Source organism: Chroicocephalus ridibundus, chromosome 4, assembly GCF_963924245.1.
Source record: "Chroicocephalus ridibundus chromosome 4, bChrRid1.1, whole genome shotgun sequence".
Classification (NCBI taxonomy): domain Eukaryota; kingdom Metazoa; phylum Chordata; class Aves; order Charadriiformes; family Laridae; genus Chroicocephalus; species Chroicocephalus ridibundus.
In genome coordinates this window covers 5,928,319-6,072,497 of record NC_086287.1, presented here as the reverse complement: position 1 = coordinate 6,072,497, position 144,179 = coordinate 5,928,319, and the positions used below count along the sequence as shown (strand labels likewise).

Below are 144,179 nucleotides of genomic sequence, written 5' to 3'. Positions count from 1 at the left end.
AGCTCTTAGTTTAATCATAACCTTAGTTTTTATTCGGGCAAATTGTGGTGCTCTATCTTTCCAAGCGCTAGAACAAAGTCCGCCATACTGATTATATCTAACTGACAAATCAGTGACATTTCTTCTTTCTTCAGTGTTCTCAGTATTGGAGTTCATATTAGAAGATGTCAAAACCTTCTTTTCTAGACTCTACTCAGGTTATGGATCCATCATATATTCTAATATTCTCAAAATCGTCCTTAAACATCACAGTGTGATAATGAATAGTTTATTCTTTCTTCATCGATGTCATTATACGCTATTTCTTTCACAATCTGCTTCATGGTAAAGAAGGAAAAAGGGTAAAATCCCAGTGGTTCATTTTTGGTGTTTTTCAAGAATAAAACTGTTTTTCCACCTTGTCAACCAGCAGTGACATTATGCAGTGCTTTAGGAGGTGTTCTTTTTATGGACAATACCCTGGTGACACAAACCAGAGCAGCAATGGCTGCAGCAGAAGCAGCTGAGGTGGTAGCGTATTTTTTAGTGGATGAAACAGAAGAACTTGCTGAACCTGTGAGAATGTGACCCATAGGGGAACTTGTTGCCAACTTTCTCTCTTTTATAACTTTTCAGCTTTCTTTTTCATTATATTTGACATTTTCCTTAGACTAAGTTTTGTTAACTGTAAGAAGCTTATGGCAATGAACAGGAGAAATAGGGTCTGCTCTGATACAGAAAGTAGACAAAGACAATATGCAAAAAGAGCCCCTTTCAAAAGTTGGAAAAGGCATTTGTGAAGTGCTTATTACCCCTCCCTCAGATGCTGGTAGAAGCTGAAGTTCTCCGTTCCTTGCACAATTGCTTATACACAGAATCAAATGTCATTAATTTCTATCCCTAATTAGAGCTGTTTTATTTTTCTGTCTCTACCTTCACTAGACAAATGGTACCAGTCTTGGCTTTCAAGTTAGAAATCACCCACACTCTCTCAGTTGGACTCAACCACTGTCTCTACAATCCAAATAAAAATTGAGGAAAAATGGAAAAATGAGTTACTCAGTAGTGCTTTCACACTAAACCCATTACAACTTTGTTCATCACACATGCTGTTTTAAAGCCAGATTACTCCAGATTAGTAATCTGGATTACTCATCTGAAATCCAGATGAGTATCTGGATCTCATCTGGATGAGACGGGATCTCATCACCCCTGTTCTTAACCAGGTGATGGTGGGGGTAAGTACTGACAGTAGCGGTAGATTCATGTGGAAGGCATAAATGCAGTGCATAGCATTGTGACTGTCTGTGTAAGATTTTAGTAGCTTTGAAATAATTTTAATAGTTTCCCTTTTTAAAATACATTTGGAATTGCTATAGAGATGCTACTAGACCTTGAGAAGTTTGGATGCAGATTTCAAGATGGATTTAAATATCATAGAATCATACAATGTGTTGGGTTGGAAGGGACCGCTAAAGGCCATCTAGTCCAACCCCCCTGCAGTGAGCAGGGACATCTTCAACTAGATCAGGTTGCTCAGAGCCTCATCCAGCCTGGCCTTGAATGTCTCCAGGGATGGGGCCTCCACCACCTCTCTGGGCAACCTGGGCCAGTGTCTCACCATCTTTGGGACTAGAAGGCAACCACTGGATCATTAGGAGAAATCCACCAGATGATTGCTTCCATTTTCAGTACTTTTACATTTGTGATAAATCCTGATGGTAGTGGTAATAGTAGGCAGTAGTGGTAATAACTGTAGCTTTTTGGTATTGAGTTGTTTCTGTGTGGCTGGTAAGGGAGAAGAGGCCAAGCTTTTGTACCAAGCCCAACTTCCTACCCTTTATTTTATGTCTTGCCCAATGTGCAGAAAGATTCTGTGAAAAATCACTGCCACAGGTTGTAATTGATGTGAAATAGAAAAAGAAGTAGCCCTGTTTGCCTCTATTGTGCAGAGAACAGCAACAAGGCTGCCTAATGGGCTTCGCTGCTCTACGTGTTGCGAGCCACACAAAAACTCAGTAGCTGCATTATCGAAACAGGAAAAGTGATGAGACAGACACGCTACCGCCTCCATCTCCTCTCCTTGCTCCCCCCACATATGTAAGCAAACATCTTTTAATGAAGCATTTTTAGATTTCTTCCATCCTTTCATGTCCTTCCTTAATCACACACCAGGCTTTGCTTTAGATCAACCTAAATGGGAACTTTAGAGAGAGAGTTTTCTGACTAGAGAAGAGATTGCTTTGCAGTTAAAGACAGGCTGCTTCAAAAGCAAAACGAGCTCTGTTCTCAGATGTAGAAGATAAGGCAAGAGCATACTCCTAAGCTTGAAATGCTTTTTTTTTCTGTGAATAACTGGAATATTTTCTTCAGCCACTGGTGTTTAGGTTGTGACCAAAGACTAAAACACGTACTTAATTAATGGAAGTTGTTACTTCCATATTTGAAGAAAACCCCAGAATTTCAAAATCAGGTTCATTCTGCAGTTTTTGTGTGATTGCATGAGTTTAATTTAATGCATACAGTTACCTTCTTAGTATATCTACCAAGTGCTTTCAGGACTATTTTACAAAGGAAATAATCAGTTATTTTTGTTATGATTATTTGCAAAGTATATGCAATACTGTTTGCACTGTACAAGTAATGCAACTTCTGTCCTAAGATTTTAAAATCTAATCAATCATTTGTGCCCATTGAACTAGTTACAAGCAAATGTGTTTTCAGTGTTACCGTTGTCTAGCTTGGGAAGTCTTGACGTGGTCTTTTCTGTCCTAACATTTTCACACCCGATCTAATTTAAGATGTACTGAACAAGGAAGTTTATCTAAAATATATTATCTGTTATCTATGTGCATCTATGCGCATCTATGCACGCTTCTTTAAGAAGATGCTCTATATCTCTGCAACAGCTTATGATTATCATGTGATGCAGGAATTACCATGGTAACTACCTGTATGCATTTTTTACTGAACAGCACAATGGGAAGGTAAGAAAACCCGCCTAAGTTGTTGGCAACACAAGTTACAGCTGCCCTTGGTTTGGGTAGCTCAGTCACTCACTGTGATAAAAACATTGTCGTTGTCTTAGGATAGAATGCTTATGTCTTATACATTAGATCCAAAGGAGGCATATTTTATTGGAAAATTGGTTGGACTTCTTGTATATTTGTGATTTATGGCACAGAGGAATATACTTGCTTACGCTTAGGAATGAGAAAGGAAAGAGCTCGTTTGCTCATTTATCTTAATGATAAACTATTAGGCATTTTGGATCCTTCCGTAACGTTCGTGCAGAAATGAACATATTTCTCAAGGAAAGGAATTCATGGATTGATATTCCTTGAGGAAAATATATAAGCAGTGTTAAATCTTTTTTCAGAAATATGAATGCAGAAAATTCAGTAAAATGTTAATTTCCTTATGTAGGATTACTGCGCTTGCTCATGCACTTCTCTTTGAAATGCTACATTTGGAGAGGTGTAGAACCTGAAATGCAGATGATGTTTTTTAGGAGATAATACTTGTAATTAGAAATGTATAGTTCCCTAATAATATAATTCTAATATCCTCATCTGGAGTTCCTGTGTGTGAGTGCTGCCAAGGCAGACAGCAGCAGGATGTGCCATGTAATCTCATTCACTGGCAATTGCTCTGATCCTTCAAGGAGCATTTATTACTCACTCATTGCATGTCTGCAAAGCCAAGAAGTTCAAAGTGGTTTATTGAAGTGCCCAGTAAAATTTTGTTTCTTGCAATTCACTGCTGAAAAGAGAACAATAGAATTTTTATAAGTGGAAAAACAAGTCTGTGCCCTTGAAGGGAGCCTCCGAAATGAGATAGAGAAATATTTTTTCCCATCAAATTATTTAGAGCTCAACATGATGGCTTAGTTTTGAGTCCTGTGAGTTGCTGAACGTCTTCAGTGCCCACAGCCTGGTGTTACAGAAGTCCTGTTTACGGAAATGAGAGTTGTGAAGTGTCACTCCCAGCAGTTCAGCCACAATTTCCAGACTCTGATGAGTCAGTGCTCTGTCGGAATCAAGAATAAAATGTGCTGAAATTAATCGAAGTCCAATCCAATTGGTCCAAGTATATCTGTGTCTATTTTTTTCTTCTTCACTGAAAAAGGTAGCTTAGTTCAACAGTACGTTGGAGCTGGAGACTGGGTTCTGTTGCTAGCTTTGCCAGTAGCCTACTGGGTAAACGTGTCCTGTCCTTCCAGTTTGCTGTGCTTGGATTTTCCCACCTCTAAGAGAGCCTAATGCTTTCCTTTCTCTGTGAAGATCTCTTTAAGAACACTCAGGTGACATATAAACAATGGGTAGCTTGGCTGTCATCATCAAGAAACAAAATATTAGATCAGTTGTATTGCAGCCACATCTTTCTTCTTTGTCATCAGCTCTTCTTCCCACCATCATGGACCCAGACAAGTGAATCAGCCACTCTGCGTGATCACAGAAGTGAGGTCGCTGGACCAGTACCTTTGCTGATCTCTCAGCCCATCACATTCCACATCCTGTCTCCAAAATGCCTGCCAAATGACCGGCCATTTCACATAACAGAGCAACTTGCGTAATGGAAAAGATCCCCAAGGAACATTTTCCAAAAGCAGTATAAAAAAATAAGGACTACTTAACATTTTTCTTGAATATTCCTTTGAGGAAAAACTTTACGATAAATGCTGCATTCACAGTGATTTGTGCTTGTATAAGTGTTTTGTATCAGGATTATCACAATTTCATATCTGCAACTTGAAAGAAATGATAATAATAAAATTTAAATTGCCCGGGTTCCGGAGTTGACACACCTGAACCTAGAACAATTGCCTCTGTGTAAATTCCAAACCTGCAGAGGGTAAAGAAAAGGACAAAGAAAAAATATTACATCTCTCCTGACTTTGAACAGAGATTTCTGACTTTAAAAATGCAATAGCTCTTGCTTCTAGTCTTTCTCCTTGTCAACATCACAGTCTGCCAGCTGCTAGATTTAAAAGCCCCACAAGGCTGCATTATTTTCCAGTACCGAGACATGGACTGACGTCACTCCTTATATAAGACCACAATTAACTGAGTTTTTTCTTGAGTTAGTTCCAGTGATTAAATTAGTTGCATTGACAGTGCCTGCTGCACGCAGTAACTGGCTCTACTCAAGTGTCCCTAGTACTTACCAACGTCTGTTTCTTTTTCCAAACTTGCATTGAATTCTATTTAAAGAAAAAGATATTACTATTAATCTACTAATATTTGTCATCATCTCCTCCCACTCAAGCAGCCTTTCATATAGCTTTTGAAAGTTGCCAGATACGACACTGACTTGTCAGGGGTCGTGACTTTATGCGAAGTTTCTGAGCATCGAGTTACATATGCTACGTGCTAATGCTTTAAGGAGAGAAAGGAAGTTGGATGTGTCTGATGTTTTCTACAGTATTGATCGTTCTCTGAGTGCTGCAGGGACCTCTTGGCAAGTTCAGAGTGATAAAAGAATGTTTCTCTGGATGTAAAAGCTTTTACTGAATATCGGTATAAAATACTGCAAAAACTCATGCAAAAAAGTATTAAAAAATTCCATTTAAGTAACAAATAAGTTAGGACTTCAAATATTTGAAAAAGGAAAATTTAAAACAGCTTTCGAACTCTTAGCGATATTGTCCTTGTGTACATAGTGTGTGAAAAATGAGTCCAAAATGTGTCAAAAGGTGCTCGAAAAATGTTATCGTATACGTACAGAAAGACACACAAATTGACATTTCAGAAGCATCTATAACTCAAGTATTTCCCAAATGTCACGTGCTTAATTAAAATGTTCTTTTAAGGATAAATTTGTGTATATTTCCTTGGTATCAGGTGCCTTTAAAAGGAAAAAGTAAAACTACATTATATTGTGTGAGATTTTAGCAGACCTGTCATGTACAGTGTCAAAGGTCTGTAAATCCTTAGGCAGTACAGAGCTGCCACTAAAAATTCTACGGTCGCATATACTATATGTTGGCATCCTGAAAGGGGCTCAGCCCAAACAAAGAGGTGCTCAGCTTGCTTTTTCTCTTAGTAACGGAACTGTGTTCTGCGAGGCTAGGTAAGAAACGGGCTGCTCTGCGTATGTGCTACATCAGCGATGAAACAATAGAAATGTTTCTGGATGATCTCATAGCATATCCTATTTCCCAGTCTTGAGAGCTACTCCCAGTAGTTTCCACAGGTTCTCTGTGCAATGTCTGATGCTGCTGGGGCGATAGTGCATATCTGTTCCCAGACTGTCCATGTTGGCTAATTATTACTGGTAGCTGTCAGTATTTGTTCCTCAATAGCAAACACTACAACAGAAAAACTAAGATTTGGTAACAATGCACGCTTTGGGGAAATGTGAAGATCATTTATAAACGCAAGAAAAAAAAAAAGGTCTAAAGATTTTCCTCTTCATGTAATTAATGCACTGCCTAATTATAATACATAATATTCATAAAGTTTTCTTTCTGATTATGATTCATAGTCTTTTCTAAAGATCGCTAAATGCTATTTGAGGTATATCATGTGTATAATGACTAAGTAATCTATATTTTTATATATACTCTTTTTTAAAGAGCACTCAACCAAAACTAAAGAAGTGCTGTAAATATCACAGCATTGCTATGTGGTGAAGATCTGTAAGATGCGTTCTGGAGACACAAGTCTGAAGCTAACAACCTTTCACCTCTCCCCATTTCATCTGCACTTTGGCCTCTAATCTGCCTCCACTGGGACTAGTATTCATATTCCAAACCACGGAGCAGCTGTCAGAGAGGTCCCATTATTATCATTTTAGTTTTAAAAAGGCAACTTGCCATAAAACATGCCAAGTATTTTTGAATTCTCACGTGAAAGGGAGTGATGAGTAGCAGACACCCGGTTTGAAGGCACTTCTTTTGTAAGGAATCCTTAGTCCTCTCTTCCTGCTCCAGTGACTAATCCCTCATCCCCCCAAGGCTGAATTTGTCATGGAGCATATGACCGGGGGGAGGGGGAGGAAGCCACGCGTGCGCACTTATTTTTGGTGGTGCAGATTAAAAATTAGGTTGCTATGGATTTGCAAGATCTTTTTATGCCAGAGTCCTGACAGTAAGATTTTGAAACAGGGAAAAGGGAGAAAGATTTGGTTTAAGCAGCTTTTACAGTATAGGGAAAACCTGTGCTTGTGAGAGAATACAAGCGAAACGCCACACATTTACCATATTTGATGTTGAATTGTGTTAAATCTTTAGATCAGGCGATTATTTCTCTTCATACCAATGTAGTCTATCTGAAAATCTTGAAAGGAATTCAGCTAGCCGAAAGCAAAATCATAATAGCTGTCACATCAAGCTCGTATATGATTCTATATCTAATCAACTTGACACAGAGTGGGCAGACTGGCAGCTTCCAGGCATCCCAAATGAAGGACGTGAGACACAAGTCACAGAACTATGCAAAAGTAGGAGTAGCTACAAGTATGCAACTACACTTTCAGAGTTTGACCCATGGCACGTCGTGTTGCCAGCTCTTTATTGCTGTTATCTAATACAGTAGCCACACTGCTGGGTTTTGTTTACTTACAAAAATGTAGCTAATGGCAAATTTTTCTCTTCAAAAATAGCTGTTTAGAGAAAGAGATATTACTATCTAAAAGATGGAGGGGCAACTCAGAAACACCAGAGACAAAGAGATGACATAATTCATGCCTCTAGCATTTCATTCTTTATGTAAATAAAGAACAACATCTTCAAACTATATTCTTCACCATTAGATTGGCAGCTTTGAGACAGAAAAATGTTTTCATATTGTCAGTTGGTATTTATTTTATATTCAGTATTTTCCTCAGTATTTGGATGCCAAACCGTTCTTTGTCAGTTGTACAGTATGTACAATTTTCCCCCTTTGCTCAGAACCATTCATAATTCAGTGTCTGGATTTGACTAACTATATTTCTCATGAATTTAGAAATAAGCGAAATTTCTTATACTCTAGTGGCTCCTTGTGGAGTTGCCTTTTTTAGACTGAACTCCTGCACATCATTCACTGTTTGTTGAAGGGCTTTTTCTACATTTGCTTTAATGCACGTACAGGTTTTGATTCTTAAGCAAATAGCTATGAAAGATAACACAGATATTTGAAGACAGAAGTCCTTTATAACGTAGTTCAGCAGTATCATTATTTTCACTTTCAAACTGATTTGTTTCTGGGAATTTTGCCTGACATTTTTTTTCAACATGTGTTAACTCATAAGAAATGCACATAAAGAAATCTTCCAAAATTTAAATGGCAGATGTATGGGGGGTGCTCTTACTCTTATTGAACTGGCCTGAATCGTCTGAAGACAGTAGGGCTACTCTACCAAAGTTGGCCAACTGTCTCTTTGCAACCCTGTTGCTTTGTTACTATCAACGTATCCCATCCACTTCTGTCCATTTCTGCAATATACACGACAAAATGAAAACATTCTTTCACACAGTAAGAAGCAAACCGTACAGAAATTGATAATTAGTTACTTAGACAATTAAATCAATATGCAATAATTTAAACTTTGAAATTTTTGAAAGCATGCTTTCAAAGATTTGGGCTCTAGAGTACCTTGGACAATCATTGTATTTGTCCACTGAAACTCATATGCACCACTTCATGGTACTCAAATGCACAAGTATGTAGCTGCATGCACTGAAATTGTGGCCAGCAGGAGCAGGGAAGTGATGGTGCCTCTGTACTCGGCACTGCACCTCGAGTGCTGTGTCCAGTTCTGGGCCCCTCTGTACAAGAGGGACATTGAGGTGCTGGAGCGTGGCCAGAGGAGAGCAACCAGGCTGGTGAGGGGTCTGGAGACCAGGTCATATGAGGAGAGGCTGAGGGAGCTGGGCATGTTTAGCTTGGAGAAGAGGAGGCTGAGGGGAGACCTCATTGACCTCTACAACTACCTGAAAGGAGGCTGGAGAGAGGTGGGTGTTGGCCTCTTCTCCCAGGTGAATAATGACAGGACCAGAGGAAATGGTCTGAAGTTGCGGCAGGGGAGGTTTAGGTTAGATATTAGGAAGAATTACTTTACTGAAAGAGTGGTCAGGCACTGGGACAGCCTGCCCAGGGAGGGGGTTGAGTCACCATCCCTAGAGGTGTTTAAGAAACGTCTAGATGTGGCACTGCAGGGCATGCTCTAGTGGCAGAGATTGTAGGTTGTTTGGTTGGACTCGATGATCTTAAGGGTCCTTTCCAACCATGAAGATTCTGTGATTCTGTAATTCCCTATGGGGTTCCAGCTCATGGAGAATCCCTGTGAAAAACATTCCATGGGTGGTGTGGCTGCTCTTATTGACCTCATAAAAGGGCTGGCATATGAGTAGATGAGGTACAAGAATTTTACTATCCAAATGGTCCTCTGGACTAAGGAATCAAATGAAATTGAGATTATAGGTCAGGACTAGTAATTGCAGGTTGCAGATTTGGGTTGATGGAGAGTGAGGCAAGGAACACGGGCTGGGGATGGGCCACTACAGTTCTCATGAGAAGTTGACTAACTCATTACACAGAAAACAGTTTCTACAGATGAATAAAAGTGACTTGTCACATTAGTTGAAAAATGTGCGATGACTGAGGCAGAAGACTGCTAGCAAATTACTTGCAAAAGGAGAAGACTTTTTATTTGAGGTTGTTGAATGCCAACCCAATCAACAGATTTTCTTTTTTCCTTATTTGGTGCCATTAGAGCATTTCTAACTGCAGCTGATATGGGAGGCTGTATTATAAACTTACGTAGGTTTTTTTATCACCAATTGTTCTGAAAAATCAGGATTAAAAACTCTCAAATTAGTGCCCTATAAATTAGTTATAATTTTCATTTTTTGATCTAGTTCTCTACCTAAGCATGCAGTCAAGACCCTCTTATATTACTTAGGGGCTGAGGAAATGTGGATCAATGTCAGAAGCACTAGGACACTGTAGTCATGAGTATTACCAAAGAATAAACAAGGAAATTAATCATTCTGTCTCCAAATCAGGATTTAAATGGGGTGATAACATTGAACAAGGAGGAGAAAACAACATATTCAATAGCTGCTCATTAGTTTATGTTATCCATTTGTGTACTGAGTGACACGGAGGTCTTGTAGAAAAATACATTAGTTCGTTGTACATTGCTTGAGAATGTACGTGGAAAAGGAGCTGATTAGGGTCGTAACTGCAGATTTTAATTCTGATGTCTCCTAACTGTTAATACTTGTCTTTGCAATCTTAAATCTTTATACACACATACATAGGTATATCCATATAAACTTAGAGTGCAGCAACCAGAATTTTTAGTGAGTGTATGTTGCACATGCTCAGTTTGGTGTCTGAGCATCGTCTGGCGGCGGTAGAAGGCAGGAGGAATGACAAGGAGGGTTTATTCTTCTGTCTGTGAACTTAAACCTGCTTAAGCCTCAAGAGAAAAAGGACAGAGGATTTTCTGATTTTCTGTTCTTTAAGGTATAATAAATCTAACAGTACTAAGTAGTGAGGTAATTGTCAATGTTAATGCAAAAATCATAACGAGAATTTAATTAGCATTAATACAGTTTTTTAAGTGGCAAAGATGAACAAATTAGAACTGTTATTTCATATAGACATCTTCATTTCTCCCGTTTAATATGCACATTATATCATGTTTTTTTGTGTCATATCAAAATGGAGGGTCATCTAAAACATGTTGCCTTTAAAAACAGTATAAAAATTAATTAGTAAGAGAGGATCCTGCGGAAAGATGATGCTTGGTAAAGTCTGGTTTTGCTTACCTGGAAGCGATACCTAATGATAAAGTGTGACATGAAATCTGTGCTGGCAGCAGAGACGATCAGGCTCCTTATTTTAAACAGTTTATGGCCAAAGCTGTTCTTTGGAAGTGTTATTTTCTCATGCCGAAGGGAAGAAAGGAGCAGGACTGCAGCAGCGCTGCCCACACAGCTGCAACGGCACCGTCTCGGAGGAAGCTTTCAACGGAGCTACAGTTCTGCTGCCATACGATAGGAAATGTCATATCACAGGCTCAGGGAGGTGAGGGAGGAGAAAGGAAAAGCAGAAAGGCATTGTCAGTATATAATCATATGCTAAATTACTATTTTACTACCATAAAATGTCAGGCTTTTTCATTTTTACTATACTTTCGTAGTAAAGCATTTTATCTGCTGTAAATCAAATATTAGCATATAGCTAAATTTACCCCAGGCCCTGCCTTCTGTCAGAGCTGTTACTGGCAATCTCAGTTCTTTCTACAGATACAGAATAATGAGAATGATTTCTGCAAACCGAAGTGTTCATTTGCAAATGCCTTATTAGGAATATAATGCCGATTTGTTTTCATACGTTCAATTAATCACAAGAACAACAGAGGACAAATTAAATTTGTTTTTCTTTTTATTGCATACAAGATAAAGAGTGCTTTAGAGATTAACTGCAAACCTGTTCTAATTAGTGCCCAAAAGCGGATCAATAATTCATCTGTATATATCTTCCTGTACTTTGCTAGTAATCACAAATTAAATTAGTGGCCACACACAACAAATGAAATGAGGGACTCCAGCATTTTTCCCTGGGAGATCCACACCGTTTCACTGCACAGGGTCTCAGCGGGTCCTAACACCGCTCATTCAGGCAACAGAAGCAAAGTCACACTTAACACCATGTCAGGCTTCAAGCTACTCTATAAATACTTTTTGTCCGTATAAACTCTAACATATGCACGTGAAAAGCATTTTTAAAAGAAACTTTAGCTCCTAATAAAAATTACATAGACCTTTTATTTTGGAAGGGATTGAGGTGTCCCAAAAGTGTTTGAATGCATAACGTGTCTATACTCTGTTATTAAGACAGTTAACTTGCAAACATCAACAATACGGTTTTGCTAATTGATTTTTTTGTCTTTTCTGATGTTTGGGTTTCCAGCCTGTTTTGATGGTGACCTTTAAATCTCTCCCCTTAGTCAGCTGGAGGATTCTTTTCTGACTCAATCTTTCTCACGCTTTCCTGTTTCTGTATGCCTTTTTGACTATTTTTATGAGATTATTCCAGGATGAATCATGTGATTTGTGATTTCACTGCAGAAAAAGAAGCCAAACTTGCTTGAAATGAAAGAAACAAGCAAGGAAATAGTAATCCCACAGGGACTGATTAAGTCATGCCACTAACATGTTGCTGTTAATCAATTTACATGTGAGCGACTATTTCATTTTTATAACATAATAGAAAGTGATAGATTCACAAGACAATATGAATCAATAACAAAAGAGAAAATAAGCATTTCCAAGCAATGCCTCCAGGTTCACTTATTAGTCAAAGAGGATATTTTTTCTGATGACATAATACCTCTAGGTTGTATCCTTTGTTATTTTATGGGGTTGTCTTTCTTGTGTGGCTTACCATTGTCACTACTGACAGAAACTTAGGTATGTGTTAAGGTGTATTACCTAACTGATGCTGGAATCAGAACATCTGGAACATCTGCCATTTGGGCGCCGTGGAAGGCGGACACGGATACATCACTCGGTGACCAGGAGCTATACCTTCCCCGGTTCTACTCTGTGTCAGAGACATCATTTCTCTTTGCTTCAAATGCTCTTACCAACTCATGCTAAGTAAACAGAAGAGATCAGGAGATTACGGAAGATCAATGCCCTGACGGAAGGATTTGAACATTTGCCCGGCATATGAGAGGCTTCCATTTGAGGCTCTGACTCTCTGCAGCAGCAGCAGCCATAGCCCAGGACTACTCTGGGCTTTTATTGCGAAGTCCTGTGAAGATAAACCTTTCATTCTGACAGAGAACCAACAGATGTCAAAAGTTTTGAATTTGAGGAAAATACAGCTAGGGCTTTCTCTCTGCTCCAGTTCTTCCATTCTGTTATGGAAGAATATGGGAAATATAGATTCTTCTATATATAAACCCCATAAATTTTCCCGTATAGAAAGAATATTTCTAGATAGAAAGAATATTTCTATTACGGAATAGAATTCTATTCTATTAAAGAATAGAAAGAACATTTCTATATGGGAAAATAGACTGAAATCTCGTGAGAAGCAGCACTGCAGATAATCTCCTGCCTGGCGGTGGCTGTTCCAGAACAAAACTTCAGCACGCGCAGTGTGGCTGTTACGTCGGCCTGACAATGGCAACTTTGAGAAACTTGGTTTATCCTCCTTGTATTGAAGTCAATGTCTTCAAATCACATTGCCTCCCTAGGGAGCAGAACTGGGTATTTTGCTAGAGGATAGGGCCCAGTTCTCCAAAGTTTCACAATCTGTGCATTAAAGTATCAGTTAGAGAATAGATCTTACATGAGTGCCAATAATTAAATGTTAAATAGTGCTGGTATTCCCACCCTACAGCAATTATTTCAGCTTGTAGGTTTTCTGCTAAGCAGTTTTTGTGTCCTCTCGTGTCAAATTAATGCACAAGAACAAATAAACCACTCATGGCCCAAAGGATTGTATTCTAAATAAAACATGGAGTATTTACATTTAGTAATATAAACAGTAAATTACAGTTACAATAAGGCTGGCATTGAATGAACAAGTTTCTAGGCTAATAAAGACATTCTAAGGCAGGAAAATAAATGAACTAGAAAATGCTTTTTAAACATCTGCCTGTTCTTTTTACTCATGTGAAACACAGACACAAAAAAATTGCCCTTTGAAATAATTGGCCTAAAGAGGTAATTCTGGCTTCCTACATTTTCATTTCTGTCTCATTCATTACTGAAATGTGTTCAGTATATAAAAAAGATTATTTGATTTGACAAGAAAGGTGTATTGATTTATGAAAAAGTCAAATTTTAAGCTTCTCAGCATGACCCAGACAATATCTGAAAAAGAAATAGAGATGTAAGAGAAATAGGGGAAAAGATCAAAAATATATTTCCTGGAACACAACTTTTGTTTAAAACATTTAATTTATTTAATTGCATTTTAAAAATATTTAATTTTCAGAATTTTAACATATTTTAATTTTCATGTTAGAGCTAAAATTCTTTTGGAGGATGCATACATGCTTGCTATATGAATTAGCTCTTCTTTTGTACTTTTGGCTGAGATTATTATTATTATATTTTTATTGTTCAGTGCCATATGTCGACATTCATTGGGATTTGCATGTTTGTGCAATGGAGAATACTAACTCAGAGAGCATGGTCAGTCCACTCTTCATAGTCCCGTCCTATTATACACCATCCCAGTGCCAGGCAGGGAATAACTGTGGACCATTGTCTCCAGGAGTCCTAAAGCAGAGCTAGATGGTCAGTCTTCACCTTCAGTGCTGCCTTCTGATTTTCTGTGTAAGGTTTGTACATGCTGAGAGGCATCTTTCCATACATCACATTTAATTTGGCGCTTCATCTATACAGGGTAAACAGTTTGTGCTTTATTGATCCTATGATCAGACATAACTGCACAGAAAAAAAAAACAGCTGAGAAAAAAGTTGAGCTTTGCTTGACCTTGTCTTTATTTGATTCCATTTTAATTCCAGAAAGCAACATTTACAAAATGTAAAAGAACATTGTATCTTTCCAGATTAAAACAGAAAGCGGTTCTTTTGATTTTTCTGATATTTACCTTGAAGGAAATTATCATAGCCTCCTCATAAATTTATTTAGTTCATGGCCATCTATGGCAATTATCCAGTGTTGACACATTTAATTGATTATCAAGACAAATGCTAATTAAATGGCAATCTTCCAATTTTAACAACGCTATCCTTTATTTTTGAAATGCTTTCTCATCTCGTTCATTTCCTGCTTCCAAGCATCACTTTTGCTTTTTGTTTACATCAGTGTTTGGCATAATAGTGGCCTTTCTCTTTCATTTACTGACCTTCCCAGGTGCTACAGAAGGGTGGAGAGAAGTCAATGAATAGGGCTACTGTACCTGTGTCTGGATTCTTCTACACCCAACTCCTTGTATCACATAGAAATATTTTCCAAAATATGAGGAATTTTTTCCTCTCTCTGGATACTTGGACATCCAGCCATCCACTCTCATCTTCTGAACATTGATTTAAACCAGACACTGTTTGTGTGGACCTTGACACATTTTTACAGTGCACGTGCTATTCATCTGCATGGCATGGAAATAGTAAGTCCAACATTTCCTGGTATCATTTTTACCGTGGATGTCCTACGCAATCAGTTCAGATTTTTCAGTAAGTGTGACAATCAGGAAGCTTGAAAACCCTGCCAAGAGGACTGCAACCATTCAAATAAATGAAAGAAATTCCATTCTTTAAGGAATGCTCTTTTTCATACTTCTTTTTCAAGAGAGAACAGAGATGGTCTGAAAAAGTACATTCTGAATTCAAGGAGATCCCTTAAATTGGGAAATTCTATTAGGCTATTCATACCTCTAGAAATATTTATATCAACTTAAGTACTAAATACTAAGTTCCTGCTATGGGGAAAATAAATATTAGTTTATTCTACATATGTGACCTGGAAAATGTAATGCTGGAAGTGTCAAGATAAGCAATACAACACCAAGTGTTTCCTGCCAATATCCCCATCCAGTTTTACAGAGCTTTTTTAGGTTGCTGTTCTGAATTTCCCTCAAACTACCGGACTTCAACATCTTCTCAGAGAGAACAAAAACAACCAAACCTCTTATGTATGAGTTAAAATTTTTATTACTTGTTGCTGATGACCATGCTTATTGCAGAGTTTAACGGTTTTGAGAGGAGACTTACGTAGGTGCTATTGGAACTTGCTGAGGATACATTAGGATTTTGATCAGGTCAAAAGAGAACTAAAATCTTTCTGTGCTCCAACTATCTGTATATTATGTACACATATATATGTGCATATTTTATGTACATGTATGTGTATGTATATGCAAACCTAGAAGAATACTCTAATATGGTTCATGTTAAATTTTAAGTGAAGTTTTACAATTCGATTAATTTTAATAACCATCTTTTATGTGGGTGGCTGCTGTCTTTCTCATATAAGATATGTTTACCATTTGAAATAAAATTGTTCCTCTTACTGATTAAGTTAGCCAGTTTATTTTGTTAGGTTGCTAATGACGTGTAATATCTGTATATTCTGAAAGAAAAGCAGTAGAGAATGTAAACTTGGACATGTATAAATCATGTATTTCATTCAAGGTGTCACAGTCAGAGTAGATGTGATTGAATTCGTACTACTTAGTATGAATTGGGATCTTTCTAAATCAAATACAGCTGTACTGTTTGTCCATGTCATCCCATTCGCTATTCTTTGTGCACAGAACGTGCCATTTGATCCTCAGGGTACAAGCAACACCTTGTCATCAGCTCCTTGTCAGTCGTACAAGGTTGTGTTACTCTTTACAACGCCTTGATCGCCGGTTTTGCAAACCATCAGTTTTCACCGCTGACCCTGGTTAGTCTAAAGGTCAAGAACATCATTTGCTTGCATGCTTTTGTGAGCAGACAGTATTGCCATTGTGCAACAGTGCCCAGCCAGAAGTAGTGTAAAGATATGTCAGTTCTGAAAAGCTGGTTTAAGTGCAACTAAAAACTGATCATCTCCAGCAGAAGGACTGAGGACAGTAATACCAGCTTCCATCACACAGCGAAGACAATCTGTGGTGGGTGCAAGGATGAAAACTGGATACAGTTCCATCAAGACACATTGACAAACGAAACATAGCTCCTCCTGGAAAAGGAAACTGGCACAATGGGTATATCCATGATGGCAGAGTACATCTGTGAGAGAGACAGACTTTAAGTAGGAATGCAAAACCTACTACTAATGAAGCAGTATGCTCCGATAGGTTTAATGTCCTGCCCAACCTGTCAGTATGTTTCATTGTATTTTAAGATAATAATGGTGGGATCATTACGCACTGTTGTGCTTCTTCGGCTACCGGCAACGGTGCTTAGTTTCAGGAGTGTGAATTGACCATATGCACTTTCATGGCGTGAAGTCTCGCAAGTCTCCTTGGACTGTCACTGGTGCATCATGGAATGCATCCAGCAGGGAGAGCAGGAAGGGTTGAGGGAAATAAGCCATATCTAAGGGTGACCCAGCTGCTGGCTGTGCCGTTATTGGCCAGGGTGCAGTCCCACAGGGTCTGAGCAACGTGAGTAGATCAGGGTGCCACCGACGGTCCCAGAGACAGCAAGGAAGGATTCAGGTCCAGCGTCCATCCAGAGAGCCCTCTCAGGAGCAACAGGAGGTGGGCCAAAGGCAGGACTGAAGACAAGGGTACAACATAGATCCAACTTACAATCAGCAGACAGACTAGAGACAGGGAAGCCCAGGCCTGAGCTGAAATGGGGCTCCTGAGCCATGGCTGGGGGTGCAGGTGGGGATGCCAGGGCAGGATGCTCAGGGCAATTAAGGCCTATAAGTGCCCTCGTGGCCTTGACAGAGAATTGTGTTAGAAACAATGTTAAGACAAAGTAGGTACAGCCAAAACGTGGTAATCAGCTTCTGAGCCAACTTTTGATCATACCTGAGACTCAGAATAGGGACCAGATATTTAGGACTTCATATTCAGTTTTTTTCTCCCACTACGGCCATGAGCAAAAGCAAGGAATTTTGGCAGCTCTTCTATAAGCCTTTTCTTCAATTTCCTACAACACTTTATTTCCTGTAATTTCTAACTTTTCTTTATATTTTATGGTTAACATCATATCTGCCTTTCATACTGTTTCTCTAATTGAGAAAGGGGGACATAATGTTTCTCTTTCATATTTATTCTCTACTTAATTTCTTATAGATAAGAGCCTGCCAGAGGTTGGACTGTCACTCAAAATCTCATATTGTTTTCTGATGCCTCACCTGTGGCATTTGAGAGAACGTGGCTTCACCTACAACAAAAATTGCAAGGATGATATGTTTCTAATGTTAAAAGCGTTACCAGGGAGGCATTTGCCAACAATCATTTTGTAATATTAATTCTCAAATATGGAAGATACCGTCTAAGCACTTGACCTGAGTGTAAGTACATCGGCTTCAGTAGTTGTATGTATGTGAACATGTAACACATTTCACTCTTTGCCATGCTTTGGGTTACAACAGAGTGAAAAACTCTGAAGCAAAGCCGGAATAGCAACATCACACACATTAGCCGGATCAGAGAGGATATACATGGATAATTAAATTAAATTAAAATATCTGACAGTAGTTCTAGGTCCTTTGATTATTTATTCTTAAATCTCCCAATGAAATGAAAATTGTTCAAGCAAAAAACACAGACAAATTCAAAATAAGTACAAAAGCAGCTGCTGTCAATAGTTAATCTAGACTTAGACTAGCCTTCAAACTCCACAGCTTATCCTAAAGGGAACAAAACATTTCGTCTTTCAGAGGCAGCAACTAAGACTGTGATGTTATCTTTCTAACAGTACGGCTTTGAACTGTGACATTTATTCTGACTTCCATATTCATTCCTATTCCTAGCTTCATGCTGAAAGAGGACTTCATTCATATTTGCAGATATTCTTTTGTCACTGTTATTCAACCTTTACCTTGAGGCTTTCTTTTCCCCCATAGAAAAGTGGTTTTATGAAATTTGGTCCATTGAATTTCACGATCACTTCTGAGAGCAAAGAGCACTTTATGATAGCTTTATCTCTGCAACAAAGAGTACGTGTTAACAGAAGGGATCTGACCAATGCCGATTCAAATATTTAAAAAGTTGTCACTGCTTGAGTGATACCATCTATGTGAAATCATTTGAGGACATAAAGGTGAACATTTGAGGTGATATTCTAGCCCACGTAAACTCAAAGCGGTTCTAACAATTTTGTGGAGTCTGGATTCTGCCTTTTCCTTTTACTTATTTTTCTTCACTTAAAAGATAACTAACTGATAGAGAAAAACGTAAGTAACAATTCCTTTCCTTTTTTTCAACATAGTAAGTGAGCAGAGAGTACCAGATAGGGGAACAGAACAGAAATAGGTGACAGGCCAAAACGAACAAGTGACTGTGAACACAGTCTGATGATAAAGGGGGATGATTTGAGCTGCTAAGAGTTCCAACAGAGGAACACTGCGCCACGCAAGTGCCACGCATCCGCAAAGCTCCTCTTGGAGTCTGAGTGCAGAAGAGAAACCTCTGGGAAAACAGGGCACCGTTCAGAAGTGGTTTAAGAGGTATGTTTTCAAGCTACTTTATACAAATGAAAGGGAGAAATATAAACAAATTTACTGAGAAGAAATATCAGAGTTTAGATGAAGGATCATGTCCCCTCAACTCTCCTTCTCTCCTTTTCCCAAAAACGGATCCAGCTGTTCCTGCTTGTCTTCACTTTATCATCCCTTTCAAGAACCTTATTATTTTCTCCATTTCACCTCTTCTTTCTCAGTTATGTTCCTGACATTTGGTTCTTATAGTTTTCTGTGAATAGGGGTCTGTGAAGAGGTAAAAATCTTAAAACCTGTCATGCTCTTCCTTCCCAGGAGAACAGGTTTTTCTGCACTGCCATTTGAAGAGGAAGTAAAGGAGTCAGAGCAGAAGCAGAGGGCTAGAAAGAGAATTGTGGAGGACCTTAGAGTGGTGTGGTGCTTAAAGGCAATTGTTGAGTTTCCTACCAAGTTGTGCATGGCTGAACCGTGCAATGTCTAATGCCTGGGTTAAAGTCTCTCCTTTGTTCTAAGTAATTAAAAGGTGTCAAGCTAATAAGAAAAAAAAACACCTGTATTTAACAAAAGAAAATTATTGAAACAATTTCAAAAGATAGAGAATCTCTAAGATTAGACTCAAAACTGAGAAGAATTGATTTTGATTTTGTTAATTAGTTTTCATTTTCCGAGCTGTCCACTTACCATGCTAAATACAACCGTAGTGTTACAGCCCCCATTTATCCCACTTTCGAATCTTTCAGGAAGTTTCCATGGCAACATCACACCAGTCCATCAAAACAATTAGCAGTAACTTTGTGTGTTACCTGACTCAGCATCTCCTGACAAACAGTCTATTGGTGAGAAACACTGGGCCCTTACTGTTCTATCTGGTGTCTTGCAGCCTTTTGTTCAGGTTGGTGTTTCTACATTCTTCTACTTTGTGCACGAAAATTATGGAAGAGTAAAACTTTTTTTAGAAAAAGACTTACTTTTAATATAGGATTTGTTGGATTTACTGATTCCTCTAGGGTCTATCCAAAGATGGACAGAAAGTAACATTATTTCAGTTTCAGTTAAGGAGCAAGAAAGGAAAAAAATTCCAAGAAGAGCAGTCCATGATGCTTTTCATTTTCTTTAGAGAATGCTAATTCATGCCAGCTCTTTAGCTAACACAGATTAGTCTGGTTTTTTTCCCACCATGCTGCATTGGCTGGCACATTGATCCTCCTGCTCCCTTCTCTTCCACGCCTACTCCAGGCATCCTTATGAGAGGAGGAACAGCAATTTAGAGTTAGGTGACTCTCCCACCACACATCTGTGGATGGTTGGAGGAGAGAGTAGACAATGCAGGATACTGGGGGGGTATTCAGCACAGCTCCCAGCTGCGACATGAGATATTATCTCCATGTTGATAGCAGAATTTGTTCTGCAGCGACTATAATTTTAGTCACCTATATCAGAGCACATCTAAAAGAAAATTACAAGAAACTGTAATGGTCCTTTTTTTTATATAAAAGGATAAATAGAGCATTTTATTAACACTTTTTGCAGCAACAAAAGTGACACAGTCCACATCTTTTTTCATTAAACACAGCAAAAGCTATGGTCACATTTTACATCACTTTGAGGCACAAAGCAAAATACTTTTTTCTTAAGGTCAAGGTATGATTTGCATTAAAAAAAAAAGGAGGAGAAGAAGAAACAATCCTCAAGTTGTATATTGCGGTAGCAGGGTTTCCAATCACTAGCACAATACAATGAACAGACCAAGAATCCAGAATGGATTATTACATACAATAATAATCATTTGATTGAATTAAGAAATGGATCATTGTTGTCATTTTAGAGTATTAAGAAGTGGTCTGGTGTTGCTAACTTCAGTTGGTTCAGTTTGGTTTAATCCCAACAACCCCGAATATATACAACAAGCTAAATGAAGGTTAATATATAGTCTAGAAGATTATGCACTTCGTAATGCATTGCACTTATTGCTTGGTACACTAATGTTGCATTCACTGTTGAGTTATGCTAAAAAGACAAGCGTGATGCTTGTTGGCTTCTTTTAACCCAACACTAGTTATTTACCACTTTGGTTTATTGTGAGTTTATATGTTTCTCTTATTCAGTGTCCATTATTATTAGGTTTAATCGAAAGACAAATACATTTTGTTTATTTCAGGGATTTCTAAAATAGCAACATTTTCTATAATTACAGTATCTTCAATAAACTTATATCTATGTATACAACTGTGGCACGATGTGTAAAAATATGAAAGCTATTAAGGGAAGAATAAGGGTTAAATTATTCTCTGTTTCTTCTATTGGTTTCAAAATATTCTGCAAAACAAATACATCCTTTTTCATAGGGCTACTTGCTCATAGTAAATTTCTCTTTGGAATTTTGTAAAAGACTATATCTTTTTCTATGTTATATTGGGTTTTTCTCTCTCTCTAAAGACACCAGTAGAAAGTTGGTATATACTGTAAAGAATAGAATAATAAAGCTTGTTTTTTGATAAAGGGATTTGACAGTCTGCATGAAAAGTCAGACTTAACATTATATATTGTTTTTCTATTAGTTGATAAATGCAGGGAAGAACATGACAATGCCTATAACTTCATAAGATTCTGTAAAGAACAGAAATAAGAATTTGTGCCCAAACATTCAGTATAAAACTCCTAAATAATTCCTTTATTCATCACAGAGTAGCCTGCAGCATGTAATCACGATAAACATACAATATGCCCTATTTGTTCTTTAGGCTTGATACAATTACCATTAAAGGAACTGGATCAACCCTCTGTAAATGCCTAAGACTCAACCTTTCTTCTTTAAGAAAGTTCTTGTCTTAGACTTAACACACAATTCCTACATTGCACTGAGTAAACGCGTGTATTTAACACAATCTCTTTCAATACAGTGTAACAAATATATAAGTGCATTTTTAATGATCAAGTAATTTTGGCTTTCTAAAAAGAGCATTAGATGTGCCAACTTGGTTGCTTAGTTGTGCTTTAATCGTTAGTTATGAGTTTTAGCTCTTGTATACTGTAAGTATCTAATTGCCTCTATAGTTTTGACCAGTAAACCCTTAAAACTCTAATGTTTATAGAACAAATATAACCTAATGAAAGTGATGACATGTCACAACTCATACAGATTGCACTTTGATGTATTTTTTTTACAGTAAGACCTTCCTGTTTGATATGTGTTTACATGTTTATACCACATTTTATTTCTGTGTGCAAACAATCACAATGAATTTAATCACAAACACTACAAAATATAACCAATATTTAGGTTTGTTATGAATAATCTCCTTCCTTGTAGTTGTATGAGTCTTGTACTTCCTCTTGTACAAATTCCTCTTTTTTCTCCCAACCATTAGGCCAGCCACCGTTGACCTGGGTTGTAGCACCATAAGACTTGGTGGTACCATAATTTACATAATTCTGAGTAATGTCCCCCGTCTCTTCAGCAAGTTCATCTTCATGGATAAAGCCACATTTCTCTTCACTTGTCTGTTCAGGGTCTGCCCAGGGTTGTTTCTCTCCTGAAGCAAATATGCCATAGAAGATAACACCTCCGTAATGAACTAAAGCAGCAATGAGGAAGACATACTGCCACTCTTCACGTGTCTGTAAAGAAGAAATTTGCTAAATCAGAGCAGTGCACAGACTTATCTAGCTCTTCTGAGCTGCAAGATTTAAATTAGGGGTTGAGCTGAGATAGTCAGCACAGCTAAAATGTTTAAGTGTCCAGTTTCCAATTATTTATGTCCATCTTCCTTTGAAAAATCACTATTCATTAGCCTACAAAAGCATTGACCTGGTGAGCATATAGTGAAGCATGCTTCAAATTTGCAAGTTCCTGGATGCTATTCCCTGGAGGTCCTAGATTCTAATACAGATAGCCTGGCAAGTTGCACTATGGGAAGGTCTTTTTCTTGAAAATCATAGTATTAAACCGAAAGATTTGAAAACTGTATTGCCGTTTACCTTGTTCTTTGTCATTGCTCCGACAATTATAGGGCACACCATTCCAGACAAGGTCCCGACTCCATTAGAAATCCCCATTAAGATGCTGGCATACCTTGGGGCAATGTCTAAATGGTTGACATTGAATCCTGCAATACAAAGGTCAGCAAATATTCATACCGAAGGCAGAGCATTACTTCAGTTCTGAAAAGTAATGCTATCACCTGACAATTTTACTATGACGCATTTGGGCTGCTTAATTGCATTTCTTTTTCTCTAAAAGGCTTATAATGCTTAAATATTCCTACAGAGACTCTGGGTTTTCATTTTCTTTTTAAAATGTGTTATAAAAGGATACCAAGTGTATTTTCTTCCTAAAACTACAGTTTTTTTAAAAAATCTCAGTAGTGACTGGGTGGAGTGGAGAATCCAGAAGATATTTAGGCAGGGAGGAAGTTCGCATTTTGCGATGTCATTCATGACCATTTCATGCTGTAAATAACATTCTTCCAGCTCGTACCACTTTCCTTTCCTATTGCCCACCTTTTTCCTTTTGCCACACAGTCCAGCAGAAGGGAGTTCCCTTCTGTTCTCGAATGGTAAAATGAAGGGATTAAACAAACAGTATCTATAATTGATTTATTAATTATTGTTATAAATATTTGTTTGTTCTCTTGCATTTCCAGCAGCTTAATTCTGTTGAAATTAATGCAGTAACAATTTAAATAATCTTAGAAAAAACACGTGCTTCTCTGAAGTGACAGAACACGTTGTCCCCAAAATAAGGACTTGAGTAAGTGAAAACAGAAGCCAAATCTTTGGCTACAGAAAGAAGATAGAAGGGAAAAGGCAGGCAGTATGAGATGGATAACCATCAGAGAAAGTGCAATGCACGTTTCAAGTGGTACAAAACAGGTATGACACCTTGCAGAATATGTGGGATTAAGGACAGATTTGGTTAAGGAGAGTTTAGACGTTTGGCACAAAAGAAGAGAGAGCCTGTTTTAGACATAAGGAACCAGCATGGGAGAGGATACGAAGATCACAGTGGGAAAACAAGGGAAGGCCAGGTGACTTGTCTTTGGGAAAGGCAAAGGCAAAGGGGTGATATATCAGCAGGAAAGGGGAAGAGCTGAATTTTAAATCAGAAAAAAATTGCTGGTAATTAGACCCCAAAGTAATAAAAAAATGCCACACTAACAAAGCATTAACTAATATAGAGTGGAAAAAAAATAGTAAAATGCCTATATTTAAACAAAGACATGTAAATTTAGGTATCATTGTATAATATCAGTCCATTTTTGTTATATGTTTGATTTCAAGAAAAATCTATGGTGTACATCAGCACCTCACTGAAAAGAAAGTCTAATTTTCTGCAATGAACGTGGAAAAGACTGAAGTATTTGATCAAAAATAATCTAATATAAAAGATGTGGTACTGATTGTACTTTCCTTTGTAATGATCATAAATAACGTTATTTAGAATTATGAGGTTTGTTTAAATTACTATCAATGAATAAAAACCAAATGAGAAGTTCTATCTCTTAAGATAAAACAATTTACTAATACCAGTAATACAATCTTACCAGAAATGGCAAACCCACTAAAGCCTACAGCAAGCACTAGGAATGAAATAGCCACTCCTTTACTGTGAGAATATCCCACCACGAGAAGAAGAGTTGCTTCCATACCAAAACCTGGGGAAATCATAAAGAAAACCAGGCATCAGATTTCATTCCCTCTCAGATATTGCAGGCTTTAGGATATGGTAATATTCCATAGGAAGACAGAGGCAAAACATTACCTCAGACTGGAATATAATCAGGTATTTCTTTCATCCCTAAAACCCACTTCCTGCGATCTCAAATAATCCTTATTTTATTCTTTGTATGCTAATTTATTGTTACTTCCTCTCGATTTTAAGATGAAAATAAATATCTGTGATTTGGTTAGGTCATTCCAGCCAACCCTAATGGGAATATACACTAAACCTGCTTATGAATTTTGCAGCCCTTATCACAGCCAGGATCCAGCTTACGTGACGTTAAGCTCTCAGAAGGCAGATGCGCAACCTCAGGTAGTTTTCTGGGCTCTCTTTAGATGAGCTAAGATTCAGTAAGTAGCTAAGGGCAGGCAAATTAGCCCCAGAAAGCTCATCTATTTCTTTAACAGTCTAAATGCCTTTTCAAATAACAAACGTCTATATTGAAACTGGGAATAGGAACAACTGTGTTAGTAACCACATCTGTAATATACAAAAAATGCACAAAGTATTTCGTAAGTACATAAAACCATGTAGTTTGTTAGTTTATGGTATACAGCATACTATATGGAGATTGAATCTGAATTCAATATTATACTCAATATTGAAAAGAAGCTTTTTAATAAAATAGGAAGACTTACCTCCACAGTTCATTATCTTTCTCACAGTAGTGGTTGAAAGAATCTGCTTGCTTCTTAAAAAGTCTGCAATTTGTCCCCCAATGGGAACAATAATTGTCATCACTAAATGCGGCACAGCAGATAAGATACCCACCTAAAATAATCATTCGAATTAGCAGTGTATAAACCGTAAGAAACCATTGATTCTTCGTTTTCTGCAGTATTCAGCAACTAATTAATTGTGTCTCTTCAATTTCAGGCTACGTGCTAAACCCAAAAATCTTAACTTGGTTAGATTTGGTTGCTGGTTATTAAACGGACAAAACTGGTGATGTTGTCATTGCATTTTATGAAGGACAGCCAGAGTTTTTAACAACCTCTGATGCCGTGACACTTTTTGTTTATAGATTGTTTTCACAGTTTATAGTTAAGCTAATGTGGTTTTTTTCCCCCTGACTTACAGCCCCTCTGCCCTTTCTTTTCCAAAAATTTATGATCAAATGTGTTGAACTGAATTGCTGCATTTCTGCTGGTGATGTGTTTGGTGCAGCATTGCCCAGCAAACCTAACATGTCCAGCCAGATTCCCTGTGGATTCTCCTCACCTGCACAACGGCCAGTTGCCTTTGATTTCTGACCATCCCTCAAGCTTCGAATTTCATGTGGGCAAAAGATGTGTCTGAGAAACTGTATGTAGTATGACAACAGTCAAATTGCTATACATACTAGCGAAGTAAGACATAGTAATTTTGTGATGGCTGTTCCAAGATATTACAGTACGTTTGAAGACCATTCCTTCAAAGCAGGATAGGGTATCTGTGAGCATGGCATGAACTGCCAGCTCCTACCTCCTGCCAACATAACTGCCTTGCGGATAGCTTTGTTTAGTACACGTGGCATTTTGTTCTAATAGGGAATTCTGATTACTGTGTTTATCTGAAAAAGTGCTTAAGCACAGAGGTTTTTGCATAATTCCTGTCTGAACGGCGTATCAGCTGGCCTGATGTCTGACTTGGGTTACATCAGTGCGCAGAGCAGCCAGACTTCATGAGAAAAAAAAGAAAACAAGTTTTCTTTACTCTTCAATTAAAGTTGTGAAATTGTGCATTTCACTGCAGTTTGTACATGTGGCAACTCTGTTGTGACAGCTAGCTTCATGTTAATAGATGTTTCTCCCAATAAGCCAGATATCAACCATGGGGTAACTATGGTATTGCAGGTACTACTTTGAGGTGTTCCTGACTAAATGATAACTATTCATTTATTCACATGCCCAGCAGACGAAAACTGACTTCTCTGTCATTGTTTACAAAGCTCTGCATTGCTCTGAATACACTCTAAGAAAAATCTTCTGGAGCAAAATGATCAGATTAAGCTTCTTAAAATAACTCCAGCTAAAGATGGAAGCCCATCTTTAGATGCAGGATGGCATTACATGATTTCGAAAATACTCCATAATATGGCAACACTTTGGACGCTGCTCATCCAGTTGTTACTTACACCACAATTTAGGGTGATAACACCTCATGGAACAGTATCAAAAGAATACAGGTCTCTCAAAAGCACAAGCCTCTGTCACTTTCACAAGAAGGAAATGCATATTAGTAGAAAGCTTACTCTACACCCTGAAGGCTTGTTTGCATGTATCCATGTTGACATTACAGGTCTGATCCAAAATTCTTAAGAATTACGTGGAACTTCAGATCATCCCTATGTGTCATATTTTGCCACCATCTCTTTCGCTTCCTAGGCGAAAAAGGGGGAGCAGTTCTTACCACAGTAAAGGGGGATATAGAAAGGTGATAAATTGTACTATCCTTCCTAAAACTAGGCAGTCCTGCTTTGTAAAAGGCACCTGGAAAAATGGAACCACTTGTCAATGCTTTCTTTACAGCTTTGGTGGGATCCTGCATCCCCTGGGCGTCAGGGACAGAAGTGTAATGGGTTTCTCGATACCCTTCTGATACCACGCATGGTCTGGTTTCAAGCACTTAACTGAAGGACTTTTTGCAATATGGCCCCAAGTAGATCATCACTAGATCTCATCCTGCCTTCACCTTCCCCTATCCAATCCTTTGTCATTGCTGTTACTTCACTTTTGTGTGCTGGTCAAGGGAACAGTAACTGGGGGGGATAAGATTTAAGACTTAAACCCATGATAAAGATGCAGAACACTTTTCTTTCCTCCTCCTAATAAATACCGCAAATGTAGCTCTGATGTTTACTTAGCTAAGACAAAAGCTTTACACTATTTTCACATACCTTGCTTATTTCAAATCCAAAGACTTCCTCAAAGTAAGCAGGCTGACTAATAAGCAGCAAGTAAAAAGTCCAGCTTCTACAGAAGTTTGCAACAATTATTGCATAGACTGGCATAGATGTAAAAAATTTTCTCCATGGCGTTTTGTATTTCTGAAACATAGAAAGGGGGATCCAGTCACCATTTTGATCATTATCAACTATCTGTCTTCCCTTTTCCTACCTGTTATTTTTACCTATAGTCCAACAAGCTCATATATGCACAGCTTTATGTATCTGAATTCCAATGACTTCAATTATCATAAAGTACATGCATCCGTGTTTGAATGATCAAGATTTAATTTAAAAACATAAGCAAGTAAAAATTACTATAAAATGCTCAAGTGGAGAAACTCGGTGATACTTAGCTGGATCACAACACTCCTGTACAAGTGCCATTATCTCAATCATTTAAACATGAATATACTAAGTCCAAAATTATAACACGTCTTTAAAACACAATGGGTTTGTATCTAAGGCAACAGTCAGATTTTACACTGTAAGTACACAATTTCATCCTTGTTTATTTTAAGCATGTATTTTAGCATTTAAATCTTAATCCCGGCATTCTAAATAGGTTTTTTCTTTAATCAAAACTGCTGAAACTGCTCGGTCAATAGATTTTCTGCTTATTTTATTTTATTTTTAAAATGAATTGCATAATGAAAAAAAAATGACAGATGGACAGAACTACAATCCTGCTGAGTCCCAGCGCCTCTCCATGAACCCAGGGTTCTGTCCATCTGTGTTGATCCAAATACAGCATCCAGACCAAGATGAGTGTTTGAAAATCTCTTGAGAAAGGTTTCAGGCTGAATTTAGTCTACTGTTGATTTGAATACTGGCTTTTCTTCAAAGAAAACCAGCCCATAGATGGATATATGCAATACCTCATATGCCTATTAAATGACACTTAAGAGAGAGCATGACTTAATTAATGAGAAGCCAGCTAGAAAAGCCAACTTGATACTATGGGAAGAATTTCAGTCTAAATATTTTAGAAGCAACTGAACTATTGATACAAACTAATGACTTCCAAAAAAATGTTTAATTAAAAAGCAACAATAAGAAACAGACAGAAATTATTCAGTCCAAGTTAGAATTGTATGGACATCCTCTGAAGGATCTCATACCATGTAAGATTTTCAAAAGCACTTACATAAGAAACCATGAACTCTGCTGACTTCTGTTAAACATCAACCCAGACGCTACCTCAAGAACACTTAAAAATATCAGCTATCAAAGAAATGAATCTATAGTATTTCCAGTTCCCTATTTAATCTGTATCATAGTTTTTTACTAAGAGAAAAATGGTTTATTCCTGAGTTAATCAAGAACCAATATTCTGACCAATTAGAAACATACTGAAGAGTGGTAGTGAGGGTCTACTGGGAATGGACGGTGTAAAAATTTGAGCAGATGAAGTGAGGCTTAAGAACCAAGTTTTTTTTTACTTTCTTGAGTTTGTAAGCATGGTGGTAGTTTCTTTAAAGCTTTTCAATAGTGAGAGAAATAAGAAAATTATTATTTAGCATGATAGGATTACTAAGTGCCTAGAAAATGCGCTGAGTTCATAGCTGGTTTTTGGGAGTTCTTGAGAATTAATCCAGTACAGAACTAAATCAGATTATGAGAGGCTTGATAGCACATTTCCAGCAAAGTTACCACAATAATAGGGAATGTTCCTATGGCTCTCCTAGCATGCTCTGTTGCAACTTACAGTATTTCTTGCAAATGAAATGTAGAATAGTCAGGATTTGCTTTTTTTTTCTGATATTTTGAGTACCTCAAGAGACACTGAGTACTGCTTTTCTTCCAGTTTACTTTTACGAAGAGGAAAACCTTCCAGAAGGGATTATATAGGAAGGAAATTAACCACTTGAACTCAAGCTACTATGAAAGTCTCAATAAAGCCACAATTTCAAATGTAGCTGTCGGGGTTTTTTTATACTTTAGAGTAGAAAGAGGCATAAATTCCATGAGTGATCTTTTGTGGCCTTTCAGTACTTAAAGTGGGTTTATAGAAAGGATAGGGACAAACGTTTTAGTAGGGCCTGTTGCGATAGGACAGGGGGTAATGGTTTTAAACTAAAGGAGGGTAGATTTAGACTAGATAGATAGAAGGAAGAAATTTTTTATGCTGAGGGTGGTGAAACACTGGCCCAGGTTGCTCCAAGAGGTGGTAGATGCCCCATCCCTGGAAACATTCAAGGCCAGGTTGGACGGGGCTCTGAGCAGCCTGATCCAGTTGATGATGTCCCTGCTCATTGCCGGGGGGTTGGACTAGCTGACCTTTAAAGGTCCCTTCCAACCCAAACCATTCTATGATTTTATGATTGTCTTTGTACAGAAGCAATATCGACTCAGAAATCCATCAGCGGTTTTCAGATCTCCCTACCCCCTAAAAAATGCAATTGTATGAAACACGCATTTCTGTCTTAAAGGAGAAGGATGTTTGGGGGGTTTTTTTGTTTGTTTCTATTTGGGTTTTTTGAGTTTTACTACTATCTCACAGGAAACAAGTGTATGAGTAATATTCTTACTTCCATTGCACCTAGGAGGTTGGCACTCTCTCCAATGCTTTCTTCTATGTATCTCCTTTCTTCATCTGTGATTGTAGGATGTTTTGCAGGACTCTCATATGAAACCAAAAGCCAAAACATGTACCAGACTATACCAAAACTCCCTTTGGAATGGAAAGAAAGACTTTAAAAAGGTGCACAGTAAAGCAGCAATCAACGAAAAAAAGCTGTGAATAATTAGAACAAATTTAAATGGCACTTGTTACTGCTCTTCTACTGAGTCATTCTAACAGAGAGTTGGATCCTGCAAACAATATTTGTGCAAAATACATGCAGAGCTGGACCACAGTGAAATCTTCTTTGTTTCATTTACAGAATGATTTCACTGTAAGTGAATAATCGCGTATATTTTAACATCTATTTGTGCAATGCAATGCAATGAAACAGCTTCCGTTTCATTTCACCAGACTGTAAATGAAGTTCCATTCTGCTTTAAGCCACTGTTGTTTGCTTACTGCACTATTTTTTTACCTGTAAAATACAAGATTGTGGCATTGTTTAACATAGCAATGTGTTTCCTGAGTAATTTATCAAATTTCTATAAGGTTTCCTCCTAATTCACACCAATTTTACACTGCAGAATAAACTCCTTTGGGGCACTTTTTTTCCATCAGTGTAAGTTAAGGTAGCACAACTAGTGTGAATGAAGCTATGTAGGTCTTCAGATAAAAATCAGGACATTTCAGTCAGAACAGGTACTCCAAACTTACAGTTCTATAAATGAAAGAGCCACGTTACATGATCTGAGATTCTATAGATCTGCGTAGCAGTTTGCACTACTTGTACTAGAAGTGATGAAGGTTTCACCATGAACTACCTTCTTTTCTTATTTAATAATGTTGCTTTCCTACTCTCTCTTTTAAATCCTGTTCTTCCATTGTCCTTTTCTCTAGACTGTATTTTTATCTTTACGGCCCCACTTCTCTTTTTTTTTTTTGGCCTAACAATAGCTTTTACATTTTTAGAAAGGCTAGAGAAAGGTCATACAATATTGGAGTGAGAGGAGCAAAAAATGCATACCATACACATAGAACACAGAAGACCAGCCAGTATATTGCACTAGAATTCCAGCTAAAGGCATTGCAATAACAGCTCCTGCATAGGAACCTACAAAACAAGACATGTGTGGATGAAAAGGGAGAAAAATTCAGTCTCAAAACACTTTTATGTTACAAATGAGAGAGAGACAAAAATAGGAAGTTACTTACCACAAAAGGAAGTGGTTGCTAACCTACTTCTTTCTAATGGGGGGGCCCACTTGCTCCAAATACCGTGGCAGGCAGGGTAGGTGACCCCCTGGGGAATGGGTGTGCCACAAGTTAGCTAATGCTGATCAATCACTCAGTTCATTGTCTTTGCACGATTTATTATTTTTTTTAAGTGCTACAAACAAGAAGTTGAGAATGCTTTGCATTTCTATAGTCAAGTCTGAGCACAGCCGTAGAAAAACTTCCGGTTCTATTAAAGTTGAAATGGGTTTTGTGTATCACTCCAAATCATTAAAGAGGCATTATGAACCAGATATAAAACGTAATTATTTCCCTTTGCTCCCCCTTCCAGGAAAGAATTGCAAAGAATTAAAAAGAAAGAATCTTAATGCACAAGTACCAGAGTCAAAGGAAGGATGAAAACACAGACACCCTGGAGTCTTTCTAATGCTGGGCTCATTCCTCCAACCCTCAGTCTTGGTGGCCTTCTAACATTTAAAATAGAATGTAGGAAATACAGATTACTGTTCCACTGCTCTAAAACTAGAAAATAAAATCAATAAGAGCTTAAAAATATAATGTTAGGAGAGAAATTTTTCACTACCTTTGTCTTTAATGAACCTTCTTGAGCACTTGAAGCAAATAATTGACTGATATTAGTTGGTTTGATTTTAAACCAGTTATTTTTAGGTCCCTCTTCAAAACCAGCCTTTAACTTAATGATAGGAAAACTACACAGAAATCACAGCGTCTTGCAGTTTTGAAATTTTAGAAAATTTAACATGAAATATACATTAATTTTTCACAAAGTTCATGCTTAAAAATTATGGTGTAAGCATAGTTATACAGAGTAACTTTTCTCTTAATTTGATGTTTTGTTTCTTATGCAAAAAGTAGAAAAAATTAATAGCTTTTGGCAAATGTTGATATTATCATAAATGTTGAAATTATCAATCTCAATAATATAAAAAAGGTTGTAAAATACACTCTTCTGTTTCGAAAGAAGATCTTATAACCAATTTCTTGTTCATTTCGGTCTTTTGCTAATTTTGCAAAAAGTATAAAGCCTTAATTGTTTAAAGATTTATTGTAAACCTTCTTCAAACGGTCCTGTTTGAGGTGGTTTGCATTCACAATTCCTTTGAACAGTATCACAGAAGTGAGTGGGTCTAAAATAGCCATTTTATTTTGTAATTACCCACTTGCTCCTGTTCCTCTCCCCTTTGCAGTCAAGCACACCTTTGTACACGCAGATCACTTTTCAGGAATGGATCCATATTTATACATGTATACTTTAAGAACTTGATTGACAGTTGCCTAACTTTCAGGCACATTCTGTACCCTCTTTTGGAATTTTTTTATACAATAAGGCGCATGAGTTAAAATCAGCCCACACAAAAAACAGAAGTACATAGCCTTGAGGAACAAAGAACCAGTGATCACAGGCTTAAACATCTGTCTTTCAGTAAAGAAACAAGCAAACAAATAAATTTAGAAGGCAGGCTCAAATTTTTTCTCTCTTAAATCACGGTAAATCTCTCATTCATACCAACAAGAGCATGGGCAGGGCCTATGATAGAAGCTTAACTCTTTATTATAGATTTAACATCTGAGGCTGGACAGCAAACAACTATTGAGAACAGCAGCATTATAAATATATATGATGTACAGGATTTCAGTGAAACTTCAGTGTTAAATACATATCTCAGTGGGAAAACTTTGCTATGTATTTTTGATAAAGAAAAATCAAACTTTAGATGAAGGAAAATCAAATAGCTGCAATTCATACATTGAAATCCATTACGTGAAAAATCAATAATAAACTGGAAGCAATTTTTATTTTCCCCTGAAATGTTGCAATTACTAATCAAAAGCTAAAAAGCATCCACCACATTTACTGGTTATTTTATAATTTTTCCATACCTCTACAAGGCCCTGCAAGATCCTAACGAAGATGACACACCCATAGTGCACCCTGGCTGCGGACGGTATTAACATGTTGAGGGAGGATGTCAGCAGTATAGCAGCACCAAATACTCTGCAAAGGTGGAAAAAAATAAAAAGGAAAGGAAGTAACTTCAGTGTTGTTCCAATTGACTTGTTCCACATATGCTCACATATCAATCTAGATGTATTTAAACATATGTTCTTTATGTAGGGAATATCCTAACTGCTGGACTGGATTAGTGTCTACTTCCATCTAGTGTAATAACCTGTTTGATAAGACCCAGACCAAACATGGACATAGACATCTATTTAGCATCATTTCCTAAGGAGATACATCTTATGCAGTCAGAGGTAAAGATCTTACTCTCCCCATATATCCCTACTCTTTCCTGTAGTCAATTTTCACATCTATTTCAACCAAATCTGACTGAATTCACCACCCTCGAGAGAAATTAGAAATCAGGTCTCCAAATGGTTTGCTAAAACAGGTGGCCAAGTAAAAGAGAGATTCTCATTAGTGCTTTAATTGTAAGAAAGTGGCACCATGCATTCACTACTTACAAAGCAGAAGAGAATCCACTTTTATAAATGCCAAAGCAGCAGGAAGAATTTCAAACAGAGCTGGGATTTTCCTAGACACAAGAGTCAATCAATCTGGAAACACATATCCATAGAAAACAGATCATTCTTTCTGCTGGTTTTTCAGAGGCTACTCATTGAATATTGCTGATTTTGATTCCAACAGCATCCTAGGAATTGCTTCAAATAAAGCACATTACGAGGTCTAAATAACCGTGTGAAGTGATGATTCATTTTCAAAATTCCACTTCTTTGACTGAATTTTAATTTGATTCAATTAATATCTACCCCTTGTAGGAGGAAGCCTTTTCTCCAGCATTATTAAATCATTTTTTTTATATTCATTCCTTTATTGTGGAAATATTCTTTTTTCCCCCATTTTCCTTTCAGTGGAACTATGCAAAGGGATGAAGCCAGTAGCAATGACTGGCCACTTTCTTTATACAAAACTGTGTAATGCTAAGATAAATCCTGGAGATGTCTTAACATATGGCATCATGGTATCTGATGTGGAACTGATTTGACAGAAACCTTTAACCTTAGCATGTGTTCTTCAGAAATTGGTACAGTGCCATAAGTTAGTGAGAAACAGACCTTGGACTAAAGAAGCAGGATGCAGGGATAAGTTTCAAGACAAAAAAGTCTCCTCAAAGACATCTATATTTCACATCCTCTATTTAAAATTACAGCCTGACACGAATCTTTAAATAGCAGACTGAGTATACTCCACTTCTATTTGACAAATATTAAAGGGCAGCAGAAAAAAAAAAGCTTCTTGGCACAGTAAGGAAGCTTTGTTAAATAGCTCTAAATCTGGTCTCCTCATTGTGTTCCCTGTGATCCCCACCTCGTGTTAAACAAGATCTAGCTGGCTGTGCAGAACATCTCTGGCTTTGTTTGGCAGCGTGTTCAGTACATTTACTGGGACTGACTGGTGCATGTGTTTGTGTTGCACTGCGTGAACTATTTTGGCCTGAATTCTGTCTTTACTCTTAATTTCTTTATGTGTAAGTTTTTACTCCAAAAGCACATGCAGTTCATTTCCTTATTTTTAATACCCCCCATATGTTCACAAAAAGCACAATGGTGCCTTGGTTTTCATTTGCTTTTTTTCTTTATTTATTAATGAGAAGAGTTTGGGACTCATAGGAGATTTGCTTGTGATCTTTACAGATCCTTTTAAAAAGTTAGATGTTCCTGTTAGCAAATTGTGAAGAGCAGTAGACTGTAACTGTTTGAAAGGTTCGTCGAGAAAATCTGTATTTGCTTGTAAGCAGGAAGAAAGGACTATTTGGTTTGTTACCTTTCCAGTTTCTTTTCTGAATAGATATTTAGCTAAATGCCTAATGCAGCAATACAGTTTTAAATTTTGTGATTGTGCGTATGCTTGCTGGAGCAGATTCTTAGCTCGTGTGAATCAGTGCAACTCTTTCTAAATCACTATTCCTGCTAAAATCATGCTAAGTTAGAATATTAAAAAATGCCATCTTTTCCTAAGGCTGAGATTTGCAAAATTGTTATGGTATGTAACTGTTTTGTCGAGGTAATTTACTTGAGTTTTTCAATTCTGTATCTGAAATCAGCTTTTGTTTGCCACAGCTGAAAGCTGTGTTTCCCAGAATTGCCTTTGTTCTCATGTTCACTAAAGAGAAGCTGTTTCCTTGAGTCTGTTCCTTCTAGAAGAGAAAGGAAAATGTATCAGAGACCTGCATCTTCCAAATGAAAATCTTGCCTGTATTTAGGCACACAAGTACCAGTGAATATTTAGTTACACCGAGGAGCATAATTCCACAATGTCACTTGTAAGTCAATTCTCTCTCAGAACTATGCTGTTGGAACAGCCTTCTCAAAAACAGATCAATTTTTCACCCAAAAATCTATGGATTTAAGGGGAGAATAAATTAGAGTTAAATTGTGATTCTTGTCAGAAATGGCTTTTTTATCCTTTTTCTTGACTGCATATTTAAAGTGGCGCTATGAATTTAGTGCACGCCTATTTTAGAGCATCGGTTTCCTGTGTAACTCTCAGCCAAGAGCAAATACATCTTCCTGCATTTGCTCTGCATCTCTCCATGCACATCCATAAATATCATCAGTATTTCTGCTTTGTGCTCTTTTGTCTTGTGACATTTCTTTCACCTCCATAAATATGAAATTCTTCTTCCTAACAGAGTATTGGGATATAGTTCCATTTTTTGTACAAACTTATTGTTTTATTGTTTTAAATAGCTCAGCTAACTACATTCATTACGATTTAGATCAAACAATAAGGATTTTCAGCTACAATAAATCTAAATATATTTGAATGCTGCTAACATTCTAATATACCTAATTGGGAAACCGAACATTCTGATTGTTCCCAAGGCATTTCTAAGGCATTTTACTGACCCACACATCAAACCTCAAAATTGCGTTCTTTGTTTTGGGCTTACCTTTTTGATATTTTTATTAAGCTAGTGATTTTATGATCTGTTATGATCTTTAATTTCGTTTCTGCTTCTCAAACAATTCACATTTGCTCAATTTTGCTGCAACATCAACTCCAAACATGGGTTAGAAATCATGTTTTTCTTTAAGATCCTTTTGTTTCCATGGCGAATTGACAGTATGTGGGCTTCCATAGTTGTGTTTATTGTAAATGAAGATGGATTATGTTCGTTCTCAGACAGATATGGTTCCCTCTTTAAAATAAGACTTTCAGCCTGTTCAGGGGTGTTCATTCCTATCCCACACCCCACTGCATTTTTTATACACGTATCTGTTTGTCCTCTTGATATTCCGATTGCATCTTGAAAAGACAGGTGTGGCCCTTATGGTCTTAAAGCTGCCATGCCCTGTTGTGCGTTTCTTCAATCATGCTTTCTACAGTGGCATGGGCTTCTGGAGAAGGCTTTATACCTCAAGCACCACTAGAGTTCATGTCTCTGTATACAGAGTCAGCCAAGTCATGCTGCATCCCTTGGGTTGAGCCCAGCCTAGGAATTCCGTGTAGCTGTGCTGTTGAATTTTCATTCAGAGGTGTCCCTGAACATCCATTTCATGTTGGACACACTCCAAACCCCACAAAACATATTTTAATGCCATGGCACAGATGAAGAGCTTTAGCAGATTGCCGGTAAACTTTGGGAAAACTACAATATGTCACAGAGACAGAGCAGGAGAGGACAATGACATTGCCGTCATTCTCGGCCCTGGCATTAGGCGGGAAGTAAAATGCCCTCATAGGTCTTCAGCAGTCCCCAGACTTGGGGAAAATTCCTTTCTGACCCCAAATCAGCAGTTGGTATAAACATGTAAAGAAGAAAATAACCATATACAGAAGACAAATTAATAAATATGGTAGTAGCATGTCAAAGAGGGGAAAAAAATAGGTAAAGCCTGGCACTCAGAAGTGACGAGAAGAAGCCGTGAAACAGAAAATTATGCTTTGCTTATCCATTTCTATTTCGAGACTTGGTAGACTCAGTCCCAAAAGACAGAATCTAACATTGATCCTCGGTGTTTTACTGACATTGGCATTATCTGAAGGTCATGAGCTGTGACTGAGTCCTCCTGTAATACAAGTAGTAATAATAGCAAAATCATATTTGACTAAGAGACATTTGGGATGGGAGCAGAGGAAGGAAATGACTCTGACAATTCAGGAAAAATGCTTAGAATGGAATGAGGTTTCAGGGGGAATTAATCTTTCTGGGTTTCAAGCCAACTGGCTCATTTTTCTCTTTGGAGACAAACTATAGAGAAAGAAATGTATTTATTTTCATCTCTGGATTTCTAATCTCTGCATCTGTGCAGCCCCACTATCCAGGCAATTCATATTACATGAGCATTCTGCGCGGAAGGGCTTTATAGATATTGTTACTCGGCTGGAAGAAGTGCCAGCTCAAAAAGTGAGCTGAGAACAGTGGGAGCACGGATGCATGCCAAATGCTGGATGCCAGATGGGTGATGTACGGGTTACACATATGATATCTGAAAGTAAGGGGTCCTGGTTGGAAGCATCCTTTTACCCCGGTGACTGGGAGTGAAAATTGCTACAAAGACTCCATAAACCTAAACCCCCTTTCATATGTCTGTGGGGAGGAGGCAGTTCCTCAGCTGTCTGAATCCCATGTATTTCTATTTATGTCATTTTTTAAATATAATCGAAAAATTCCACAATTAGCTATGTCTCTTTATTCTCCAGATAAGTGGTTCCACTTTGTGAAAACTAAACTGTTATGGAAACCAAATAATATGTCTGTTCTAAAGCATATGAAGTACCTTAACTAAAGTTTGTCCTGGAAAAAAAAAATATCAAAGAGTAACTCCGTATGTTCAAAATAGCCTTTTTCAATATTTATTTAAAGGAGAAAATACTGTAGGTTTAAGATGCTTAAATATATGCTATATTAATCGATAATGAATGCCAAGTCATTAAAATCCAAAATAATTAAAGAATAGTAAATGTTGGTCGCTGACAACTACAAAACAAGATTGCAGATACTTTAGTGGATTTATTGCAAACTATGAAGGCATAAAAGGTTTCACATCACTATTCATGATAACCTAAAGAAGTTTTCAATGGCTTTAATAGAAAATTAATTCAGGACTGTAATTGAATAGTTTTCACCTCCAAAAAGCCAGATCATCATTTCATAGAAGACCTACCTACAGAATAGGAAAGTTTATTTTGTTAGTTTTCTAGGGAATCATGGCAGGAGACAGGGAGGTCTGTGAGAGCACTTCACTCTGCTACAATAAATTAAATCAAAATATTATAAGGTGCTTTATTCTGGCTGTAAACAGGAACCTACGGAAAATGTAGCCCAGGTTCTTTTCTGGGACATACAATCTCTGCACCTGACAATTTTACAGTAATACTGATCATATTATAGAGGACTTTATGTTCATTAGGTAAAGTACCTGTATTGGACAAATGCTTTGTTTGTAAACAAAGGTAAAACATTTTTTCTAGTCTGAGGTAAGAGTAGGAACTAAAGAGGAGTGAAAACATGAGTTTCCCTTGCAAAGATTTCCCAACCTAGTCTAAAAATGAGAAGAAAATTCTGTCATTAGGAAAAATGAAATTTATTTGGATTCAAGTTGGTGAGCTGGTTATTGACATTCCTTTTCCTTACAGATAACACATAAAAGATGTTGAACAAAGGCTTATTTTATCAAACATATATAAAAATAAGCTGGGTCTTTACTATCCTTTGATGTTCTTTCTCGAACAGCGCTTGTTTGGGAGAGTCCCAGGGCAGGAGCAGCTCTGGGCAGCTGCACATGTATCACACCAAGTGACTTTTTAGACTATTCTGTCAGCTCCAGATTTCTAAAATTTATTATCTTTTATTCTGACTCTGCCTACTATCATTAATCTTTGACACACATCCTCCTCCTACAAAAGGCCAACAGCGCAACATAGACCTGATTATGTTATTTTTTTATACAATGCAAAGAATTTCTTGTCTGAGGGGAACTGCAAGGCTGAACGCGGGGTTGAATGCTTAATTTTTTTGGTAAAACAAAATGTCTAGGGAGAAACAGGCCAGGAGCTAGCTGGAATGCCTGTAGGCATGCAGCAGTTTTTCAGAATCCTTCCTTCTGCAAATTTTGCTAGCAATGACAATTTGTGATCATCCTTTTTAACTTATTTTTTCTTTGAGTTATGCAGTGACTGAATATATATAAATTTCAGGCGTTTAGCTGCCAATGAACACTTCCCTTCTTACAAAGTGTGTCTCTACCCTTATCAGGTCTCCTAAGACTTTGATACAGAACACGAACATTTTGGGGTCCTAAATTTGCTGTGGTCTGATCTGCCAGCTTTGATGATAAATAAATCCCACAATATTCACAAGTCTTTTTGCAAAATGGACCATGCAAAGCCTGGATTAAGCACCAGGGTGAAATGCCACGCAGAGACTAAGTCAATGCGTATCAGTAACACAAAGTTCCTTTTGTCTTCTGCCTTCTCCAAGCCCCGCTAATGCCACTGGTCAAACACAGATCAAACCAAGACCCTAAATAGTTTTCAGGCTGCGCCTTCCATTGCCTGTTCGCAGACCTATTTTTGATATGTCAGTGTGTATTTTATGAAAAACTTGGGCACTGTCGGATGACAGCATCATTGCAATTGATGCTGAACTTAAAAGACTCCTGGGTCATTAAATTCCGATCGTTGCTCTTACCAGCAAGTGCATTACATCATCCTTTCACCAGCAGATCAGGTTCCATCTCAGAAGTAATTAGCATTTGCCCTACTTATTTAGGGCAGTCCTTTCCAGCTTGTTACTTCTTACATCCAACAGATATCTTGTACCCAGGCTGTTTTATTTTAGCGGTTTTAATTTCTGCAATTTACCCCAATAGCAATTCTATCTTCTTTCTTTTGCCTGGCTAAGCAAGCCAGGCCCTCTTCACCTCATCTTCTTCATTCTTCATTCATTTGATCACCTTACCAACCCTCTCTCTCTCCTGTTTGAATTCAGCTGGGGAATCTTTCAAACCTGCGGTTTCGTTTTACAACTCATTATATCCATATATGTCCAGATAAAACTCTTGCTCATTGCTTCTAGCTCATTAGCTTTGGGATGGCTTGCTCTTTAAATATGTAATCTGCTAGATCATGTTTCAAACCAAGACCATCTCATTCAAATTACCTTACCGGGTTCCAGGGCTTAGGCTGTGATTCAACTGCCTCCGTTGATTTAAATATAATACACTTATCAAAGAAATCGTCTGTGGTTTTAACTTTAAAATGTTTTGTGGAGCTGGTTGGGAGAATAACTGCTATGTGTTGGACTGAAAAGCTACCTCTGTACTGCTTTGTGGGGTGTTTTCTGACATGTGAGCCACGTGTTACGGCTGATCGTATCTGAACTGCTCAGAGCAAACACAGATTCCTTCAGGGCAAAGTGACTGTGACATTAGTGTCTTTATGCAACCAACCTAAACAGCATTTTGTTGCATGAAATCCGGTGTGCACGTTGTATTGGGGTGAAGTGTCAAAGCAGATAGAGGTGATTAAGGATACCTGTCGGAGAGAGTGCCTGGAAGCAACTATGTCAGAAGCATACCTGGGTTTTGTTTCAGAGAGGATTAATATTTTCCCCTCTGAAAGGGACTCCGGTTATGAGGTATGATTCATGCAGTAGGGATTCATGGAGGGTCAGGACCTGGGAGAGAACTGGGAGCAAAGTTATTTGACAGGATTGACATACCTGGGTGATACAATTCCAATAAGTAATATGTTTCTTTATGAGCTTGATCTGAAAGCGTCCGCTGTAATTTTATGTAAACTGTGTGGCAATTTTTCTGCAGATACCAATTTCAAAGGATTTGGGTCAATGAAGGATGGAATGCAAAAATAAATCCGAATTTTAGATATAATCCTACTCTTGTTAGTTCTATTTGAACAAGCAGGGTCAAATTCTGAAATTTTTATATTTAGTCCTGAAAAAACTCATCAAGAGTAAATGTAGTTCTCTGCATTTAGTATCTTGAGGATCACTGCCATTCCATATCCAAGTAGTTCCAAAAGTCCACATTTGTGGACTTGGACTGGTCAACTGACAGTAATACAGGTGCTTCTCAGTAACACAGAAAATAATATTTTAGCCTAGAATGTACTTGCTTGAGGTTTGCTTGGGATCTCTAAATTTAACACCATTAATAACGGTTTACTTGCTTTCAATATATGTAAATGTAAACAGTGCTCTTACTGACCTCTGAAAAGATTATTTTACTCAATAATATATGGTGACAATTTGCATTTTTTTCAGCCCTTCCCCTGTGCATCCATGGTTACCTCCTCCACTGGGAACTGTAAGTAACCACTCATTTGGAATATTTACATTACTGTACTGATTTTTATTAAGTATGTACCTATTATGTCACCTGTGCATCACCTTTGTAACCTAAACAATCCTGATAATATTTATCTTATTCTAGTTATCTTTTCAGTTTGTAATCATGCTAATTACTCTTCTTGGGACAATTTATATTTCTGTTTATGTATTTGAAATGGACTAAGTGAAAATTAATCCAGTGTGGGGAGACACCGTTTAGCTATTCTGGGACATACATCATCATTCAGGCTTTTCTCTAGTACAGGCTAATTTTCTGATGACTCTGTTGACCCCTCTACTGTAGACGTATTCCTGTGAAGTGTCCACCCTGACAGTTTATGGCTTCATAAATGCTATTCAGAATGTAGTCGTCTTTTCTGAATCGGGCCTTTAATTTGCATAAAATGACATAGAGCTAACAAAGCTGGGATTATGCCATGAATATCAGAGTGGATGATGAACTCAGCTGACCAGCAAAACAGATAGAATAGCTACCTTTGACATTAGAAAGGAACACTTATTCGCAAATGCCAGTCTTAGGTTGGCCATGCCTCATGAGAGAGTTGCTTAAAACCGATCCTCTTTATTAATAGTCTGTGGCCAGAAGCTGTAGAATAGCAGCTTTATTTGGCTTTTTTAAAATGTGATAAAACAGGTTATTTTCATTCATATGTGTGCAAGGGAGGAGGGGGGATGTGTCTGTGTGCCCTTCATACTAAATCCTATTATAAGCCCTTCATGAAGCATTAATATGTAAAAGCCGACCTCCCGCCATCTAATCTAGTATAATAAGGGCTTGGATACATTATTAATTTTTGTCACACATCTGAGGCCCCCTTTTACCAACCCAAACCCCCATCCAAATCCCTTGTTGCATCATTAAATTGTGAAAACAGCTTCATCATTCATGACAGAAAAATGGAAGGACCCTGAGCCATATGGCAGAGGCAGCAGCGGTACCAGCCGCCCGTAGATGTTTCCCCAGTCCCCTTCTCGCAGTGACTGGTGCCTAAGAGACCCTGCAATACAGGAGGGTGGCGAAATTACCTTGGGGGTTTTGTGCAGTATTGGCTTCTTTGCCAAGAAACAGGCGAACCCAACATCAGTGCCTGGGATCGGAGCCCAGTTTAATCTGCAGGATTTTGAACCGAACGTGAAAGGTGGGGTTGGCAAATACAGCTTGGGGGGGGTCTCTCTCACAGCGCAAGGTCACCTTATGTCTGCAGAAGTTCAGAAGTTGGCTCTTGTCTAGCCATCCACACATCTGTCATGCTGTGAATTATACATTGTTTGCAGATCAGAAAAACAGACAGTATGTCTACCCGCTAAAGGAGAGTCAATAATTTCTCTTTTTAAAACAGAAAAATATAAAGATGTATAGTTCTAGGGACTCTCTGCACTTGTATTTCTAAACCAATGCTTTACTTTACATTTTTTATGTTTGCTGGCATTAAGGCTGAGTTAGGGAGAAATACCCTGATTTCACTGACACGCTAATGACACAGTTTCAGTGAAAATCCCTGGGACTCCGAGATGAGATGCACCGACATACAGCTGTCTGGAATACCATTCAGTTTATTCATGCAAATAATCCTATCAGATTACTTGCTGGGAAGAAGGATTTAGCCCTTAATAACAAGATGAATGGCACTTTAAAAACAAAGATGAATTTGAAGTGAAAGGTTGATTTCTATGTTTCCATTCAGGTTAGAATGTGACAATGATGAAGAGTTCAATATAGATGAGAGGTAACTGCATTGTAGAGAAATTTAGTATAGCTATGTAGTGATGATTCTTCATGTGAATAGTGCCAGCATTTGTGGTTTAACAGATAATAAGAAATATATGTCATTATCATAGAATTATAAGGGGGCTTTAATTTTTAAAAAATTGTCATTTTATTCTGTCCTTTGTACTTCTTTGTGTAAGAAAGTTCTAATGTTTGAGTATGCACAAATGAACTAAAATGGTCACTCAGCTTTGGTTTACCAAAAAAAAAGGCTGTGATTATTGCAGACCTATTTTTGAAACAGTACTTGGCACATACAGTCAAAAACTGCATTTCTATTTTAAATATATAATTGCAAACTTGGGAATTAATTCCCTATCCTGCGTAATCTAACAATGACCCGTTAATTTCAGAGAATCTCTCCTGATTTACCCTAAGTATTTGAACTGTTCACTTCGGAAATCGGTGAGAAAATACTGCCACAGCATTTTGGTAGTGTTTTTCATAGGCAAGGGGTTTATTACAGATTCCCAGCGTGATTTTTAAAGAATTTTTAAAGGGTGTATCAGAAGTTAAAATATAACGATATTTAAAATATCCTGAGACGAGGTGGTAAAGTTTCACACCTTTCTGTATCCATGTGACAGCACAGCAAGTAGTTTATTCACAGGCACTGCAGCTTTGCAATAGCATGAATGTGGAATAGGAAATATTAATTCAAATAAAATTATTATATTTCTAGATTAGAAGCAAAACAAGTGCTTAGTTTTAAGGCCTTCTGCCTGACAGTCACTATGGCATTAACTCTTATGTTTCACTCGCTTATCCCTTGTATTTTGCTTAATTATCCCTGTACTGAAAGCATTTTATAATAGCTAAAATATAACTTCCAATATAGGAATTTAGTACCTAAAGAAGAATCTAGCATATAATTTCTCTGGTTGGATCAGTGGTGGTTAGTCATTATTGTTAATATTTATGCTTTTTTCCATTTATATGATTGTCATTTGCTGATTCTTGTTATATCTTTCCTTGGGACTAGAGCACACATTTATACCTGGCAACTTTTTCGAGCGGAGCGGAGTTATACACACACTTTGTAGTCAGATTGCCTCCTAGCATTCTTTTTCATATACTAATATCCTGAATACATAGTCCTTGCTATTTCTTTCACTATGTGACATTATATACTGTCATCTTTTAAGTAATTAAGGATCTCTAAATCAATCTCTAGCTTTTTGCCACACATATTAACATGCATGTACCCAAATTACCCACAACAATCCAAGGTCAGTGTCATTGACCTAAATACACTCATTGCACTAAAACCAGAAAAATAAATATCCCAGGATTACACCAGCTTCCTTATTAGAGCATCATGTTGGAAGTTCAAGATGAGTTTCTAGTTCAGCATGGCTTAAGATCCCACTGAGCGTGACTGATTTCCAGGGGGGGTCCCCACTCCCTGATGTTACCTTGCACTTGAGTGCCATACATATTGAACAGAAGCCAGTTTACCAAATGGTACTTAATATATCAGCTGATTGTCTGGTCCTTTTTGTACCCACAAGCTTCTCAGCATTTATACATATGCCTGAAATGGCTGAAGAAATGTGAAGATCACAGTAGATTTTGCTTAAGGACTATTCAGCAGTATCATATCTTTGAAAGGTTCACAAACACTAGCCAGTCAATTGCCAGTGTCCCAGCGTGATAAATATCACTAGCCCAGTTACAGGCACTCATTGGTTGAGAAAAACACACAAAAAAGGGGTTTCATCACGGCACGTGATGACCCATGCAAATACCCCAAGTAACCTGGGGTCCTTACAGGGTAGACAGGCAGAGATACCGGGAATGACACAATACACCTGAGGTTTGAAGTGCTTGTTAACTCGCTCAAAGAGCATAAATCTTCCGGGAAGAGCTCAGAGTCAAGAAAAACTACACCAGTTTCCAGTTTGCTGTTTTCAAAGCATCAGAACAGCAAAATCTGTTTAAAATATAGTTGTTAAGATATTACAAAAGAACAAATATATATAACAAATGTCGTTTCTAAATGACATTTATGAATTTCATATCAGAATATCGCATCCCTCAGCCTGGTTTAGAACATTTAAACACCTTGGCCATTGCATTTCATTTAAGTCAAATTTTGAATGATAGAGTTGGAAAACCACCAAACCACGTAATTTCTCTTCCTTTCTTTTAATAAGTTTTCAGTGCCAGAGAATGATGATTATTCTTTAAAATTTGTCAAGATGAGATGAATTCTGATTAGCCCTAGCCAAAGTTATTTTCATGGACTAAGAAGAAACTGAGACTAGGTGGGGTTGGAGGACTGTCAGCATTTCATACCCTTTCTGTTCACATCGCATCGTAATCGTATAATGACAACCCTTCTGGCGGGAGCCTCTGTAATGCTGACATTAAAACCTGTACTTTAAAAGCACTCAAATGAGATTTATGTGCTTTTAAATGGCATTAACTGCCATTATGAGTAATAGCTCAGCTGATTAAATAGTGTGGATACATGGTATTAGGGCATGACACTTGAATTTTCATGTTTTCTTGTATTTTTCAAGGAAAAATACTTTTTAACAATGCAGAAGCAACTCACTTCCTTCCTCCTGAAAGCCCTGCTCACACTAGTCACAATCCACTGTGATTTAGCAGAAAACACAGCATTGAACCCCCAACAATCTCAAAAAAATATAATAAATCTCCCCCTTTAATTCAGTCTTGGGGGAGAAAGCTTTGCTATTACTAATCAGAAAGGGCTGTAACAAATATGCATTTACATTATTTTGGATTTGTCTCTGGAATCTGCTGCTCTATTATGGCCACTACAGTCTCAAAAGCTCTGAATCGTAGCCGATGTTCTCTCGATAAAGATAGTTACGTAAACATCTCTGTGGGGACCATGAATTCTGCTCCCAGTGTACTGCAGCCTGGGGAGAAGGGCACATTTTATAGTGTGAGGCTGTACATATGTTCAAATAGGAGAAGTAACCCAGATTAGTCGCAAACCTGGATGTCCATGCAACAAGATGCCTTCTCTAAACTACTAGAGCCTGCTCAATACTCTCTGCTATCATCAGGTCGTGCTTTATCGATGGCAAGGTTAATTGTTCATTGTTCATTGAGAACTTAACCCTGAGAAAAGGTATAGCTGTAACAAACCCTACCCGTGGGACTCCACATTGCTCTTCCTTTGTTCCCCCAGTCTGCTGTGGTCGGTTGCATAGTGCTTTCATACCAGCATCTTCCAGAGGCAGATCCTCCTCTGGGAGGTCTCTAGCCTCTTGGGGCAAAAGGGAATCCTCTTCTGTTTTCACACACAACTCAAGGGACGGAAGTTTAAAGCTTCACTGATTGCAAATGAGGGGGCATCTGAGGTCCAATACGTGTCTTTTGAAAAATTATGTTGACTTGCAATGTACTGAAGGTTCCCTATTCCTATAAAAGTCAATAGAGGTTGAAAGTGTTCAGGAACACTGACTCTTGTGACATACTAGCCCAACTTCTATTGACCACCTGGGAGGTAAGTAGTCTGGAGATGTGTTGTTTCTGAGTGTTCTCTTCTAAACATTTTGAACACAATTTTGCTTGACCTTTTGGGTACTACAGCAGTGTAAATACACTTCGTTTAAATAAAGCATTTTTCTTAGTGTTAGGCTGAAAATACTCTATAATAGAAAATTCTCAATGACGCAATGTAAGATAAATTGAGATCCAAGCTATCAAGTGCAAATTACTGAGAAACTCCATTTGCTACTTGTAAATCTGTAAATCACTAAATCTGATCTGTCAGAAGTAGTGGGGAGTTATGCATGATAAGAGCAGTGGCTCAAGGCAGAAGAGAATAACTGCAGCAGCAGCCTTGAGTTCTACAATTAGCAAAGGATCTCAGTAAAATGTTACCCATTGACAGACTCAGTTGAAGAAAATATGTTAGAGTTCAGAGCTCAGGGCTGCTAATTCTTGATTGGCAGTAGGTATTTTAAAACAGGGGCAGAATCAAAATAAAGGGTTTCAGCCCAGCTTGAAATTAATGCATTGTGTGTAGAAAGATTTTCTTGATACCACAGGAGGGTCATTTCTTCCGTGTGTTTTACCTTAGAGAAACTTTCGAATTATGTCAACTCAATCTCTATAATTGGTTGCTAGACTGAATCTTAATGCCAAGCAAACTCAGTGCCGTACACTCAGCAACTCCCTGTCAATAATAAATTAAGCTTGCAAAGCACACCTTAACCCTCCTCCCAATTTCCTTCCTTGACACTCTTAGCAGCTGGGAGTCGGTTCCTCATTCATGCTATCTTTTCCACGTAATCATTATCTCCTTCCCTTGCAGGGAATTATTGTCTTGAAAATTTCCCTTTTTCTTAAGCTCAAAGACAAGTTTCTCACAGATCATCTTGAATCTGGTGATGTTATTCTGAAGTCTGTTGTTTTTTAGGTAGAACACTTTATTTTTCCGTATAAATTCAAACTTGCTCTGAATGCAAAGGAAACCATTGACGCCACAAAGATATTCAGTGAGGTTTGTAAAAAAAAAAATAAAAAAAAGTTACTTGGCTGTCATCCACCACAGTGTGAAGGGACTATTTGTGGCTGTAGCATGAGACAAGTAAATCAGCAGAGATTTTTATAGTAGCTCATATTCTATCGGTCCTGTAGGCCTCTAGGCCTGCGTACTCACTTGACTGACTTTTTCTTATGCAGTTTCTTGGAAAGGGTATGGCTATCAAGGCTTGCACCTTATTTTGGGTGCCGCTTTACCCTACAGTCATCCTGGTAATTTCAAGTTGAATGTGTAGATGTCAAAATCTCTTTGTAGCATTCAGGAACTAACTTGTATTTTCGCCTCCTCAATACACTGTTATTCCAGCCACTACATGTAACCACACAGCACTCTATTCTCTGCCATTTTTATCTACAAACGAAATATAACTCACAGCCACTATCCCTATTTTACTATTTGCAATCACTGGCGTATATGTCATAGCTAGTTCCTTAATTAAATCTGTGATTTACGTAGTCATTTGCCTCGTGTTGGAGTTGTCTCAGAGGCTTCCACAAGAGTAATAACTAACCACTAATCTGTGAAAATTGCTGAGTTAAAATACACCCAGGTTAATAACTGGAACTAGTCTTCATTTACCTTTATAAAGATAAATGTTTGTGAAAAGGAGGAAAATTTGATTCACATATGCCAGGTTGTGTGTTTCTACTAATTAGCTTTCCTGGGAATGTCCCTGCCATTGTCTTGCAAATCTTTGTAGTTGCACCACTTTAAATCTGGATTGGTTCAAATGGCTTTACTGATGCTGCTCTGGATAATGAAGACAGATTTTTGGTTCCCCGAGTCAAATTCTGCAGTCTTTACTCAAGCAAAACTCAAATTAATCCTGACGATTTACAGGCTGTGTAAAGATGCAAAAATGTTCGAAGGAGGGAGGAAAGGAAAAGAATCCTTTAACTGGCTGTTAATTGTTTTTTCAAATAGCCTTTTACATTTCTGAACCATTATCAGAAAGATGGCACTTGTAAACGTACAGGCAACGGATATCCCAGTATAATAAATGTATTTGGTTTTATTTGCTTTAAAATGAGGGACATTAGGGTTGTCTCAGTTACAGAGCATCTCTCCCTTAGTAAACACTCATTATTTTTAATCTAGGTCTCTGTCTAAAAAGGTATTTACCTTGGAGAGAGCATTTTCGCCGTAGCTCCCCTCTCTCCTCCCCCTCTTTCTCAAATAAACACAAGTAAGCTTCCTCGCCAGGCAAAGCTCTCTGCCTACCCAGGCCTACCTTTGATGTTGCCCACTCCTGAGAAGAGTTAAAGGTATATATTGCTGATTTTAGTATCCATTTGCACTTAGTTTGCTATTGTTTTGAAGAGTGGCACTAGGACCTTCGCTGCTTCTGCAAACGATGAGCCCATGGCGTTAAGCATGGATGTGAAAGCCTCATGTGTCTTGAATACTCAGTGGATCTAATTAACAGGTAGAATCGCACCCAGGGTGCTTGAAAAATTGCCAGACACCATAGAAACGAGTCCTTAAGTCCCCGCACCATCTGCACTTTCTTTTCATTGTGGAAGTCTCATTGAAACATGTTTTTCGACCATTCTAAATCCATTTGTGCGTTAATGGAAAATTCCTACTGATGGTTTTCCTTTTCATTAAAACAAAAATCATAAAATTCTTTCGTTCAATCATGGAAAAAAAAAATAACCTTGCAAGCATTGATGAAATAATGAATCTTTGAATTTGCCTCTGAATACAGGTTGTTTGAATATCATTGCCAAAACCTCCTTAAATGACTTATTAAAGGGAAAAGAAACAAACACGAGATATTCCCCGCAAAACCAGCAGGTAGTTTGAAGATAGGTGGTCAGTGCATCACCACATCCACGTTTCCGGATTTCATACAAGTGTTTTTTTTTCCTTATTTAACGCCACCGCCATTGAACCAGAGGCGGGGGGGGGGTGCTGCCGGGTGCAGGGGAGGCCCGGTTGGCGGCGGGCCCGGCCGTCCTGCCCTGCCCCCGGCTCCGGGGGAGTTCAGTGGCTCCCCCCGCTTCCCGGCACCTCCCACTCGGACCCTGGGGCTATTTAGGACTCCGTTACCTGTTAGCTGCCAGCCGGGACGAGATATACCCGCCGGGGATTTGGGTGATTATGTATCCCCAGAAAAAAGAGCCGTGGATCATGCCGACTGTTTCAGGATCCCAATTAAACTTCGCTTTCTTCCAATGCAAAGGAACCGGGAGAGAAGGGGAGAAAGAGAAGAGGAAGGCTGTAATCGGGCCAGATTAAAGCATTCACCCGCAGTAACTTCATACCGGGCAGTCGAGGGGGGGGTTTCTAGCAAGGGGGTGGCACTTTGCGGCCGGGGACAAGGACACGGCGCGCCGGGTGCCCAAAGCTGCTCACTGTGCCTTAGCCCACCACAGCAAATTCTCCGGCTCCCCGCCGCGTAAATAAGCAGCAAACCAAATTAATAATAGCAATAAAACCAGCACCCTACGTGCCTCTCTGGGACAGGAGAAGGACAGGGTCGCCCATGAGTGACCAGAGCCGCTCGGACGGCGCCGGCTCCGCGGGGCCAGGCCGGGGCAGCGCAGCCCCAGGGACCCGGGGGGACACCCAGCTGCTGCTGCATCCCCTCGGGGCCATCTCTCCGGGCTTCCAAATACAGCCCTGCGCGATCATGGGCGGGTCGGAGGCGTCGCCTGCCCTCCCTCGCCACACGGCCGATGCTGTAAGCACTTTGCCTGTGCAAGGAGTTTGTCGGCGGACTTGTATATTTATTTACATTTAGCACTCGTCCGTATTTAGCATTCACCTCTTTATCGCTAGGCTATAACCAGCTTTAAAACGGGTCTTATCGTTTTTAACGCCTTTTATCAACGGAAATTCTTTCACTCTGGTGTTTTCAAACATTCCTGCACAACCTCCCCGTCTCTGTTACAGCGCGGCGCATCCGCTGGCAGTCGCTTATTCGACGCCCTCCTTCCCCCATCCTCTGCCTTATTTTACGAGATATCTGCTTTTTTCAAGGTTGTGTGCGAAAGGAAAAAAAAAAAATCTGCGCGCAAATTAATACCGCAAAATGGGGCTGGGAACCGAAAAGGAAAATAAGAGTAATCGGTAGAAATTGTTTCTCCTTCAAGAACGGGGCGTCTTAGAAAGGGCGGCGGCGGGGCCGGGCGATGCGGGGGGGCCGCCCGCCCCGGGGAGCATCGCGGGCTGAAGCGGGGTGGGGGGGGGCGGAAACCCTGCGAAACCGTCCGAGTCTGTCTCGCCTGCGCTAAAGGTGCTAGACCTGGGAGTTGTACTGGGAGGACATGGGATTTACGAGGGAAGGGTTCCCACCTCTTTAATAATTTTTCCTCCTCGGTGTATGGTGCTGTTATTGACCATATCCACGATGGCCACTCCTAAGTTACATCGGATCCCGAAGGAAATGCAGAATCCCAGTCCACTCATGATGGCAATGATGTATCTCCGGGGCAGCCCGAAGCAGGTACAGTCGCATAGCGGGGCTTTCTTCTCGGGCATTTCCATGGGCTTTCCATCTTCCGTCAGCTCGATGGTGTCCCCGGGCTTCTGCCTCTTCTCTAGGACTCTGCCCGACAGAAGAAGGGAAAGTCAAGCCCTGGCCGCCTGAACGCACAGCCACTTCGGGTAGCTGAAGGCTTAAGTTCACCACTCCCCCCGCCCCTTTGGCTCGCTTTGGATTGATTTGAGGATTTATTCCTTGTTTTCCATTCACCTTCAACTGTTCTTTGGCAATGACCTGTGGGAGTCACGATTAGTCATCCCCAACTCCCCCCGCCACCCCGCCGCAGAAGCCCAGGGAGGAGCTCTAGCTGAGAATTGCTCATCTATCATTAAAGACTTCTGCTGAAATATGTAGGACGCATTAAGAAGACATCATCTGTAACCACTGCAGAGGCGCCATGTTGGGTAGCCCAAGAGGCATAGTATGGACACCGAAACAGTCTTTTGGAGAAGGTTTTATTCCCTCTTTGCTGTATTAGAAACACCGAGGGGGCTGATCTTAGTGTGCATCTCGCTTCAGGTCTGGGAACAAAAGAAATGTTAACAGAAAGGAGGGGGGGCGATATTGATACTTATTTTAGATTTGCAAAATGGCTGTCACATGCAGTGAAAGAAAACATGAGCGTCTTTAGAGAACCAGCAGCTCCGGAGAAGTCTTTCCAAAAAATCGCATCTGCTCAGCTACACGGTGCGGTCGTGGGATCTTTTAGCAGGTTTAACCTCCCCAGATCGGCTTTAAACTCGATCTCGTTGCCCCCACTCCCTTCTTTTTACATGAGAATCCTATCTCCTAGAAAACAATGTGCAGGAATCCGAAGGGGAACGGTTGTTTGCAGCTATTTCTAATCAACAGAAAAATACCGGAAAAAAAAAATACCCTGCAATCCACGAAAAGTGACTTAGAACATTTCGGTTTATTTCTTCTTTGCTGGTAAAGCTTTAAAAATGCCATGTCGGTAGTAGGAAAGACGGGGTTTATCGAACAAGTGTCCCATGCTGAATCTCTTAATCTTCTTTTGCAGTCCCTGAGATATTTAAAAGACAGGAAAAACTAACCGCTTCCATCCAAGCTCCATCCTTTTGAGGAGAGAATATCTGGCCATTACCCCACACTCTGGACTGTCCTACCGCTGCCCTCACCCCTGCTCTAGGAGTGTTTTCTCACGTCAGAAATTCTCCTCGGAGCATCTCTTTGAGGTTAACTCATCCGGCTAATGGGGCAGTAACAATTAGCGGAATCAGGCTCAAAAGGTTCTCCGTGTTTTGGAGAAAATACAGGGATTTTCTCCAATAATTACTCCGTTGAAATTCTCCCGATTTTTCTTTGTTGGGAGAATTATTTCCATGCTTAAGCACCGCCGCGTTAAGGAATGTCTTAAAGTTGTGAAAAAAATAAAACACCGCGGGTTTATGTTCAAAATTCGTTCGTGCGAATAAAGGACGGTGTAGAAGTGTTTTCTCCCTGAATGGACTTCTTGTCTTCGTGAAGACACTAGAAATCAATGTGTAAGGGACAGGAAAGCTATTTTAATTCTAAAAATCGGAAACAAAATACTTCCGTCCCGTGCGTTGAAAAAAGGTTAGGAATTCGCGCATTTGTTATTCAAGGGGGGAGTTCAAACGGAGTTTTGCTGGAAAATACAAACACCTTTTCTCCACTATTCACCATGTGAATAATGGAGATATGATAGTATTCGTTTTATATTGTAGAATTTTTTAGTGCAAAAAAAGATGTTTATTTCCTTAATTATATTTTAAGCAGTTATTCGAGATCATCAATATTTCTTTTTCTGACCATTGAAAATTACTTAAATATGACCAAAAACTGTAGGATATTCACTGCGTTGTTGATGGCTTTGGTTTGGCTTTTGGCTTTTCAAAATTGTACCCTTCCTACTAAAAATGAAATCCTAATTTTGTCTTTATCACTTCACTGATATGTCCCCTTTCCTGAAAATGGCAGCAGAAGTTGTGACTCATGCTGTGGAACAGCCTTGTGCCTGTGCCCAACACTGCCGCATAGGTATGGAAAAAAGACTTTTACGTGACCTACCCTAGGCAGATAAATCCGCAGTTACCTTTAATCTGAAATTCGAAAAAAATCCACTTCGGGGTAATTTCTAGCAGAGGGGACAATCGAAAATACATTGGAATTTCACAGCCTATTCTCAGACGTCCTAGAGGTCACTAAAGTCGCCAGATTGGGTAGAGCACGATGTGTCAACTTCGGCGCATACACTTTTTAGGTATGCGAGAATTTGGGGCTTGTTTATCTGTGTGTACAGGGCTCGAAGACGGTAGAAATGTTCTGTACACACAGAAATATACTGTTGAGTGATGCTTTTGAGTTTAGAAATTGCAGTTCTGCATTACCTATAAGACAAGTGGATGCTTCTCAAGGCAGAAGGATAAATAATTAAACACATCCCTCTATATGTTTCAGCTTCAAGAGAAAAAAAAAAATCGTTCGGATATCAATTATTTATACATCTCCATGTTTATCTTCCTCTGACGACGAATTACACAAGGGACAAGACTAATCGAAACCAGGAAAGATTATTATTATTATTATTTAATGATTGGTAAGGGCAGGGGGAAAGATCCTGTAACTGCATTGCAAAATTAACACAGCAAAAAAATACAAGGATCTGCTCTCTCCTAATTATGATTTCAAGATGGGATCCTGGTTTTGTGGGAGAAAGATGGGGCAATCTTTCACTACGTATTTACTCACACTATCTACGAATCAGATAGAGAAGTTACGAGGGTGCCATATTGAGAAGCTTCAGCACTAGTTTCCAGGATCCAGATTGTATCAGCAGTATCTCAACATTTCCGAGCCCCTCCACCGCTAACCTCCCCAAAGCAATTCGACCTCCTTCAGCAGCTGGCGGTTAAGAAAAGCTTCCAAATATTTCTAGGAAGTGGAGTCCTGAAAGAGATCTCAGTCTTACCTGTAGAGCTGACCAAGCGATTTTCCAGCAAAATTCTTCAATCCCTCCTTGCCAGGGGTCAAAATCCTTTGTTTTACCGACTCCATTCCTGCAGGGATGCTCGGTGGATTCTGCTCTGCTCTGGAAAGGGCACTGCTACGAGCAACGATGGTTCATATTGCTTTAATCTCCTAACTTTTCCCCCTCATTAAATGGCTATCAGTGCACCTTCGGGTAAAGGGAGAGTGAGAGAAAGCGTGTGTGCGTGTGTGTGTGAGAGAGAGGGAGCGCCGGCGTGCGGAGCCGGGGGGGGGAGAGGGGCAAGGGCGAGGGAGCGCGCCTGTGTGCGGCAGCGAGCGGGGAGTCTGAGAGCGCTGCAGGCAGCCCCCGGGTTTCCCGGCAGCGCGGAGTTGCCAGGCACGGTCAGAAATTCTTCTCAGCCTTGCAGGGTTCCGTGGTGGCGGGTGGAGGCAGTGCCATGCCCGCCTGGGAGGGGATGGAGATCCCTTTTGCGGGAGCGTTTCAAAGCAATCTCGGTTTGGCGCTGGCGGTGTCCCCGGCTGTAGGGCCGGCGGGGGAGGGGTGCGATTCGCCGCCGTGAGCAGACGGCTGAGGAGCACCCCGCGCCCCGCAGCCGCTGGCTAAATCCCTCGGACGGCGAGGAGCCTTGGCGTGTCCGCGCTGCCCCCGCCCGCCCGCCCACCCGCGCAGCGGTGCTCCCAGAGCGGCCGCGCAGGTCGCGCCCCGGGGCGGCGGCGGAGGCGAGCGGCACCCTCAAGGCGCCTCGCCCCCCTTCAGCACCGCGGACAGCGCCTCGCCCCCCTTCAGCACCGCGGACAGCGCCGCGCCCACTCCGCGCTGCGGAGGCGGACCGCGCTCCGCAGCCCGCGGGGAGCCGCGCCCTCGCCTCCCACCCGCGTCCGCGGGGCCTCGTGAGGGCCCATGCTCGCCCCCCTTCTTCGGGGCCAGCCCGGGGCCGCGGACAGTGCCGCGGGGTTCGCCTCGCACGTCGGGGGCAAGAGTCGCTGATCCGTTTGTACTGTTGTGTGGAGGAAAGGACGTGGCCTTCATGCAGTCAGTCGCACTTCTGGGGAAGCAGGGCATTAACTGCAAATAATACTGCTCTTGCTATAAATAGATAACATGTATTCTAAAGGTATATTTATCTCTACATCCATATTTAGTCAAAGAGCTTATTTTATATCATATTAGGCATCCATTAGTGACTGCTTTCTCTTAAGCATTTAATATTTTTCATCTTTTTTGTGTTCTCTGCTTTCATGCCTCTGAGTAGGCCAGCGTAACATTTGGACTTGATTTGTGGTAGTTACAGCACTAGATTGAGCTGGCCACCTTCTGAACAGAAATATTATTCTTTCCAGAATCTAGTAGTAATTTTCTGACTTTAATCACTTTGAGGTAGATTGAAGATGCAAAAGGTAATATTTCTTTCTAAATCATAACCGTTATATTTCTCTAGGTTTCATGTTAATCTTAAAGTTTCTGTAGGTTTGTTAATTAAAAAAATAATAAATGTATAACTTGTGCTGTAAAGAAATCCTTCTAAAATAATTAAACTCCTTCATTTGCCTAGCTGGTGACAAAATGTAATCAGCAAGGTTCCATAATGAAAACCTGTGTTGCAGCCGCAATATCCTAAAAGCTACTGCTCTTCGAATTTATATAAATATTTTTTTCTGATATTGCCCTCTGGTGGAGGGTTAATGAAGTTTTACAGGAGCAAAGCACGTTTAGACAAGACCAATTATTTTAATATTGAAATTCCCATAATGACTAATCCGTATAGAATTTCAATATTTCGTTTCAAAGTTGTAAAAACCCCGTAAAGTTCTAGATCAGAAAATAAATAAAATCTATATGTAATTGAAATGTTGCTAATTAGCATCATAACACAGTGCCGATTTCTAAATCATGGTAGGTACTGAATGTGGTTTTCAGCCTCGGTTTCAGTGCAGCATCTTCACTACCATTACACTGCCGAAAGGATTTTTCCCAGTACATGCCAAGCTGCACAGTTACATAAACAAGCCTTCCCAGTGTTTCATGGCTCCACTGTGCCATTGCAGATGCTCAAAGGAAACCGGTATTAGATTTTTCTGAGAGGCAGCAGGAATGGGAAATTGTTTAGCAGGGATGAAATGGGATTGGATTCCATAACACAAGCCTTTCAGAAAAGTACTAAGCACTTTTCTGAGCTGGAATTTGAGTCTGTGAAGTCTGCTGGGCAAGGGTGCTTTGTTTATTTGCACACGACGTACAAGGATTTCTGACCTTTTTTTTAGAAAGCTCAGCACTGGCATATTTTCGATGCTATGGCTACTACGCAGCAGCAACAATTATTAATAAAATGATAGTATTTAATAAGTAAATGATGACTGATTTGGGAAAGATAAATAATTTATCATATCACACAAAAATGAATTTAAAGGCCAAATGAGACACTCCTGGGTGTAGACTCTTACTAGAGCAGAATTAGTCCTTAATTGGATAAAATATGCAAAATAGCAAACAGCCCTGGTATAGTAAAATGCTATAGTGACTAGGCTGCTGCTGTAGCCATCTGAAGTAGAAATTTTAGGTCTATCACATGTTATATCCGGGTATTACTGAGTCACATCCTGATCAAGCTCAGCTGTTTTGGTTTCACATGAGGTACTAATAAGCGCAGTAGAAAGCTAATGTCATTAGTGTTATAAAATATGTACAGACTTGTCAGCTTTTTTAACATTATATATTTGTTATCTAACCTTCATAGAATAAAGCATTTCTAGAAGAAACAACACATAGCATTAATATATGTTATCAAAATTGTTATCAATAGTTATTTCTGTAATGAATACCTGTCACAGGCAGACTCCTCTCACAAAAGGACTAATTCAAACTCCAGTGAAATCACTGTGAGTTCTTTCCACTGGTGTCAGTGGCAGGTGAAATAGGACGTTATGCAGAAAATTCTAGTCTGGATATCACTGCTAAATGTTCGCATATTGACCAGAAGGAAAGAGATTCAGTCAAAAGTGACCCAATAAAAATTGCAGTTCTGAAAAAGCTCTAAGAATATCTGTGGGATGATATGCTAAGATGCAGGATGCTGCAGATGCCTGCAGTTTTTCACATAGAACAGAAAGCTAATTGTTTAATCCTGACATCTTGTAATTAAGTACAATTCTCTTTGCCTGATGAGATTTTCTTTTGCTTCTGCTTGTGTGAAGGCTGAAGGATTGAGTCCTTACCTGCACTTTTCTTTCTATAAATAGTCCCTTTTTACAAGTTTCTGACTGAGCTATTTCAACAAGTTAATTGGAAGAGATTAAGAATTACAGATGTAGTTCTTAGCTTGCTTTTTCTTATTGCTATATATCTAATCTCAAAATTGTCCACAATAACCCTCAGAATAGTGTCTAAATATAGTATAATCCTTTTAGACAACTAGAAAGTCAACACAGAAATGTATCATTCTGTCCACTACATTTTAGCCTTGCTGAAACAAACTACACCCTAAATTAAAATTTTCATCAGTGATACATACCAGTGATTTAAAAATATGATTTATTTAAATTCCATTTTTGACCTTATCTTTGCTGCTGATACACCACAATATGGATTTTCTCTTTCCCAAGTGTCGTGCATGCAAAACTTATAAATTAATGTGTATTTTATGATCCATTTTGAAAAATAATCATATATATGTTACTTGAAATTCATATGATCATACAGATTCAACCTAAGAGATTTTGTTTTCCCCATCTACTAAAAGGTGACAGAATACTCTTCTCAATGATACAATATAATTTTCAGGTATAAATTATGTGCTCAAAATCTTAGTTATGTCATTAAATGCATGTCTGTGTTACAGAGTCATGCTGAATCCTGCACTCCAACCTGTAAAGATTCCCGAATCCCAATCAAAACTACATGAAGTTTGGTTGACAATAGTTTATAGACAATTTTGCCTTTAGGAGATACATCCAGTAGTGGCTAAACATATATTTTATGAAATGCTTTGTTCTTTTTTTGTGCATATAACTCCAGACTTAGGTTGTGCGCACAATGTGGTTATTATGTCCTGTTGAGAAGTGTGTTACGCAACGGTGTTGAAAGGAATAGCTGTAATGCGCCGTAATGCTAGAAGTTCACAGAATTTCTTTCTGTTTCCTCCTGATCTGTGTTGGTTACAACCTGCATGATATTTTAATTTCCTGAGCTGTGGGCCGGATTGGTAATTTCTACGCTATAAAACAAACATGGCTGAAGTTGAACTGTTGGATCAGATCTTGGCTCTGTATCTCCACAGCAGTACAAAGACAGTTTATCTTTCTCGTTTTGTGTCCCAAAGAGAACAGGATTGAGCCGAAACATGATAAAGAAAGCATGTGTCTGGGCAGAACATACACATTCACTTGGAAGGTCACCCTCAACCAGCTCATGCTGCTTGGAAATAGAAATCTGGAACTTTGGTCAACAATTACAGGGACAAATAGAAAAATCTAGCAGGAAGCTGTCCGCAGAGGCAGCATAAACTATGACTGTGGATTTTGTCAAGCGAAGTTGTGTAGCTTTTCCACTACTTCACCTAAGCGTGATATATGACAGTTTAGAGCTTGTAAACTGGGCTACTCTCTTTCAGATGCCCCCCTTCAGCTGCTAGAACATTATTACATTGCTTTGCCAGTAGCCTAATAATCACAAGAAATAATACATAATAGAGGACAGAAGTTGCACACTGAGCACTGTCTAGACTGTGCTTTTGCCAAGAAAGGTTGGACCAGATGATGCTTCAGGTCCCTTCCAACCTGGTATTCTATGATTCTATGATTCTAATTTTTCAGAGTGATTTCTGGCTTTAAGCCAAACTGGAGGTAATTTCCCCAGAAATCTCTGCATTAACATAGAGGATGAAATACTCTAAAGACTTGCTACAAACCCCAGTACTCAGAAAGTTGCTGTTGCTGTTGCTTTCCGAGAAAGTAACAGCGGTCATTGAAAAAAAAAAAAAGAAGAAAAAAAAAGAAAGCCATAAAAGTCTCTGAAAGCTGCACTTTTTTTTGTATTAAGGAATATCTTGGTTTTAAGCATATAAACTCATAGTGTTAACTCTAACGGTAATGCCTGATTTCCAGATAATCCAAGGTGTGTTTGTGTGGCAGGGCAGGTTCGTCATCGTGTTGAAGCTGTTGCCTCATCCCTCTAGTGGTAGAAGCCATTAAGGCACTAGAAATGCAGGCAATTTCCGTGTTCTATACTATAGCGGATTTCACGGTAAAAAAAATCACGACAACCACTACATGGTTTGCAGTTACCATATATGTCTATTCCACGGCTGGAAAATTTCCCGTTAGATTACATAAAGATTTATTTCTTTCCTCTGTTCTCCCTTTCCTGTCCTAAAATCCAGTTTGTTTTTAATATTAGCAACTAGATTGAAAACAAAATCTAACAAAAATGATATTCGTGGTTGTTTGTTTGGGTTTTTTTTATATCTGTGCAGAAATTTGACAATGTCAGATATATTTATCTTAAAAGTAAATGGGGGTGCTTATCTTCTTCCCAGATATTACAGGAACGTCTGTTCCTTTGAATTCCTGTGCTTCTCCATGAGTTAAATGCAAAGGATCCCGAAGGACTTCAAGCCATCTGTCATGTTACACAGATAGAAATACACCTAGCTCTGGGGATGAGCTAGAGTAACAATTCTCTTAGTACACAAGAAAGCTAATCAACGTTTGGTGAGTGGGATGCAATTACCCACAATGAAATTTAGCCAAGGATTGCAGCATATTATCCTATCTATCAATATGATCATTAAGGTTCTTTTATTTCATTAATCTGTCATTATGTCCATGGTGTCCATCATTGGACTGTTTAACGGCTTAGGCCAGGCTTTTAAGCAAGAGTCAGTTTGTTCTCAGTGACAGTCAGGTCTCTTTTCACTGCATGAAAAACCTTGAAGGAAATGTACAATTTGAAGAATGTGTTATAGTGGTTTTTTATTGCTGGAATTAGAAAGTCAAAACCAGCTTTTCTAAGAGCTGCACTAGCCCTTTCTTTTCTGTTGACTTGCCTCTTAACATTATTTTAAACTGTATTAAGAGAAGTTTGGGGTGGGATTTCTGTTGATTCAGATCACAGATCACACTGATTTGAACAGCGCTTAAATCTATGTTAGACATTCATTTACTAGAAGTGCCAAAGAGATACCAAAGGTAACTTCAGGTACATCATTTGATCAGGAAACTATTCCTGGTGGGGAAAACCAACACAACATAAGTTATAATAGATATTTGGAAAATAGTTGTGCTTAGTACAACAGGGAACTGACACCTGAGTTTGCAGGCAGACTCTTGGACTACAGTGTTGGGTCTGGGATTGATATTACAGCCTGAATTTGTCACTCATTTTTTTCCACACCTCAGGTTGTTTTTTTTATATGGAAGAGGGACAATAATCCTTCTTTCGGACAAACATTGATTTTTCATTAGACTAAATTAAACCAAAGTACATAAAATGCTGTGTAGGAAGAATGTATGGAGATTTTATTACATGTAAAGCAGTTTCTCTAAGGAGAAACACATACATAATTAGTAATTGGTAATCTATATCCCCAAAGTATAATTTGCTAGTGATACAGACAGCCAACACATTTAGCCTTTGCCACTAGACTCTGCCAGAACAGCTTCCAGTGATCTACGGACGCTTGTGTGTTTTCAACTGCGATATTTTGAGACAGTGTGTACAACCATAGCAAAAAATAAATACAGAGAAAGGATGTGTCTTTAGTTGATATTTGGGGTTAGTGGAGTCCATAGAAAGGTATCAACAATTCTCAGGGCTTCCCAAGAAAGAATGTTGTATTGCACTGAGGGAGCCTTCCATTCATCCCATATTTCCTTCTTTAGTCTTATTTCTTGACAACCTGACAACCATCACATGAATTCAAGACTGAATGTGATCACATTTCATCTCTTAATTTTCCTTGAAATAAACCTAGTAGAATTGTCTGCAATCTTGTTCCAAAATAGGAAAATTAGGAATCTGGGAGTGTTTCTTATGTCATATATGTAGTGATAGGATGAGGGGTAATGGTTTTAAACTGAAAGAGGAGAGATTTAAATTAGACATTAGGAAGAAATTCTTTCCTGTGAGGGTGGTGAGCCCCTGGCCCAGGTTGCCCAGAGAAGCTGTGGCTGCCCCATCCCTGGAGGTGTCCAAGGCCAGGCTGGACGGGGCTCTGAGCAGCCTGGGCTGGTGGGAGGTGTCCCTGCCCATGGCAGGGGGCTTGGAACTATATGATCTTTAAGGTCCCTTCTAACCCAAACCATTCTATGATTCTATGGTTCTATATGTTTGCAGCTGCATCAGATAACACTAATCCAAGCTAGCAATGCCAGCGTATCCTCAAATGACTAGTAGTTTAATCAAAAGGGTCCCATCATTTTATTTATAATATAAAATAAAATATGACTTGTTCTATGAGCATCAGAATGGATGCATCTGGCTCCCTGAGCCTTCCTGTGTTCATTAACTCTACCTTTCTACCACCCTCTCCTCACACCAAGTCAGGATCTATGAGAACTCCAGTCCTCCTCTGCGTGGTCCCTAATGCTTTCCTGCCAACATCCTTAGTTCTGTCATGTCATCAGCATACCTTTTCTCTCTCCCTCATCGTGTCTCTCTTGTTTTTCTTTACAAAAGCGTTTTTGGTAAACTATTTTTCTGAAAATTGTATGTAACTCTTAATTCTAGGACTACTATTTTTCTGTCAAATTTGACGAAACTAAGTTCAAAAGCAATTATGAAGGGGAATGGGGACACACACACACACAAAAAGTGTAAGTCTCATTTCATTAGAAAACTGGACTGAAACAGTCAGCATTAGATGTTGGGGTTTTGTTGATTTCATGTTCCATTAATAGCAGAAGTTATCTTTGGTATTACTTTATCTTTTGAGAAACAATTCCTCTGCTTTGTATAAGCCACAAAGATCTCATCTCTTTTATACAATAAATACTTAAGAAGTGCCTGATACCTTCTTTGGACAACATGTCCATGGGTTTGAAGGCATAAAAGTCCAAATGTTCTTTTTCTTACCACAAGATACAAAGGAAAACCAAAGACTGTAAAAGGTTTTGAGGGAAACTGAGCACAGAACCTCTATTCCTGTTGGTTTGTTGAATACATATGATGTTCCTCATCCCCTGGAAACCTTAGAGCGGCACATAAGTCAAGATGACAGGAAAACCTCTGCTTTATTTTAGAACCCTGCTAATGAGCTCAGTGGTGATTACATTGTGTTCCACAGGGCAGGGGGGGAGACTGGGGTATCACGTAACTAGCTCCAGGCCAAAGCACTCTACCCATCCATTTCCATGATCTCTAAATGTAACTAAAAATATCAAGTTCTCAGTTCAGATCCCTTTTCTAAATGTCACAGGGAACGCCCTCAAGCTTAGGTTTCATGTGTGTTTCATTTTGTAATCTGGTGTTTAAGAGTAAATATTTTATATCTATTTTTTCTTATTGTTTGTTATAAATAAATCGTCACAGAGCTGGTGGATTAACTGCTTGATTCCACTAAAGGAAGCTGTGGCTCCAAATGTGTTGTGTAGTGCCATGGGGGGATATTAGCTTTGACAGCTACACTGCAATGGCACTGCTCTGGCATGATTAGGCTCTATAGGCACCAACCGAAATTGGTGGAATGCTACTGGACCCTTATTTAGCACCTTAATTTTATATAGAAATATACCAGATTTAGGATGGGAACATCCACACATTTAAGAGCGTGGTTCTGATTCACTTCCAAGTCTGTCCTTCCTCTTCCTTCCTAGGTTCCTCTGGGTGTAGGTAGCCAGAAGTTCAGATGTTTCAACGAATGCTTCTGGCTTCTGCAATTCCATCTGGGTCAAACGGAACCTATTGATTCTTGTGTGACTCAGTCTCTGTGTGAGCAGTTCTGATCCTTTTAGCTATTCCAGGGCTCCTGTAGGGGAAGTGAATTTTAATTACTTATTTAGTGGTCTATTACAAGACTTGGAAGTTCAAACAATTCAAAAGACTTATGCTCAACCTTCAGCCCTTACCAGGCTAAGGGTTTTCTTGTCTGTCTCTTAAATTGGCATTTTCAGCGTGGGCAAGCTTTTCTGTCTTTTGGTTTTCAGCCCAACAGCCCTCAGCTTAACAGTTGACATCTACTGGGCCTTCACCATGGACTTTTACTGCGTTATGTCTGATTATTACAACTCATTCTGTACTTGAGGCACTTTCTGGCTCCTCTTGTGACAAAGATTTTCTGGCTGCTTCCCTTTTCTACCCACAGGGCACTGTTTTATGGGCAGTTCTTAACTGGCTTTTTTTTCCCCAGCTGAAGAAGGGATCAGTGCTACCATTAGTGCTGTCTCTGTGTGCTGTGGTGTATGATCTATGAATCCCACTCTGTTTGCCAGAGACAAATACTAAAGTGTAGATAGAAAGCTCTAATAAGGCAATGCTGCTACTTCTCTGTTTTAGTGCTACAGAAAATTCTCAATCCATTAGGAAATAATAATTTAAAGGGAGAAAAGGACAAATGTCAAAGTCTCTGCTTGGGCTGTATTCCTACCTAACTCAGCAGGGGGGATGTCTCTGTAGAATATCAGGAAAGGAATTCAGGATCTGGCCTTCTGTATAGAACTAACTTCAATGCGCGCGTTGCATTTTAGCAGTGGTCTATCTTTAGCTAAGAGCCCTTCCATACACAGTTTCACATCCTCTACGTTCTCCTTTCGGAAGTGATGCCAGTTCCTCAAAAATTGTCTTACCATTCGGTTGTTCTAAAGCCCTGTTGAGGAATAGGTATTTTTTAGATATTAAGCCTGCTTTCTCCATGAAAAATATGCATTACGCTACAGCCAAGCAAAGATCAAGACTGAGATGTGTATAAATATGTAAGAAAAGGTAGGCTACAACCACAGTTCTATTGCTGTTTGCCAGATGTCCTGAGATCACACCCTGGGGGCTGCAGCTAGGTAATTAATTTCTGCAACACATAACTTGTTAAATTTAGCTGTTTGTTTTCTTGTTCTCTCTCACTTAATATTTTCCTACAGTTCCAAACTGTAGGTCTTACTTTGTATATAACTCCAATAAAATCACTGAGGCTATTTCCAGAACAAAGGATCTAAATATTCTGACAGTGATCTGAATCATGCCATATGTTTTCTGTGCAGATCATTTTTTTCCCCTTATCATGATAGACTGACTTTTAACTCAGTGAGGAAGATACTGGTTGTACCTATCTTTGTGTTATTTTGTTTTGTTTTGGACTATTGCATGTGTCCAGTAATTGGTCTGAGACTGCAAATTCATTCACACCTAACATGTTGTTATATATTCCTATTTTTCTGGATGTCTTCTGCTTTCTGAAGGGCTGAACACATCAGAAGCATTACGAAAGCTAGTCTTTGTGGCCTTTGGAACAACAGGGTTCACGGTTTTCTGACTTTCTGTGTAGGAATAATTATATATTAATCAAAGCTCTGAAATAACTACACATCCCCTAATTGAATGGTTGGAAAGCAAGTAGTCCCTAAAAATCCGTTCTGTCAGTCACATCATCTTCACTTCCAAATTCTCTTTTACTATGAGGCCCCCATGGCTCATGGAAACACCTTTCCCTGGAGGTAGCTTATCTTTAATAAAAATCTCCACTGAATCCATGAGTTCAATCAGTCTCATATTACTGAGTCACTCTTGGGTGAACTGAGCCGGTCTTCTGCTTTCACAGACAAATTTGCTTGGCAGGCTGCCCATTTCTTTCTATTTATGACAAGAATATTAATCACTCTCTGAATGGTGCGTGCTCCATCATCAGTGCACATCATAAATCATTGAGAGGTACTTTCGCATCTGGTTAACATTACACCTAAGGGCTTCGTGCAGCTCACGCTTTCCCGGTCTACATGGGCATCTTCCCTTTGCTCATGTCTTGTACCTCAACTAGTGTTCTCCAAAAGGCTTCATAAATTGATTGCTTGTCTTTCAAAAGCTGCCCTATACTCTCCAGCACTTCTAATAGACTTCAAAATGATCCTCATTAATACGTCTTCACTAAGAGGATGGGTGACCATTCACACGTCCTGAAGGAGATGGGAAAATATGACCAGTGAAGGAAAGAGAGAGCAAGAATCTTTTTTAAGTCCATGTGGAGCACAGGGGAGGTCAGAGAGTGTAAAAAACAGCCCAAGTTTTTCTACTTGAACTCAGTCTCAAGGAATATGACCTTAAATACAATAGGACTTTCCTATGAGGGCTAGCATTTTTGCAGGAAATCTCACAAGGATTCACGGTCTGGAATTGGTTTCCCATACCTCAGGCAGGTTATCAGCTTGAAACTAGACTGTAACTCGGCCTTTTGTGGGGGGTGAATGGGGGTGAAAGGAATGTATTCCTTTTTTTCAAAATACTCTATGCCTCATCTTCCCATGTCTCCTCTACCCCATTTTGTGTGACCTGTCCTATCCGCTCCTTCCTGCAGGTGCACGCCTTTCCCTTTCCCACCCTCCAACGGGGCAAATAATGAAATTAGCTGACCTTGGTTGTTATAGTAATAAGTATAACCAAGAGCCTTTCTGCATACCATTCCTTGGCACTAACTCTAAACACTGGTCTTATCACTCTGCGAATGAACAGGTTTTGGCACAATACGCTGTTAATTTCAGAGAGTTAGAAGAGGCCTAACTAAAAAGTAAAATTACTGGACAGAAAGTTGGTTCTGTTTTACCTCAAACCAGGACATAGGGTAACAAGAAGTTTACAGACCAGTGGTTCCCAGTGTATGGATGAATGTCTCTTTATCAGCAGAAGTGGGATGGGAAATGTACAGGACAGCTGAAACACCTTCTTTTCCAAGCTTTTTCTTAATTTAATCCTTGTTATTTCACAAAAGGCTAGAGGGACATAAATAGAAAAAGATCGCTTGCAAAATCAAAATCATTCTAAACAGTTGATCATGTTGCTAAACATGTATGCCCAATTCTGATACCCTGAACAAATACTTGACCAAAATGTAACTTCATCACTTCTTCTGCTAGAAGCTACTCCAAGAGAAATCAGGCTCAGAAGTTCTTAGTTCTCTGTGCATCAGGAGGGAAAGCCAAGTAAACTGAGCATGTGCAAGAAATTTTTTCTTCTTGATTATATTCAAATATCTGATACTTCTCACATTTTTTTTATTAATTCTTTAGGACGGAATTGGCCTGAGAATAGTTCTCCAGCCGTTACGAATAGGTTATTAATCATATACAATCTGTTTGATATTATGGCCACATGGCAGCCCCCAAATGCAAGTAGCTGAAATGCAATTTGAATGTGGGAATCAGTAACTCAGACTTGCAGAACAAGATGGAAGATGGAGAGTTGCAAAAAGTGGAAAACTTTTTGCCTCTGATGATAACCAAAAATAATGAAAACTTCTGCTCTTAATATTTAAAAAAATTCCCCAAAGTATACTTAACAGCCATTTAGAAAATGTTGTATGATTGAAAGCTTTTTCAATTTAAAAACTGGTCACATAGAAGTTTGTTTTTCACAAAAAATCCTATTTTGGAAAACTTGGATTAACATCGAGGAAATAAAACTAAGGGAATAATTTCATTTGCCAAAAATGGTGGGTCAAAATGTGCTAACTCATTTCATTGGCATTTTTAATAGTACATGCGATGTATGACAGCAATAAAAGAAATAAACGACCAGGTCTTGATGAAGAGATCAGTTGTGAGTCTTCAAAAGAAGATTTTGAAAGCATAATTTCTTTCAGGCTTTAAGTTTTTCTGCCAGCTCTTTTGATTGCCTACTTCGCTTCATTCAAAATCAGAATATTCAGGGTTGAGGACTGACAATTGCAGTGACTGAAGCTGTTTGCTGTCCAAATAAGTAGTCTTTAGAATATAAGCATGAGTGTCATTATAAGTCCTACATATATGGTGTAATCCCATTTCGGGAAGTCGATGGGGCTATTGGTTTCAATGGCAGAAAAGTTTTCATCTCTTCAGCGAATATCGTGGGAGGCTGGAGGTATGCTGGTTGTACAGATGCCCTCTGCTGCTGAGTTTCTGAACTGTGCTGGTACAAAAAGAGGAGGCTACTCTGGTAGTGACCTGTTCTCAAAAATCCTCCCCAGCTAAGAAGCCGAAGAGAGGATTGCTGCAAGTGTATAGACTGCAAGCTGCCACCCAAGTTCCCACCAAGTACTCACCCACGCAATGGGTTTCCTGGCAGTGGGCCACCATGCCCTCGAAAAGGTGCAAGTTTTTCTTCACAAGGGTTAAATAAAACAAAGGAAGGCAAAAATGATCAGAGTGGAATACTACGTTCGGTGAGTTTTGGCTCCATTTGTCAGCATCCTGATGCTGCTGCCATTAACAATAGCAAGTGCCAAGGATGGGCAGGAAGCAGCCAGAATTGCGCAGCTCACGGTCAGGGAGAAGTGGAGAGGTGAAGCTGGAAACTACATAGATGCGACAAGTAGTGTTGATGTTTGGACATGTCTGAGCACCACCAGCGGAGGTGACTGGTACACTTGTCAGAGTCGTCATTGTCCATGCGGGGATGCAAAGCAGAACCCGCCCCTGTTTAACACCCTCAAGGATTTCAGTGAAGGCATCAGGGCCAAATAGTGATCTTGGCTCTGACATGTGACAAAATAGATGGTACTGTAGTAGCAAACATGGTAAACTGTCCTGGTTATCTTGCCAAAAACACCTTAAAAGATACAGTGCAGCTGGCTCAAATGGTAGACAATCAGAAAGGGATGGGTTGGGAGCCACATAGGTCAGCTAAGACCAGGCTGCAAGGGAAAATCCTGTTCTCTGAGCCCAGCATTTCCCCTGGAAGATGAAAATCCAGATAAGAGAGATGTTCAGTCAGCCCCACAGATGGGATGAAGAAAAAGTCCCTGGAAGGAGAGTCCTGTGAACAGTGTCCAAGATGGTATCTGCATTTCTACAAAAATCTGTCACTGTTTTCTGTCCAAATGCAGAGACATAAAGCACGATGTTTCCACTTTATGTGACAGACGTCTCCTCTCCGCATTACCGTTAACATGAACATCTTGTGAGTGCCTGTATCATTATTGCCAGTTCTGAGAAGAGATTTATGGTGGGACCATCTTCATTTTTTAGGTGTTTGACATTTTACTGACAAATCACTACGGTCTGATCAAAGGCATTAAAATTGACAGAGAAATTCCTACCCGCTGCTTTGGATTTGCCCTATCAGAACGCCCCCAGGCCCAGCTGCTGTTCCAGCACACTTTAAAAAGTGACAAGGGACATGTTCTTTGAAGACAATGATCCCATACCACTTGCTTTTCTTATGCTAAATAATATCAACCCTTTTGCAGGATAGAGATTTCATTATAAAGTTGCAGAATGACTGAGAATTTTGTGCATTTGTGTGCCAAATATAGGACAAATAATTGCAGAATGAAGAAACCCATCAAGGTAGCCTTGTAGGAAGTTATAATTGTTCTCTCCACAAAAGCAACTGAACTTTCCTTCCTCGGCATTTGCCCCATCCTCCTCAGACACCCTGAGCTCTTTGGCAAAAGCGCTGGCTCCTGTGACTACCTTTGTGCCCAGGAATGAGTCAGGTCCCTGCAATGACAGATGCCTGAATAAATCACTGAGGAGTGGTGGTGTGTGCGCAGGAGAAGGGGAGGCTGCTGTGTGCACAGGGAGGTGTCTGGTTGTGCTGGATAGATATTCGAAGCAGAGTTTATCCTAGCACTGAAAGTGAAGCAAATACTCCAAACGCTTTCTTTGCGTTTAATTTCTTCCAGATGCAAAAGCAGAGGAAAGCCCGCTTTTCCCTTCCCCGCAGAATCAACCTCTTGGATGCCCCATTTCAGTTCCTGTATTAACTGCTAATAAAATTGGCCGCTCTCTGCTAGGCAGGGGGGACTCACTGAGAGACTAGCGCTTGCATTTAAAGGCTTCTTCTACACATCTGAATATTAACAAGTCTCCATAGCAGTTTCTCTACATGGTCCGGCTTCAAGCCCATCTGATGCCTCGGTTTTTCTATCTTCTCCAGTTCATGAGCCTTTACACTTCCATTTCTTCACCCTTCCCCATTTGAAGTCATTATATCAAGGACTTCATAGTTCCTTGCTAAATTCAGTTCCCTCCACATGTTCAGCAGGTAACCTAACACTCTGAACTTATAGTAAAAGTACAGAGCAGGTTTCTTTCTGCATTGATTTCCTCTACCTGTGTCACCTCCTTCCGCTCTAATCACAGTAGTGAGCCCATTAACTGCAGCATCATCTTTTCACCGATCCCAGAGAGAGAATTTTCATTTGATGAAAAAGTTGAATGTCGTTCATTGGTACGTGGTGGCTTGGCATATTGTGGCATCTTCTAATTACAACACGAGTCATCGTGACAGGCTGGTTGTAGCCACAGAATCATTTGCTATTTTCACATGAGTGCACAACAAAAGCATACAATGAAAAGGCATCGAGGCACTTATTGCTTACCATGAAACACACAGGATCTTGTTCCCTCACTCAAAACATGAGACTTTTCTACTTAGATCTTTGTGAAAAATCCCTTTATGGTGATGTATCAGATTGCCCCGTTTAAAAAAAAAAGTAAAAAAAAAAAAGTAGAGGGCTGGAATGTTCTTTTCCCAGGAAAACACCCCTGGCACACCCCGCAGGACCACCTCCCGTTGTTTCTCTGTCCTGAACTTGCACACCCCAGCTGCAGTGGAGTTGAAGTGGCAGGAAACACCATTAACGCAGGACGCCTTGAGTTCTTGGCTGAGATACAAGGAATATTTCTTGAAATGTTCGTGCAGTGTGGCATCAACAGGAATATCCTTCTGCCCAGCACAATTCCGTAGCTCCCTGACATGTGCCCCCTCGCACTCTGCAGTGTCTTGGGAGGCTCTGGAGGCACAGGAGTCTCACTTCTAGCTGCGAACGTGAAACCCATGCAAGGAAGCCTCTGCTGGCAGATGAGTGGAAGTGTGACCTGGCACCTAGGATTCGGCGTTTGGTACTACTGCCACATTGTCTCCTGCACTGCTTCTGAGGAAGCCAAAGACGCTGTCACCACACAGAGGCAATCCTATGTGAAAGGGGGGGTTTAGGGAATCCTTCCCAATTGCAACGCCCTAGCAGCTTGCTTAGAGCAACATGAAGTCTAGACACCTTAAAATTAATGGATTGCCATTATGCAGTGAGCAGTATGGAAATCTCTTGGCCCACCTATTTCAGCTGTTGTTTTTTTTTTAAACCTGGATCTTTGTTAGAGAAATGTTGATATCTTGGCCACATCTGAAAGTAATAGTACAATTTCCATCAGCATAGACAGAGCCAGAATTTTGTCTGAAGGATAATACAGATGCCACAACCAGAACACAGGCTTACCTGTAGCTTGACTGTTTGCCGACGCTCTACTAACAGGCTAAGGTCAATAGAAATGTTTATTCAAGAGAAACCAATAGCAAAACTGTCTCTTGTGATGAGGTTGTAACACGACAGAGAAGCCACCCTTCCTATCAGTTTCCCCTGCTAAAACCTTCTCTCTGGACTATTTTTATTCCTTTTTGGACACTTGAAGCAGCACTTCTTGAACATTGGCTTCCTTTTTTGAGCAACCTGGTCTGGTGGGAGGTGTCCCTGCCCAGGGCAGGGGGGATGGAACTAGATGATCTTTAAGGCCCCTACCAACCCAAACCATCCTATGATTCTGTACATTGCACCAAGCACTAGCTGAGGCAAATTAGTAAAAGCCATCAGCATGGGAGCTGCACGGAACTAGGGATTGTCAGAAACAGAATTTTTCCACCATGGCTTTTCGTTGCTGAGGATGGTATGGTCCAGATATCGACAGCAACATCAAGCATTTCAAACCTGCTGTGGTATGGAAGGAACAAGACAATGATTTTTAAAAGGCTCATTTATTTAATGCCTCTTGACTACAGAAGTAGTTATGATGTCCTCCACATCTTTCAGTACCCAAACTGAAATGCTGAATAGTGTTGGGTGTTTAGAACACCCAAGGACAAAGCTAGGTCAGTCTAATTCAAATACAAATGTGTTTCTGACTATCTATCTACAGCACTGGCTTGTTGGGGAGCTGCAAAAAGCAATAAAAAGAATCATACCCTTACTAAATGTCTCAGGCTGACTCACTTCTGACTGAGAAAGCATAGTCACTAATTATTGCAGGGGAATGTACATATGCGCCTTCCAAAAATTGGTATGGCTGCTGAATTTCACATCCTACTCATCTCCCAGCAGATTTCTCGGTACACATGCTTACATAAAAACTTCCTGAGCTGCATCTGAATGATGTAAGTGTTGGTAGAGACAACTGATTATTTAAAGACAGAACAAGATTTAATTTAGCTATTCCTTTTTAAGGATGCCAAGACTATGCCGCAGAGTTGTTGTGACCACCCTGAGCACGCAGAAACACAGACAAGAAATAGTAGCCATGGCTTGATGAGGTTACAAAGTAATTCAAATATTCTGGAAATTATTTTGTTATCATTCATATGGTAATGATCATCTTTTTTTGCCCTGTATCTCTTTCCATCTGTTTAGGGAAGGAAGGATTTTCATGTCTAAACAAGTCCATTGTAAGGGCTGCCTTTGCCCACCCCCCCCCTTAGCACAATCTCTTTGCCACAGCAGGCGTTAGGAACCCCGACCCCGTCCCCTGCGTCCCTCAGCCGCGTGTTGTCCTAAATCTCCTGCCAGTTACAAGCCTGGCTTTCAGATTGTGGGAGCTGCCACTGGTGGAGTTGTGCTGACCTCAATGTATTTTCAGTGCCACGTTCAAAATCTTATTTTCAGAAATGCTGGCTTTCTTTTCATTTTGAACATTAGGCAAGATTTTATTTGTTGCAGAGCCCACACATTGGAAACAGATACGAAATGTGCAGACTTCAGATGTTGGGACATCCTTTCTTCCACCTCTTGCCAGTCTCATCCACTGATCTGTTAGGGAATAGGTTACATATTTTCCTACTCCTGTAAGACAATGTATTTAACACCAGTTCGATTGAGGTGTTCAAACCATTTCTTCCATTTCAGTGCTGCCTACCACTTTTGCATCAAATAAATATGGACTTATTTTTACAAGGACCCTTCAATACGGGTAGATGAAGACATTGAGCAAATTAGATGCCTTACCTATTTTTCCGATGCAAAAAAGTACAACCATGACAATTTTGGTGCACGTCTTCATTTACTGCATAAGATAAATGAAGGAGTTAAGACTTTTGAAGGGTAGCTACAATTTCTGATCACGGGGAGAGCCAGGTATGCTCCAGGATTTGCGTATGTCTCACAAGTTACCAGGCTACTCTTTCTTATAAAATATAATTGCCTTTGGATGAAATTGTACCCCCAATTAAACTTCATCACCTGTTTACCACAGGCCTCAATGGAGACTAGGTTTAACCTCCAAGAGCAAAGCTTGAACGCAGCTGAAAACTCTTAACACTTTCCTAACGCATGAATATCCCCTATATCCTGCGTAGCAACAGCACCTTCTTTTGTCTTTTTTTCCCCCTTTCTCACTTTCCTTTTGCTACCACTTTCTTCTCATCTTTCTTAATGCCTTATTTTTCCTTTTGATACCTCAGTATGAAGCACAGTGGTAGGGGCATAGTTTTGGTCTTTTTTTTTCTTTTTTGATATAGAGAAGATTGTTTTATTCATCTCATACATTTCTTTCATTTGATTACCGCTATTGCATCTCTCTTAATCACATCAAAGTTACAAAGGAAACGACCTATCAAGTCTGGCAGGTGACCAGAGAAGTTCTGGTAACATGATGTAACAGGAGAGATAACATGTGCTGACGCTCTCTATTGAGAGCAAGTCACAACCTTGAATCCAGATTCTCCGTGATTTAATCCAAAGCCCTACACTGGTGCCAGAAGTGAGTTTTAAAAAAGATTAAAACATGTAGAGGTATCTGTGAACAGTAAGGCTTTACCAGTCCCTTGGAAAAGCTTTTGCTCTGCCATATTTTCCAGTTATCTGTGCTCAAAGCTATTTAAGTGCACGTATGTGAACCACTCGCGCTGCGTGTGAAAACTGCGTGTGTGACTGAGTGAGAACTTGAGAAGTCACCTCAGGTCCTGGCATCGCAAGAATAAAAACTGTATCCAGAGAACGAAGAGAAAAGCAGCCTGCCTGAAAATGAGTGCCTGTAACACACTCTTTGTACCGTACCTAAAGGCAGATGAAGGTGCCGAGTCTTTTTCGCTGACCTGTGGTCTTCCAATGTAGGGAATTTGCAGTTAATTCCCCTGTGGGCTATCACAGGCTCATGCCGTCTCGGTCCATGTGCATTGCCTACAAAATATGCAGAACTTAGTACAGCTCTTCCCTGGTAATTCATTCTTAAGAAAACGCATGAAGACGGCAGTTACGCATTGTGATTATCAAGCGGAAGATGGCAGTCAGCTGGCAGGAGGCTTTCTTCAAATAATCACCCGAATAAAAAACTGGTGAAGTTACAATTGCAGAAAAACTGTGTAGAGCATCCCAACATTCTGCAATGAGTTGCAGAAATCTGCATGAAAGCTTTTCTCCATGAGGTTCTCTGGGCAATTAACTTTTAACACTTCAGCTCCTCTCTGAACTCTTGGAATTTCCCAAAACAAGTTGACAGCACATGAAAAATAAACACTGCTTTATTTGCCAGATTTAGATCATATTAAACGTACATATATAAGTTAGCTGAATGCAATGTTTAAAAAATTTATTCCAACATTAGTGTATCATATATATCAGCAACATACTTAAGACAAAAACGCCACTCAGACTACACGACAGTACGGATCAAACCCGGCAGTACACATACAACGGTTGGAAAATCCACCTAATCTCACTCCGTTCTGTTGTCTCAAACTGATAATATTACATAAAAAAAAGTAAAAGCATAATAACAAAATCTTCTAGAAAAAATAGGATAGTGTCTTATAGTAGCACTTTTATTTTGCAGTCATTTGCTTACAACATACCACATTAAATCTTTCCAAGGTAAAAATACTAAATTTTAATTGGGAACAAAAATAAATCCCTGATTGTATTACTCTTGAAAGGCCAGTTTTCTTTTTCTAATTCTAATGAAGCAACCTGCTGTTGCTTCCGTTACAGTAGTTCCAGCACAGAACTATCTTCGCTTTGGTTCAAGGACACTTTTAGATACTTACATTAAACACAACAAAATCAAATATCAAACTGACCAGTCCGTTTCTCTTGGTTTTGTCACTTTTCAAGAACACTTCAGGAAACGTATATGTATGTGAACCGTTATAATCCTAATCACACTAATAATCTTTTGTCAAAATACTGCTTAATGACAAGTAAAGGCAAACTATTATATAAAGAGGTGTTAGACTTATTTTGTTATGTGACATTAGCTCTTAATATAACACATTCTCTTTTCAACAGTTTCTATATACAAAGAAGTAATGCTATGAAGTATAATGATGGATTTTTAAGATATATGTATTTCTTTTTAAATAAGCTGATCCCAGATTTTTTCCACTTTCTATTGTATGATACAACATATGCAAAACGTCTGTTTGTATATCATTAAATAGGAAGCGATCTCAAAAAATAAGTTTGAAAGAAGCAAGAAATAGGGGTCAAAACAGTAATTCAAATTCAGGGTCTGCATGCGGGGCTTCTGCACATCAATGCTGTATCCCAAACTAAAGTATTTCCTTGTTTTCCTCCATCTTGCTTTTCAATGGGATTATTCATTCACAACACATCTATTTTGATGACATCTTTTCAAATGTGGTGTATTAGGACACTTTATTACAGGACCTGAACAAACTAATGTTCCATAAGCAGGAATAGTGCATCTAATGCTGAATTTTCAAATCTGTTTTCAGCTTCAACGGGATTTTACGTTTTGCATAGAAATACCATTTTGCATCTCATCACCTCCCTGTTTGAAGCAATTGTTTGCATTGCTAACAGTAACAAAACCGTGAACTCTAAATTAAGCTGTTTATTTAACAGTAGATGTGTAAGCAGCAGCAAAGTGCTTGCATTGTGTGAATTCTGGTGTCGCACACGTGACATACTCTTCTTTGGCTTATACATTAAGCAGCAGAGCTCATTCATTTATACATGCATTCCTCCGATAAACCCATTACTTCAAATATATCTGAATATTCAAGAACATGGTCAGCTCATCAGGAACATGAATTGCCAACACGCTTGATTTATCAAGCAAACTCACAGAACGCAGCTGAATAACTTACAGTAATGAGAAATGTACATCTGCTTCGACTCCTTGACTGGCAGCCAAACCATGTGGCGTTTGGTCGAGGTAGGCACTTCAACGTTAAAACTTTTGCTAATAATGACGGTTCCACTCAAGATACTGATTTAAAACTCTGTTACAACTTTAAGGTTACTAGCCACGTATTCCAAGACGTAGGCTAGGTCTGCTAAAACAAAATACGGAAACCTTGAGTTGTGAATCTAGCGAACAGTACATAATTTGGCTGATACGGAATAAAAATCTGATTTTTTTTTTTTTTTTTGTGTGTGTATACTTGCAAGGAAGTATAACTTTGAAAGTGCAAATATAGTAAAATTTCTCATCTCTCTAGCTAGTGTACTTCAGCAGGAGAGAGCTCAACTCAACAGCCCGGTGCTACTTTGTCTAAGCAGTCTGAAGCTGCTTCATCCGAGCAGTATGAAGCGCTCTCAGCGAGCGGCGGGCACAGCACTGAACCAGAAGCGTGCCCCGGCAGGCCTGGTTTGGCTAACGTCGTCCAGCCACGGCTGCGGGTTCACAGTATCACGATGCCTGCAAGCACCCCTTGGAAACAGGCATCGCTCCAGAGTGATCGTGTTCACATCTTTTGCCGAATGCAAATAAACAAGGCACTAAGCATGGACGTGTTGATATGTGTCAAATATACAGCAAAATCATAAAAATGCCTAACTGCTTCAAATTCTAAAATGAGGGCACATTCATAAACATCTGGTAGCTACTTTGCACAAGTAGTTATTACATATTTATAAACTCAATAACTTGGTAGAAAAGCCCCATGACAAAAGTGAAAAAAAATCCTTTTTAAAGATTAAGAAGAGAAAAGAACCAGGCTCCTATGTATAAGGACAACAACAACGTAAACATAGATTATTTGGCATGCTTAAAATCTTTTGAATCCAAATCCACGTACAAACCATGCAGCTAGACGAATTCGCGTGGCGGTGCAGCTCCCGGGCACACCCCATGGTACGCCTGGAGTACAGACACACAGCTTTAGCCCTTTCTTGGCATTCCCAGAGAATCCAAACACAGCACCCAAACAAAGGAGCAGCTCTGGCCAAAACTAACGTCAAGCATGACCTTCCAATGGCAGTTTTAGAGACTGAGACATAAATTACCTGTACTTCTCCACATTGTATACATCTTCTCAAAAAACACTGTAATTAGATGGTTCCAAAATATCTTCATTTAAAGAGCAAACTCTTTGGCAGATGATATCTTTATGAAAATAAAATTATGTGTTTCTTTTTTCCTTCATTAGTATGTATTAACTGAACTCTGTGCCTATAAATAATTCCAAGTGGAATTAAGCCAATATATCTTCAAAAATCAATTCCTTCTAAAAAGCGTATAGAAGTTCAAAGCTGCAAACAAATGTTTCACAAGACATAGTGGATACAAAAAAAAAGCCCCAACCCCTAACCCTTGTATCAGGAGTGTTCTCCTATTTAAATGACCATGTCATAAAAATAATACTTCTCAGCATTTTCCACAGCAGGAGTCCTCTACGATATCCTTTCCGTTCAGCTGGGATACAGCCTGGAACTTCGCAGTCAGCAACAGGGGGAGGGCTTTGTGGCAACGACCTTATCATATCCTGTGAGCCCTTTGAGGGTAACATTCCCTATACTGGGAATCCGAATTCTAGGATTACAAGATTACACTTATTACTCAAAGTGAAGGGTAGATAGAAAACAGTGCTGAAGTCATACAGTTACGTAGATGTACTAAACCTAGAATGCTCAGTAAGACTTTTAAAGAAAAGTCTAAACTCTTTGGACTGAAAGCGAAGGGTTGAAACCGTCCTATAGCTTTCAAGATGATGCGTACTGAGCAAATCACGGATCAAAAAAAGCGAAAATGAGCAAAATCCCGAATAGTTGTTTTTTTTCAACTACATTGCTCTGGATAACTCCATTCTCCCTTCTGTGGCGATGAACTCCTTTTCCGAGGCTAGTTTATCACCTTGACACAGCTTCTCCTTCAGTTTTTCAAGTTCATATTCATGAAGGATTTTCTGTGTTAAATATTTTTCACGTTTTATTTTGGCTTTCACGTCTGCAGGGACATCAGGAATCATCCATGCTACAAAGAACTTGACGATGAATACAACATGCTGAAAGAAAAAAAAGCAAAACAAAACAGTAGGCCAGGAGAAAGGTAACAACTCATTAGCAAATGAAACACCAATTGTTTTATCTACCACCAAATAGATCGATCACTTTTTGTTCACAAACAGAATACATTTCATTTGTCTGTCCTGGAACAATACGTAACAAACTTACGTGTATCCAAGATGTGAATGAAGGTTAAAGCACTTCCTTTTACGCAGAAACTTTTAATTCCATACCATTTATGAACTAGCAAACCCAAGTGTCAGGTTCTGAATCCCTAGCATCACTTTCCAGTACCTCTGTGTGCTTTCTTAGAAAACTCACATGGTCGTGCTGGTAACGCTCAGCTATTGAGAACTGATCAGATACCGATGAGAAGAGCACTTCGACAACTCCCTTCTCCCTTCAGAACTTGCAAGACAATGGTTTAATACTGAAGTACCAGTTATCCAAATTATTAATTTAGCTATTTTTAGCCAATGCACATCCCTGAAAAATGCTCTCTGGAATCTGAATACAGTCGTCTCACACACAGCTCTAACGAAACCAGTAGGAGTGGAAGTGCTCGTCCTGGTGGTTCATGTCTCTTCCATCTGCATAAAGACCTTTCTTATTTCGAACAAACGTAGCAGCCTGCTCAGCTCTTTTCACTGCTCTTACTCTGAGGTTTGCTCCCTGAAGTTAGAAGACCTAGTTGTAGCAATCATTTAGGACATGAATATTTGGTATTACTTTGGGAAGAAACTATTATATACTCTCAGCAATTATATTTTCTGTAACATTAGGAACTACCTAGAGAATCTATAAGGTACCAACTTCGGAAGGAAAATTTGAAGGGAACATACCTCCATAATAATTATAAAGGCCAGTTTTGCAGCAAGAATGTGCCAGAACTGCATAGTGTGCAAATATTTCCTCTCATGATCTGGCGGGTATCGATAGTCTCTGTACCTGATGGACAGAAAGACATGCAGAGGTGAAATGTCACGTTCAGTCTGAGACAGACTACAAGGTACAGGCAAATACAGCTGTCACTTAAGGAACCGTTTCATCTTGTTTTAAATGGTCTGTTTCCTTTTGCAGAAAAAAGGTTGCCTCTCAATTTGTTTCTATCTTACGTTTGCTTAAACACCCTCACACTCACAGCAGGAGAGGAGAGATGAGGATGTTTGAGAAGTGCAATTTTGTACGCGGGTTACCTTTTTTTCAGGGAATGATCAGATAATACAAGACAGAGCGATGGACTGTATCACGTGGTGACGGACAAGTATTGAATAAATGTGACAGATGCTGACAGATTCTGGACTGGACAGATGCAGGGTTTAATGGAAGGACAGTCTTGAGTACGTGTTCTACACTCACGTGTGTAAGCAGGATACAGACTCCTGGGGCTTTACGGCTAAAACATACAAGTGTAGCTTCTTCTGAAAGCGCTGGGGTTTTTTCGCTTGGTTCATTTGTTTTGGGATTTTTTTTCATCAAATCAATACTTTTCTTTTACCATGTACTTCTCCAAAGTTCTTTCTCAATTCTTCTGGAGCCCCCTTCTAGCAAGAAAGGACTATTTTTTTTAATGAACGCAGAATGGCCCAGATCCTTGGTGGTATCTAGCACAATAACAACTGATTTTAAATACCGTATCTCATTTTCAGCTTTGCAATCTAAACTTCCCCTTAGTGATACTTCCTTGTCCACTCTGGCATTGCAGCCTAAAAACCTTTGAAAATATAGGCTGAAGTTTGCAACCTGAGGGACACAAATCTTTTCCACCACTCAAAAATCAATCGTTTAATTAAGTAAAAAAGCAAAACCAAACAAAAAACCTGTTAGCAATGAGACTCTCTTAAACAACAAAAAGGTGATTTTTTTCATTACCGGCATGATCTCCTCCCTTGCTAATAGCTTAAACGTTACCTCCCACGCTTCAGAATGATGAGAATGACACCGTTTGATTTCCAGTGGACTACTTAGATCTGCATTGACTTTTTATGCTGCATTCTAAACAAAGTGATAAAATATTTAGCATTACACCAACCTGCATATGACAAAGTTTCCTGGATTCATTTTAGGCTTGTTTCTGTCAGGAAAATCTGAGATTTGAAACACCGACAAACTGTTGTTTATGTATCCAGACATAGGGGAGTCTTCATTTTCAGAATAAGCGTAGTAGTAAACTAAACGAGGAATCATATCTGATGTGAATGCAACAATAAAAGCCTGAAAAAGAAATTGGAAAAAGAAATTAAGGAAGTGGCACACAAAACTTGTGAGCAGATTCATAAAGGGCTTTTGGTATTATGCCTCTGCGGCATGACCCAGGATCTTTTAAAAGCAAGGGTGAGCATGACTAGGGCACTTTGCCTCGGTAAAGACTCCAACTGCAGCCTCTGCTGCGAGGACCAGCACTCAGGGACCAAAATATGCGAACAGTCCTTACAAGAGGCACCAAATCCCAAATATCCCCTCGCACCAAACTGTCTTCTACCTGTGATCATGGCACTTTATAGTGAAAGAGGAGATCGGGCTTTGAATTCTTGTGAGAACGGATGAATGCGAATCCCATGTGTGGTCACTTTATTTTCTCCAGCTGTATTTAGAAACACTGGCTACCATCATGTTTTCCCAAGAAACCTGAGATGCTTAAGATGCACAGGTACCTTGCCTATTAGTCAAGTGGGTTTGTTGCCCAAGACACTTGCAGATCTGATATTATTCTACATTAAAAGGCAATTCTTTTGCTCAACAGTCTGCTTTGCTTTACACTTAACATGAAATACTAGCACAGCATTTAGTTTCCAGTTTATAAAAAGCACTCTGAGCCGCTGCCACATAGTGGGATCCAGAAGCAGTTGAACAAGCAGAATTCCCACAGAACAGGCCTCATAGTGACAAGACAGAAATGCCATCCGGCCGACAGAATTCATGCACCTCTCCTGTCCCCTACAGTCCCCTCTGGGCAATCGTCAGACTAAGCTTCAGACTGGCTTATGCCATTCCAAAATGCTGGAAAACACAGACAAATGAATGAAAGCTTCTGGGTCCAAGGAAATGTGGACTGGGAGCTGCATGTCGTCAACATACAGACAAGGTGAACCACCCAAATGGTTTGACCGTGCCTCTGCAGGGTAACATGGGATACAGTGAATACTGTTGACGAAGGAAAAAAAAGCAGCATCTGATTTTTAAATCTGCAAATTCTGAGTACATGGAAGAATCAAAGTTGATGTCGCACAGTTAACGTACTTACATTAGTGACAACAGACAAGATGGCCATTCCGTTGAGGATTTCTTGCCAAACTCCTATGCTATGTGCTTTCGCAGCCACAGGTCTCCTGTACTGAGTGGTTAATTTCCAGGAGTCTACTCGAATCTCCAGGATATTATTCATCAGAGCAAGAAGGGGAGCCAGGGGAAAGGACGCCACAAAGAGAGTAATGAATCCAAACTGAATGACTGCAAGGGAGAGAAGAGAAGTGTCAAAAGCTGTCCCTACAAGAGCACCCTCAGGGTGACAATGAGACAATGAGACACGTAAGCTGCCACTTGAAAACAAATAGCAAACTTCTGCCAGGCTGCACAAGTCATTTCCAGCCCTGGCCTGAGCTAAGTGACAACCTGTCCCGTCCCCGAGACGTCTCTAGTCTCTTAGGGCTGCCATTCAGCAGCACCCAAGGGAACGGGGCATTCGGGTCCTGTCCAGTGATGCTGCCAGCAGTGCTGGACACTCATTCTTTCACGGTGCTGCAGTCTCTCATGAATGGAATGTAACTCTAGGGGAATGGGAACGTACTCATACATCACCTTTCTGAATTACGAGAAAGGAGCAATTTAAAATAAAATAAAATGGCTAGTTTTCCTCTCCTGCGGTTTGTACAGAGCAAGCATGTTCTCCTAAACAACAAAGAGGAAATACTTTTACTTTTGTCACAAACTTGCCTCCACCTATAGTTTAGTCAAATCATTAATACAAATTCAGTTCCACCTGTGAGTCTCAACATTAGTTTAAGAATTGCAGATAAAATACGCAAGTGATCCCTTTAGTCATTACCAAAATAAAACGGCTCTTGGTACAGAATGTGAAGGTCCCCAGTGCACAGCCCATACTGCCACTGTATTTTAAAGACAGGAAACAGAACATCTTGTCTGGTTCAGGCAGTGGATAAAAATAAGTTCCCATACACCAGTCATCAGCTCTTCCATGATTTCAGCGATCAGTTCCTTATCTTAGACAAGCAACAAAATTCCTACTAGCTTAGCAGCCCCAGGACAATGCTGGAGCGTACTGGTTCAGTTCTGATTCAGCAGGAGCAAGGACATCTACTAACAGGCATGGCTGGCAACATTGATGGTTCTTAGCATATAAATTTCACAAGGTCACAGTCCTGTATGAAATATCTTGAAGTGTATGAAGTGACAATAATACAGTCGCAAAGCTCTAGGCAATAATTATTTCTATACAAATAAAACAATACAAGGGACCACTTTTCAACAAATTCTGTCCTTCTAATAGACAAATACTAGTTGGGGTTTTTTTGTGTCTTTTAGATTTAGTTTGGCTTCCATTTCTAGCTTTAGTTTCTCAGGTTTTGTAAAGCAATTTCATACGCTGACCCGTTCACGTTCCCTTTGAAGCACCCTATTCTGTTACCCATGCTCCCTCTGCTGGTCTCCTGGACTGTACCGAAGTGCTTAATCAGGGCAAACCTAAAACTAAACGGATTCTCCCTGATCGAGTTCGTAGATGTCATATCTGCAGTACCCATCCTTACAGCATGTTTGGCACGCAGCTCATACCTACAGTTTCCACTGACATCAGCTCAGGATATGCTCGGGAACAAGAACAGAACAGACGCCGAGACAGCTGGCTGCACCGAGAATAATGTTCCCCATTCAAACGAGGGAAACAAACAGTCTTTGCAGCGAAATTCCCTGCAGTCTAAGATGCAAAGGCAGCTTTTTTTTTTTTTTTTAATTGGGCTGACCTATTTAATGATTTCCAGCAGTTAATCGTCTACTGTTTACCAGATGAAAGTAGTGGCATCAACCCATAACAATTAATTGAGACGCTATTTTTTTGAAGGTGTCAGTACAAGGTGTCTTGTCCTCGATTCCAAATGTGTATTTTTAAACTTACCCATTTCTAGATATTCATAGAACAGCCCTAAGGCTCCAAATGTCTGCAGATCATGGTCTTGCTCCCAGCGACTGTATAAATTTTCTGGATTATTTCTGGCTTTCCGGCGACCCCACCAGTTACAAATCCAGCTGTATATGCAGAAAAAAGTTAACAATGAGAAAAGCAGATCAAGTATCCCTTTCTCTAAGCAAGCTCCTTGTTGCAACATGCTTTTACAAGCACGGCTTTCACAAAAAGAGGCCAAACGCCTCTATGCAATGAGTCTACTTGTCAGAATTTGTGCTTAATTTACAGAATTTTTCTTAAGTTTCTTCATATGGCAATACTTGTTATCCCTCCTTCCAAGAATTTCTTCTGTCTATAACATAGGCATCTCAGTGTAAGAGGTAACTTACGGTACAATGGCCTCTTGGATATTTCCCCAGATCTGTTTGCCAGCCATGACTATGGTGAGCTGCGTCGTCAGTTCTATCAAACAGCCCGCAGGATCACACTGGCAGAGACAAACTGCAGGTTAATGGACACGAATAATGGACATTACCCAGATAAACTACAGTCTACTACTGTATAAATGAAAGAAAGGAGCTCTTAAAGCTTGTTAGGACAATACTTAATTTTCACCTGGACTGCCAGCTGAGACACCCTCTCAGGAAAGCTGTTACAGAAGGGCTTTCAATGCTCAACGTGTGTGATAAAACACACACCAAAACATAATGACCATTTAAAGACAGAGTAATTCAGAGATGCTTCAGGCTGACTGCTGTGCAGGTACCCAAAGATGGGGCGGCAGGAGCCGCAGGCAGCAGCCACCCCACAGCCCCAGCAAGGTGAACCTATGGTGCTCGGTTATCCCTCAACACTAGAGCAACCCCAGCCTAGGAAGCACCTGCATTTTCTATTCATATCCCTACAGCAGAGTCTTTAAATACTTGCCAGTATCTGCTCTCTGCTGTTTTCCGCAAACACTGCGTTTAAAGTTTCAACTCTTTATTGAGGCCTTCTTAAGAATAAAATCACAGACTTGCCTAGGTTGGAAGAGACCTTTAAGATCATCGAGTCCAACCATTAGCATAACACCGCCAAAAGCACCACTAAACCATGTCCCTAAGCACCATGTCTACCTGCACTTAGAACTTAGGAGCCAGACCAGTATGAGGAGATATTCCACCAGTAAGTGCACTGCATCACTTCATTGTGTTTTGCATCAAGTTTTTCCTCCACTATGGACTCCCAAGCAATGCTTCACATTAAATACTGTATTTCATCTCCGTGCAAACAGCATAATTAGCAGTGAAATGAGGGAAAAAAGCAAAAGCTTACAGGTGTGCACCTTACCAAATGGTTTCTCTGAAAACGCAGTGCCTCAAAAAGCTTATGAAGACACCCATAAGCCAGAGACCGTTTCCATTTATACCAGCTTTCTTCAACCTAGAGGATCACTTTTTAAGACGTATGGCGAGATCCACTGGTATTTCAGGAGAACTGGGGCCAAGAAAAGCTTTTTGATTTTTCACCCTTGTGACTGAGAGCCACAGATTTTCACTGCTGGTGTCTCCCCGACTAGCAAAAGCAGGAAAAATCCTTGGAAGCCCCTCCATCAGCCTCAGGATGGCCAGCTGAGGCCCGGCTCATTCCAGACCAAACCTGCAGTGGGCAATTTACGACTGCACAGGTTGGAAGGGATAAAGAGTTTAAACTGGTTTATTATTATTCAATTCATCTTAATCAAGAAAGTCCTACCTCTTCATTTCGCCAACGATTAAACATGTATGTGTAGGCACCTGGGTAACCAACAAACTTCCCTTTGAAGAAGGCCACGTAGAAGCAGGATGAATAGTAGTTGACAAACTGGAACAGAAACATTTTCATCGTGAGCCGGTTCTCATACTCCATATGAGTTCTGGGAATCTCTGTGAAACCAGAAAACAGTAGTTTTATTTTTTTATTACCTTTAAAAGGATACAGATTCAGAAATACTCATCACCCACAGTGCCCTTACATCCCAAAGGAAAAGGAAGGAAAAAAAAAAGAAAAAGAAAACCACCTACAAAACAGTTCAGCAGATGGAGCTCTGGCTCTCAGACACCCTGCCCTTAATTTACAATGCAATGTTCTGAGTAGGCAGGAAGTGAAATTCATTCTTGAGACATTTATAAGCTTCAACTTCCCCTTCTTTGTACTGTCCACTACCACTTGCCCATCCTTAAATCTTGCACAATTTTTAGGAGATCCAAGGTGAATCTCAAACATTAACTGTCAGTGTCTCCTAGACTATGAAAATTCCTCTGTTAGCAATGCACATGATAAAGAATATTTTTTTTCTTTTTTTCTTTCAGTATGTTACAGTATTGATTTTTTCAGTATGCTGTACGCATGTAACTTATATCGAAATGGGCAGAAACTGGATGGGCTCTGTGCCTCTGAAAGGTGAGACTTATAGTAGGGGCAAGAGCGGGGAAGGACACAGGCATCTCGATGGCACTGAACATCACCAAGCCTTTGCTTAAGATTTTGCTGCCTTCGTAATCACATTCTCCGTCATGTTTACATTTTTAAAGGCAGCAGGAAACCCTAAGCACATTATTGGTAAAATGTACTGTTAAATAATAACATATAACCAACTCACGCTGGGAGAAAAGGGGACAAAATATACCACAAGCATTTGAGCCCCTCTGAATTGGTCAGGACCTGGCAGATGTGTTGAACTCCCCTGCCCTATGGCAGTTATTTTATATTTGAGTAACCTAGTGTTTCCGAGCTTGGCATAAGTTTGCGTGACAGAAGGTATTTACTGGGAACCTGATGCTACAGAGGAGGTAGTACTCAGGTGAGGTAGTCTGCCTAGGCTGCAGCTCATTAAAGTATTTTTATCGTCAGCGAGCTGTTCAGATGTCTATACCAGACACAGAGCACCAGAGGTAGGTTATACCTGCCCGTCTGAAAACAAAATCTGGCCTAACCTTTTGAAGGAATTCAAGAGTGACAAGAGTCAGAAGAGATACTCCTGACAACCACGGCCAACATAGTCCATACCCTGGAGCCAAGCGTGTCTCAGCCTGGGTAAGCGAAGCTGCCACGGCCGCCAGAGGAGGGCAGCAGCCCCACAAAAGTAAACAGATTTACTTTCCCTCTGTAACCGAGAGCCACAGGTAGCGCTGACGCTTAAGAAATTAATCCTCCACACTTGCAAGCAGCAAAATAACGTTGCTGAGCCTTCATGTTTATGATTCATGCCCTTCAAGAAAGAAAGATTAAAAAATTATGATTTTCTGGTTTGGGATTTGGTTTGTTGGGGGTTTTTTTGTTTTTTTTTTTCCTAGGGGCAATTTTACTTACCACTTGTTCTGTCTTTCTTTGGTCTAATTTGGCCAAGTGAGAAAAACAATACAGATCTCTGAGACGAGAGATGGTCCACAATAAATCAAAATAAACCTAATGCAACATCCTATTAAATTTCTGCAACAAACACCTTTCAATTCTTGATTCCACTTGTAAGACCTCCTAAAAAAAGGTCACCCAACTGCGTTTATGACAGCTGTACAAACTACAAATCCATAATACTTTCAGCTCTCCCCTCTCCAGCTGAATATTCTGCAATCATTTCTTTCTATATAGCACCTGCAGGGACTTGTACATCTAAATCATTAAGGGCAAACAAAGAAAAAGACCTATGAAGGGCTCTAGGGAAGGATATTTCCAGCAAGCAAGCAAGAGTCAAACACGAAATCTGCTACAAACCCAATAGATCTTCCTGGGCCTGCCTGCCGGCTCCTCCAGCTCTGGGGTGAGCCTACTGCAGGGAAAGCTACCAGTGGCTACAGCCACAATAACGCATCTTGGGCACAACTTCTCAACCTGCTCAGTCTTTGCCTTCAATCTCTATTAACTCCAAATCTGGGGAGTGGCTTAGGTTGGAAGGGACCTTAAAGATCATCTAGTTCCAACCCCCTGCCATGGGCGTGGACACCTCCCACTAGACCACAGCTAAGGGAAAAAGGCCCAAGAAAAAGAAACCCTGGAAAATCTACTGTCCTATCCCATCACCCAGCCTCCTACCTTTTCCCCCCAGAGTACAAGACATGATTATTTAGTCCATTTTCTTGTAAAGATGGCTGTGAAAGCTGTGGTCTATTTTTAAATATGTATCCTCAGGATTTCTGATTGAAATACTGCTAAATCAAGACAGTTTGATCTTGCTTTGGTGACTTTAATGTAACACACGATAAATTTTAATTCTGTTCGGAACTACGATTGTTTCTGTAGACTAGTTTTAATATAAGCAAACATTATACTAAGAGAAAACAGCTTATGATAACTACGCAAATGTGGGGAAAACGTTCAATATGGTCATGGATACGACTGAGTCGTTGCTGCAAGCTACAGACTGATGTCCTAGTGCTTGAACTGGGCCCGAGGTGAGAACAACTCCACAGAGCTCCTCTCGATGGATTCTACTTTCCTGATTCCTTGAAAGTTTTGTCTTTGAGTACACTGCTTACCCATATCAGTAATCCAGATGGCTATTCTCTCATATAAGAAATTCAGTATCATGATGATGACAAAATTCAGGCACGAGGCTGTGACTGAAGTTGCCAGCTGAGGGGTCAGTAATCCACTGATGGGCTCTAAAGATTGAGTGTTCTCCATCAGGCTGGCAAAGGCAGCGTACACCGCAAGACGATACACGATCACAGCTATCATGCTAGCTATAATCAGAGACACCTAAGGAAAGGACAGAGACGTCAAATATACTTATAGCTCAGTATAGTTATATGCATGCAACTTTTCAAGTAAGACGTAAAAACATCATGCATTATACTTTTTAAATTTTATTCTTTATGGGCGTGAGTTCAGCAGCACTGAAATGCAAAGTACACAGGCAAAACACTTTGTTATATTAGATACATTAAACCTAACAAAATTATTTTGTTAACACAAGAAAAGCAGACAATCTAATGCCAATATGAAAAAAATACATAGAAACGGAGATGGATGGAAGGGAGAAGTTAGATTACATCGTCCATCCTGAAATTCACTCTGCAGATATTTCTACAGAGAAATATGTAGACATTTCATTGTAGTGAATAGTATCTTTTTTTTTTTTTGCCTTTAATATTATTTTTTTCAATATGGTCTGTTAACAGCGAGAGGAAAATTATCCCTATACTAAAATGTCCAATAAAATTACTAATTAATGACAGATTTCCAAGGATGACTTTTTTTAACCTGAATTGAAGCGCATTTTGCACGACAGCAAGAAATCAGCAGGGCAATAATAAAAGCACGTGTTAACGTCGTGCTTAAAACCAGACCGTGTTAATGTCATGATTATGGATGATCAGCAACTCTGATACATGTTAAAATGAGGATTCCAAAAGATGCTCACCCAGAACAACACTGTAGTTCCTGAGATGCAGAACCGCACAGCCTGGCTAGTTATAGGCAAATAAGGCTCCATCTCCTGAAACAGTCAAGCAAGCACAGCACAGTTCACAAATCCATCATCTTACTCTAACATCAAGCAGCACACAGAGCTCTCATCAGCTGTGTGAAAGTGCCCACATCCGAGGAGAACCATTGAGAACCCCCCTCTCTAAAAGGGCAGAGAAGACACAATTTTGAATGTGCTGGGGGGAGAAAACAAATCAGGACAGAAGAGATGCCAATGCTAAAAGTACAGACGGTACTTGGAAAGAATGGTTAAACCTTTGCAAAAATCAATCAATAGCTGAAGGAAAAAGACCACCTCCTTCATTAGATGAACAGGACAGAACTATTACCGTAATGGTAGGGCAGAGCCTGAGTTCAGAGTCCAGAACTGGACTGAATTTTAAGAAATTCTTTGTATCAAGATATCTTAAAATGGTCATTTATTTGGATGTATCATGTTTTTCCACACAGCCAGAGAGTGTTTTCCTCCACTCCTTCAATTTATATTTTCCTTAATTGAAGAAATGGCTACATTTGTTAGTTGCCAATCTCTGCTGCAGCACCATGCAGCTAGATCTTACCCAAGAGAGTATCCCCATATAGCACATGAACAATTTTCCATGTTCGTGTAAAGTTCTCTTTTTCGCAACCAATTCTAATTCCTAAAACATCAGATTATATGTATTAAGAAAGGATCACTTAAGAACTAAAGCCAGTGCAAGAAGATGTAGTAAAAAATAATCTGAATTTGATAAATCTTGGGACAAGGTTCCCAGGGAACTACAGACCGGTTAGTCTCACCTCCATCCCTGGGAAGGTAATGGAGCGACTCGTTCTGGATGTCATATCCAAGCACATTCAGGAGCTGGAAGTTATTGGAAGTGGTCAACATGGATTTACCAAGGGTAAATCATGCTTGACCAATCTCATAGCCTTCTATGGTGTTATAACTGGTTGGCTGGATGAGGGCAGAGCAGCAGATGTCATCTACCTTGACTTCAGCAAGGTGTTTGACACTGTCTCTCATAACATCCTCCTTAGGAAACTGAGGAAGTGTGGACTAGACGAGGGGACAGTGAGGTGGATTGAGAGCTGGCTGTGTGACAGGACTCTGAGGGTTGTGATTAATGGAGCGGGGTCGAGTTGGAGGCCTGTAATCAGTGGTGTCCCCCAGGGGTCGATACTTGGACCAGTACTGTTTAACATATTCATCAATGACCTGGACGAGGGGACAGAGTGTATCCTCAGCGAGTTTGCTGATGATACCAGACTGGGAGGGGTGGCTGACACCCCAGAGGGCCGTGCTGCCATCCAGCGTGACCTGGACAGGCTGGAGAGCTGGGCAGAGAAGAACCTAATGAGATTCAACAAGGACAAGTGTACGGTCCTGCACGTGGGGAGGAAGAATGTCAGGCACCAGTATAGGTTAGGGGTGGACCTGCTGGAAAGCAGCTCTGAAGAAAAGGGTCTGGGGGTCTTGGTAGACAGTAAATTATCCATGAGCCAGCAATGTGCCCTTGTAGCCAAGAAGGCCCAACGGAATTCTGGGCTGCACAGGGAAGAGTGTGGCCAGCAGGTCAAGGGAGGTCATTCTCCCCCTCTACTCTGCACTGGTGAGGCCACAACTGGAGTACTGTGTCCAGTTTTGGGCTCCCCAGTTCAAGAGGGACAGGGAACTACTGGAGCGAGTCCAGCGTAGGGCAACAAAGATGATTGTGGGATTGGAGCATCTCCCTTATGAGGAAAGGCTGAGAGAGCTGGGACTCTTTAGCCTGGAGAAGAGAAGGCTGAGGGGAGACCTTACTAATGTTTACAAGTATCTAAAGGGTGGGTTTAAGGAGGACGGAGCCAGGCTCTTTTTCAGTGGTTCCCAGTAACGGGACGAGGGGTAACGGGCACAAGCTGGAACATAGGAAGTTCCGATCAAACATGAGAAAAAACTTCTTTACGGTGAGGGTGACAGAGCACTGGAACAGGCTGCCCAGGGAGGGTGTGGAGTCCCCTTCTCTGGAGATTTTCAAGACCCGCCTGGATGCAGCCCTGAGGGATGTGCTCTGGGCAGTCCTGCTCTAGCAGGGCAGTTGGACTAGACGATCTCTAGAGGTCCCTTCCAACTCTGAAATTCTTTGATTCTGTGATTCCGTTCCTCTTGGACAAAGGGGCAGCAATTACTACAGGCGAGCACAATATTAAGTATATTATCAATAAGTGTATTGAACCAGGAAATCCTTGTTTTGACAACAGAAGATATTGAACCTGTAAAATGTTGTTGAAAGGAGTTTGTTTTCTGTTGCACACAAGGCCAATGCACTGGGATAACGCGGTGTAATTACGCTGAATACAACGGCCACGACTGAGCTGCGCGTTGGTCTCTGAGACAACCAAGCGGCAGCAGTTCTTTTACAAGTGTTTGGCGATATTCTTCAGTCAGTGAGTGTGCTCATACCGATGTGATTTTGTTTGAGGTGTGATGTGCTGTTCTCTCAGGAGGGATACACCGCCTCTATCTGCCTAAGTATACTTCCTAACCATAATTACCAATACTGCCTTCTCGAGTCACAATGAGTTGTTTGATGGTGATAACAGAAGCTCTATTAACAGAACTATAAAAACCAGCTGAAGATAAGATACAAGCACAGATATCAGGTGGCTTGACATAGGCTCATAACATTTTATACCTATTACTATTAATAAATAATATGTATATTCTATACTTAGAACAAATGTTTTGCACATTCTAGGCTATTCAACAGGTTTTCTACTTTAGAACAAAATGTAGGCAATAACGTCCAACGACAGAGCCTAAGTTTGAATGGATTGCTTCATTATTTAGGTAAATTGAGATTCTACTGTAATCAGCAAAACTAGATTTTAGCTATGATCTAGCTATATAGTTTTGCTTCATGACCAAATGAGGCGTTAATTAAGGCCTCAAGGTGGGCAATTTCTGTTTCAGTGCACCTAGAACTTTGAATCATGGCCAGGAATAATGAGGAAATAATTTTCTGAGTGAAGCAAAGCCAACCTTGGGACGCCAGAAACTCAGTGAGCTGTATGCGTATCAACTTACCAGTCTGCGGAATTAACTTATTTGAAATCCCTGTCCTTTCACGTGTTCAGTATTGCACGTTATCTAATGAACGGCAATTACACTACAGCGTGGCTAATCTGCATGGTTTGCTATAACAGGGTATTGATAAGGATCACAGCCACACAAAAGCTTTGAAAATCCCCCAAGGTAATATATTGATGTGTCATAAAATAAAGGACGGTACAGTCGTTGAATTTTTATGGTAATTGTTAATGCATACTTAGAAAGCACAGAAGAGTGCTGTATCTCTTTCTGAGATAAGAAAAATATATTACAGTCCAATTTCTATTCCCTAAATAAAGGCCAAATAAACCATCCTACCTAAGCGATCTGCATGAATTTAGAGAGAGAAAAATCTTCTCCCCCAGGAGAGTTATACAAATGCTCCTCACCCATCTTTGGCTGTCATCTGCTGCGGCTGCTTCACCTCACCAGACTATGGGTTTTGGTCCGTGCTGTCCACAATCGCCGCCTGCGGGCGAGCCCCTTCATTCCCTCTCCTCACACCAGCACCCTCTGCTGCAGCCCCTTCCTTCAGGGCACACAAGGGCCCTGAACCCCCTGCGGGATTTCTCCCTGCTCTTTCCTTCAGCTGCAGCAGACCCACCGTGGTCCAGCTGGTTTTGGGCACTGCGCAGCCATATAAGAAAGTGGAGGTTTTGAGGCTGAGCATACACAGGGATGCAAACTAGCAAACCCCATGCAACAGGCAGGCACCTCTCTTCAATTAGCTGAATGAGCTAACCAAAAATTGATTTACCTGAAGCTGTACACCCTCAAAATCATAGTGCACGGTTATCAAAGACCCCTGCGTAACTTGTACAGCATACAAGCTACAGGTATAAGAAGAACAGCATTAATGCTGCATGTGCAGAAGGGGAAGGAGAGACACAAACGCTGTCTCTCCTAAGAAATAAGATTAGTGTATATAGTTCCTAACAGTTAAGGAGACAAGCCCTGGAAGACAGGACTTGTTTTATATCTTTATATAACAGTGATTCTTTCCATGTTCTGGCTCCGCTTCTGGTTTTTTCCCAGGAACTGTGCTATCTTAGTATACTCATGACTAGTGAAAATAAGTTATTTATATATAATTCTAGGAAAAGGAAGGATGGCTTAAAAATACGTCAAATTGAGGTGGTAGATGTTGTATTGGAATGCAGCCATCTGATCCCTAAATTTGTCAAATAACTCCTACCTAAATTAAATTTAAATGGAGACGATTAACTTCTAGTACGTTCTAAAACATCCAGCATTTAACAGAGTTAAATAGTGTGGTTAATTGTACCTCAATTAGATTTCAGACACAGGGCTTCAGCAACCTTCATCTCTAGCATTCCCCAGACACAGTGGCTGTCTACCAGAAGCAAAACCACAGCTAGTCCCACCTATGTATCTTTAGATCGAGACCACCGCTGCTTCTATCTTGTGGAGAGATGAGAAAGTGCTTTTAAAGGCGTGAAGATTTCAGAGACTGTTACCTTGAAATGGGAAGGACGCTGTAAAGATGGTGCTAGCCAAGCGAAAGCTATAAACTTTGCCTTTGTATTCCCAATTTAATCTATCAGTTTCCAGTGGAAATTAAAATCAACAGAGTGTAATTAAAGTTATGCACAGGCTCCAGAGGTAACCCCCTCACATTCTCATTTATTCTGTGTCAAAAGCCTAGATAACAAAAGACATGTGCAGGAAGAGAGCCGTGGCCCAAGAGACGGGGCACGTCTGTCATGTGCAAGAGGCCGCCGTGTTACTGTTACCGTCAGACTGGAAAGCGGGACAGACACACGGCAGTGGCCCTGCGCCGGGGTGAAACAGACCCCCCAGATTTACTAACGCTAACACAGCCATGCTGCTGTCAGCAGTTAAAGAGTTTATCTCTGATACCCATCAACCAAAGAGCCCAAACCTCAGCACTCACCAACTGGACGCCTTCAGCGAGAAAACAACGCGTTACCAAATTCTGCTTTGATATTTGATGCAATCTGTTGTGCTCAGTGAGGGTGTGGTTGGCATCACATTCCACATGTTTCAGCCAAACTCACTGCTCCATAAACCCTGCTCTGTGGAGACGTAATAGCCGAGGGCCTGCCCTGCTCCAATATAAATGCGGCATCACTTAGGTGTGCGTCGCAAATCTCTACTTAGCCACGAGATATGGGCCTGTTCCTGAGGCAGAACTCACGCGTTATCAAACTACCTTTCAGCACACAACTGGATCTGCATGCACCTCCACCCAGCGGGCTCATTACCTGAGTTACGGGATTCTTCTTCTTTTGGGTACATTTTGCCTCGTACTCAGGCCTCAGCTGGAGTTGTTGCTGTTCCTCTTCAAAATCAACCAAATCCCACTCATATTTCAGTCTCGCTTGCCGTCTCTTCCAAAACTCCAAGAAAAGCGTAACTGCAATTTGGAAATGTTAAAATATAGTTAAGAGAGAAGTGAACAACTTAATGAACAAAGTTAAACTTGTTTCTCTGCTGGCTCCTATTCTGCGGTCTATTATTTACCCTCACAATGTCATCCATCTATTTCTATTGACTACCTATTAAAGTTCACAGCTAAGACCATAAAATGGATTAAGTAATTTATTAACTAATTGAATTCCATAAGCGGATGACAAGCAAGATGCCAAGCCAGGATATGGGTATTTCCATGGTTGTGGCAACCATGCTAAATTGCAGTTTAACTACTTTTCATACGCAAATAGCGATACAGAATTAACAAAGGAACGTGATAATGCAACTAATTGCTTGTGCATAAACCTGTAACATACGAACAACCATTGCAAATAAGTACAACTGCTTTCAAGTAGTACATTCAAAAATTTCCGTTGCTTTTTGATCACTATTTGATATCACGGTCATTTTAAATACAGTGAATGTCTGATGCTTTCCATATGATCAAGAGTGAGGCTGGCTTAAGAAATTTCCAAGGCACTAGAGGGAAAGGTTTCATATATAAAATAAACAACGATAAAAGTTATAATACTATAGAACATTTTAAAAACCCTCTATAAACTACTTTAAAATGTAAACTTTTAGTAATCTGATTGTTCTTATTTGAACTGGAGAGGCTTTATGGTTTACACAAACGCAGGAAAGCTTATCGTCTGCAGTTCTGAAATCTTTTGCCGGTACTTCCTGAATGACTAATCCACGTCACTCAAATGCTAGTGCTTAAAACCAAGAAAAGTTTAGGAAAACAGCAATACAACATCATCTTATTTGAAGTTGGTTTTGAGAATTCTCTACGAAAAAGTTAGTGGGTAGATCCTTCGGCAACAAATGCACAAACAGATTTTCTGTTAGCACCTAGAGATCTTTGTGTCTTAATGAAATAGCTGGACTCAAATTGAAGATTTAATTGTGATCTTTCATACAAACAGTATGAAGCAGGAGACAAGATATTTAAGGAAATAAGAAACAATAATTACACTATCCGGAATCTATAAATCTACAAAGAACATGTATTCGAGACAATACAATCTTAAAGTCTGAACAAGTATCACTTGGTGTCAAACCGTGCTTACAGACAGAGTCAGGAAATCCACCTGTTTCTGCATCATCAAAACATACTATAATGCATGAACTTAATCGGAATGGAAGCCAACTAATTCTCATCCTAAAAGCGCTGCTAATGAAGTGGTAGCGCTGAACCACCAGCCAGTGAAAGGCCACAGAAGCTCTCTACTCTCTCTACTCTCTCCTCTCCCCCGGGGACAGTGATAACTTGCAGCGCTGAGGAGAGAGAAGACTCTCACAAGGACTGCATGAGGTTGGGCCACTCTGTCTTAGGTTACTAAGGAAAGAAACAAATTTTAGCAGATAGAGAATGCAATGCTTACGACATCCTAGATACCTCCTAGATATTTTTTTTTTTCATTTTGGTTAAGTCAAATCCCTCTGTACCTTTAAATTATTTTTCTTCTTTCCTCGCTTTTGCATCTGGGGCAGGATATTAAAGCGAAGACATCACTCTCCTTCTTCCCACTTCCCATGTCCCTCAGCAGTTTGGCCAAAATCTCTTTATTGCTTGACATAAAACTTATCAAATGTACTCACCCCATATGCCCATGAAAATGGCAAAAAAGAGAGTTGCCACGTTGTCAAACAAATGGGAGTACTGCAACAGAACAGAGAGGAACAGGTCAGTACCGAAACAGTTTTCAGCTGGTTCATGAACAAAAGTGCCAAGTGGCTGGAGAACCAGTTACAGACCTCTGAGGACTCACAGGTGGTGTTTAGTCTCCAGTAGTCGCACTCTCGGTCACAGAGAGGGCACATGATGATCTCTCCTCCAATTGCAGGGTCACAGATTTCTTTGCTGAGGAGAAAATATTGTACAGTATCTGTTTTCACAGCATCTCAAAAGCTGCTAAATTTTTTTTTTTTTAAGTAAATTTTATATAAGAGCTTCGTTTGTTCAAAGCTCAACATCTGCACCTTCACAGAGAAGATGCCAACTCTTGTCACGTTCACTGGTGTTAGCCTGTAGTTGGTCAGGGCAAGCCAAAGAATGCAGCAGCTGCTACAAGGAGCAGAACTAGGAATTCCCATGGTGTGGGCTTTCTGATTGCACCAGCAATGAATCAAAGTCTGTAAGGAGCTGTACTGCTCCTTGGGTACATGTACTGCTTCCAGGTGAGATATGAACCCTGTTATTTCTCATCAGGTTAGTAATGCGTTCAAAACACCTTTTCTAAATGCAGAGGCATTAATTCAGCTTTGCAATCTACAGCAACATTTGCTACTTCAATTTAACTACTACCGCGGGCAGAGTTTACAATCCTATGATAGTCCTTCAGTATCCAGAGAAAGCCGAACATGTGTAGCAGTATCCCCAGGTGAATGCTGAACCTGGCTAAAATGTAAGTCTCAAAATGACATAATTCAATAGAATGTATGAGAATTTTAACCTGTTATTCATCTTTTCTGGTTAAAACGCAAAATTTTCTGGCAGCTTTCTTATTAAAAAAAGCAGTGAGCAATGAAATGTCAACCCTCTTTTCCTCTCCACACCCCCAAATCTCTGAATACAATAAATCTTAGTATTCTTGAAGAAACAAACATAACGCTTATTTAAAAAGAAGCGAACTCTGGCTTCCGAGATCTGGGATTCCTCTGAGAAGAGAGCACTGCTGATCTGTCCTGTACTCAGCTTTTGGTAGTTAGTGCCAATGATGACCTACACGAAAAGGTCAAGGGACTACTCTGCAAGATAGATTAAAATAGAAAAGCTTAAGGCAACAATAAACACTCGAAGCAAACAATTTTGAGAGATGTCAGTGGTACTCTTAGGACTTTATGTGTTGCAGGTACGCCAATATAGAAAGCTATTGCCAAATGGCAATAAAATATTGCTTTTCACCTACAAATTGAGTCTTACTAATTAATAGTCACAAGTTCTGCATTAGCTGTCCACCACCATTTCAGTCAATAAAGATAGCTGAAGAACAAATTTGTCTGCTCTGACAAGCTTTGAAAGATTGTACCTGCTCTTTTTGCAAGAACAAAATGTTCACATTCCTTAGCTTTTCCCATTATAAGCCCAGGAGATTTTCAACATTACACTCACCTGCTCATATTTTCATCCATTGTAATCAAGCCATAAAAAAAACAGATTAAGCCAACAACTGCTGCAAGGAATAACATCTCCGTGTAAAATCCTAGCCAGGCAAAATAGATTCCAATCTTCTCACCATAGTACTTCCTGAATACAAAAAAAATGCAATTAATAGGAGTACAAAGCAAAGTTCAAAACTGCAATAGAGGACACTGGCAGAGTCCAAATGAGACACTTGGCAAAATTCTCATTTAACGGAAGAGTAAATGCATTGATATACACTGGAAAAACGAGATTTGAAGCTAGCTGTGAGAAGGTATGCAAGCTGCATGAGCAAAATATATGGCCTCTTTTGACCCTTTTTCTCCTCCTAGCAGAAGCTCCAGCTTTAACCTTCCCACAGGATAACGTAAATGAAGCTTGACTTTTTTTATTTTCCTGGGCACACCAGTTCCGATCATATGGCTAGAATGAATGGGTAATCCACAGAAATACAACTGGTTGTGTTGCGAATGAGGCAACTGTAATCTGAGAATAAAGTAATGTTTTTGTTATATCATACGAGCTGAATCAAAGAGATCTTGGGTAGGGTTAGTTCAAATTTGGGGTTAGTACTGATTTTATCAGTGTTTTTTCAAGTCTGTGTTGAAATTTCAAATCAATATTTAAATATTGTGGCAGATACTGATTACAATATGCAAGGAATGCTTCGTATGTGTTCTTCCACAGCTGAATAATCTGTAACATACCTGACCCCAGGAGCACTGGCTAGATTGAAAGAGGCTTGATTGGAAAAACTGGCATTTTTCCAGTTGCTAGTAAAAACTCGGGTCCTGTCCTCCAAGGACCTAGTGCCCAATTAAGTATCCAATTCTCACTGGATCTTAAAAGTAGTAAAAATTTCCCAGCAGGATCAAGCTGTTTTGTAATACGCTTATATTACAGTGAAAATGAAGTAAATGTAATAAAACACAGGCAGTATTTTACCTGATGAGGTCCAAAGGCTGTTCTTTGTAGAACCGCAAGAAACGGGCCCACTCCATGTACAGCGTGTATCTCTCATTGTCACAGTTTGGATCATTTGCCTTTTTCCAGTACTGGCACTGTGAGCAAATCAGAGTAAAGGCAAAACACCTCATCGACAGACTCAAAGACTACATTGAAAGAAATGAACATTAATGATGATGATGCATTCCTCTTAAGATCATGACACTTAAACTACTTTGAAAATCAAACTTAGCACTCTACTTCACCACTTTATTTGAGTAGAACCCTTTTTATGTATGTCTTAAGATAATACACGTTTTCAGAAAACATTTACCAATCTTAGACATGAAGTCAACCTGTAGTGTAACCACATCATCTTACATTACACCAGTGTTGTGCTGGTACAACACGCTCATTTCCACTGGGAGGTTACTGCAGTGAATGGTTTGTTCCTTTACACTGGTGTAGCGTACGCAATTGCGGAATTTCAAGCTTCCCTGAAGTACAAAACCACCATTTTACTCCCGCTTCACTAAAAATAATAATAGAATCATAGAGTGGTTTGGGTTGGAAGGGACCTTAAAGATCACATAGTTCCAACCCCCCTGCCCTGGGCAGGGACGCCTCCCACCAGACCAGGCTGCTCAAAGCCCCATCCCATAATGCAAATTTAAATCCTGTTCTCTGTACTTCTGAATCAGGTTCACATTGTAAATCGCAAAGCCAAAAGCATTTCACTGAGAGGCGTAAACTAGGGGATATAAGTTAAAGTTGTTTGGTGCCTCCAGCCATAGCACTCTGATGTACTCCATGCTGTGGTTTCCTCAAGCTGTAATGCAAGGACATGCAACGCAAAATTCTGACACTAATTAATTTCAGTGGTGTTCATCACCATCATGTATCTGCCTGCCAACTACTAGGAAAATTTTAGAAATTCATCAGTTTCCTAGAAATTAAACAGCACAAAATAACCACAGTTTCGGACAGCTCTTGTAAGTTTATTTTGTATTATAGAACTCTGCTTTTAGAAATATTTGGTTATGTCAAATATTCTTTTTGTGATCTTGGTTTTCATTTTTTCCCTGCATGTTCCTCAATCACAAAGAAAAGCATGAAAACCGGTTTCTAAATAGAAATCAAGACATTTAAACAACCTAAAGTTTGCATTTTTAAAATATTTTTAAAGGTTAAATAGTTATTTTTTTAGACAATGATTTGTGAGACTGTCTCATGCTTTTGGAATTTTTTCATATGATTTTTTAGCATTTAAGGTTGGTTGTATTTTTATAGAAGAGATTCTTGTACGACTGCTTTTTATCAGCAGTGATTTTCCTAGTCCCAACAGCATAGAGTACTTCCCAGCCTAGACTAGTCTTCTACAGCCTAGACTCTGATCAGCTAAACTTTCCCCCCGAAAATCTAAAGAATGTCCATTCATCCATTTCTTTTCATTTTCTGAGGGAGAAAACAATATTTGAAAACATTTAAAAATAGAAATATATATAATGTATTTAGGAATATCTTGTCATAGAATTCACAGATATAAATAAGCAATTTGCCTTCACTAAAGCATTGTGTCAAATCTCAAATAACTATCAAAAACAAGGAGAGAATTTAAGCAACAAATTAGACACAACATTCAAAAGGAAAAAGAAAAAATCCCTAAAATGCAGTAACCCATCTCTCTCTTGTTCTTTCCAAGAGATTTCAGGGCTAAACCCATATATGTTGTACTAAAAATTGACTAAACTACTAAACACCAGTAGTTACCATCCTGACCATATTCCCAGTATTTGCGGTTGCGTATGTATGTAACTACAGTACCTGTATGTACACACCCTACACACGCACACACTGCTGAGCGTATGCATCTCCAGTAGGGATTCGTTCCTTGTTATAATCTTTCTGATGTATTACTGCATAATCGTTGTCATAAACGTAACAGGAATAAACTATGGAATAAATCTCAGCACATTATGTGACTGACACATATCCTAGAAACGCAGCTCCCGTACGCGTGCACAGGACATTTCAGCACATAAAAGTCAAATAGCAGGGCTGGCAGCTACGTCTCGTGTATTACAAAAGAGAATGAATTACTGGGACAAACGGAAGGGTTTGAGTGCGTTTCATTTCTGCTGCAAACAGCAATGTCACAGCAGGTAAAAGAGTAAAAACACTGGGAAATGCTCAAGGGAGCAGAAAGCTAAAATACTTACATCATGAAGAGGATATGCAGCTGAATAGGTGCCGTTATTTAGCAGTCTCTTAATCCCAAATTTTTTCTTTCCTTCTTCTGTTCCATATGGGCAACGTGTGAGAATATAATTCACCTGAGATTCAAACACAAGGATTTCAGACCTCTCCTGCTTTAAGGCCATTTAACAGAAACCTTTAATGGTTGTGCACTGTGTATAATCTGCAGGAATAATACACAAAAGCAAAACGTGTTTCTTCAGAAGGCTCTACCCTGCATGAGACCCCTGAGGGCACGCTTACCTTGTAGACACCTAGAACATCTATTCCAACAAATACTATTCCAGATTCGTAAGAAAGACGCACAGGCATCTAGGTTTCCTCACATTCACTCACAAATATCACAGTTTATATACTCCTTCTTGCATTCTGTGTAAATCTACATGTAAATACAATCGGACAAATTCACATACGTACTATTCTGTTTCTCATGGATGGTGAGAAGAAAGTGCTCTCGTCGTTAATGAGGTACAGCTCCTGCTTGTCCTTGCTGAACGGGGCCGTGAAATAATCTGGTTCGGGGTGCATCACCTTCTCGGGAAGCCTGAGCGGTGCAAGCATACAGTCCAGGGGGTTCTCCACCGTTGAGGGAATGTCATTTTCCTTGATGGGAACTTTAATGTTCAGCACTTCTGCATACGTGATCAGAACCTCCCACGGGGCATGGATCTTCACAAAATAAATCTTGCCATCTTCAGATTCCTGCCCCAGGAAAGTTAAATCGGACATCAGACTAAACTGTGCTTTATTGTGAGATTTAGGAGAATAGTTGTAATACAAAATGTATTGCCTTTTATATAATTTTGAAAGCTTAAAAGAAAAAAAAAAAGGAGGGGGGAAAAGGGGATTATTTATTTACAGCCTCATGGCTACGATAATGAATAATCTTATCACAGGCCTCCCCGCACAGTGTATGCTCTTCTAGCGTTCCTCTGCATACACTGGAGAAAACATCAACCAGCAGGTCGTTCTAACATGCTGCTCAGTCAACCCCCACCTGTGGCTACAGAGTCTAAACTTCATCAAGAGTTATTTCGCCCCACCAATCTCTGGCAAAAACGTCCCAAAACTGAGCGTGCTGACTGAAGAAGTCAGCATCCCACCTTCTCCAGTCATTAAACAAAATAGTAAAACTAATCAAACACCCCCAAGTCGTTACACCAGAGTCCTTCCTCATCCTAATTACAACATCCAGCGGGCACGTGCTAATCCATCCACTGACTTGCAAACACGTTACTGTCTGGGAGGTGGGATTCAGCCCAGCTGTGAGCATGCTTCCCATATATGTGGGTTTCACTGAAGTCACAGCTATTTTGGAACCACTTTCTTTTTGTTATGAAATCAAAAGCCATCACTTCCTTCTGAATCAAAATTATTTTGCTTCCGCAATTCTTATGACCGTAATTGGAAAAATAACTCCAATAAACACATTAAGCTTGTTTCACCTAAATTAGTTACAAGCTACTGAAATCCGCTAGAATGATTGATAATTCTGCTCAAAGAAACAAAGTGGTACACGCTGATTAATAATTTGCAGATTGATTTTTTTGGTCCTAATTTTTCTTTTTTACCTTCTTATCTTCCGTTTCTAGTTCCAAACCAGCCTTTTTCAGATTTCTCTCAAATTCTTTTCTTCTTTCCTGAAGAGAAAGAAACACGCTTTATTAACTGACGAAGTTAGCAGCTAACTGATCACTCACTTTGATGACTTCACCGCGTTTCACTCCTCCTGTCTGCCCCGATGACGACCCCTTAAGGCTGTGTGACTTTTGCGAAAGAAAGAAGCCCGAAAGAAAGCCCAGCTGATGCACACCAGGCCACTTCTGAGCGAAGGCCAGCCCGGCGATGGCAACCCATCGGGAACTGCATTAACTAGCAACAGGAAACTTATTTATTAGTTAGGAACAGGCTCATAAACTGTCCGATCTTGTTAGCCAGAGAAGGAAACGAAGCCATGCGTCTCGAGCATTTCTGATTCTTTGGGAGGGTGATGTGCGTTGTGTGTTATCGTTCAAGTTTAGCTAAATTTCTAAAAGAACGTTGAGATGAAAAGAAAAATTCTGGAAGCACGTGGAAGACTGATGGCTTATAGTGACATCTGTTTACTGGTTTCACAATCATGCCCGATACAGAAGTTCAAGTACTGATTACAGGCAATTCAAACGGTATTCTTCACAAACAACACAACCTTAAAAGTAGATAAGCTTACACGTGATGATTTGTCAGTCTTATATATGCTTAGCTCGCATAAAGTCAGCGTGGACTTCAGGCAGAGATAAAGAGGCCAGCCTGTGGCACTGCACGATGGCTGCGTGATCTCTGGGAGTCTGCGACCCCTCTTGAACTCCGTGTTTTGCCAGGTAATTCCTAGGTGGTGTCTTAAGGCAAGAACGTTTTCTTCCCCTCCTTCCCTGTAGAATTTTTGCTCCCATTGGGAGGCTGAATTAATTTCTTTCTAATGATATAAAATGTGCTGAAGAACTGCCAGAACAACCACAAGCTAAGCTAACTATTGAGCCCTAGCCTCTTTAGAAAGCACTAGCTAGAGCAGCCGTTTTCTTCTAGCTAAAACCTGCAATGCTGTGTGACGTGTCCTCTACTGAAAGGTCTTAAATGACATTTTTCAAATACACTTAAAAAATCCAAAACACCGTCGCTTTCAGCCAGTTTCCTTTCCCTGTGTGTCTGCGAGAAATAGGCTGCTTTGCATTTCAGTTCGTGTTCATTTATCTGAGTAGTTTATGCGAACGGAAGAACAGCTTTAATGGCCCTCAAATCTACGTTGAAATGTGTTGATACATTTTCCAGTGTTAGTGGCTTTGCATTTTTACCTCTCGCATCTGATTTTGCCAAATATTATTAGATTTTAAATTAGACGCTGGCCTAGATGAACTTGCAAATGTGGTAATTCCCGAGTTGCAGCGCATGCTGGGGGCAAATGCAATTCCATGCATTACTTTTTAATTCGTCTGTCCCCAAAGCTGCCTACATGCACCTGCGTAAACACACCCGAGAACTCTTGTTTGCTGACCCGCTGATCTAACAGAGAACAATACAACTAAAACGTGATCCATGATTACATTCGAAAGTGGTATATAACAGCTGACATTCAAGCCCGGTATCCAAAGCTACGTGCTATTCCGGATTAGATTTTCTCCAAAGCAAGCGTGCTGGTGCGCGTTCTTTCCCCGGCAAACGCTGGAGAAGAGCCAAGCGACTCAGCTGGGAGGGTTCTCTGTCCCAGAGACACCAGCCAGCCCCTCCTCCGGCTGCGCAGCTGAACAACGGGCAGAGCCCAAGGGTCTGGCCCCATCTCACTGATCTTTCCTTACTGTACACTTAGCGTGATAAATTGCAGTGCTCTAATAGAATTTATGCTCATTTCACCACCTCGCTCGCTCCCCATAAGCCACCTTCTCCGAAACGCCTGTGAATGTGCTGTACTTTCCAGCCACTTGAAACAACCATCTTTAAAAGCAATCAATCTGCTGCAGCTGCTGAAAACAACCAAACAATACTCCCCCTTTTCTTGCCAAATACTGGATTTCCTCATGTCACTGTCAAAGGCTTAAAACAGACAAAATGTACCCTTGGACCAGTGCTGTTTTCTTTTAATACGTACTTGTAAGAATTTTAAGCTTACTGGCCCAAACCTAAAACGCTAGACCTGGTGTATATATTCGTGACTCCGCTACAGATGCCACTCTGCAGTCACAGAGGGACAAGGGAAACAACATAATTAATCGCATTAGTGAACACCAGTAATAGTGGGCTAATGCCCTTCCTCACGTTTTATTTAAGTACAGTTCTTAAGACGCTCCAAACCATCCGTAAGAGACTGAAACCACATTTTCGGAGGCCACTGTGGCCTCTGTAGGGCAGGGAGCAGTAGAGCATTCACCTCTCCCAACACCGCTGGGATATCCCGCATACTCGTACGCTGTAACTTGCCCGTCTAACACATGCTTGGCTGTAATGAACCAGCCCAATAAGATTAACAAAGCAAGATCCAAAGTCCAGCGATACTAACATGCCCGATGCAGATGCAACGCTGCACGATAAGATACCCAAGGACAACAGATAGACGACTGTTATAAACCCGTTTTTTGACAACAATGCTGTTACTGCTAGTAACAGGGGGTGCTCTGCATGCCCTCGAACACGCAGGAGATGACAAACACTTTCCTTCTGCAAATACCAGCCAGGCTGCTGTAAAGATGCCCAGTTTGGCTCAAGCTCAGTTTTCAGCTGCTCCTGCGGAGCCGGGGATGCAGCTTCTCCCAGCCGGCAGCCTAACAGGGTGCAGCAGGAGCAACAAGCATCTGACTTTTTGCTGCCCCTGGGTCCCTAACTTTGGGCTATCTGGTGGCTGGGAGAAAGCTGAAGTTTCTGTCTGAGACGATGAAAAGGACTAGATAAAATTTCTTTCTGCAGCTCCGTGCCCCACTGGGGACAGGGGGACTTTGCTTCCAGTAAAGATGGGAACACGTTACTTCGCACAGAGATCCCAGAGTCCTGATCATAGAATTGTCTAGGTTGGAAGGGACCTTTCAGATCATCGAGTCCAACCATTAACTGAACACTGCCAAAACCCCTACTAAACCATGTCCCTCAGCACCATGTCTACCCGTCTTTTAAATACCTCCAGGGATGGTCATTCAACCGCTTCCCTGGGCAGCCTGTTCCAATGTTTGATAACCCTTTCTGTAAAGAAATTTTTCCTAATATCTAAACTAAAACTCTCCTGGTGCAACTAGGGGCTGCTTCCTCTTGTCCTATCGCTTGTTATTTGGGAGACGAGACCAACCTTGACCTCGCTACCCCCTCCCTTCAGGGGGTTGCAGAGAGCGAGAAGGTCTCCCCTCAGCCTCCTTTTCTCCAGGCTGAACATTAAGCAACCCCAGCTCCCTCAGACAGTCCTTGTAAGACTTGTGCTCTGGACTATTTTGTGAAGAAATACACTTATGGACAATAAAGATCATGTCCTGGTCATACATGAATAATTTGTTAGATATTTTTTAAAATTATATTAATTTTTCCATGTTCACATGCATTTCATATATAAGTAAAACATTTCCACTTATCTGCTAGAGGCTTTGAGGAAAAATAAGAAGTATTGTTACACAAAAATGTAATCCTAATTTTTGTTTACAGAGACTTTGTGGTTAGGATTTATTCATGTAGCTTATAGAAGGCAAGTTCAAAACAGAGTTTAAGCTGGAAAGTTTCTGGGGAACATCAAAAGAAGTTAATGCATTTGTTCTGCATGAAGCCCAGGGAGAAGATGAACAGGCCGCCTCTTACATCTGTATCAGGGCTGTGTTGAAGCACACAAAGAAATTATTCATCCCTTTCTTATAAATGCAGAATAAAGCTGTTTCCTTGAGACAAGGAAACAAAACCCTGTGTCATAACTGTTATTCTCTTCCTGTGAACTTTTCTATTCTTAGCTGTTCCATTTTGCTGTCTCATCGTACTACAGTAAAAGAAATTCACATTTCTTTCCAGCAACGACTGTACAATAGCAAGTACAGTGTGTCAGGCAGATTCCAAAGGCTGCAGTGCATCACTATTTAAGTCTCGTTTCCACAAAGACAACAGCACAGTACTTCTACGCTAAGAAGTCTGCATTGATTTACAGGCATATTCATTGTATGAAGGACTATGCTGGACATAAATATAGGGCAAATTTGATTTTCTTAGCAGATTCCTCAGGAACTACGTGAAAAATAACATTGGTATCTTTATGCCTGTCCATCCTGTGACGGCAGAGCCACAGGGCCACAGACCAAATGCCTTCTTCCATGGGGCCGTAAACTCTTGTGGGTGTAACAGGCATATACAGAATTAAACCTCACTAAACCTGATGTTCTGCTTTTGTGCAAGAGAGATGTTTTTTCCTAACTAAGTGTATTTTTACCTCAAAGAGGAACTACAATATTAGCTACTAGCTCTTGGGTTTCTCCTCACGTGAATCCTTCAGTCAATAATGACACCCGTGTACACGGCCTCTGGTCTGGCAAAGGTTCCTGTTACCCCTTAACGAGCCCTAAAGCAACGAGAAGGAAACTGCTGCACACAATATGAAAGAGTGACTCGACTGAGCGTCTGGCTTGTTTTCCACCCCACTTCAAACATTACCTAAATAGTCTCCATCTCTTCCCTCATGTTATTTGAGTACGACTAATGGAAAAGTTTATTTTAAGAGTTGCTTTCACATATTTTGCATAGATATCTTTTTCCTCTCTACACCAATTGGTCTCTTCTTTTTTTTTTTTTAAATGCATTTTGCTTAATGGCAGAAGGAGGAATGGAGTAAGGATTACAGCCTGACACAGAATCAGCGTGGCTTTGAAGAAGTGTCTTTATATTAACCTATGGTACCATAGCTATAGCGTAACCCTGGTCTCCCAAGCAAACCTCCTGCACGTGGCCAGCCCAGGAAAGCACACTGGGAGGTGTTTCAGTTGGGAAAAGCACCAGAGATGATGACAGGGCTTCTTGCTTTTTTTAGGGTAACAAGAATATGACGCAGGGGCTGTGTTCCACACTGGATGCATACAGGCAACGTACGTCCTTAATGAAAACAGTGTTCCCTTCATAAAGGGCTGTAAGCAGTACGCGATTTTTTTGAACAGCCTCATCTTGCAGCTTTTGTTCAAAGGAAATTATAATTTTTAATTATGAAACACTTTAATATGACAAGATATAGATGAGAAGTGTTCTTTACTTCACAAATAATGAGTTTTGATCATCATTTTGTCATAAGCCTCAGCATAATTAGTTTTCTTCAGAAAGCCTTATCTTTCAAAATAATGTGATTACATGAGAAACAAGTTTGTTGGTCGTTTTTGTTTTGGTTTGGTTTGTTTTTTTTAAGAACAGACTTTGGAGATATATATTGTAGAGACTAGTTTGTAAATGTAACCTCTGCTGGCTCAGAAAGAAGGCAGCGAATAAAGAGAAAACAAAATAATTAAAATCCCTGCAATTATTATTTTTTAAAATATTATGCTTTATATAAAGAAAAATATAGAAAGCAAAATCATCTGGATTACTTTGCATTGATTGTATAATACACTGACCAGCCTAAGTAAAGGAGGGTGATTAATTCAGTAAATAACGCCCCAAAAATCTAATAAAATTGGTTCCTAATACACGACAGTAAATTGCACAGCAATTGCAGTACTTGGAATCGCTTTTTACGCAGCTATAAAATTTTTAGCTAAGTCCTATTCCAGCCGAGTGTAGTGATTTGAAAGGCTTAGTAACTGATATTCAGGTTATGGTCGATAAGAATTAAGAGGACCTCAAAAAGACAAACTTACCAATTTTTTTTCCCATTCCTTATTAAGATCGTCCACATAGGAGAGAACAAAATCAATTCTCCTGACACCGTCCCTGAAGAAAATAGAATCTTTGCTTTGATGTCTTTTATCAATCTGTGGAAGATACAGGCAGACGATTAAAAAAAGCAGGTATTGCTGTTGCTCTAAAATATAACAGAAGACACAGAAGTTCCCCAAATTGCCTCAGTTCTTCAGTTTCTTCATAGTTGAATATGTACTTGTGCAAGGGCTACATCCAGTTAAAATAATTTCCAAATCAACTACTTATATGCACCAACGCTGTATGTAAATAACTGGTATATGAAGAATAAATATATGTTAGTGTAGCAATACCTGTGACCAATGCTACCATTTATTCTTTCACAGTCTTTACAGTGTGTCATAAATGACCAAGACAAGCGTTATTTGACAGCATGAATCTTCTTCTGCAGTTAGTCAAACGCCACTCGACACAAAAGCCAGCTAGGGCACAGTTCATTGATTTGAAGCAGGCAGCAAAAAGTAAATTCCATGCATTTTCTTCTATATCAACACGATTCACTAAACCAGCCACCACAGAGAAATACGTCCCAGCAATGACTACGTATGAAAATGCACACAAATGATACAGGGGTTACAGTTCAAAATTGAGTATTTACTTTCTTGGGGGGAAAAAAATAATAAAACCTAATAAAATGTATCAATGGAACAGGGTAATTAGTATTCTAATTGATCTACTAAAAGTCATATTTTCATTTACCAGCATGCCAGAATGTCGTAATAAAAACATTTATTTGTTTCATTGATTAGGCTACAGCAATTAACGTTAAGCAAATAAAGACTATTACTGCGCTCTCCTAGGGAAGTTAACATAATATTAGGTAATATTATTTATTATCATATCAATATTCAGCTCTTCCAAATCGGTTGACTAGAGGTTCATATAGCAAAGTGCTGTCCGTAGAAGCCAATACTCTGGTCTAAATTTAACTCCGTGCTAAGGGAGGCTCGTGGTGTTCCTGCCCATCAGGAAAATTGTATTTATATAGGGCTGAATTGTAGGAACAAAAAAGAACAATTCAGAGGGATATGACTGTCTTCTCTCTCTTAAGCCATGCAAGGACGTGAAAAATATTCTGCACTTTCTCAAAGAACTTTGTAACTGTGAACCTTGCACCCAGTTAACAACAGGCACCACACAGTGAAGCATGTTATTACTGCAGCCATCCAAGCCACTTGCAATATCATTCATCACTGTTTTACCCTGAGACGTTGCTTCAGGAACAGATTATATCTCCTTCCACTCTGCTGGAATAACCAACAAGTAGTTAGCAAGCCCGTTGTTCCTCTCCAAGACCCAAACCAACTGCTTCGAGCACATACCCCCCAACTAGAGACAGTCAGAAATTCATGCCCTTAAGAAAGCCAGGAAAAGCCTCCAACGGTTAGAAAAAACACAAGCACCCATAAATATTACGACTATAATGTCTTTTTTATTAAAGTCAAAGCTGTGCTGGCATCCATTTTGATAATAAACTTGGGGAGTTTAAAATAATGACTCCTAAATTGCTAATTGCCATGACTTGGATACTTAAGCAGATTTTAAAAAAGAACAATAAGAAAGTTTCTTTGAATAAGAAAGTACCTTGAACGCCAAGGTAACAAAACAAGCACTGGCTAATGAACAGAGCACACGTTTCCGTCATGCTCCTGTTAGGCTGGACCCACCGGGACATAAAAAGACAAATGGCAACCACGTCATTCCAGAGCTGATAAAGTTACAAGCAATAATATCCACATACTCCAGGACATGCATTTATCTTCAAACAGGCTCAGACTTAGTAGAAAAAAAAATAATAATTTAAAATCCCTATTGTTCCATAGTGTTGCAAAATGTTATGTGTCTTCACTAGACACACCGGTAACTGCTGAAACCCGACAGGAGCCTGCTTGGACCATCCCTGCATTATGGAGAATCCCTGTACTTCTGAAGCTGTCCCAGCCTTCGGGGAGCTACGAAGCACCGTGCTGCAAATCAGAGTAACACAAAAATTCTAGAAGATATTATTTCCTGAAAATGCTACAATCCTCTCCTCGCCTTCCCTCTTTGGCAATTCTGTTGAGGTTTTCGTTGTTTTTCTTCTGGAGAAATATTTCCAGCAGATCTATTAAAGCAGACTACTTTGTAAGGACTGAGATCAGGACAACTACCTCAGAAATGCTTTTGCTTCCAAATGCAGCACATAATCATGAAAGACTGAGGCTCGCAAAAATTATGGAATCCAATAGAAGAAGCGAAGCAGAATTTTCCTATTCTATTTTGTGCTTACACGTTGGTTTTATTGTTTTTTTTTTTTTTTTGTAAATATAATTGTGACCATGAGCAATTTGCAACTGTTTAGACATGAATTACATTAATGCATAGAACCACACCAGCAACTACGTAGCACCAACAGTACTGGAAAGGGACCCCAAAGTGCACTGTAACAACTTACAATGTTGGGAATCGGCTTAAAAACAGACGCCCCCAAATACCAATTCAAAAAGACAGAGATTGTGTGAGCACAGACATTGTCCTACTGAATTAACAAAATCCATATACACAAAGGAAAAAACCCAGTAAATAATATTTACTTCAAAAAAACCCTCCTGCCAAAGGAGCGTCCCAAATTCTTTGGGTAGCACAGTTATAATTAGATTATTCCATACAATTGAAGTAATACTTTATCTTTAGTGCCATCAAAGTTTGCTCATTTTCTAAGATCTATCGGAATCCTGCTCAGTCATTAAAGGCCTGAGTAGCAATTGAAGAAGATGCAGTAGTCATCGTTGGATCTGCTTGGAGAAGGGGAATACTCATCACTTCTCTTTCCTTCTGTACATAGGATTATTCATCATGGATAGTGATGGTCCTACTTATTAAACCCGTAAATTATTCCTTTCCATTTTACTGCATTTGGATTTCACAAGAAGAACAAGATCGGTCTTGCATATTCATGCAATTGTGTGCAGAAATGTGCACTTAACAGGTTTAAAATATATAAAATGTTACTAATTTGCACTGGTTGAATCAGTGAATCATAAAACATTAGGGATTAGTACATCTTATTTCTTAACAGCTCTTTCTAGAACCATATTCAAATTAATTGATCTTAGACAACCACCTGCAGCTATTAAATGAAGTCACACCTCATCAGAGCAGGTATTGTATGACCTGTACCTTCTGGAATACAAGTAACCAAATTAAAACTTCCCAAGGCAGCACAGATAGCAAGCAGAAGCTTTTGAATAATTGAATTCCCAATGAGGAATTACAGAAGAGATGGAGCCTCAGGGTGTATGGTGAAAACTCAAGAGGCACCAGCCACAAGTTGCAACAAGGGAAATTCCAACTGGATGTGAGGGTGTGGTTGAGCAGGAACAGGTAGAACAGGTTGCCCAGAGAGACTGAATAATCTCCATTCCTGGAGACCAGACAGCTTGACCAAACAAGGCCCTGACTGAGCAACCTGATCCAAGTCTGAAGTCGGCCTTGTCTTGAGTAGGAGGCTGGCCTAGAGACCTCCAGAGGTCCCTTCCAATCCAAGTCACCATATGATTCCATGAAATGGTGTTACCACAAGTGTTTAGCATTTACCAGTGCTTCCAAAAGTTGGATAAATCCATCAGCTACAAAGCAAGTTTACGAAAAACTACGTGTTCAAAAACAAATACTACCTTCCCATTTTCCTGTAGTAACTCTCCATTTTTAGTAACCTAATTATCTCTGTAAGAACTAAGTGATTTCATAGGCTGTGGACAGATCTGCTAACCGAATGCTGTAATGGTCTATCATAAAGAGCTAAATTTTCGTGTGGCTACAGAAGTGCAAACTTAGTGGATTCATACAGAATTACATTAATAGTCCTAGTTATCCCATAACTGTTATGTTCTGTCTAGACATCTAGGTCAGGGTATGGTACTGTGTTCCACCAAACAACCCTCCAGGTATCTAGACTGGGCATCCTCACGTTAGACATGAACTAAAGCCCTGCAGTAGGAAACCCTGACTCAAACAGGGGGGGTTACAGGAAAAGACCAAGACATCAGTATGGAAATAAACAAAGCACAGCTCAAGACAAAGTAAGGCTGTAACACCCCATGTTCGGTTCTGCCCGAACTGGTTTGGGTAAAGCGTGTAAATGCTGGCTGGTGGTCGCAGGCTACATTCAAACCCAGCAACACTCTCTCACGGTGCTAAATACTTGATGAGCAGGCCTTGGCCATCTTGCTCCCACAGGTGGCTCAGAGAGGCTTCTCCAGGGCCAAGGCAAACAAGCCAGCCACCGCGAACAGGAGAGGGGAAAGCGAGCCGCTGGATGTGGCGTCAACTGCTAAAAACTAACAGAAAGGGCTTCAGAGAAACAACTTGGGATGAAAGCTGAAGAGGCTTCCGAATGCATTTCCGTGGCCCTGCTCACCCACCAAACCACACGGAGCGCTGACCTCGGGCAGGACAATCAGCTCGCCCTCGGTGGTCTACTGATCTCACAGTACCTGAAGAGCAAATATATTTTGCAGATTATACCTGAATGATTTAATCCTGTATATCTCCCCAGGACTCAGAGGGATTTCTATTTCTGGCCATCCACCTAGGAGGAAATTTATGTCCTTACAGGGCACTCAGCACAGCGCTCTCCTTGCGGGCAATGGAGCTTCCTCCAACTACACCTTGCTACTACGTATCCTTGCCCTCTCCACGGCTGTACTTCAAAGACAGAGGAACTCGCTTTAGAGCAATACTTTTCAGATTAACATTCAGTCAGAATTATTTTATTTACTACATACCTTTGATAATCATACAGGCAAATTAGTTTTTAATCACAGACAATGTAACAAACAAAAATAACTATTACAAATTACAAAATTTACGAATTAACAATCCACTGCAGAAAAATTTTCAGAATATGGAAATGGACAAAAATATACAGGGTTTGAAAGCTGAATCAAAATACAAGAAAATCCTTCAAAATTGCAAGAGTAGGAAACATTCAATGGCTTAAAAACAAAATTTTCACCCTCTCTTAGATCCCCAGCTCACACAAAATATTTATATAGCCCCCTTTTCACAGAATTAAACATTTTCACAGCTATAGGAGAAACACGCCGATTAAAGTGCTGCTGTGCTAAATAGAACTGTTTGATAAAATTTATTTCCAAAAGGAAAGAGCTCCTGGAAATGCACTTCCGCAACATATGAAAATATACAGGCACTCTACTGAAAATCAAAAAGGCAAACTCCTGGTTCACGCACAGTAAATTCGGTTCTCGTTACACCAGAGATCACCTTCGCGTGAGGTTCTCTTCAGTATTTCTTCCTTGGAGGAATCCACGCAACTGGAGTGCTTTACCCACTTCAAAGAGCAACACTCTTCACACCACACATCCCCATTTCCAGTTATGCTTCATGCAGGCTACAAAGCTGCGTACAAAACCATAACCTTCCCCATTAATAGAAACACAAAACCCCAGTATTTCTTGTAGCTAAAACTTGCAAGCTACTTTTTGCACCGTTATCACACTTGTGTTTCAATTTTGAACCACGTGAAAATCTGAAAGCTTGAAAACATGCATTTCAAAGCAGTTTAAGACACCGAGATGTTCGCACTAAAATTGAAATGCGCAGAAAATGCCTCTCTGGATAAAAGAACACATTAAACAAGAACAGAACAAAGAAAAATAAAAAAATATGCTGAGAGCATATGTGTTAATGTAAGACACCAGAGCCCAACGTAAGCAAGCAGACAGTTTTAATATACCTCAGCATGTACTTCTTCAGGTATCTTAAATTAATTTTTGTACATTTTTTTTCTCCAGAAAAGAATAATGGTTATTTTAAGTCTTCTGATATATTTGACAATTAATAAAATTCTCTTGTCTGAAATTGTGAATTTCAGTAAGAGGCTGTTTTGAGCCTTTCCTTATTACTTACTACAATAAGAAAAAAAAGGCAATACATTTCCAATGGTGTCAGTGTTTGTTTCTTGCTCTTTAAAACATTTTAAAAGTATCATGCTGACTCAGAGAGCCCTCCAGATTATTATGATAAAAAGGAAGCCCATATTTGTTAATAACACCATAGTCAGAATATCTCTTATATCCCATCAAACCAAAACAATGATAAAAAAAGCAAACTTTCCAGTTTACTCCACCAATACTTAACTTTCCAATTTTGTCTGTTATCCTTTCGATTTGCTTCAATTTATCATTTAAGCCATCACCAGGAATAAACTCAAAAGCCACATTCATTTTTATGTGCTAGAAAAACAATTCTTTTTGGAAGGATGGCTTCCTTGAAACTGGAAAATTTTCTGGTGAGGGACTTGTTGGCATACGGTAATAGAAGACGCCACACAAATTCATGCAAGGAAGCATGAATATTGCTTACTGCTTACCACTTGATGTTCAGGGATGAGTAAAGTAGTCTCAGTGCTGTTTAGGCCCTGCCAGTGGCATCACGGGAAAAACATAATGTTGTTAGCGATGATGCAAAGGATGCTTTAAAATAAAAGGCTATTTCAGAAGAAACAGTGTAGCTGCTGCTTGTAAGTTGCTGAAAAGCTATTCTGAGTGACAGGTGGATGTTTGGTCTAGGTAGTCAAAGTTTAAACAAACCTCCGCTTCCCCAGATGAGCTGGGTCTCTGGCCTACACCACTGACTTTTACGCAGCCCGTAATGACTGTCGGATGTTAATAAGAATAACTTTTACTAAAAGCTACACAGTATTCCTCACTATTTCCATTATAAAAAATAAAGCCTAAACAACCCGGCACTGCTTTCTGTTTACAAGCTGATAAAGAACAACTTTTAACAGCACTTTTTGTTACGTTAATAGCAAAGAGAGAAAACGTACATAGCACAGATGGCTGCACTCGCATTCAGAACAAGCGAGACATCCCTTACTTAGCTATTTTTTCAATACAAACTTAAATTACACCATGTGAACTGAAGGAAGACAAATGCGAAGAGGCAAATCATTAATCTCATAGCGTAGACAAGGCAAATTGGTATCAGTAATTGTAGTAGCTATGCTTAATGAGACTAGCGAGGGCTTCCCAGCTTCCAGTTCGGATACAAGCCTGGTGGGGCCCTACCCTGCTTTTAATTGTAGAAGATCTGGGTGCTCATTATTTTCCTGTATGTGGGCCCGGAGGGTGCTGCAACGTCCTCTGGTCCGACTCCGCACAGGGGTGACAGGGACATCAACAGGAGAGGACCCTGCAGAGCACAGTTACCCTCCACAGACGCGTCCGTGGGCTTGGACAAGCAAAGGATTTTGAGATCAGGCTTCGGTAGTGCAATGAATAATGGTTTGCAATACCGAAGCTGTTTCTCAATATCTCATTCTGTTAGTCCAGTATTTCTCACACTGTGCCTTTGTTTTGCTACTGAAAACAAAACACAGACGGGTTAAAACAGTGCAACCAAATAGGGTGAGCGCATTATGAAAATATGACAGCTCTCTATGAAATTAAATTGACTTCCAACAGAAGCAGAATACCAATTCCATTTCATTATTGTATCATCATTCGTTGTTTTAGAGTTGTAATATTTCAAAAAGTGTATTTCCCATAATCCAGTTTTCAAAAAGTACTGTCTATGTTTTTTGAAATTAGAAATGAGTATTTTTCACTTTTATTGCAATTTTTCTTGAGAGAAACCACACAGGTCCACTCCTATAATTTTGGGAAACAAACACGCTATTTTTGTTCCTGTTTACATTGCAAGTAATACATACACACATCTTTACATTCTTTCTTAATGATGCCATCTCTGAGTATTTGCTTATCTAGATAAGACAAAAAATGCCCTTTTCAGAATTCAGTCAAATAAACAGAGAAAGATCGATCTGGTTTTTGGCAAGGAATCCACGTGAGAAACAGTGCAAATATAAATAGCTGCACTGTGCTCTTACCCTAAGATAGTCTGAACTGGGTTTAGAAGTCTAATCCTCGCGTCACGGCTGCTACTGGAAAAACCTGCACTATTTGTAGAGATCTAAGGGATGAGACACTTAAGTGGCGAGTTTTTCCTCCAGTTATGCACTGAAATTATCTGCCATTTAAAGTACCGTACGAATTTGACATCAATGAAAGCGCAGCCTTGCTTTTCATTGCTGCCCTGCGGCTCCTGACCTCTCCATTGCACACTCACCCCCCCGCAAAGCTGGCCCCCTTCCATCTCTGATACTTTCTTCAGTATATACCTCTCCACCCTGTCCTCCTCCCACCCACAGCTTCCCACCTCCTCCACGACTAAACGTAAGTTCGGGGTTTAGCCACCCACTGACCCCCATATGCTGCCCACACTGCTCCACTCCAAAATAAAATTTTAATAGGTTTAGTGACACACTGAACTGTGGGATGAAGACACACAGCTGGCAGAATTCAGCTGCTAAAACCCCACTGCACGTTCCCATTCCATTTTGTGAAACACTGTCCTGGTAAACTGGGGAACTTACTCTGCTCTCAGTCCAACTCTCTGAATTTAATTAGCTCAAGTCGTGGGGGTTAAGTATTGTAAAACTGGTGATATACCAAACATACCTTTTCCTGCACATTTAAAATGTAAGAACTCTTGTCCACAGACACCACTTTTTCATTATACGCCAAAGTCTACGTACAGCACAAAGGTGCTCCAATTTTGATAACGCATGACCCCCACAACAAGAACCAACCAGTGCCTTCAGAAACACTCCATCAGTCCAACTTCATTGAGGGGAAAACCAAGAATGCAGAAGGTTGGCAGTGGTGGCAGTAGTGTTGGGCTGATCCTTCAAACTTTGGAATTTACTCTTGTCAATCTTTAACGCACTCTCTCTCCAAAATATTCCTCAGAAGCCTTTTTGTATTTCCTTCTAGATTTTGGATCTGATTTGGTCTGTCTTCACAATACTAATAACGGTATTTTATTTTTCTTTACTTGAAACCCACTCGTCTGAATTGAAAAAATGAACACGCATGAAAAGTAACGTAAATTATGATAGTGTTTCTTCAGAAAAAAAAAATAAATCAATTCATTTGGAACACCTGCAGCACCTGCTGCTCTCAAAAAAAAAAAATCTGTCATACCCCTAATTTTGGTAAAACGCATTGCTTTAGTACATTTGATGGCGCTCTACCAATTTACTGCTGCTAACCTGGTTTAAGCAAAAACTGCTTGTTCTCAGATTTTCTCATGTTCAAGTTACAATATGGAAAAATACTGATTAACAGGAATTTTTAGTGAGTGTTTCATTGGTGTGAAATTAGCAAGAAAGGTGAAAATTTCATATATAAGTGTGCAAAGTTAATTCCCACCTTCTCACAGCTCAAATAGGGCACAATCCCGCAGCTTTACTCAGAGAATAGTGCAACCCCCTGACTTTCATAAGGGTGAGAAACTCAAGGTCCACATATATACAAAGCAAACATTTTAAGTGACTTTATTCTACTTAATTGGAACAGCAGACAGACAAATAATCCTCAGTATAGACAAATAATCCTCAGTATACACCTCTTACAGATATCAATAAATGACAATGTAGTTAGTGATTCCATCTTCCATAAAACCTGTACTAATTTTACAATTATCCCACTTGAAAGGCCTAAAATTTTACTATCAGGAAATTTCATATAAATTCCATTTTTTAACCTTTCTCCCAGTCTTGAATTATTTATCTCACCTTCTTCCCTCTTAAGAATAGGAACGCTATTTGGTCAGTGGGTCTCATCCTCGTTTACTCTGTCACTTGAACAACTAGTGATAATCACTGAACAGAGATGTACCGTGCTATCAAAACAGAACTGTGCCATTATATTTTTTTTCTAGCTCTCCCTTTGCACCAGTATAAAGCACAGAGGAAAAACAGATTCTCAGGTTTTATTTCATTCATTTTCCAATTTGCTTGAAAGGACTTGCAGAGGCATTTATGTATTTCTTGGAACAGGAACTCCACAAAAACTAATTCAGGTAGATTCTACACAGAGACTCAATTAGGACAGTTGCCTATCCCTAAGAGAAGTGGCTGTCTGCGAATTACTGATTTAACAACAAGATAATTTGAAACAGTCCCCACTGCAGCAGCTATTTGAAAAATATCCCTATCATATCCTTTTTTTTTTTTTTTTTTTTTCCCTCTCCAGTCTGCTCTTTGCTGAAAACATCTTGCTGCCTCCCTGCATGACAAAGGGTCTGGAAAGGATGCGTGCTAGAAGGCTTGTAATACGAAGAGCTGTTGAACTCCAAGTGATCCTGTTTCTTTTGTTTTTGTGGGGGATTAAAAAGAAAAAAAAAAAAAAAAGGAGACTCAACAAGAAGCAGATAAAAGAAAAAAACCAGGATAAAAGTAGGGAAGAAGCAGGTGGTTTGAGCACAAATGCAAAGCCATAAGGAAGGACCAAATGCACCACTGATTAGAGACGCAATTGCTTCTGAGTCCTGGACATCATCCGACTTTCGTATGTATGTTGGCAGGCTTCACCACAGACTATTTTTCACCTTCATTTTTGTTTAACTTGCATCATTCCTTATGTACAAATCACATACTCCTTTACAGATTACAAAAGAAAAAAAATTGCCACTGAATGATGGGTAGGTAACATTTTCTGCTCTCCATGTTTGAATCTAGATTTCTTTTTCTGCCTTCCTCTGTTGCTAAATCAACAATAAGGCCGTAGCTTTTTCTCCCTACTGCTGAGCAGAAGCATACTGTTATTGTGTTTCATGTTTCTTCTCTTCCAAAAGAAAAGACAACCCAAGCATAATGAAGTTGTGACCTGAATGCAAATTCATTTAACTATTTCCCAATGGTCTTTTTATGAATGAATTCCATTTTCGTTTTAAAATTACCTGACTTAAATTGTTTTAAGACTTCCAAGTGTTCATATTTTCCAATTGCAGCAACAAAGGTAAGTACACGGTTGACTAACAGGAAAATTACCAACCTATCACCAGAGTAAAATTACAAAATAGAGAAGTGTGCTATCTCTCAATAAAAGAACAAAGCATTTTGACCTGAGCTCAAGAGGGTCTTGGCGAAAAGAGGAGAAACCATGGATTGTCTTTCATGCCAAGAGAGATGACCCTGCTCAATTCTATGGGAATGCATCAAGGATGACAAAAGGCAGCCTAGCGCAGAACTGAGGGAAAAGAAATTCTTCCAGTTTGTGGAGAAGAAAACAAGTTGTGACAACACATGAAGATAAAGGATTAGCACTATATGAAAAAAATGAGGGCTATCTTACTATTGGAATGAACTCATGGAAAGACTTTAAGGAGAGACTTAACCTGAATATCTAGGACATTAATCATCAAGAACTAAGCCTGTCATGGCTGATAAGAGTGTGAAACTGGGCAAGAAGATTAAGAGTAACTCTGTAACTTTATGCCTGCCTAATGCATAGAAAGCAAAAATCAGATAAATGAAACTATATCAGGAGACATGGGGTAGGATAATGCAAAGCACAGAAAAACACTAACTTAAATGTAAGCAAGCATTGGATAACTGGCTGATCTGGAGAAATAAAGTATCTAAGGCCAAATAAGCCCTCTCTTCTCAGAGGGAGAGAGGAAAATAACAAAACAAAAATCCCAGAGTCATCAAGCCAACTACAGGCTAATATGACAATACTTTGTGACATTTAAGAACAAATTATGAAGAAAAAAGAATTATGTAAGGAACATGCATAAGTAGGAAACACGAGAAAAGACAGCATGAAGTTACCAAGGAGAGATTTTTGAGAGGGTAACCAGAGATATGTTTCATAAAGAGACTACCTCCCAGACAAGAAAGTGCTGAAGATCAAACCCTCCTTTTCTACCTCATCGTGAATCTTTCACCCTTCAAACAAAGCTCATATCCCTTGTCTCTACAAATCCCATGCCTCTACATAAGACACACGCATTGCACCCTTTCTCCCACGCCTTTTCCTGTGTGCTAAGTCATGAAATGAATTCTTTCAGGCTTTGGTGAAATAGGTCATCTCCATCTACTCAGAGACACTCAAAAGGAACTCGGAATCTGCTTCAGACTCTGAAGCTTATCATGGTATGATGAGTCATACGCTGTAATTTGAGATCGTATCTGCCCAGGGTTCAGTGAAGTATTTGATATGGCTCTTCACTGAGAATTTTCCAGGAGAAAGAGATTACTACAACTCCCACAGTAGATTGAGAAAGCAGCAGGGTGAACATACTAACAATTTTTAAGATGGAACCAATAGATTTATGAAAACTTTTAGGTGATATGGTTGCATGTGCTAACAAGATGAAGACCTGTGTAATCTAGGAAGCACTTCCAAGTTCTGTCTTCACAGGGCCATCTCCAAATTTGCCTCTTAGAGGTAGGTGAGGACATGTTTTACTCCAAAGACGTTCAGCAGAACAGCTACAGTTTTTCAACACTCGATTCAAAAGACATCGTTTCTGATGAGTTCTCTTTACTTTGACAGAGCAACTATTTCTTTTCCTATCTAAAACTCTTCCTATCTTCCTCTAAGCATATAATAACCATAATAAAGAAATCAGACAATAGAAATTAAAATAAAATGCCAATTTCAAGACTGCATATTTTCAATATTCTTTTTAAATCTGTTTCTTAACTGAATAGTAACCACACACTGCTATCTATTTAAGATATTGTGTACTGTACGTATTAAGCAATGAAGTACTGTGAAAAAAAGAATAGCTGATGATACTTTTTGTTTTGCCCATGTTGAAAGGAAGAGGTATCCTTATAACTCAAATCTTCATTTGCTTTCTCATAAATCTTGCTGCACTGTCAAAAAGTTCCTAGAGCAGAGGAACGCAGAAGTGCCTTAAATTCCCTAGCAAGCCAGCAATACAATATGGAGCAAAAAACAAAGTGCTGGGTTTGTGCAGAAGCATTATGTTTTTCCAATTGCCAAAATATTAAATGATCATGTGATTCTCATTTCAAGACTGATACTGGAAACACCGTTTTGTACTACTATTGTGTTGTAGCGCTAACATGCAGAAATCTCTCAAAACACTCAATGAGTAGCAGTGTTACTTTCATGGGTTTGCTCCTTCAGAACACTAGAGGAAGAAAATGTTTGCGTGGACAAAAAAGAAGGTACGAGATAATCTAAAAGAAATATTTTTAAGACTAATTCTGCCTTTCACAGAGACTGTTCATTTTTCTTCCTACCACCAGTATGTTAACGCCATCGGTACTGTACCTTACCTCAGAGCTGCTTGGGGCTTCTGATCCTGTGGTTGAAATAGTTTCACATAAAGGTCCATTGCATTCTTCCCCTAAGGAACATTGAAAGAAAGATTCACGTAAATACATTCCTTATTTTCAAGTATGATCGTATCTGAAAATGAAGTGAACCCTGAAAGCGTGGAACTATGAACAAGCAAAAGCAAAAGCTGGAAAACAGTACTCAGCTACATAAAGTCTTCAAGAATGGTTCTTTGAAGGGAAAAAACACTGTGAGACACAATATACTCAGTCAGTACTATCTAGTTGTAACCTTGCAGTCACAGAAATACATTTTTAAATGCCACAAACAAAAATCTGTCAGCATCACATATTTGATGAGATAAAATTCCTTCTTGTCTTAAATGTCTGATAGGTGACTGTGAAAGTCTCACATCTGGAGCTTTCCTGCCTCCATTTTGAAAGTTCAATTATCTCTGGGGTTGCTTGCTAGAAATTGAATTATTTTTGTGTTGCTAAGGGATTAATGGTGCATAATCTCAAGATTACAGACGCCCACATAATGGAGATATGGAGACAGGATCAAGAACAGTAATGTCAACTTAAATTACCAAGCTTCTTCTTGTTCAAAAAAACCCCAAAAACAACAAAAAAACACCACCTTCATTTTAACAACACTATTGAACTCCCAACACGACTTTGCTGCAAATATAGTCAGTCCACCAAGGACGCTGTTACTTAAATGTTAACATTATAGGGGAAAATCATATTGGATATCTTCAGATCCCTAAATCATACTGAGATGTTTGCTGGGTTTGTGGCTCTGGACCTACTGTGTCAACAATTCCTTCCGGAGAGCAATTCAGAACCCATAAACTAGGCTCCTGCTCCAAGTTTTTGTAAACAACCATGTCTCTGCTGATTAGACAGACAGACCAGTCTCCTAAATCAGGCATCTAAACAGCTCTACCACCAATGCGAAAGGATAAGCAGTTTTGAAAACAGCTCATCACAACCTAGAGCAGGCACCTAAGAAAGTTGCCTCTTTCTTCCAAAAAAAAAAAAAAAAAGGATTCGTCATACTCCTTTCTCCATCAAACAGCAAGGAAGTATTGAAAGAAAAAAAGTAGAGGAAACAAAATCCTCTCAAGCTTTGTCTAAATTCACTTACAGAAAAAGGTCTCTGTAATTTATAACTGTACGTATGATGCGATGAGAAACTGGGCGACAGTATATAATAGTATATAACATACAGTGAAGAGGTTTCTGAATGCTCAGACATTCAAAGTTGTTGCATGCCATTTTGCTAAAGCAAACTGCACCTGCAAAATCTGTATTAGTTGATATAATTTGAACACTTAAGTTTTATTCAGCACCTGTAGAAAGATGTTTGCATATGCTGATACAAATTGAGAGGCCAGTGTTAAGTCAGATCTAAAAAGTTAGTGTGCAAGTAAATAATCTAGGATCATTCTGCCTGCCCATATATATTACAAATGCTACAGGGACTACGCTGTAAGACAGACCACCAAACACAGAAAAGGTTTACAGGAACAGCTTCAGCACAGAACTGAATTCACTTCACCTCCCAACACAGCACAAGCGTTTAACACATATGAGAAACAAATGGCACATAATGGGAGAAGATTATAGTAAGAACACAAAAGTCTTGACTCAAAAAACAGCTAACACAATATTCAGATTAACTTACTTGAGAAGCTGCTTCTGCAAGAACATTCCTAAACAGAGGGTCTAGCTTCATAGAGTGCTGCGCAGGAGAGCAGACCACTGCCCGATGGAAGAAAGGGATCCTCACCATGATGCTCTGCTGCCTGCTCTGCCTACAGCCCTGGGAAGCAGGTGGCTGCTGCAGCTTTGGCCAAAGGTAGCCATCCCAGGAGCAGAAAGCCCAAACGTTTGGTCACACAACCCTCCATGGCAGAAGCAGCCTGGCACCTTGTCCCTGGAGCAGTAACATTCAACTTGCCTATGCTGCTGAGAGGACTTGACCTGATTCCACGGCCTACAACAGCAGCCTTGGTGTCTGTTTTTTCTGGATTTCCTTTCTGCAGTTGTGAAAGTTTAACCTCAGGAAGAAGTGCAATTCAGATTTCTACATTTCAAATGCATTCCCAGTATCATGTTTAGCTTGGAGAAGAGGAGGCTGAGGGGAGACCTCATTGCCCTCTACAACTACCTGAAAGGAGGCTGGAGAGGTGGGGGTTGGCCTCTTCTCCCAGGTGAATAATGACAGGACCAGAGGAAATGGTCTGAAGTTGCGGCAGGGGAGGTTTAGGTTAGATATTAGGAAGAATTACTTTACTGAAAGGAGTGGTCAGGCACTGGAACAGCCTGCCCAGGGAGGGGGTTGAGTCACCATCCCTAGAGGTGTTTAAGAAACGTCTAGATGTGGCACTTCAGGGCATGCTCTAGTGGCAGAGATTGTAGGGGTTTTTTTTGTGTGTGTATGGTTAGACTTGATGATCTCAAAGGTCCTTTCCAACTATGAAGATTCTATGATTCTATAGCTGATTACTTAGGCAACTTGTGGATGCAAATCCTCTTGGTATCTGCTCCAGGGGAGTGAAACTGAATAACCCTAGTGCAGCACACAAGACGGCAAAAAGAGAATGCAAAACATGTATTAACTGAGAAGTACAACATACTTAATATGTTCACTCCTTGAAAAACATATAAACAGGTTCCTAAGCAATATAAGAAATCCATGTCCAAGTCATGTAGGAAGGCATAAAGGAGCCGCAACCCAGAACTGCAACAAGCACCAGGAACAAAGATGCACAATTAGTTCTTAACCAAGACTTGCCCACAGATAGCTAAAAATTGACTTGTATACCACATTGCAAAAAGCTTGGCTCATATGTGATATCAATGACTCATACAAACTTAAGTTTGATTTCCAAGAGGCTCTCAGTAGGATAAAAAAACAAAAAGGGACAGAGGACACACACAAGAGGGAGGATGACGCAACACTGGTTAGTACAATACCTTCTGACCGCGACGGCTTGAACTTGGTGAGAATCGCAATGTCATCTTTAAAAGGAAAAAACACTTCAGTAAGGCCCAGAAGTACAATCCACTTTTAACATGAACCTGTTTAATAACTCTCCTCTATCCTTTACAATACGGCCATTATATCCAATAAAAGAATAAGCCCTGGAAACCAGAGACTGCAACCTAGACAGAAAGCATGGAGCAGGTTCCTCTTGAAACACCAACATTCACCTTTTTGTCCAGGCACCTTATTCTGCAACACTAACAAGGATGCCACGTTCCCGTATCAGCAGAAGGGAGGACCGTAATAGTTTCTGCTATCCAAGAAAACACCTTTAAAATTCTTCAAGAAATTACAACTTTGTATCTAAAGATGCGAGTAAACCAATCATACTCTGATAAACCCACCATATTTAAGGGAATGGCCTTGTTCTTCAAAACTACATGCTCTACTGTACCTAAAGAGATCTAGAAACGCCTGCACAGCAAGAACGAATGAGGACATCTAACTAAATGTAAGTGGCCCTTCAATACAAAATCCCTTTGTACAAATTGCAGTCACTCCTTGCAGGTTTTTTTTTTTCAGAATTAATCACAGAACCACACTATGACTATCAGAACCCATTAAAATTGTTTCAAACATATATAATTTTAATATTTATTCAAATCAGTGGCCTTTCAAGGGCACGCATGTATACCAACTGAAAGAAATACCTCTTTCCCAATATAGCCTTCTAGTTCTGCACACAGCTATTTGCAACTCCTTAAACATGTGTGTCTTGGGAGTTTACACATTATTGGAAATAAGTGAGCTTCACGTGGCCTATAATTTTGCAGTATTAACATATGCTGTCCCAAATTACACCCTACCGCAGGGCAACCTACTTATAAACTTTCAGTATGCCAGCCCTAAGAATTACAGACCTTTTCTATTTCAATTACAGATCCGGATGATCAGATCAACAGTAATCCAAAACAGCTCACAGAAATTAACATTCAGAACTGAAGACTGGAGAACATAATCGAGACTGATTTCATCTCTTAAAATGTAAGTAGTTTACCCCACAAAAAAAAGGTACTTTTATACACGCAATCTTATGATTTCTGTAACTAGCACGAAAAATGGCTCCTTGCGTAATGAAACGATTAGTCATTCTACAATAGTTTAACTTAGTTCACAGTGCCTGAATCACTTTCTTTTTCTACATGGCGTTTTATGAAAAAATAAAAGGAATTTAACTCCACATCTGGACCTACTGGTTAAAAGAACTGGTTTAATGCGATTTAGTATTTCAGGAATCGAAAAGTTGTCCTTCAAAACCTTCTGATTCATTCCATGATGAAAGACAAAAACGCTTAGTGGTCTAGACACGAACACGCTCCCAGTTTTACAGAGACATCACCGTATCTGCAATTTACAGAATCGTCATGCCAGCTATTCAAGCACAACTGGCCATCATGTATTTAAAACCAGATAAATGGATGGGAGACCCCAGGCACGGCCTACTCACCCTTTATAGGACAGTATGACAGAAAGTGGAAAATTCTCTTTGATAACTACAATGGTAATACAAGCTTTATAAAATTAAAAGTCACCTGCATAAAAAAAAAAACCAGCTCAAAATAAATTTTGCTTATTTTGACAAGTGCTGTTTAATTTCATTTATAAAACCTCATAAAACACAAATAAGCCTATTCAGTGCTGTCACAAAAAAGTCAGGATGCCATTGTAAATCAAGGCCTCCCCAGCACCCTGTTTTCTGATAGCTGGGGCGAGGCAAGCAGTACGGCTTATGCCACAGGACTTGCGATATATCCCTTTGCACCAAAAATGAACTTTTTTTTTCTTTCTGGGAGAAGTGCAACCCATCACAGGTCACATCCTGGTCCAGCTGTGCCTCGACTAGGCAAATAAAAGTTCCAGGACATGGGCCCAACCACAGGACTACTCACTTGACTTCATATTAGTGCACTTTGTGGAACGGTTTTTGGTTCTATCACTCCCAGACAGAGCAGAAACACGCTCTGAAGGACACGACAGGACAAGTTCTGGTCTTTGGAGAAGTCTGCCGTGCTTGGGGAAGAGGGAGTTTAGCTGTATGGACATGGTTGGACTGTGCTACTTGTTCTCGAAGGCCAATGAAAAATCCTTGGCTTTTTTAACTACTAGGACAGGCACAGCCTGGGATGCTCGAGCATCTTTAACAGTATCTAACCAGCAATTTCCCTACAAGTCGATGATCTATGTCACTTCAGCATCCTTAGGTAAGCCGGGGCCTGCTGGCAGATGGGAAGAAGAAAAGCTTGTCCGATGATGCTGCACTCAAGGTACAGCCAGGCACGGAGCAGCTGGTGGGTAGATGCTGCAGTCTGGCACAGCTCGGAGCAACGCTGCATCACAAAACAGAGCAAGAGAAGGCACTGAAGTTTGCCTTTCTTTCAACTTTTATACCCTGATTCATCTGCACCAAGTAGAGCTCTTGGTAGATGTCTTTTACCAGTAAAAATGTTAATATATTCGGTGCTTCTAAATCCAAGTGGCAGATGAACAGACAGTTTTAGGGGTCAAAATTTTCATTTTGCTACTAAAACTAGCAAATCATCTGCACTTGCACACGTAAGACCTCTGATAGTGCTATTTGGAAGGCAAAGGCAGAGCCAGGATGCTCAGGCAGATGCTGTTTATTGTTTAGCAGCAGTAAGACTATTACTGCTGGTACTGCTATTACTTTCAGTATTGTTTCCAAAATACTGCTTCCATTTATTTCCAAGATTTTCTAAGACGCAGTAAGAGCATCTCTGCCAGTCAACAAAACCAAGCAGGTAAAACCCACTCTCAGACCTGTCATACTGTCCTGCGTGCGTCATGTCTGGTGCCTTCAGCACATCAGTTTACACATATACATGTCCCTCAAGCAAAATTGTGATGGTCCAGGTAAAATGAAAACAAAACAAAACAAAACAAACTTACATGGCAGTTGTTGTGAGGTAGCTACTTTGCACCACTACAAAGAAACTTTCTAATATTCCTAGATGTCTTGAAGTTACCATACTGATAAAGCCCTGCCATTATTCAATAACCTGGCCCGCCTGACAGAAAAGAGAATTCAACTTAAAATAGGATTATTTATCACTAAATCAACGCGCTGTTTACAGTACTGTGTCCTTTGCTCCCAAGAGATCACCGTGGGATTCCTGCTGCAGTGGGATCTACTCTGACCGATTTCCATCTTTGATATGGAGTCTGATTCAGCACTGAGTCACTAACAGAAATGCATACTGGACAAAGACCTCTCCGGAATAAGGTCACTCCTTCCAAGTAAGCTTCATAATGACTATTTTAAGTGCTTCCCTATCTAAGAAAAACATGTCTTTAAAATGACTTATTAACTAGATTTACATCTATGTTGACCGCATCCTCCCAGAGCTGGCTGACTGGGTTGCCTAGGAGAACTGAGGACCCACCTAGTATGCTGGCTCCTGAGCAAGTAAAATAAGTGTTATTACTTCACCTGGCATCGTCTGAAGAGTAATAACTGCACTGCTGAATGAAAGATTCCATCTCGAAGCTACACGTGAAGTGGTGGTCTGTGCACACTCAGAGCTGCTCCTAAAAATTTGAAACTATTTCTTAACAATGAACGCATTGAATTCTCAGTAACTCCAAGAAAATTTATTTGGAACATTTTGAAGGGAACATTTATGGTTCCCTTAAGAAAAAAAAAAAAAAAAAAAAAAAGAAGAGATTGCATTCTAGTCTGCTTCATGGACATATTAATTTTCAGAATGTATTTTATTATTAAACAAGCAATTCCATAGAAAAGGTATTTATCAACACATAGAAAGTAAAAGAAAAAAACTTTATAAAAAAGTACTTTATATAGGCATAAATATATAGAAGAGAAATCTGTTCCTAACAGTAAGAAAATCTCATTTAGCATTTGGAAAAGACATGAAGTCCTCAGTTCTAATCTATATTATAGTACAAGAGTATTTTAAATCAGAACTGAGGTTTACCCTCAGCTGCCTTCATTTTGAAGTACCATAAAACCTCCTGTTTGATTAAACAGCACTGGGTTAAAAAAAAGAAAAAAAAAAAGACCAAAAAAAGTTGTGTAAATCTGTTTTTAGCAAAAAACCACAAGCAGAGTGTTGTAACACAGAACTTGAATGGCGTTTTAATGCGGTTAAGGCCACAACCGTTACCATATTGTATGTATCAGCTTAGATAAGACTTAAAGCAAGCTGTGAAGTTAGCACTTATACCTTTCAGGTATCATCATTTTGCAAAATGATATACGTAAACTGATCAATAGGTTCAAATACAATTAAAAAAAAGAAAGCCCAGACCCGCGATAGCTGGATAAAGTCAGGTATTTAAAAATTGTATAGCATTTAAATGCAAGTAAGGGGGACTAGGATGGCAAATAAACCTCCGAAGAGCAGGGTGGTGAAATACCAGACTGCAGAAGTCCTGACAACTCATGAAGCACTGCGGCTGTGCTTGTTGGCACTTGGACTATTCATACGTGCAGGGCCAGATTTCATCAGCACTATCTGACTGCAGAGGCAGACAAACAGCTCCGGCAGTGGCCTTGCACACGTGTGAAACTGCCAGGAGCTCTCACATCTCCTTCAAGGTAAGATGAAGAAAGGGGAATGGTGATACTGCTTTTCATCACAGCCCAAGGGAATTACAAGCCCTTCACAAAGTGTTAGGTATGGACTTGCTTTCCCAGTGTTCCCAGAGGCACACTTAAAATCTCATAGAATAATTCACTAATGCATTTCTCCAACTTCCACTGAAACCACTGATGTAACTCTGAAGCAACACAATCTCTGGTTTCTTTCAGCATTTGCAATACGTAAGTTTTCAACATCAGCGGAGAGCCCAATATATTATTCATTCTATGCACACACAGCACATTCCCATCCTTGTATGAGGTCTAGGGATACTGTAAGAGAAAGGCAATACATGAACAGGGAACTAGTGATGGGGAAATAGTGAAAAAAATGGTGGGAACTGGATTAGCATCAACTAGGAACACATATAACTTGTACTTTTAAGAAAGTATAAAGCAACCTATAAAAACCTACACCCCAAATTTACTGTCTTCTGTTATTATTCCTTAGTTTCATGCTACCCAGGCATTTAATTTCAGATGGGCAATTTCATCCTCAATTTTTTGTTCCTTGTGGTCCACATTCTCTACTTAGCATATTATTTTGGTTATGCTTCCGATTAAATGTGTAATCAGGAATTTTGCTAGTGTATTCATCAAGCACTTATTTTTTTTCATATTAAACAACATAAAAATATACTAGTATACAAAGACTCTTTACAAACAAATCCCATCAATTTTTTTTTTCTAAAGTATGAGTTTGCAAGACTTTTTCTGCCCAAATTACTTTAAAGACAATGGAATAACTCTGGAAGTCATATACTGATCCCAGAAACAGTTCCTATCAATCAAGAAAATGAGCAGGGCACTGGACCATGGCTCCCATCGCTTAGAGTTTTTTATGGAAGCACGAGTAAATTAACAGGACTGAAGTACACAAAGGCATCCAACTTGCCCATTACCCCAAAAACCACATCTCATAGTCATTACTCGTTAGCACGGTATATTTCTAGCACACCATGAATTGTCTAAACATAGGCTCTCTGATTTCTTACCTGATAGTTAAGAAAACCCCTTCGAATAACAAACCACAGGGCCCTTTCTAATTTCAGGCTAGTGCAGAAAATTAAAGGCCAGCCTTCTGCATCACGAGCCCTACCCATGTGGCTTGCTGGGCTTCTGCTATCTTGCCAAAGGCCTCAAATTTCACATTTACCCTTGGAAGCCTGCTAAAGAAGACAAGAGGATCACTTGGGATTTCCAGTTATAAAACTGCACTCCACCCAAAGATATTCTCACTTCCTAAAAAACAGCTTTTGGAACTTCACCACTACTGCTCCTCACTGAGGACCAGCGGAGAACGGTTCTGACTGTACCAAAAGTCCCAAGCAAACCAAGAAGATGAAACAATGAGGTGCTTATATTGTACTGTTACCTGTAAATGAGTGATCCATGTGCACTGGAAAAAAAGTCTGATTTGAAACAGTAGCCTAGAATGAGTTTTTTTAGCACGAGTAACATCAAATGTTGGCCTATTCTTCATTTATTCTTAATGAACAGATCTGTAACAGACTACTACACTGCAAATGCAAAAGAAAAAAATAATAGTAATAAATCCCATAACCCATTAATCTATAGGATCATAGAATGGTTTGGGTTAGAGAGGACCTTTAAAGGTCATCTAGACCAACCCCCCTGCAATGAGCAGGGAGATCTTCTACTAGATCAGGTTGCTCAGAGCCCCGTCCAACCTGGCCTTGAATGTTTCCAGGGATGGGGCATCTACCACCTCTCTGCGGAACCTGGGCCAGTGTTTCACCATCCTCAGCATAAAACATTTCTTCCTTCTATCTAGTCTAAATCTTCCCTCTTTAAGTTTAAAGCCATTGCCCCTTGTCCTATCGCAACAGGCCCTGCTAAAAAGTTTGTCGCCATCTTTCTTGTAGGCCCCCTTGAGGTACTGGAAGGGGCTATAAGGCCTCCCTGGAGCCTTCTCTTCTCCAGGCTGAACAACCCCAACTCTCTCAGGCTGTCCTCATAGGAGAGGTGCTCCAGCCCTTTGATCATCTTCATGGCCTCCTCCGGACTTGCTCCAACAAGTCCACATCCTTCTTATGTTGGGGGCCCCAGAGCTGAAGGCAGTACTCCAAGTGGGGTCTCACCAGAGCGGAGCAGACAGGCAGAATCCCCTCCCTCAACCTGCCGGCCACTCTGCTTCTGATGCAGCCCAGGATGCTGGGGGCTTTCTGGGCTGTGAGCGCACATTGCCGGGTCATGTCCAGCTTTTCATCCAGCAGTAGCCTCAATAGGATCTACTGAAAATTCCAGATTACAGTTGTGCAAGCAAAACCTAAGACAATTTCTCTCCTCATTTCTTGGGCACAACTAAAGCAGAAACCAAACAGTAGCAGAAAGCAATGATGAAAACAGGGGCTAAACTCTACGTTGGCAGAAACCAAGAATGAAAACAGGGGCTAAAGAGAGAGACAATGCAGGCCTACGGTTTGTGAGAGTAAGTGCTAGTTTTGCCTTGATGTAGTGTGAAAAGAGTGATCCAAATTTACGTGTGGATGTATTCTGAATACACAGAAATAGATTCAGAAGCCTTTACTGTATTACTGGAATATGAGTATTGCAGGTATGGAATTAAGGTATTTTCTCAGCTGTTCTGGAGAACTACACTTAGACATAGATTTTCATGTCACACCCCTCGACATACCATGAGACAGTTAAAGTAGATACTGTATTATGTTACATTAAGAGAGATAATTAGTGCTTACAATGCATGTCAGCACAGTTGCACAAGACATGCAGTTTCCAGTGTTGGTTCAGGCGTCCTGGCTTATTCTGCACCTTTTTACCAGCAGCAGCCAACTAGCCTGCTAGCACGCCTTTTCTTGGCGTGCATCGGAATAAAGCAATGAATGCTGTAAGTTTAACAGCTGTAGGTTCTTGCAGGAGGCTCTTCAAAAAGACACATCTCTATAATGTAATGCAAGTAACCAAGTCCCAACCTCGAATCAACTCCTCCCCCCCCCAATATTTAATCTATAAATAATTCCTGACATATTATCCATCTTTCTGCAGATAGCCGACACCTCAAAATCCTTCCATATATACATTATAATTGCAAGAACTATCCCTAGCAATACAGCACAAGGGTCTTCCCTCCCCTTTGTGCATTTATACATACGCGCAAGTGAAAAGCTACTACCAAATGCAATGAAATTGCTGCTAGATAATGGGGGCGACCACACTGCTCGTCCGTCCAACCCCCAGACAACAATAAAAAACTAGTGTAAAAGTTCACTGCATTATTACCTTGCCACTTAACATCTGACACAGCAACTCTCCCCGCATTTTTACGTTACCTATACTTTCTTAATTACATATTTATATTAGACGACTGTACTTCTCTGTGTGTATATACAATTCATTCATCAGTTTACAGACACTAAATGTGAAGACAGTGGTCTTTTTTAACAACGTATCTGCCAACAGTTCTCAGTATAATTTTAAAAGCACATTTTCACTAGTGCCCTTCTATCTTATCCTAGTTTTTCCTTGCATCATAGTAATCATTAATCATTTGTAGACAGATGTTAAAGTGCCCTTCTTGTTTAAGAGACAGTTATCTCCTTTCTGTAGAGACTTTTCCAAAGTGCAAATTCTTGCATTTGGACACAGCTTCCAATTCTCAACACATGGTGCTAATGCACCTGTTAAATAAAAGCTTGGAAAGCAAAGTAACTTTCGTTTGCAAGTTGAGAAGAGCTACTTACAAAAACCTTCCAGAGTGTGAGATCATATTTATGTTGCATTTTCATCAACCAGCAAAGACTGGAAAGCTTCCAGCTGCAGTTATACTTTCAAAATTTTGAATTTTACTCAGATCCAAAGCCAAGTTCTTATTTAAAAAAAAAAAAAAAAAAAAAAGCCAACACCTATGTACTGGAAACCTGCCTTTTCATTAGTCCTATAGTCCATTATAGTCCTATATAGCCCATTAGCACCTCGGAATGGGACACCCCACCACACAGTACCTTAGCTAGAAGCTGCCTGGGAGGGAAATCCTGAGAGAACATCCCCCTGCCTTACGCTGCAGTATGGTTTCAGTTCCTTCCTCAGCATTTATTTAGCATTCCCAGCCCAGAACCTCTGCCTGCAGCTGGAAACCAGCCCTTCCTCCAGGAACCTGTGCGAGGCAGAATCAACTGCAGAGCATTTTCTTGCATTTTCTCAGCAAAAAGGTGAAGCTGCGGATCCCTTATTATTAAATAGGGGTAAACCAGCATTCACGGCTGCTGGGCGGGACAGCCGCTGAGTTCTTTACCCGAGGGGATTCAGCAATATTGCCCAGCTCTCCGAAGTGTGGCCTAACCTTCCCACATAATTGCTACTGGGTTAACAAGGCATGCCAGAGGCTCTTAATCCCTCCTTGGGAGCTGCTGCGCTTTGCTACTCACCAGGCTGCAGAGAGAGGGTGTGACAGTGACTTTAACCTCATACATAGGGCCCTCATCTAAAAGAAAAGTGCTGTAAGTCTCAGTCTCCAGTTCAAGGGCAATTTTTTTATTTTTATTTTTTAAATTGGCACCATCTCTGGATAAAATCCATATTTAACAGCTGTGGTGGAATGGTCTTGATGTTTTAATTTTCTCATTAAAAGCACTGCAGCATGTATACCAAAAACATCATGTAAGGTGATCTTATCCAAGTTGTTGGGATCAGTTCCCAAAAGCAGGCTTTCCTACAACAACACGGAGTTTTCCATTAAAAGGAGCTTTACCTTCCAATAACCAACCTGTATTTACACTGTGCCCCTGCAGTGACTCATCGCAGCCAGTAAAGAAATTCCACTCAGGAACTGCATGTTTGTTGGGATAAGGGAGTATTTTCTCCCCTACCTTTTATATTCTGAACTATGTTTAAATTTCTCAGAGCTTTTATTTCATTACCTAGGAATAGTCTTTAAAAAGAAGCTTCCACGTTAAGAAACCTTCCGCTTTAGCCCTGTGGGAACACGATATCCCATTCAGCGTTTCCACAAATAGATCAGAAATTACTACATACATTACTACATACATACTACAAACGTAGTTTTGAACAGCGGCCTGTATTTTATGTTACTAGTATGAATCATAATCATTCTGATTAAATAAATGAAATATCATTCTATTAAATGACAGCAGAATTTGGCCCTGAATGCTGAGGCAAGTCATGCCATCGGCCTGCCCGACTTTTTGCTGCCTATCTCAGGGGGAAGACAAGCAAGATGACAACCAACCTAAGCAAGCATTTGAATTTACATCAGTCTTAGAGCATTTCGAGTTCAAAACAGACTCCTGGAAGTTTTGAAAAAGGAGCCATGCGTATAAAGGCAGCGTATTTCAAATCACAGCATGGAGCCAATTACGAGTTTCCAGAAGATGCACAGTCTTGGGGATATATCCCACAACACAGCTAGCGTAGCATTAACATTTCATGCTGGAAAAATAATGCTGAATGACAGCATAGACATAAAGAAATATTCCTAACATATTGTGGTTGTCTTCTTCCTCTGATATTTACATTCCAATCTTGAGAGTTCACTTTTCTTCATTTTTAATATTTGAGGTAAACGCCACACATCTTCCAATCGAAAGCAAAATCATGCACACAAAAATGGAATTTATTACCTCATGCGGGTGTAATTCAACAGGAAGCCAGAAAGCTTCCTTCAAGGTACAAGTTTTGGCGCATGGTCTCCGAACACAGACTCTGCAAGCTCAACTTTCTGCTGCTGGTAAGTAGTTTTTCACCCCCACAGCCTGTTCCTCAGCATTCAAGTTTAATGAAAGGCAATAGTAAACCAGAATTAAATACATGTATTTAAGGAAAGTAAGTTGCAGATGTTTTTTCTTCTGCCTTGTTCCTACTGACACAGCGCAGACCCTGCTTCTGCATGTCACACATCTATAGCTCGGAGCCTCCTTAAGAGGCTATCTTTTCCTTAAAAGCACAAAGCAGATGTTTAGATCTAAGAGCAGTCCCAGTGGCAATATATGCATACTGTTAACTTTTCTAACCCATAATTTGAGGACGCCTTTTTTTTTTTTTTAACTTTGAGAGATTTTGGACAACAAATTAACATAAACTTCAAAAAGTCTACTCACTTTATCCCATATTCCATTTGTTTCCATTTTAGAAAAGCAGTTGATTAAAAAAAAAAAATGAATTGAACTAGTGCAAGATTTTGTGTGGACAGGTATGTGCTGCTGTATGGTAAATCCTACTAAATTATCCTCGTTCACTGAAACCCCTCAAATCTGCTTATATTTGAGGTTTATGACTATAAAAACCCTCAAGGCGCTCATGGGAAAACTGAATGCTGTGGAATTAAGTGCGCAAACCTGGCTTCCAACATCAGTCCCTAAATGGTTATTGCCTATTTTGTAAATATTTTTTTAGGCCCAAGCTACTCCAAAAGAACAACCACTGGTTAGAGCAGCTCTGTCCTGGGCGCTTTCCATTGCTCGCAGGCAGCGGGACGGGCAATGACTCAGGCCTCCCCACAAGCCTTAGGAACGGAATTGCTGGCCAAGAGGCTGGGACACCCATCTGCTCGGGGTCTGGGCAAGCCTGCCAGCTCCACCGGGCGCCCACAGAGAGGGCAAACCTTCGTCTGACACTCGCTGCGCACGCCTGCCTCGCCGCAGGTGGTCACCGCTCCTTGCTGTCACTGTAAAGGGCTTCTTTTTGGATAATTTTCGTAGTCATTAGCTGCTGTCACAGCTTTCTGAAACAAGACTGTCAAATATTTTGAAAATCGTGATTTTACACCAGTGTTCAAAATGGCATCATGTATTTTTCTACGAGAGACAGTGTAGTCAAGCTGTGAGGGAAAACACACAATCCAAGCAGCCAACTCAGCAGCAATTAGTGATTCTTTCCTGCTTCAAGATCCTCACTTCTAGGACTGATGCTCAAAGCATGATTCCCTTAAAGAAATTTTTCTAGGTCAGCATTTTTCTTTTGTTTTTAAATATCTTAGAATCTTTCTGAAAACATCAACGTACTATCTTACATCTGACTCTTGATTCGTGTTGCCAGGTGAGGAACCGAGAAACACACACTAAGCATCTGCATCATGTTATTTTACGAAACCACACTATTACCACATTCATAAATAATGACGTTCCATACTAACACGACTCAGAAACTCTAACCCAGCTACTGGAAAGTGTAACCTGGCTATTATAAAAAAAAGCAAAAGCCCCCCAACACAACGGGATCTGGGCCGTGGGGCTGCCCCCACCTCCCGCAGCGAGGTGACCCGCTCTCCCCTGCCCCTTCTTGCCACGACCATCTCAGCCGCGGGGCGACAGCGGCTCATCTCAGCCTGGACCCAGCTGGTGCTTCCTGAAAGGCTACAAGTTCGCCGCTCGGCAAAGGCCACCTTTGCCTTGGAAGTTTGTTTAAAAATAAAAACTAAGGGCCATCTCTTCGTGCTGGTTCTGAGCAGCCTGCTGAGGTAGGAGCCATTTTTTTTTCCCCAAGGTTTATTTTGGGGTTTACAAAGACCTGATGAAACTATGCTCAGGCTCGTGCAAACGCGTTTATTTGTGGCCGGTTTCGGTGGAAACCGGAGGATCAAAGACAACCATCCGGGATCAACCCCATCTCCCAGACGCCTGTCTGCAGACCCCCGGGGAGGAACCGGACCCCCCCACACTACTCCCCACACACACACACACCGTCAGGCTGGCGTTCTCTGCCGGGACACCCCGTTGCCTCCCACCCGCGACACTTCTACGGTTGTCACCATCCCGAGTCACCACCGGGCAGGAAGCCCCGGCCGCGCCCGGCTCCGCAAGCACCGGGGGGGGAGTGGGGGGGGTGGGTAACAAAACAGCGATCCCCCTCCCTCCCTTCCCCATCCCCTCCTACCATCCGTTGACAAAGCCATCTCGATAAGGGTCTCGTTGGCTTTCTTCCCCAGACGATTCATGGTGGCGGCTTTTTCTCTCTTCCTCGCCCGCGGCGCGGGAAGACAGAGAGGGGAAAGGGGAGCGGGCCCAAGGGGTGGGATGCCTCCCAGGAACGGATGGGAGAAAAGGGAGTGAGTCAGGGAGTGAGTGGCCACCCCATACATGCGCAGTGCCCGCAGAGGCGGAGCACGGAAAGGGGGGGAACGGAGGAGGGAGGGGAAACGGGGGCCACCCCCCCCCCCTCGACCGGGCGCGGTTCCCGCCCGGGGGTGGCCGACGGGCGGGGATCCGCCCGTCGGCCACCCCCGGGCGGGAACCGCGCCCGGTCGAGGGGGGCCGGGGGTTGATTCGTTCCCCCGGGGAGGATGATGGGGGGGGGGTGGGGGGGGAAGCGTTTTACTTCGTTAATATCTCCATTAAACCCTTTGCTTTTCCGCTACGTAGCGACAAATGACCGAAGGCGAAGCCGGGGGCGAGGGGGGGGGAAACATCCGAAACGCGAATATCGATTAAAACGCCAGCGTTTGCGCCCTCTTTCGAGCGGCGTTTTGGCCCACCCTACCCCCCCACCCCGTCCAATTTTATTTGTCTGTTTAGGTGTATGTAGCAAAGGGTTATTCTCTCGGTTTTTTTGTTTTGTTTTTTTTTTGCCTGTCCTATGATAGTTGATAGTTTGCATATTCTGTAAGAGTTGATCTTTCATGAGAGAAAAGGGGGGGGGGGGGAAATGGGGTAAAGTAAAGTAATACTCCCTTTGTGGGTCAGTGTCATGGTTGGCAGCTGAGGCCCACGCAGCCCCCAGCTCACTCCCCCCTCCGCGGAGGGATGGGGGTGAGGGGGAGAATCTAAAGAGTAAAACTGAGAAAACTGCTAGGTTGATATAAACACAGTTTAATAATTCAAAATATAATAATAACAAAAAATTAAAAAAAAAAACAAACAACCAAACAAACACAGAGGGGAAACAACCAACAAAAAAAAAAACCCAACGAAAAACCCCAGAAAAACAAGCGATACGAAAGAAAACAATTGCTCGCGGCCAACTGACCGATGCCCAGCCAGTGCCTGAGCCCCTGCCAACTTCCACCCCCACCAGTTTTATTTCTGGGCATGATGTCGTATGGCATGGGATATCCCTTCCGTCACTTGGGGTGAGATGTCCCGGCTGTGTCCCCTCCCAGGTTCTCGTGCACCCCCGGCCTCCTCGCTGTCGGGGCCGTGTGAGGAGCAGAAAAGGGCCTGACTTAGTGTGAGGGCTGCTCAGCGATAACTTAAACAGTGTGTTATCAACACTGTTTTCATCATAACCCCATAAAGCTACCATGAAGAAATTTAACTCTGTCCCAGCCAAAAACAGTACGGTCACTGCTTCTTCTTTACTGAGGAGAAATTCGCTCTTACTTTTGACCCTGCAGGGGTGTTAAACACCGCACGCAGTTTTCCCACCTACAGGGCAAAATTAAGTTTGTGTCAGGCAATAAAGGATAATGGTGTTTGCTGTCCTGATTATAGGTTCAGAGCTAGCAAAAACGTTGTTTTGGCTAACGATCCTGGGTCCTTTACAGTAGTCGGGAGTGAGAAATAAATAAGAATATAGCCTGAGGAAGGGGAAATGAGGCATGAAAAGGCAGCAGAAGAAACATAAGTCTTTCATGCCACGTGTGGAAAAAGAAACGCCATCTTGGTCCATCAGTCTGGCCAAATCTACTCCAGGCTCCCTCAGGATCTCTGGAGCAGAGGGAATCTCCCGAGTCCGGAGCCTGGTGATGCCGGGAAGGACGCGAGGCTCCAGTCGCAGCTGCTGTCTGGAGCCGGCGCCATTTCTGTGTCTCCACCAGCCCCGTCTCCTCGTCGCTGCCTTCAACAATCTGAGGTAATTTCCAACAGGCTTGTTTGTTCAGTACATATATTTCACGTGTTTTTTGTTTGTTAATATCGTCTCAGGCCTTCTTTCAGATTAACTTTTTGTATATTCAGCTTTTACTGCCTAAGTAACCGTTTTATGCACCAAACTGATAGGGAGTTTTGTTACTTGGGCGACTCTAATGCAACAGCGGTTTCATGACAGGATTTCTTAATCATTAAGTTAATCAAGTAAAGTGAGTCAGTTAAGGTGCTGGGCTTGTGTTCAGGTCTATGTACAGTATTAGGCCTTTATTTGTTTTGTGCTGCATTACTGCTCCAAGAAGTATATTTTTAGTCAGGAGAGACCAAAAATTGTGTCTGGTTGCTTTCCAAAGTCAGAAATGTTGAGTTTGGTTTTTAATGTCACGATGCAGGGTGGCGGGAACAAAGAGGACGGGCACGGCACACCAAAGGCTGCTTTTAAACAGCTTGTAACTGCATACGACACACAAGGTTCGGTTTAAAAGCTGTATTTTCTAAGCCTTTAATTTCCTCACAGCATTATATATCCCAGATAAATGCTATTATGCCCACAGAAGATGCAATTAGAGCCAGTATTCAACAGGAGCCAGGAGCAGCAGGAATTGCAGCGGCCATCGCTGGGTTTTGCCTTCTAATTAGCCGCTCGCTCTTCCCAGCTCCACCCGGCATGTGCGGTGGGGAAGTCAACCATACCTAGATCTGTGTAAGTACCACATCTAGGATGCCAAAGATGATTTTGCAGATCTCTGTAATTGGACAGTCTCATGGCTTCTTGAGGCATTTGTGTAAATGACACAGTGGCCCGTGTCAGAGGTCTGCTATCCCACAAGGAGCTATCTATGGAAGGCCTCGTGCCCCTGTCAGGCGCACAGGAGGCCCATGCAATACCCAGCCTTGAGGTTCCTTGTATATTCAGAGTTTAAGCAGCCATTGTCAGACTCAGTGGTCTCACAGTATCACAGAGTCACAGAATCGTAGGGTTGGAAGGGCCGTCTGGAGATCATCTAGTCCAACCCCCTGCCAGAGCAGGGTCACCCAGAGCAGGTGGCACAGGAACGCGTCCAGGCGGGTTTGGAATGTCTCCAGAGACGGAGACTCCAACACCTCTCTGGGCAGCCTGTGCCAGGGCTCTGCCACCCTCAGGGTAAAGAAGTTCCTCCTCATGTTGAGGTGGAACTTCCTATGCTCGAGTTTGTGCCCGTTACCCCTTGTCCTGTTGCCGGGCACCACTGAAAAGAGCCTGGCCCCATCCTCCTGACGCTCACCCTTTAAGTATTTATAAGTGTTGATAAGATGTTGTTGTATGCCCAAACCACCCAGGACCACGCCACCTGCAAAAGGCACAGACCTTTTCCCCTCCCACCTTGCATTTTCACTACTGATTGATCACAAGGCGATACAATGAGTCATGTCAAACTGTTACACTAACTGAACTTTTTTTTCCTGGGTTTTCAGTTCCATGATTTGCTGCAAGCCACAGCTACTGTCAAAATGAAGGAAGAAAAGGGGAACCACGCAGCGGCAGGACCATTTTATTCCTGAAATATCAACACAATAACCAGGTACGCCGTAGTATTTCTGCTTTTGGTGGTCTGGAGTTCAAACACTGTTTCTAACAAACCAAAAAATAGTAAAAATACTAGTAAAAATACCTGGAAGGCTGTGAGTGTAGGTAACAAGCATCACCAGAAATTACTAGCAGTGATCACACTTAGGATGTTCGGCACCAAAGCATAATCCTTAACTGTGTGTGCTAAAGGAGAGCAGATAGTTTGTAGCCCTTATAAAGTCTTGCTTTCCACTGATGGGCTTTTTCAAAAGCACGAAACTGATTTAATATTTTAAAAAACCCATTATGTAAACACAGAAAATTGGTAGGATTGGAGGGCCACTTTTCAAAGATATCTCTGCACCCGTCATTGTCTCAGGTAGGTACCCCAGGGCCTGTTCAAAACCACTGACAACTTACAACCTGAGATCCCCACTTCTGAAAGTCCTGTTAGAGGATTGTCTTTTGGCACCAAAGCATCCTTGAAAATATGAACCTGAGTCCTAAATCATGTGGAAAACGGAGTTTTTCTGTCTATCAGTTAGGTGCTTTGAAAAATTTCATTCTCTATTATCTGTCCTCTGGGAAGGAATCTAATATATACAGCTTTTGCATTTACCACTTGGGGACCTGCCTATAAGTTGTTCGGATAACAAATGCTTTTAGGATTCCCTTCGCTGTGCGTGTCATATATTCATGTTACAGTCTCAAAAGGTGCAGCAACTCTCTACTATTGAAGATACGTGTATTGCATACACTCCTTTTGTTTAAAAAAAAATTATATATATATTCAGAGTTTTAGTAAGTTTTGAAATCAGACTGTGAGCACAAGTTAGAAATAGATACAATAACAAAACACAAATTTGAAACCGATACGGGAACAACGGGGAAGCCGTATATCACCTTCCCGGCCTCTTCAACCTTCTTTTTCTCCTCTGATGGCTGAACAACTGCACGGATGGTCGCTTTGCTGTGAGATTTCAACACATGGGGGCTGCATCCCAGAAACAAATGTTGCTGCCTCCCTCATCTTCGTGAGTGTGCTTTTGTCAGCCAATTAAAGGCCGTTGAGGCTTTCTAGTTGGAGAGCTAACCAATTTATTTCCCTGTCTTTGAATTAGCCCTTTAGAATATAAGTAATAGTGTCATTTGGAGAGAAATTAATCTTTTAGAGACCAGTGGGACCAGATACCAAACAGACTTAGAAAGGTAAAGTGGGACTCAGAAATTAGGTGCCCAAATCCAGCATTATGCTACCCAAAACTGCTATTCGGTTATCACATAACCTTGGAACTTCCACAGACTTTTTTTTTTTTTTTCTTTTTAAATGCACTAGACAGAAAGCGCAGTTTCTGTATCCCAGGCAATAACAGCAGTTAAAGTTTCAACACGTGCCTGGAGTGTGGGAGGTCACAGGCCTCCAACTGCTGTGACTGTAGGGGGTTCAGCCTCTCCTGGTGTCAGGCTGCCCCACCAGCCCGCAGGCTGGGGTAGGTGTGGGGAGGGAGCCAGCAACGAAGCAGGGATGACGGGGAAGTACTGCGTGCTCTCCTGCGAAGGCTGCCGCTATAAAGAAAGGAATATAACAGTCACTGACAAAAGAGAAAGCCCAAGGGAGATCGCAGCTGTCTGGAGATTCAATCAGGGCTCCCTAAACTCTTTCTGCATTTTACTCAGAGGCTGTTTGACATCCGACTCTGCCCCTCCCTCTTAGTTCCTGAAGCTAAACCCAGCTGCTTGAATACCACTCCAGGGTCGGGCACTGAGAAATACAGCAGCGCCTGCTGATGGGACTGGCATTTGAATTCGTATATCGAGACAGCCGATTCTTTGTGTGTGCTGCCACACAGCACTAAAGCCATCAGGAAATGAAAAGAGAGTGCCATACAGAGCTGTGGTGCAGGGCAGCAGAATGCAAACATTTTCAAAGGAAGTATAAAGTTTTACATAGTATGCAAAAGTTCATCATTACTCACTGCATTTTTTTCCGACTCCATCACTTTTCAATTAGTCAGCTGTTTGCCAAAAGCGGTGCAAGTAATAATAACACATATGATCTCTAAACAAACAGATGACTTTACAGACCATAATCTACCTTTTTCTTGGCCGGAATTACTACAGATTTGCAACAGTAGAACTAAAACCGACTACCCGGTTTGCACCCTCCCCAGGGCAAGGAAACTGCGTGGGTGCGGCCCCAGCAAAGCCCAGCTGTGTCTCTGCGGCGCGGGCTGCTGGAGGAGGAACGCCTGAGGCGGGGACACTGGGGACATGGGCCCTGCGTGAGCAACAGCGATTTTGAGAGCTGCCAGAGATCAAGGTAATCTTAGCAGAAGCCTGTATCCCGTTTCAGCCACAAGCAGACATTTTAGTTCTGTAATCTTGCAGTCACGCTCCCACAACTGGATTGCCCGGTTTACAGCTGCCATCAAAGCCTTCTTAAAATAATATAATAATAATCCAAAGAAACCACAAAAAAAGACGACAAGAAAAAATTACTTCAGTGTGTTTTGGGGAGTAGAAAGAATTAATCTCTTTCCTGCTTAGAGACCTTCTTAAGGATACTTGAATGTGTACAAAATCATTAACAATGTATGAGAAATGATTCTTCACTCTCATCATGTCTCTGTGGATATAGTTCCATTGATTTTGCTAAACTGGTCCTAAACAGCATGAGTGAAGATCAGTATTTAATTCTAATGGGTTGTGCACTGATAGGTATGCTCACATAAAAGATTATTGAATGCGGCAGGGTTGGGATAAAGCCACTTCATCAGTGCTGGCACTTAACTGACAATGTTAAGGTAAGGAGTTGCGTCACCTTAGTAAATTCCTGTGTGCTTCTAGTGAAATCATCCATTTTCTTTCCTGTCCTTTTATAGACAATTTAGTTTCTCAGGGTTTAGTGCCCTCTGGTGGTAATACGTTTCCGGTGAAACTAGATATACTGACACATGCTTAATTTTGGTGTTTCTTTTACCTATATCTGTTGATTATCCCAGAATGAAAAATGAATAAATAAAATAGAATGATATTGTTTCTTTAAACACAGAGGATTTTGGAGTGAGTAAATGAGGCTGATGCGTGAAAGACAGAGCACTGAAATGATGCAGGGAGCTCAGTAGCTCTAGCAAAAATATTAACACGTTTGGTGCAGTTCAGTGTGCATTAACCAGATTAGACAGTAAAGCAGAACTAAATGAAAAAGGTAACATAAAAGTACAAGAGAACAAAAAACGTCAGTTATATATGATACACACAGATAATATTGCGTGTCATCACAAATAACTTTGTGAAAACCACAAATTTTTGTATACACCTTTTAATTACTTGTGCATCTCTCATATCTGCACATTTTTAACTGTCCTTGATTACATATTTTATTACAAAGTGTATAAAAACTAGATCAAGATGTTATCGGCTTTCTCAAAAATTCTAGAAAAATATAAGCCCTTCAAAGTATTCAAGCACAAGTTATTTTGTGCAAGATATTCAAGCACAACTTACTTAGCTGGCAGGCTGGTGAGAATAAAAATAATGGTACAAGTGATTGTCTAATCCTATGGGCAGTATTGAATGAACGTCGTCTTGTCTGCTGTTTATAAAATTCTTCATGAAGAATAACAGTAGTTATTATGTGAACTTTAAGAAAATGTTTCACGTTTGCTGTTATATATTATTGCTAAATTCTGCATATGTCGTAGACCTACACCTAGGTTTCAAAGCTTCCATTCACTGCAGTGCACATACACAGCACCCCTAAAACCAGCTCAAACAGAGGAAGCATCTTTCCATCTTGGCTTCTCTGACATCAGATGACCAAGCTAGATCGTCTCTTTTCAGCCCTTCTCCTTGGGTAGGCTCTGCAGGCCAGCTCCAATGCCTTGGCTGAAGGTTTCCATCTTTCACAAGCTCGTGCAGCTTCCTAATTTGCTCTTCTTTTCCAGCAGTCCCATTCTCCTCCTTCAGAGGGAAAGATGGAAAGGCCTTATATCGTACAGAGTGGTCGAGGTGTAGGGCCACAGCTAGCATTTCTAAGCAGAATGAATGAAGATAGATGCGTTGGGAAAGAAAACAATATGCAGTTTTCCATGGAGACAGAAAAGATT

The 144,179-nt window shown here is 40.3% G+C and overlaps 2 protein-coding genes across 7 annotated transcripts; both read right to left on the bottom strand.

The window, feature by feature from the left end:
* Positions 1–20,545: 20,545 nt before the first annotated feature.
* On the bottom strand, positions 20,546–55,402 carry SLC17A6 (solute carrier family 17 member 6). Its single transcript, XM_063331457.1, has 12 exons — positions 54,612–55,402; positions 51,469–51,721; positions 50,221–50,339; positions 33,414–33,528; positions 31,491–31,578; positions 31,303–31,389; positions 30,244–30,386; positions 27,665–27,814; positions 25,425–25,557; positions 24,608–24,718; positions 23,043–23,170; positions 20,546–22,682 (listed from the first exon to the last, which is right to left on the bottom strand). Exons 1-12 carry the CDS (start codon positions 54,695–54,697, stop codon positions 22,350–22,352), a joined length of 1,746 nt encoding a protein of 581 aa, XP_063187527.1. The 5' UTR covers positions 54,698–55,402; the 3' UTR covers positions 20,546–22,349.
* An 18,891-nt stretch (positions 55,403–74,293) lies between these two features.
* Positions 74,294–136,858, bottom strand: ANO5 (anoctamin 5). Of its 6 annotated transcripts, none has more exons than XM_063331539.1 (23): positions 136,594–136,858; positions 124,037–124,081; positions 121,052–121,122; positions 114,260–114,307; positions 109,089–109,133; positions 107,826–107,939; positions 102,069–102,137; positions 100,915–101,199; positions 100,461–100,574; positions 98,242–98,408; positions 97,267–97,401; positions 95,910–96,015; positions 95,754–95,814; positions 93,941–94,092; positions 88,557–88,631; positions 87,670–87,892; positions 84,911–85,080; positions 83,566–83,663; positions 83,168–83,298; positions 81,281–81,486; positions 80,069–80,250; positions 78,879–78,984; positions 74,294–78,035 (listed from the first exon to the last, which is right to left on the bottom strand). In XM_063331539.1, the coding sequence occupies exons 1-23, from the start codon at positions 136,796–136,798 to the stop codon at positions 77,814–77,816; spliced, it is 3,030 nt and encodes a 1,009-aa protein (XP_063187609.1). In that variant the 5' UTR covers positions 136,799–136,858; the 3' UTR covers positions 74,294–77,813. The 6 variants fall into 6 exon arrangements, with proteins under 6 accessions (XP_063187609.1, XP_063187612.1, XP_063187610.1 ...); XM_063331542.1 differs by having other exon boundaries at positions 98,242–98,357; XM_063331540.1 differs by lacking the exon at positions 109,089–109,133.
* Between the last annotated feature and the right edge of the window lie 7,321 nt (positions 136,859–144,179).

Bases quoted from the DNA above. Each gene is read 5' to 3' on its own strand.
- ANO5 (XM_063331539.1), bottom strand. From the start codon at position 136,798: ATGTATGGGGTGGCCACTCACTCCCTGACTCACTCCCTTTTCTCCCAT. The intron at 101,200-102,068 runs GTAAAAAAGAAA...TTCCTGGGGCAG, and splicing joins TAGAAACGGAAGATAAGAAG to GAATCTGAAGATGGCAAGAT. The intron at 80,251-81,280 runs GTAAGTACGTTA...TTTCTTTTTCAG, and splicing joins TCTTGTCTGTTGTCACTAAT to GCTTTTATTGTTGCATTCAC.
- SLC17A6 (XM_063331457.1), bottom strand. From the start codon at position 54,697: ATGGAGTCGGTAAAACAAAGGATTTTGACCCCTGGCAAGGAGGGATTG. The intron at 50,340-51,468 runs GTGGGAACCCTT...TTGCATTGGAAG, and splicing joins GAGGAAAAATTATTAAAGAG to AAAGCGAAGTTTAATTGGGA. The intron at 25,558-27,664 runs GTATGTGAAAAT...TGATTATTTTAG, and splicing joins TTGGATTTGAAATAAGCAAG to GTGGGTATCTTATCTGCTGT.